The 144,179-nt window shown below is 42.2% G+C and overlaps 5 protein-coding genes and 1 long non-coding RNA gene across 8 annotated transcripts in view; 4 read left to right on the top strand and 2 right to left on the bottom strand.

Annotated features, from left to right (window-relative positions):
- Positions 1-18,397, bottom strand: part of LOC306784717 (uncharacterized protein) — a 21,408-nt gene extending 3,011 nt beyond the window's left edge. Inside the window, exons 1-12 of the mRNA XM_079278813.1 lie at positions 18,260-18,397; positions 12,254-12,299; positions 11,238-11,385; positions 11,061-11,118; positions 7,962-8,043; positions 7,484-7,599; positions 4,916-5,084; positions 1,821-1,945; positions 1,389-1,472; positions 1,131-1,160; positions 952-1,002; positions 616-828 (exon numbers count right to left, since the gene is read on the bottom strand). Of these exons, the coding sequence (XP_079134939.1) occupies positions 616-828; positions 952-1,002; positions 1,131-1,160; positions 1,389-1,472; positions 1,821-1,945; positions 4,916-5,084; positions 7,484-7,599; positions 7,962-8,043; positions 11,061-11,118; positions 11,238-11,385; positions 12,254-12,299 (1,122 nt within the window). The 5' untranslated portion in view covers positions 18,260-18,397. The remainder of the gene's footprint in view (positions 1-615; positions 829-951; positions 1,003-1,130; positions 1,161-1,388; positions 1,473-1,820; positions 1,946-4,915; positions 5,085-7,483; positions 7,600-7,961; positions 8,044-11,060; positions 11,119-11,237; positions 11,386-12,253; positions 12,300-18,259) is intronic.
- Positions 18,398-41,254: 22,857 nt separating this feature from the next.
- LOC306784477 (neuronal membrane glycoprotein M6-a-like) lies at positions 41,255-64,328 on the top strand. Its single transcript, XM_079278495.1, has 7 exons — positions 41,255-41,294; positions 49,935-50,127; positions 50,597-50,753; positions 51,790-51,943; positions 56,752-56,828; positions 56,963-57,028; positions 59,148-64,328. The coding sequence occupies exons 1-7, from the start codon at positions 41,258-41,260 to the stop codon at positions 59,298-59,300; spliced, it is 837 nt and encodes a 278-aa protein (XP_079134621.1). The 5' UTR covers positions 41,255-41,257; the 3' UTR covers positions 59,301-64,328.
- Positions 64,329-66,609: 2,281 nt separating this feature from the next.
- dok1a (docking protein 1a) lies at positions 66,610-74,297 on the bottom strand. 2 transcript variants are annotated; one of them, XM_079277858.1, is made up of 7 exons: positions 74,167-74,297; positions 72,630-72,711; positions 70,023-70,147; positions 69,827-69,937; positions 69,318-69,387; positions 68,088-68,254; positions 66,610-67,899 (listed from the first exon to the last, which is right to left on the bottom strand). In XM_079277858.1, exons 1-7 carry the CDS (start codon positions 74,221-74,223, stop codon positions 66,970-66,972), a joined length of 1,542 nt encoding a protein of 513 aa, XP_079133984.1. In that variant the 5' UTR covers positions 74,224-74,297; the 3' UTR covers positions 66,610-66,969. The 2 variants fall into 2 exon arrangements, with proteins under 2 accessions (XP_079133984.1, XP_079133985.1); XM_079277859.1 differs by having other exon boundaries at positions 72,633-72,711.
- A 4,616-nt stretch (positions 74,298-78,913) lies between these two features.
- On the top strand, positions 78,914-127,027 carry LOC306784692 (glycine receptor subunit alpha-3-like; the record flags this gene model as incomplete). 2 transcript variants are annotated; one of them, XM_079278779.1, is made up of 11 exons in its annotated part: positions 99,227-99,346; positions 99,981-100,018; positions 103,757-103,887; positions 105,896-105,963; positions 111,535-111,758; positions 112,525-112,607; positions 113,969-114,106; positions 114,701-114,915; positions 124,846-124,995; positions 125,948-126,076; positions 126,698-127,027. In XM_079278779.1, the coding sequence occupies 11 exons, from the start codon at positions 99,326-99,328 to the stop codon at positions 127,025-127,027; spliced, it is 1,527 nt and encodes a 508-aa protein (XP_079134905.1). The 2 variants fall into 2 exon arrangements, with proteins under 2 accessions (XP_079134906.1, XP_079134905.1); XM_079278780.1 differs by lacking the exons at positions 99,227-99,346; positions 99,981-100,018 and adding an exon at positions 78,914-78,978.
- Positions 87,025-88,105, top strand: LOC306784074. Its single transcript, XR_013772344.1, has 3 exons — positions 87,025-87,120; positions 87,479-87,662; positions 88,013-88,105. It is a non-coding gene; the product is annotated as an uncharacterized lncRNA (long non-coding RNA).
- A 10,983-nt stretch (positions 127,028-138,010) lies between the features above and the next one.
- LOC306785189 (uncharacterized protein) overlaps positions 138,011-144,179 on the top strand; it is a 6,335-nt gene continuing 166 nt past the window's right edge. Inside the window, exons 1-4 of the mRNA XM_079279432.1 lie at positions 138,011-138,454; positions 140,107-140,183; positions 140,620-140,734; positions 142,192-144,179. The exon at positions 142,192-144,179 is cut by the window's right edge and continues 166 nt beyond it. Coding sequence (XP_079135558.1) covers positions 138,172-138,454; positions 140,107-140,183; positions 140,620-140,734; positions 142,192-143,282 — 1,566 coding nt within the window. The 5' untranslated portion in view covers positions 138,011-138,171 and the 3' untranslated portion in view covers positions 143,283-144,179. The remainder of the gene's footprint in view (positions 138,455-140,106; positions 140,184-140,619; positions 140,735-142,191) is intronic.

Here is a 144,179-nt window from a genome sequence, read left to right as displayed (position 1 = left end):
CTTATTTGAACAGTTGATTGATTCCCTGACACCTCTGTTGAGGACTTTGTGTCCTGCTGAACGACTCAATGTAGTTTTGCACAAGAGCAAACATGTTTGTATGTGACCTAACAGATTTATCTTGATCACAGATGCCCCCCTTTGTCCATGCAGCAACAGAGGTTGGGGCTACTGAGTCATATCAACACTAAACTGCATTCAATGATTGGCAGGTTTCAAAATTCATAAATCTAGAGGAACTAGAGCTGTTTCTTTGTTTTCCTGCATCACATCCAATCCACATTGTCTTTTTGTTTCAGCCTCCTCCGGGGGAAACATGGCTACGAGTGTCTTGCAGTGTGTTCAACCTGAAAAGGAATATTGACACAAAATGACAGTCTGCTGCTCATTGAAACACACCGGTGTGCAGACCCGATGTACATTATTGATGCTGCACTGAAGACCCAGCTGAAAATAACAGATTCCATTTTGTCCACTTGTCCATTATCAGATGAAAAGCTAGGGTATGTTTCAGAACTTGAAGTTTGTAAACTCCAACAGTTAAAAGGCCAGAACAAGGTGAAATATTGAATTGACCAGCATTCCATTTAGGAATTTAGTCAGTTAAAGAGATACCATTGGAGCTGCAGGTCCGAGGGCGTAGTCGCCTGGTGGTGGGCCGTTCCATTGTGGAGGCTGGGCAGGACCAGCTGGACCAGCAAGAGGGTAGGCAGGGTTCTGGGGAGGGTAGGCAGGGTTCTGGGGAGGGTAGGCAGGGTTCTGGGGTGGGTAGGCAGGGTTCTGGGGTGGGTAAACAGGGTTCTGGGGTGGGTAGGCAGGGTTATACCCCTGCAGACAGAGACAATCAGGAATTAGATTGTGAAATAGTGAGGGAGGAAGTAAGAATGAAAACTGATTACAACTAATCGTCCACTGTTGACCAAGTTTATCCATGCTTGGTGTGTTACTAACTGTTGATGGTGGGGGACCAGCGGTTGGAGGGGGAGGATGGAATGTAGGATCCTAAACAGGAATACACACACACACACACACACACACACAGAGAGAGACATGTACACAAGAATCAATATACAAGTTATAGGTTGTGCAAATAGATATATACTCTGTATATTATGTACTGTCTTATGTACCATGTTAGGGTCTGGGCCGTGGTAGTACGCCTGCAAACAGAATAAACACACCCACATTCTTTAATTTGGAAAATAAACATCAAGAAATCAACCCCAGATTCACGCAGCGACATCAGTATGAACACGACGAACACACACAACATATAGCCTTTGTGGACTAATAAAGTTGTATTGAATTGAAGTGAATATAAGGACATGTTTATGAAGTAAGAACATCCATGAATTCATAAAAAAAAGTGAAAGTGTGGATAATCTCACCACTCCCGGTTGTCCAGGAGTGTTGTAAGAAGGACAAGGTCCCACAGGACCACCGGGAGGAGTATGGACTGCAACTGGTGTGGACTGGAGAGAGAGAGAGAGAGAGAGAGAGAGAGAGAGAGAGAGAGAGAGAGAGAGAGAGAGAGAGAGAGAGAGAGAGAGAGAGAGAGAGAGAGAGAGAGAGAGAGAGAGAGAGAGAGAGAGAGAGAGAGAGACGATGAAGCAAATCATTGTTTCGGATCGATCATTTGTTGAATATTTTCTTTGATGAAATAAAAGTATTTTAAATGTCAGAAACTAGAGAAAAATCCAATAACTTCTGTTGTTCACACAAACAACCCCAAAACCCGACGAGATATTCAGTCCACACTTGTCTGAGAAAGAAAGCAGGAAACCAGATAGAGTCGTACTTGCTGTGACTGCTGTTAGTACCTGCAGCGGTGCAGCGGTGGAGGGTTTCTTTTTGAAAATCTTCTTCCGACAGCAGCAGCAAACCCCAACAGGGATGCCGAGCAGTAAGAGCAGAGCCAAGAGAGGGTTTCCATCCTCAGGATGGTCTGCAGTGGAGAAGAGTGTGTGTGTGATTAGGTCTGTACCTGTGACATTATAGATATAGGACATTATCTTCATCCAAGAGCAGTAAAGGCAACACCAATGACTTTCACTGTTTTGGCCCATTGACTATTAACGTAGCATTACCCTACCCTATCTGAAAGGTACCTATGACTATCTTTTCTGAAAAATGTGTGTGCGACAGTACATATTCTGCCATTTCCCCCCATAATTCAGCACCAGCAATGGGTTGCCAGATAACTTGTTTGGTTATTCTCTCTTCATTTTGGCATGCTGTTTACAGTCACCAGCACCAGGTACTCATTTGGCTTCTCTCCTCCCACTTCAGAAACTTCCCGCTGCTTTCATTGTGAATACTGGTTGGCAGTTAGTCATTCGGCTATTCTCGTCTCACTTCAGCAACCTCATGCTATTTCTGGTACCGGCACTGGGTTGCCAGTTAAACCTTCAGCGAATAACCTCATCTCAACATTCTCTTTCCGATTCCGTTACAGCAGGGGTGTCCAAACTACGGCCCGCGGGCCAAGTACGGCCCGCGGTCCATTTTTAATTGGCTCGCAGCAACTTCTAAAAATATAATGTAATATGGCCCACACTTGAAACTTGCGCTTGACTGTATTGTACTTCTTAGTTTCACCACTAGGTGGAGATACTGTGTTGAACAAGGCAGCTTCTCCACAAAATAAGAGCAATCAAAGAAACATTACTTTCCACAGACACCGCACAGCTGTTAATTTGTTTGCGGGGAGTTGACGATCATTTCTGCATTCGGAGCTGCTTGATTTTAGGAGTCTAAAGAGCACAACAACAGGTAAGGACATGTTTGAAGCGGTGTCAGATGCAATTGACAAGATGGGACAAGCTGTGTGGAGTTATAACAGATAGGGCTCCAGCTATGAAAGGCGAGCGCAAGAGAGCGGAGGTGAGGCTGTTAAAATGCAGCGTATCACCCACCAACAAGCCCTCTGTGCTCAGACAGTCCAGCTCGGCGATGTGATGAACACGGTTGTGAAAACTGTCAACATAATTCGAGCACGAGGGCACTCTACGCAACTTCAATGTTGCACACTTCCCCACGCAGTCCGAAGTCAAATGTGCTTTTCCAAAGGCCAACCTTTCTGCTAAAAGGGGGAAATACGTGTCCGTGATAACGTCTCTCATGACAGAACTCAGTCAGTGCTTAGTGGCGGCTGGTCAATAGAGGGCGATAGGGCGCCGCCCCACCTTGAGCCACAACAAATAAAATGAATAATAATAACAATAATAAACGATACAATTTGTCAATATTTGTGTTTTTGAAATATGGAATCACCCAGTAATATGTGTAAAATATGATATCTGCGGTAAATATATGCTTTTCCTGAATGTCCTCTCTGCATGTGCACGTCTCAGCAGCGCTGGAGAAACTGCCCAAAAGAGCAGTGAAGCAGTTTAGCCAATTGCTGATTAAAGATATAAATGTGTGACATACAATTTAGCCAATCAGCGCCCTCAAATAGATTCAGCTTGGGGCAGAATCGATTCGGGGAGTTGACGATCATTTGGGGTTCTGCCCCAAGCTGCGCGTTCCCGTCCGGACGAGTCTCTACAGGCGGGCGCGAGCTCCAGCGCGAGCACTACTCCTCCAAGACCCGTTTGAGAGGAGAACTTTGAGGAGAACCTGCAGTGCTGATATCAGATCAACCTGACCTCACAATCAGACAGCAGACTAGCAGGAAAGGGAAGCAGTACATGCGAAGCTACCAGCTGTAAATAAGATGTCCTGACGTGTTTGTCAAAGTGTTATTTTCTGCTTTTTTTCATGTTGGAATAAATGTTAAATATTTAACTGCAAAGTAGCAATACGTGTTTGATACCTTCATTTATTTAGCATTAAATCATACTGGGATGTTTGCTGAAATTGATTGGATGTGGCACAGCCCTACCTAGAACATGTTCCACCAGCTGCCATGGCTTTCAATATGTTTCTCTCATTGAGAGAGACATCGAGCTGTTCTCAACTCCCTTCTATTTGAATAATGAGTCTGTTCGGCTCAACATACGTGAGCAAACATCTCTGTTAAATCTGAACAAAAGCACATTGGGAACCAAATTTGATTGATTTTGCTCACTTTAACACACTAGGGGTGAGGCGATCGGACCTGAGTGGCCCAGCCCTTGGTATATTTTTCTGTATGTGGCCCTCAGTGAAAAAAGTTTGGACACCCCTGCGTTACAGGCACCTGTTTTGCCAGTTTCTCATTCGATCCCCTCATTTCACCAACGTCTCCCTATTTCTGTTAACACCACTGTGATGTCAGGTTCTCACTTCAACTCCAAATAACCCCAGTATCTTCTGAACAGTTCAAAAAGGCCATTACTAGTTCCCTTGAACCCATCACCTATTTCCGGCCTAAACACAGTTGGTTTTGGGGCTTTATAAGGACGGAAAATAGTTCTGTAATAATTGACCTACCAACCTTCAGCTATTTTCAGCCATTAATACCCCTTTGGTTTATTTTTTTTGTTGGTGCAAATTGCATGAAGCTGCAGGTTTTAAGAACTTTTGTTGACATTGTTGTGTTTTTTTTGCTCCTTGATATAAATAGTTAGCCTCGCTGACTTTTCCACAAGCCGGTCCTATAAATGTTCCACAACAAAAGCTTTGCTAAGAAGTGAATGGATTTTGTCCACTGAAACGCTAAATGGCTCTTAATTTGAAATGGATACGGGAAGTGTTGAGTATGTATTAACGGCATAATCCAGAAAACAGAAATGTAGCAGGGCAAACTGGAGCAGATCAAACAACGAGGAGGCTTCATACTAAAATATGACCAAACATGCTTGTCAAACAGAATGAGAGAGGAATAAAGGCCTGTCTGTAATATAAGCCTGCTTCAAATGAAGGACGGGTACCCTCTGCACTTGAGCTAATTAAAGGCCATTTTGAAAATGTACGGCACATGGGGACCCACCTGTCAGGTCCATCCTGGTGACAGACACCACCCGGTCGCTCCGGTCTATTAGGGTGTAATGTCCCACATCACTGTAGTTCATGTTCATGATCTCGATTTTTGTGGATTGGGTCTTAACCCGGTCCCAATAATTCGGCAGGTCCTGGGACACCCGAGCCCCGTCGTGCACCTGAGGGAGACAAACTTCTGTTAGAGCAGCGGTTCCCAAACCTTTTAGGCCACGCACCCCCTTCTACATCCCGACCGGGTTCACGCACCCCCAATCCCCCACACCTTAAAAAAAAGAAGCAACAGAGCCTATTTATCAATCGGACCAATGAGAGAACAGTTTGCTCGCGCGTGGCGTTTGTTTACAATATTTAGTCCACTGTTAAATGTTGCAGTGTGAGCACAAACCGAACAAAGGGGCAACTGCAACATTGTATCATATTAATCCCTGAATCAGAACAAAGCAAACGAACTGAAGGTGTGACAACGCCCTGAAACACTGCAACAAAGTTTCAATAACTTTCAGTTACACAAGGCGTCACTTTTAAAGAGCAATAAGGATGGCGAGGACACACGCACAGGCTCAGAGGCAGATTGCATCTCATTTAATTTACAATTAACCATACATAGAATGAGACTGCAGTTGTTTTGGGCTGTTTTGTAACTCCTCCAATTTCGATATAAAAAATGTAAGGGGCTTTTGACTTGCACTGGCATGCTTGGTGTTCAGGTGGCGACGTAAATAAGAGGGCTTCAGACAGATGTTAGCCAGAACCTCACTGCACACCACGCACTGTGGCTTTGGGCAATCTGCGTTGCCAATCCAAGTGAAGCCCAGACAGACACAGATCATTTATCATATTTCCTCTTTTTTCACCTTGACTCTGCGATGGGCCTATGTGCTCCCCATTTGTCTGTGCTATCCCTTCCTCCTTTTCAGTCTCCTCTGTCTCATCTTTCTCTGACTCCCGTTCGATTTCTTCTCCCGGTCTCTCCCCAACGCACCTCTCCGTTCCTCTCGCCTCCGATTCCCCTCTCTCTCTCTCTTTGTCCCTCTCCTCTTTTACGACTGATAGCTTCAGATGTCCCACCTGATTTCAGACAGTTTATCATATCTGCATGAATGTTGCTGAATGAATGAAGTTAGCTGTTAGCTGAGGTTAGCTGCACAAGCTAGGCTAGCTAGTGTACGTAAAAGACAGTCTGGCGGCAGGAGCAGAAGTGCATTTATTTATTAAATTGTACGTTTTTAATTTTAAATTAAAATCTTACAAAGGGGATTTTTATAATTCATGTAACCGAGCGTCTTGGGTTTGTGTATAAGGACACTTATCATACAGTAATAACTGGAGTCGGGAGATTAGACATCTTGTATCAGCCCACGGCTACTCTCTTTATTATTGTTTTCTCCTTTGGCCAGAGGGGGCGGGGGTTGCGCCATCGCTACGGCAACCCTCAAGGGACATATCATCATCAACACCAGAACGACAAACATGAGACAGTCTGTTCCATTCAGGTTTTCATTTTGTGAAAATTATATTTAATATTAATTATTACACCATTAGACCACCATTACATTTTTCCTCTCGCGCACCCCCTGGAGGCAGCTCCAGCACCCCCAGGGGTGCGCGCACCACACTTTGGGAATCCCTGTGTTAGAGCATCACTCTGCATTTCCCTCTGAATCACAACTCATTTCTTTCCAGCTCTGAAAACGTAAATCAAATGTGTAAGTATGTTTCCAATTTGTAAACTGTGTTTTTATTAACGTTCCACCTCTTTTGCACCTCCTAATTTTCTGTAGCCCCGTCTTCCCCTCAGTGTGGCCGCAGAGATTTTGGCTTCTATTTCCTCGTTCTGTTCATTTAATTTGGAAATTGTTAATTGGCAGATGTGCTGAGAGAGAGAGAGAGACCAGAGGGCAAATCGTGTGTTGTATATTGTCTTCTGCAGGTATGTGTCTCCCTTTGTTTAACATTATCATTGCTTTGCTGTCTCTGTTAAGTCACTCCACCCCACGCACTAGTTTACTTTGGCCACTAGGTGTCGCTTTTCCTCTTGTATATCACTTGTCAAGAATTGTTGTTCTAATTTAGCTTTGATGTGTTTCCCTGTCAATTTGAATGGCTCTCTTCTAGTAATGTACGACACAGTAATGTGAAATCCTAAGCTGAGTACATACTGTATTTACTGCATTTAAAGAAAAAGAATGAACACTACCCAGTGTTGTTTTGTACTGCTGAGGGAGCAGATGTGCAGATCGACCAGAAGGCCATTAATGCATTCTATATAGTCTTCTGTGGAATATACACACTGTATATACTGTATATGCTTACACATAGGCAGGCAAGCTAAAGGGGGGGATCCCACTTAGCTGTTTGTATACATGTTAGATATATACAAATATGAGTACAATATTTGAGTACACATAAATACTGAGAGATGAAAACAGGGGTTGTGAAACAAATTGAACCCCCTACTTCTGCAACTTTAACAATGAATCCCCAGGTATTGAATGCTTCCAGCCCTCTGCTCATTTTCATCCATCCATCCATCCATCCTTTCATTCATCTATCTCACCAGTGTAACGTTGACATTCTCCCCAGAGAAGGAGAGGGAAGCGTCGTTCAGGTCAATGCCCTCCAGCTGGATGTAAAGACTCTGTCCTGCTACACACTTGGCATAGTTGTGTCTGGCTGGAACGGAGAGGAGAAGAATAAAGAAACAGATATCGAGAAAGAAAGTCAAGATATGGAGCTGTATTTGTAACAGATGGTAACCAAGCTTAAAAAAAGAAAGAGAAGTCGGTGTTGATAGTACAAGGTGTCCCCCTCATCACCACTGTTTTCTGATGATGATATAAAGAGAGAAAGGTGTTGTGAAATAATCAGGGTGGGTGTTCTAAAAAAACCTGAAATACCCCCTTGCTCAAAGTAATTAATTCTGGGTTTTACCGACAACCTTCTACAGCATGTTACTTACACTCACTTTAAAGCTGTGTTCTCAAAGAAACATAAGTTACAGCAACCAAAGCTGAAATAGGGCTGAGCTAACTCACGTGTGACGGCTACTTTAACGGAGGAGATTTCTTTATTCCAGTAGTCTTTCTGGGTGTACGTCCCCTGGTCCTTATAGGTCACCTAACGAAAAGAAAACCATCATTACCAGCCATGACGTCTCCATCCCTGATTCGTCACACTCACTATCACGTGACCCGTACCCGGAAAAAAAAAAACAGGCAGGGCGACCAGTGAAGGAAATTTGAGTGTAGAACTGTGTTTAGAAGTTATAATAAAAGTGTTTAATGATTCATATTTAAGAATTCATAATTAGTCATAATCATAAGGGTTTTGGGAAATGCATAATTAAGATAAGCATAAAGTGCTTTAGGATTAGTAGCTAAAAGTAGAACTAAAGACATGAAGCTTTTGCCAAAGTTGCAAAGTCTTATCTATTATATGGAATGATTATCATAGAGGGATTAAGCAATAACTGAGTCATTGAATGCGTTAAAGAACTCAGGGACAGAAAGACAGACGGGCGAATACACTCCTGGAAGTTAGCCAATAGAAATTGGGATAGACGGAAGGGGAGGAGTTTCGAACGGATATGAGGGCGGGAATAGAAAGACTTTTTCTTCCTCTGTTGGTGTCGTTCCCAGGGAACGGATGTGTCTCCTGGGACCAGAGGGAGTTTTTTGCAAAGTGGGTTAAAATAGTGTCATATTTCATGGGAGTATGTACTTCAGTGTATAATTGTACTTGCATCAGTGGGATTAAATTCCTTTTAATTGTAAACCAGTTTTGGTAGAGTTATTATCGCAGCGTGTCCACTGTAAACAGCAGCTGGCCATGCGCTCTGGCCTTCTCGCTATGGGGTGAGATCCAGCCCCCACACCAGTAATTCATTTCAACATGGATAACTACTTTCAAGCGTTGCTGCTAGCACAGGGATTCCCAAAGTGGGGTGCGCGCACCGCTGGGGGTGCGCGAGCTGCCTCTAGGGGGTGCGCGAGAGGAAAAATGTAATGGCGGTGCAGTCCTGTCTCCTAAAAATTACGTTCCCCAAAAACTAAAATGCATTCTCAATTACGTTTTACCACGAACGTATTTTCTCCCTGATTACGTTTGTGTTTGACGTACAAATACACTTCTCATCAACATATCTTTGCCATACTCTAGTCTTTATTATTTTTCTGTGATCTGCCTCGCCTCTACCCCGCCACCCACGAGTTATTGACCCGCGGCCTGTTCCGAGGGCTGACAGACCCGACGATCGGGTGCCTCACGGCGGGGACGGCTGGAGACCTCGCGTCCCGGCGCCAACGGGTGAGCGCCGGCCACTCGGAACCATAAAACCAAGTCCCGGATTTCACCCGGGGGACATTCTGGAGGTATTGTGACCGGGTGATGTGCCTCGTTGCTGGGGAGGTATGAGCCGAGAGTGGCGGGGTGTTATGGAGGTATATATTACAACTCGGTGTTGTTCCCGTGCGTGGATGAGCGCATTTCTGCCGAAGACAGGCGGCGTGTTGTGGTGGTATTCTGACTGCGTAATAGGGAGAAGGAGAGGCGGTGGTGGAGAGGGAAAAATGTTAAAGAGATGGTGGAATGTATGATTGGAGAGAGCGAAGCGAAAAAGTTGGACGTGATCCGGATGCAACAACACTGTGTCGCGCGCATCGATGCTTTGTCCGAAGACATCCTGGCTACATTGGTCGGTCGCGTGAAGAAGAGTGAGTTTTACTCTCTGCAAGTAGACGAGTCTACAGATGTGGCCAATCTGGCCAATCGTCCGTTACCTTCGTAACGTTACGTCCGTTACCTTTTCGAAGGCACGGTGCAGGAAGAGTTTTTGTGTTTTTTATCTTGTAAACAAACGCCACGCGCGAGCAAACTGTTCTCTCATTCGTCCGATTTTTATGCGGCTCTGTTGCTTTTTTTTTTTAAGGTGTGTGTGTGTGTGTGTGGGGGGGGGGGGGTGCGTGAACCCGGTCGGGATGTAGAAGGGGGTGCGTGGCCTAAAAAGTTTGGGAACCGCTGTGCTAGCACAACAGCTAGCAGCTGCTGTGCAGTAAAAGTCTGCATTTCTGTGGAGGAATCAGCTGTTATTGGAGCGATTAGTGAGCACCGTGACCAGCGGCGTCATCAGCCCTATTAAGTGGCCAAGCCAGTTAGCCGTAAATGCTATTCAGAGCTACGAGTTACAACAACAACAGTTATTGCCTCGTTGCTTTTAGATTCTAATGAGAAGACACGCTGCTTCGTTTTACTTCTTCCGTTTGGTAGCCTTGAGAGACCTTAGTCTGTAAGTATGTCTGTATGAAGCATGAAAAGATGTACGACGATATATTATATTCGCTAATGCTAATCGCGGTTAGCATTTCCCCATTGGCGGTAATGTTAAAATTAGCTTAGAAGCTAGCGAGTCGGACATGTTATGATGTTCAGAGAAGAAGACAACTTTAGTACTGTTAAAAGCATCTTGCCGTTCAATGGGGACACCTGCGGCTTATAGACAAGTGCGGCTTATTTATGTATACTTTATTTTTTCTTTTAAAAATTAGCAGGTGCGGCCTATATATAGGTGCGCTCTATAACCCGGAAATTACGGTAGATATAAACGTTTCTTAGTTATAGGTCATCATTCACTAATGAAAGCCTAGCTATGAATATTATATTCCATTACTGCCAGTACATTTGCCAAAATCCTACACACTGTTTCTTTACAATAAGATAGAAGATAATATAAGTTTGCAGACACACACATACTTCCATACACTAATGGCAGAGGATGCTGTCCGACCTGCTCGTCAGGATGTAAACGGATCCTTATTCACACACACACACACACACACACGCACACGCGCACACACACACACACACACACACACACACACACCGATGGCACAGCAATTTCGGCTGCAGTATCGTGTTTGATCCGGTGATCAAACGGTAGATCTTCCTATTATTGGAAGACCTGTGGCGCCACAGCCGCCTCAATAATCAATACAAGTAGAATAAGAAAGGAAGCAAAAATAGAATTTGTGCTAGCGCAGTGAAAGACAAAGCTACGAGGTAAAGTGACTTATTACATCAAATGTAGACTTTAGATTGAATTCATTAATTCAGACTTGATACAAATATACTTTGGTTACCTTGTCAATGTACCAGCGTCGGTCAGTGCCTGTACCCGACACCCTGCCTCTGGTCATCCTGTAGGACAGACACAAATAGCCACATGGAAATCAACTGCAACAACACTGGAAGCAACTCTCAGCTTCCCTCCATGACCATCATGTCAGAACACGGGCGTGTCCCTGAATGATTCTGACCTGATATGGCCCTTCTCCCAGTACGTAAAGGTCTTGGCAGGGTAATCAGCTGGAGTGAACTCCAGCCTGTCCGCACTCTTAGGCAGGTGGATCTTCAGCTGCCGACCGTGGGCCAAACGCTCATGGATGTCATGGACAAGATAGGAGTCTGAAACCAAAGCAGGGGGAGAAAGAAAACGAGGCAGTGTGCACGCTGTTAAAACATGGTGTTGAAAAAAACATGTGAAACTAAAGAAAACATTCGCAGTTAATATTTCTAAATGATGACACAAAAATTGCAACATACAATGTGATCATCTCAAATTGCTAAGGGAGGTGTACGCAACAATGCACATCCATCAAATAGTGTATATAGAAATCTGACAATTTCTCGTGAAAACTGTCCTTTCTAGTCAAATACTACATTTAGTGGCTTTTACTGACCTGTTTTTACAACAGACATCTTTGACTCCTAACAGCAAAAGATGCACAGGTGTTCAATAAAACCTGATCTTTCTTTTGGAGTTGTGTTTGTGTCCACCAACAACGACTCTGTTATTGCCACGAGGCCCGCGGGGCTACATGTAACATATAGGTTGCTTCCAGTGTTGTTGCAGTTGATTTCCATGTGGCTTCTTTACTTTTCTTATTCATGCTTTTTTTGTTCTGCACAACTATTGTGAAGTTCACAAAGAAACTGTAAACGAACAAAAGCATAACAAAAGCATGCTCTCCAGTACGACAGAGACTTCAGTCCAGCGGAGCTATGAGTGTGAGAACAGACAACAACAAAGCCGAGTGAGAGACGTGTGTAGGCCAAATTTATTGACAAATAATCGAGTGAAACTCTGATTTATTTTGATTTATTACAATACGTCGTATTTTCTGTAACTAAGAAACCAATCTACTTCCTGTTTACACCGGCACCTGCATGCCCAGTGCAAGTGAATAGTCATGTGATATTGATTTTCAGGCGTGGACCGAGACTGAGATCACACCTTTCAAAGACAGCACGGGAGAAAAGAGATGCTACTCACCCACACCGAGAGCAGTGGCCAGCAGGATCACGACACTCCACATCATCTGCAGACGAGACACAGAGGAGATTACATTGGTTCACTTTAACGGAACTGTCAATAAATGTGCTGTGAAACCTTAACAATCAGTGAAAAGAGGCTACAAAGGGCCTGATCTGGATCATTTTCTGTGGGTTCATCTCTACCCGTCTCATTATTTGATTCAGCATTATTATAGAACAAGACTTAAGAGTGAGCAGCCGTGCTGCAGCTCTGTGAGCTAAATGCTAACATCAGCCCGCTAACATGCTCACAATGGTACACATACAGATTTTTAGCAGCTATATAATTGTCCCTTTTTACGTTGTAGTTTAGCGTGCTAGCACGCTAACATTTGCCAATTAACGCTAAACACTACAGCTGAGGCTGATGGGAATGTCGCAGGTTTTGCAGGTACTTGGTCATATATTTAAATTGCTGACCCGAAGGTGTACTTCATTTCACAGCAATCAAACCAAAAATGTTATAATATATATAATACATCATAAAAAAACAAGAATGTGGATTGTGATTTTACCTTGGTCGTGCCTGACACCCACTGCTACTATTATTATAATTAGTCACATTTCTATTACTATTACTGCTTTTATTGCCATTATTATTAATATATGAAATTCATTGCTGCTGTTATTATTAGAAGTCATATCCCTTTTCTGTTATCACTCTACTAGTATTGGTGCTACTACTGCTATCTCTGCGCTCATATGTATTATTTATGTCATATGGATCGACTATGCTGTAACAGTGATGTCTATTTTCTGTCAACATGACATCTATCACACCTCTGTCCATCCTGGGAGAGGGATCCTCCTCTGTTGCTCTCTCTCTCTCTCTCTCTCTCTCTCTCTCTCTCTCTCTCTCTCTCTCTCTCTCTCTCTCTGAGGTTTCTTCCATCTTTTGGGTGAGTTTTTCCTTTTCCGATGCGAGGATCCAATAACAGAGAGAGTTGCATGCTGTACAGCTTGTAAATCCCTCTGAGGGGCCAATGTTCTCATTTGTGATTTTGAGCTATAAAAAACAATTTAATTGAAATGTCTATTTCATGATGGCAGTAAAGGAAAACTCAAAGTCATTATCAGACATCCTCTTGGAAACATCTTTGCAAAATTGCACGCCAATCCATCCAAATGTTGAGAGATTTTAGTCTGGACCGGTCCAGCGGCGGACTGACTGACACAGTAGTTTATGAACCATTACTAGTACTCAGGTATTGAGACATGTAGCCTACCACTTTGTTGATTGATTATAATTGAATACAGTTCAATTGATTTGTTTAGCCCAATATCACAAATCACAAATTAGCATCAGAGGGCTTTACATCCTCTGTCCTTGAACCCTCGCATCAGAAGAGGAAAAACTCCCCAAAAAAACTTTAACGGGGATAAAAAAAATGTAAAAAGCGTATTCATGGACCACCTGAAACCCACTGTACATGTACTACCACTTGACAACATAACTGTTAATTTCGTCTTTCTTATAAAACATGCATCAAACTGTGTCAATTTGATGCATGTTTGATGCACACCCTACAAACAAAGGATTGAAAGATCACATGTGAACCAAGGGTACAGCAAAATATGAATTTATACAGAAAAACACCATTATTTTAGAGCTCCCTCTATATTTTTCAAATGAGGCTTTCAGGGTGAAGGTTTGCGAGGTTGGTGACAAAACGTCTTGAGCAGCAACAACAACCGCATGTGTATTGAGGAAATGGATCAGATGATTGATACCGGAGGAAAAGGCCTAATCAACAGAAACACTAGAAACTCCCAACTCGACCAACTAATGGTGTAACTTCAAAAGCATTCGCATGATATGCAGCAGATCTTTGCTGGGATGGTAAAGCAAGAGAAATATGCATTTCGGTCTCCATATACGTTTCTGTAATCCTTTTGTAAAACAACCCCACCGTAATATTGTAACAGACTGTAGTTGATCCAGGATCCATACGGATAGGGCTGCACAATTCATCAAAATGTTGTCAAAATTGCAATATAGGCACAATATTTAGTTTCAGGCGAAATACCATTTTTGATTACTGAATGAAAAAGAAAAACATCTTTGTTTGCTACAGATCCCACCGTGATCATGTTAATATGTTTTTCACTGAAAAGGAGAATAATGATGTAAAAACCCACCAGGTGGAAACGCTAATTGATGCCCCTTTTGTAGGTGATACAGGTCAAAGTGAAACTATAATAAACAAAATCAACAGGGATTTTGGACAATTAATATGACTTATTAACATGAAAAACATTCAGTTAATATGCTCTCTTCAAAGCTAACAGACTCCATTGACAGAAACAGCAGTTTTACCTCGCTGATCATCGAAACACGCTTCATTCAAACTCGACAGGGATCAAATACAAACCCATCAATCAAACTGCTACTTTGGCAGCTGATTGCCAATTGAACTTTACAAGTATCAGGCAGATGTCTTTTTCTAAAGCTTTTATAGCTGTTTTCCAAGATCTCCTGTTTTAGGAGGAAGCAGCTCCTACATTACCTATGTGCATTGCATTGTGGGAAAACAGTGTCCATCAACTGCACATACAAAAAAAAAGAAGAGAAAACGTTTTTTTAGTGTGCATAATAAAGGTATTCTTAATTTTGGTAACATTTCCTGCGGGAACATATTACATATTATATTGTCAAAACTTGCTGTGGATTCGGGTTTAATCTGAAGTCTGGATAAATATTAGCTGTCATGGACACATCCACACACTGTTTCTCCTCATATTGCTGCTACGCAGGATGCCGATGGAACCTCCTTATCTCTCAAACCTCTACTCTGACACGCCAATAAACCACCGTGTTCAAACATTCACACGCGACGCGACACGCAAGAGATAAGATAAGAGCTTCAAAAGGCACTGGACTCATCTATTCATTTCTTCTCCACTCATTTCCTTCATGGAGGTATTTAATAACAGCTTTTTTAAAGTAAATGCTTTAATTCATCCAGTGCAGAAGGTCAAATGAGTCTTTTCCTCTGTTATCTGTCTAGATAACCGGCAAAGCTATCGTGTGCGTTTAAATGTGATAATTTCAAACAGAAAGAGGACTTGTCTTTTGCCCAGTCGGGCTGTGTGCGCTCACTCTGCACCTGTTTGCAGCTCAGCAGCTGCCTTTCTATTCTGAGGAGTGCTGGATCCTAATTTAGCAAAAACTGCATCAATAATATTCCTTAAATTACGCTGCTCTGTAAAGACCATGTGATTTAGATGAAGGACAAACTATAGTCTGGAATGAAAACAATACCATATGAACAATAGGCTGGAAGAAATGGTGATCAACAATTGCAATTGTTTTGTGCATAAGCTAATAATAAAGTAACAAATAAAAACTAAATCACAGCACTTCATTACTAGTGTCCTTTAGGATGGGGGGGCTATGATGTCATCATTCAATTCTTATGTCAAATGATGAGACTGTTTTAATGTGTCATTTAATGTTCAGTTTACATTCAACGGATCCATTCCATATTTAAATTGCAATAGACGATCGATGACTCAATAGTCATGCATGCAGCGTTATGATATCACTGGAGTGCTGTTTGACAACACTGTGTAATGTGTCTTTTTGACATCTTGTTCTGTGTTATTGACAAGTGGTGGATTTGAAAAACAGCTGATGATATAAAGGAAATCAGTTACAGAGCGATTTCTGGGACTAACCCCTCCATCACTTAAGTAACATGTAATTTCGTAAAATGTAGTTTTGGTGAGAAACTTGAATAAATGCAGTTGTTTGAAGGAGATGTTTTCACAACAACATAATTAGATATTAGAGATGAATTATGACCCGTTTACAAAACATCTTTAGAATTGTTGATGGTTTACAGACTTCAGAGCGTTGATGGAAAAAAAGTAAAAAGTAAAATTTAAAAAATGCACCAACACTTTTGCTGGATCCATCTGTAACCATGACACAGACAGGGTAGGAAATTTACATATTGTTTTGGGGGCAATTTTTGCCCCCACTGACTGAAATCCAGGGGCATTTTCAAAAAATGGGGGAACTTTTTGAAACTTGTGAAATAACATTTAACCTTTGTTCAAAATAATAAATATATTTATTTAGGCTTACAGTATATGAGCAATTGTCATCAAATGGCAATAAGACTATTATGCAGTAGTTTACAGATTCAAAGTGTTTTCTTAGATTTTTTAAACAAAAAACAAACATAAATCAGACAATCATATTCAATTTTATTCTTATTTCTTTGTGGTTATTTATTTTTATTATTACATTTTTTGAAACAACTATTAACAATTATTAAGTCAATGATGCCTTGATTACATATGCATCAGTCATTGTATGGAATTATTGAGAAAGATATTTTTGTAGCACCTCAAATATTGTGATATTACCCATTTTTGTCCTGAACTTATGCATGAGTCATTGTGTGGAATTTTTGAGAAAAACAATTTTATAGCACCTTAAAAATAAAAAAATTCAGTTCAGAGTTTTTGCTTAGTAAAATATCTTAATTGACTGTCAGTCAGGTATTATTCATTTTCAGCAACCCTCAAATCAAAGAATAAAGACACTTTAGGTGTATTTTCCCTTTAACTCACGAGATGCAGGTAGCATGTTTTATACTTAATGTGAATATAATTAATTGAATCAAATTTCCATTATGCAATATTTATACTTTGTTGGCATCTTATTCTGAAAATCGGATGTTCGTCTGAAGAAACCGGATGTTGTCTCACGTTAATCTTTCCGTTAACTTTCAAAGTCCTTCGCTCGCTCCCGATCTGCGCTGTTTGAACGAGTTTACCGTGAATTTCAGCATATAGGTGGAGGTGCACTACAATTTAAGTGTCTGCTGAGTTGACCGCAGTAGGTCTTATTAAGAAGCGCTCCGTTTTTTAATTTGTTTAGAAAGTTTGGGGGCATTGTTTGCCCCTCTCCTAGTGATATCGGGGGCAAAATTATATTTCTTAGGGGTATTTTTGCCCTTTGCCCTCGTGTATTTCCGACGCTGGACACAGACCATGTTTCCAGTTTCTGTTCAATGAATGTTGCCACCTCAGCCACATCGGTTTTATTTGTTCTACTCCAGAGCTGCTTCTTGCTTAAATGGGCTTCCACAGTGATCCGATCCGAACCTTGAGTTTTATGACCCTTTGCACCACAAGTTCGTGTTTTTTCCGACAGTACTTGAAGGTCTCACAGGCCCCAGCCCTGAGCAGAGGCGTGTGCCGTCCCCTCTCTATGAGGCCTCACAGTCTGTGTCTGTCTGATAAACATGAACGGAACAAAAACACGGAGGTCTTCGGCTGCCTTTCGTTAGCCGCCTTTAACCATCGTATCTGCAATGTCCAACGTTCAGAGAAAAGGATACATATATATATGCAATGATGATGATGTGTTTACTAATTTACTGGGATGAATAGAGCGAATAGGTGTGGCGCGCGTGCAAGGAGAGGGAAAAAAATAGAAACGGTCGGTTTTCCAAAACCTATGAAGTCCTCGCCCTGAGCGCGCGCCACACAGGAGGGAGAAAAAGGACTTCACGCGCGCCACACAGGAGGGAGAAAAAGGACTTCACGCGCCTTTTAAAACGAGCTCAAATCACATTCGACTACCTTAGCAGGCTCTGATTTTAAAAGCTCCTGTTGAGTGTCGGACACATATGCTGCCGCTTAGCCTGTAGTCACGGCAGGCTCGTAAAAAGCACAAAAAACATCACACAAAAACACACCCCGACTGTTTCCTTTTACCCCTCGATACGGTTCGGTATGAATGCCTGAGAAGCAAAGTAGTTTTCACCGATCATACTGGAGTAATTCGCTTCATTGTCTCTTGTTGAATAGCCAGTCACATATGGATGTGTGTCAAAACGCGCCAGTGTCTTAAGTGTCACCAGTGGACGTTTATGGAGAAACACACCATGTCTCTGTCGAATTCAGCGTGTTGCAAAGCCGCACCCTCCCATTGAAGAGTCTCACTCACCTTATTGTCTCGATAGTCTTGTCGATACAGAGCTCAAAGCACAATGATAGGGTTGGTATATCAGAGACGCAGCGCTGTATCCGACCTAATCAGGCAGACCAGCGAGTGGAGATGAGTGGCCAAGACGTGTTGCCTTCACGGTACTGTCGGAAATATTATGAATGTTCCAGAGGGTAAATCATGCCGAAACACGATCGTTATAAACTGGAAGCTTAGTTTATTATGCCCATTTCTATAGAAGCCCATGGAAGCCCCACTTCCGCCACCAAAAAATAAAAAAGTAAAAATAATGAAGATGAAAAAAAAAAGATAGAAAGTCGACATTTATGAAATAGAAAGTCATAATTAGGAGATAAGAAGTGAGCATGCGCTTCAGTGACGATGCCTTCACAGGTCCCTTCATCCCCTCGTCTTACAATGAAAACAATATGCAATTCTAAATAAGGTAACTGGTGATTTTTGTAAATGTTAGATGTTATATATCATTATAAAGTATTTTAATCAGTCCAATGTTGCAGCTAAACACATTACAAGATTGCTGCAATATCCTTTGTATCGTAGTATTACAGTATGTTGATAAGTAATGCGGATAGTGTACATGTCCACTTAGTTGTCCTCTGTCGTTCAGAAAGGCGCTTCGCTGTGGCGATGCGGGCAGAAGTGTGTTAGCAAAATACAATTTAGAGAATGAAAAAAAACAGCGAGTTTCAAGCATAAGGCTCAGCTGCTGCAACATTAAATGCAATTGAATTACTTGGAAGACAGTGCCACTCTGTGGCTTAAAAAATGAAGGATTCCACATTGCCTCAGAATAATTATACTAGTATTACATCTTTGTGTATGCTCTTTACAATGTCATGTTTTGCTATTTATTCAATACACTTTTTGATGATTTGACTCGGACAGTCAGACATCTAATCTCATTCACATATCACCACACAGTGTGATCTCCAGTAATCCAGAGGTGTTTTGATATCTAGGCGCCTCATCCCCTCACCAGCCACAGACCAGGCGCCTGTGCTAGGTTTACTGGCCCTCATTGACAGTGTATTAACCTGTTGTTACACTGAAATGTTTGGTTACACACATAGTTTCAGTTTGACAGCAGCCTAATTTATTTTGCAGTGGCTCAAATAAAATATAACACAAAAATGACACACTTTGTGCTTTATTACTCTTATCACCATTGGCTTATAATTGTGATAAAACAAAATACTATACTTATACTGTTTCCATCAATGAGCATATTTAAAGTTAATAGGTAATTTATGTGCATGAAAGAGGGATAATCCTGTCTTCAACATCCAACCAAACATGTTATTAAGTCACTACAGTTATCCTGTGTAGTCATAAACTGCCTCACAATGATGCTCCTTTAAAGTATTGAATTTCTTTATAAAATCAGAAAACCAAGTGACTTATTTTAAATATTAAAAGGAAAAAGTAATACAATTAAATGATGCTCCTTTGCTCCTAAATTTAGGAATTTAGAGCATAGTAAATGGTTTTTGTCTTATTTAAACATGGAATTGACTGTCAAGATGCTTGAATACCAAAACAGATTTTATAAAACGTATAGATGTATGTTTGATTTAAGGTCACATTTGAGCTATAATTTTATTCAATAGAGGTGCAGTTATTTAAATTGTCTCAAGATGGAGGACCTAAGTGACTACTTCAGGTCACGGCATGTGCCTGCCATGTGAGGAAGACATACAGCGAATGTAACAGGAGAAGGTTGCTGATATGCTTAATTTTGATCTAAACATCAAAAACATATACGGAAGAGATTTGTAAATATCTGGTGTCGCATAATGCAGGTTGTTCGTTGTTACAATTGAAAGCACATTGTCACGATCAGGCTTTGCCTTGTGTGTTCTGTCTTTGTGTAACTTCACCCTCCTCACTCTACCTGTCAGTCACTCCCTCAGCATCACCCAACTCCCTTCACCAGCCCCTGATCACTAATCACACTCACCTCATCAGCTCATTACTCTCACCTGCTCACTCTGCCTCCTAAACCCCTGCCTCACACACACCCACGGCCAGATCATTGTTTTGTGTTCATACCTACCCACCCGTTTTTGCTCGTCCTGTTCCCGGATTTCCCCCCATTGTCTCGTCCTTGGATTACCTGTTTTGTTCGTGAGTTATTAAAATAAACCTTTTTTCACTACTCTGACTGTCTGCGCTTGAGTCCTCATCATGCCCCGTGACACACATGGCCTAGAATTAATAAAGTATTCCTTGATTGTAGATTGATTTTAGTGTCATACACCTCATGACAGAATACCTGCCATCCTATGGTCATCGACTGGCTGTTTTTGGATACAGCAGACGTAAGGAAAAATAACCCAGCAGTCGCAAGTCAAAGACCTTTGAGTGACTTAGAAGAAAGCTCTCAAGAAACAAAGATGATCACGTGTCTGAGAGAAAGCATCAAACTCTTCCAAAGAATGCACAGAAGAATCAGAGAAAACCTGAGATAGGATGGATAAATTTCAGAGAAGGGGAATTTACAGGTACGTGTGGCAAAATAAGTCGTATGTAGTTCAGTAAGCACAATAGTTGCTTGGGTGTAATGTACATTAAGTGAGTTTATTATGTTTCCTATGTGTTTATGAGGAGTAAGTGTTCGTTGTAGTAAAATGTGGGGTACAGCTTTATTTATCACCAGCTACATTTGTAGGCAGTAGAGCCAGTGGATCGCCAGTAGGGGTCAGTGTTGCGACATAAGCAGTGCCTGTGACGTAGAGCCACAGGGAAGTCTCGCGTGAATACGTGAGAGGACGAGAATCTCTGAACAGGATAGAAGCAGAAAACGCTGTGGAGCGCCACTACTGTCACGGGGTGTGAAGGTGGACCCAAACGCAGGCACAGATTGGCAGGAGCGGACTGGGGGAAAAAAGTGGCCCGGGAGTTACTGTCAGACCGGCCCACTCAATACCCGGCGCGTTGCCCACTCAATGCATCGCACGTATCGACCAGTCAGTGGCCTACTTGGAAAAATACCAAACACTTAACATTATTTTGGATGATTACAAAGAAATTGCATCATATGTGTTTTTTTATAACATTTGGATCCACCAATTTGCCCGGATGGACACATTGAATAAAATGATACTGGCTATTGTAACACTCCAAGGTAGGTATCGTTTGCTCGATGAATATGGTTCTACGCAGTGGCGCTGGTGCACATGTTCTAGGTAGGGCTGTTTTCTATTTCCCTTTAGTAACGTGAGGGTTACCGTAATAATTCCCTTTAACAGGAAACGATACAATCTAACTATATTCAGGTTACCTTTAATTCGAGTTTACAACAAACGCAACACACACACAAGTTGGAAAAATTAAATGAAAGAAAACCCCTCGTTGCTGGCAGGATGTCGCCTGAAGCGTGGAAGTCCAAACTCGCTTCACTCAAGAGAGCAATAAGATAAAAGTGTGGTACCTTAGTTAATGCTGCTGATAAATCGGTATTACATTACTAATCCCCTCCCCCCAAAATAAAATAATAGTAATATGATAAATAAAAAAATAAAAATATCTACATAAAAGGCTGTAGTGATCTAGAATTAATTGTGGAAGGATAACATATAGCAGATATGTCACTATCTATATGTGTAATATCGACCAGAATGCCGGCTCCGGGGCTGAATCTATTTGAGGACGCTGATTGGCTAAATTGTATTTCACTCATTTATATCTTGAATCAGCATTAAAGCATCATTGGCTAAACTGCTTCATAGACCCGCCTCTTTGGGGCAGATTGCATGCTGGGTGTGTGTGTGTGTGTGTGTAGGGGTGGGGGGTGCTGCTGGCTCGCAGATGGAAACCACGAGTGTGAATACAGATCGCGGAGGAGTAGTATAAATCTTCGTCAGTGACTATGAGCTTTAAGTATTAGAGTCAATTTAACGTGTTTTGTGAAGCATAGAATACAGTCGGGGTCGGGGATCTCTGAGAGAGGGCCGGTTGATGATGGAGGTGGTCCGGTATTGGACTGGCCCAAACCCCGTAGGCCCTGTATCCCCGATGGCCAGCCCGCCCCTGCAGACCAGGGAGTATGGGTGTAGAGCAGGGGTGTCCAAACTACGGCCCGCGGGCCAAGTACGGCCCGCGGTCCATTTTTAATTGGCTCGCAGCAACTTCTAAAAATATAATGTAATATGGCCCACACTTGAAACTTGCGCTTGACTGTATTGTACTTCTTAGTTTCACCACTAGGTGGAGATACTGTGTTGAACAAGGCAGCTTCTCCACAAAATAAGAGCAATCAAAGAAACATTACTTTCCACAGACACCGCACAGCTGTTAATTTGTTTGCGGGGAGTTGACGATCATTTCTGCATTCGGAGCTGCTTGATTTTAGGAGTCTAAAGAGCACAACAACAGGTAAGGACATGTTTGAAGCGGTGTCAGATGCAATTGACAAGATGGGACAAGCTGTGTGGAGTTATAACAGATAGGGCTCCAGCTATGAAAGGCGAGCGCAAGAGAGCGGAGGTGAGGCTGTTAAAATGCAGCGTATCACCCACCAACAAGCCCTCTGTGCTCAGACAGTCCAGCTCGGCGATGTGATGAACACGGTTGTGAAAACTGTCAACATAATTCGAGCACGAGGGCACTCTACGCAACTTCAATGTTGCACACTTCCCCACGCAGTCCGAAGTCAAATGTGCTTTTCCAAAGGCCAACCTTTCTGCTAAAAGGGGGAAATACGTGTCCGTGATAACGTCTCTCATGACAGAACTCAGTCAGTGCTTAGTGGCGGCTGGTCAATAGAGGGCGATAGGGCGCCGCCCCACCTTGAGCCACAACAAATAAAATGAATAATAATAACAATAATAAACGATACAATTTGTCAATATTTGTGTTTTTGAAATATGGAATCACCCAGTAATATGTGTAAAATATGATATCTGCGGTAAATATATGCTTTTCCTGAATGTCCTCTCTGCATGTGCACGTCTCAGCAGCGCTGGAGAAACTGCCCAAAAGAGCAGTGAAGCAGTTTAGCCAATTGCTGATTAAAGATATAAATGTGTGACATACAATTTAGCCAATCAGCGCCCTCAAATAGATTCAGCTTGGGGCAGAATCGATTCGGGGAGTTGACGATCATTTGGGGTTCTGCCCCAAGCTGCGCGTTCCCGTCCGGACGAGTCTCTACAGGCGGGCGCGAGCTCCAGCGCGAGCACTACTCCTCCAAGACCCGTTTGAGAGGAGAACTTTGAGGAGAACCTGCAGTGCTGATATCAGATCAACCTGACCTCACAATCAGACAGCAGACTAGCAGGAAAGGGAAGCAGTACATGCGAAGCTACCAGCTGTAAATAAGATGTCCTGACGTGTTTGTCAAAGTGTTATTTTCTGCTTTTTTTCATGTTGGAATAAATGTTAAATATTTAACTGCAAAGTAGCAATACGTGTTTGATACCTTCATTTATTTAGCATTAAATCATACTGGGATGTTTGCTGAAATTGATTGGATGTGGCACAGCCCTATCTAGAACATGTTCCACCAGCTGCCATGGCTTTCAATATGTTTCTCTCATTGAGAGAGACATCGAGCTGTTCTCAACTCCCTTCTATTTGAATAATGAGTCTGTTCGGCTCAACATACGTGAGCAAACATCTCTGTTAAATCTGAACAAAAGCACATTGGGAACCAAATTTGATTGATTTTGCTCACTTTAACACACTAGGGGTGAGGCGATCGGACCTGAGTGGCCCAGCCCTTGGTATATTTTTCTGTATGTGGCCCTCAGTGAAAAAAGTTTGGACACCCCTGGTGTAGAGGTTTATTAAGTTCAAAGTTCAAGTTCAAGTTCAAAGTTCAAAGTTCACTTTATTGTCAAAGTTTCCACATGTGTTATGCATACAGAAAATTCGAAATGCCGTTTCTCGCAGTCCCACAGTGTAATATAGACATGAACATATAACATATAATAGAATAAAATAGAATAAAGTTAAGAACATAAGGGCCTAGATAAAGGATTAAACAAGTAGCAGCAGAGAATAAAAAGTGACTGGTGCTGATAAAAAGTGACTGGTGCTGATAAAAAGTGACTGGTGCTGGATGAGGGAAGGGGTGTGAGGGGGAGTAGATGTCCTGGTATGTTCCATTTGAGGCAGTGGGGAAAGGTGGGTGAGGGGGAGGGTAGAGAGGTCAGGGGAGAGATGGCAGGGGGGGAGAGAGGGGGAGCGAGAGGAGAGAGGGAGGGAGAGAGTTCAGCATCCTGACCGCCTGGTGGAAGAAGCTGTTCCTCAGCCGGGTAGAGCTCGAACGGAGACTGCGGAACCTTCTCCCTGAAGGCAGGAGGCTGAAGAGGCTGTTGGAGGGGTGGGTGGGGTCACCCGCAATGCCGAGTGCTTTGCGGGTGAGGCGGGTGTTGTAAATGTCCTGTAGTGTAGGGAGTGAGACTCCGATGATCCTCTGGGCAGAGTTCACAATGCGCTGCAGGCTCTTGCGGTTGGAGGCGGTGCAGCTTCCGAACCACAGCGTGATGCAGCTGCTGAGGATGCTCTCAGTGGCGCCTCGGTAGAATGAGAGCATGATGGGGGGGGGGGGCTCCTGCTCGCTTGAGCTTCCTGATGAAGTACAGGCGTTGCTGGGCCTTCTTTGCCAGTGCAGTGGTGTTGCTGTTCCAGGTGAGGTCATCTGTGATTGTCACACCGAGGAATTTGGTGCTGCTCACCTGTTCCACAGCAGCACCATTGATGGTCAGAGGGAGGGGGGGTTGGGAGTGGGTTCTCCTGAAGTCAACAACAATCTCCTTTGTTTTCCCCACATTGAGGAAGAGATTGTTATTTTGGCACCAACGGACCAGCTGGTTCACTTCCTTCCTGTAGTTAGTCTCATCGTTGTGGCTGATGAGACCTACCACGGTAGTGTCGTCAGCGAACTTCACGATGTGGTTGGAGCTGTAGTTGGGTTTACAGTCATGGGTCAGCAGGGTGAAGAGAAGGGGGCTGAGCACACAACCTTGGGGGGCCCCCGTACTCAGTGTTAGTGTGTTCGAAGTGTTGTTGTTGACCCGAACAGCTTGTGGTCTCTCTGTGAGGAAGTCCAACAACCAGTTGCAGAGAGAGGGGCTGAGGCCCAGGTCTGTAAGTTTACACACAAGCTGCTGGGGGATGATTGTATTGAATGCTGAGCTGAAATCTATGAACAGCATTCTGACGTAGGAGTTCTTAGTGTCCAGGTGTGTGAGGGCTGGGTGTAGAGCGGAGGAGATTGCATCCTCTGTGGACCGTTTAGTTCGGTAAGCAAACTGAAACGGGTCCAGGGAGGGAGGAAGGGTGGATTTGATCTGCTTCATGACCAGCCTTTCGAAACACTTCATGATGGTAGAAGTCAATGCGACGGGGCGGTAGTCGTTGAAGCAGGCTGGAGATGACTTCTTCGGCACAGGAATGATGGTGGTTTCCTTGAAGCACGTGGGAACAACAGCCTGGCTCAGGGAGGTGTTAAAGATGTCGGTGAGGACATCCGTGAGCTCCTCTGCGCAGTCCCTCAGCACACGACCAGGAATGTTGTCAGGTCCCGCAGCCTTGCGGGTATTAATCCTCAGCAGTGTGCTCCTCACACTGGCTGGGGACAGGCACAGAGCCTGGTCGTCGGTGGGGGGGGTGGTTTTCTGCGCAGGTGTGTTGTTCTGTGCTTCGAAGCGTGCAAAGAAGCCATTGAGGTTGTTAAGCAGGGAGGTGTGACTGTCACAGGTCTGTGGCGGTAGTTTGTAGTCCGTTATGGTCCTAATGCCCTGCCACAGGCTCCGTGAGTCCCTGCTGTCTTTGAAATGTCCTGTGATTTTCCTGGTGTACAGTCGTTTAGCTTTCCTGATGCCACGGCACAGGTCAGCCCTGGCTGCTCCCAGCCCAGCTGGGTCTCCAGCTCTGAAGGCGGTGTCGCGAGCCTTGAGCAGTGTGCGGACCTCCCCTGTCAGCCATGGCTTCTGGTTGGCTCGGATGGTGATGGCTCTGGTGGTAGTTACATCATCAATGCACTTGGTGATGTAACCTGTGACTGTCTCTGTGTATTCTTGAATGTTAATGTGATGGTTGTAGGTGGCTGCCTGCTTGAACATGTCCCAGTCTGTGGTACCAAAGCAGTCCTGAAGTGCAGCTGTACTGTCCTCTGGCCACACCCGTACCTGTTTTGAAACCGGTTTGGTAACCTTTACCCTTGCTCTGTAGGCCGGTTTCAGCAAGACCGTGAGGTGGTCGGAGAGGCCAATGTGGGGGAGGGGGGACGCCTTGTACGCTCCCTTGATCGATGTGTAGACTAGGTCTAATTTGTTGTTTTCCCTGGTTGGAAAATCAACATGCTGGTATATTTTAGGCAGAACAGTTTTTAGGTTAGCATGGTTGAAGTCTCCAGCAACGATGAGAATGCCGTCTGGGTGTGCTGTCTGTTGCTCACTGATGGCTCTGTAAAGTTCACTGAGTGCCTCCTCTCTGTCCTTGTTGTTGGGGCTCGGAGGTATATAAACAGCCACCAGTAGAATGGCTGAAAACTCCCTCGGCAGGTAAAAAGGGCGGCACTTTAAAACCATAAACTCCACCAGCGGGGAACAGTGTTGGTTAACAACAATAGCGTCTCGACACCAAGCATCACTGATGTAAACACACACACCGCCGCCGCGGGACTTTCCCACGCTAACTATGTCTCTGTCTGCTCGGTAGCATGTTAGCTTGTCCAGTTGAATAGCGGAGTCCGGGATGTTGTGGTGGAGCCATGTTTCCGTGAACACGTAAACACAGCAGTCCCTCACCTCACGCTTGGTTCTGAGTAGCCGTATATTGTCCATCTTGTTGTCCAGTGAACGGACATTTGCCATGAGTAATGTTGGAATTGCCGGCTTGTGTGGGCTAGCCGCTAGCCTAGCCCGGATACCTCCACGCTTTCCCCGCTTTTGCTTCCTTTCGCACCGCTTGCGCGGTCTCCTTACCGGGTGGGGGTTGACACAATGGGGGGAGCAGAGAAGTCCCAGGCTGCTAAGATCCACGGAGAGTTTGGCTTCCAAGTTGAAGAAAGTTGTACTTTTTCCAAGAAGAAACTCACGGCTGTATTGTTGTGTTTTGCGATATAAGTCCGTCGGGCATGACGAACACAGCGGCAGACTAGACAAACTAGACGAAAAAGACGAAAAAGACGAAAACACTGTTTTTCCGGGACCGCGAGTGGCCGCTGCGACTGCTCGCGCCGCCAACATTCAATGTAATTACAGCACATTCAATGTATGACATTAACCAGGTAACCAAGGGGGAAACAACCAGAGCAAAGCGGGAAAATCCAGGGAGGGCGAGGGTGGAATCCAGGCAGGAGGAGGTAGGGCAGGCCAGGCAGACTGGGGAACCAGGAGGATGACTAAACTGCGGGAACAGGGTCAATGCAATGAAAAACACTTGGGGAAAAACCTCTGAATAATTCTCAAAACAGAGCGGCCAACTACCACGTGAGCTGTAACAATGATCTGGCGAGTAGTGGATGAAGAACCGGGGTAGATATACTGTTGGGTTGATGGAGTGCAGCTGGTTTGACTGGGCAAGTGAGGTGAATTGTAATCAGGAAGCCGGGAGGAGACCAGGTCGGAGCCCTGCCCATACCACACACGCACGCGCACACACACACACACACACACACACACACACACACACACAATGATGATTAAACTGTAAAAAAACAAACGGATCGATCCGATCGATGGCATATTTATCTCTAGTTTTACTCTGGATTTGTCTCCTGGTTGTATGGTGGGACGGCACAATACTGTAAGATTAATACCTGCAAAATGTAATTTGCTGCAGTGCAACATATGTTGCAATAATATTTTACAGCTATCAAAATGTCTTTGAAGAACCTAAAAATGCATGTCCCTCCCATAGGGGATGCATGTAAAGATGCAGGAAACTGCCAGGAAAGAAGAAACAACAAAAAAGTGTCTTCAGAGATGTGGTGGAAATTATTTGTAATGATTTCGCTGTGAGAAATAAATGTGATGAGAAACTCTCAAATGTCTTCATGTATTTTATTGAACAGACTTGAATGGTCAGAGCTCTTTCCCCACGGATGGTTCACAGGTCTAACAACGAGTCAAAGTTTTTGTAGAATATTCACACAGGCTGAACTGCAATTCCTGCTGCACACAATCCCGTCTCCCCCTTCTTTCAGACGAGGCCAAGATGCTACGACCGGGTCACAGACCTCGGCAGGTGGCAAGCTATCATGATCGGGTGCCAGGGCCAAAAGAGTTAGAGTGAGCATCACATTTCATAACACACACAGTTTTAGGGAGAGCATATGGCTTCTAGCAGGTCGGCCATGGAAACGGTGTGTCAAGTTTAGGTGTAGTCCAAGTGTCGGGGCTGACAGTGACAGTAATGCATTCTTTATGTCACTAAAGGCAGCAGTCGAGGAGTCAGTTCATTATGCGCAGAAAGATGTTGATCATGAATCATGGACGAGAGGGCCTCTCTTTCTGAGTAGTTTGGGATCCACTGTCATATAATATGACATCCTTCCTAAGCTCATCATTTGTTTCTTAGTTTGTGGTTTAGGCACAGTTTGAATTGCCTGTATTCTCTTGGGAGAGAGGGTTTTTCCCTCTGCTGTGATCACATGTCCCAGATATGAAACTTTAGGGAGAGCGAACTGCAATTTGGACAGACTAGGACAGGCTTAAGTAGGTCAACTGTATTTAATTTGCATGCTTCTTCTGTGGGACTGCAAATGTCATGTCTCATGTCTGGAGGGATGAGTGACAGAATGATGTGTGGATTAGAAACTTGCAGTGGTGTATAGTAACGAAGTAGAAATACGTTGTTACTGTACTTAAGTCGTTTTTTTGGATATCTGTACTTTACTTTACTATTCATATTTCTGTTGACTTTTACTTTTACTTCACTACATTTTGCAAAGAAAACTGATACTTTTACTCCGATACATTTCCACTGAAACCTTCGTTACTCGCTACAAAATCAAATCTATCTTTAGAAACAAAATGAATCATGAGACCAGCGTCGGGGACTGTGGTGGAACACAAACTGCAAGCAAGCAGGTTTGGTGAATCAGTGGTCCTAGCAGCAAGTTAAATCATTGGTTAATCACGTTAATGCGCAAACAAGTGTTCTCAAAGCCGCGGTGTTTTGATTCCCAGTGATGCCAGGATGCTACATGCTATAGCTATAGCATACATGGACTTTTGCAGGAAAAACGCACGAAAAATGAGGAATAACTTTTCGTAAGACATCAATAAAACGGGGATGAATTTATATCATTGTATAAAGAGAGTGACATGAGAAGATCAATCTCATGTCTGTAAGTTAAATCAGCTATAATCACTCTTTTAAAGAGATTAGTGACTCGTCTAAAACATTTAAAAAAGGAATAACTTCAATAGAATCATTCTATACACTGTAACTTCTTTACATTCTAATAGAATGTAAAGAAGTTACATTCTAATACAATGTAACTTCTTTACATTCTAGAATTGTCTTTTGAAGATGAACAGGACATTTTTCAGTTTCAAGTAATGACTGGGTTGTTATTTCGGTGCTGCTTTAGTATTGATCATGTTTTGATATTTGAGTCATGTTGTGGATGATCAGATGGAGTTATGATGGTAGCAGTCGCCCAATTGCAGATTCAGCTTGAGCAAAACCTTTGCCTATTGTACAAATCAGGCCCATAGGAGTTTACAAGGCAGGTGTCCTTTCTCAAAACACTGACCTGATGCATCAAGTGGATATTTTTAGCTGAACACAATATTATGCATTGGCCCTCTACATCCTCTAGTCGGAATGAGCAGACTTATAAACGCACTGTTACAACTCCTTCATAGTGTCATATTGCTTTTCGGAGAATTATGATGATAAGTTCATAGTAGATGCAAAAGTATACTTATGTACAATATATTATGTTGAACATTGTTGCTCCTGGATGGATCACAGCCGACCCAATTATTGTCAACACAGCTCCATGTCCTTGGTCATGGTGCCACAGCCTCTCACCATCTGGGAGGAATCAGCTATTCTCTGTGGCCTCTCACTTCCAACGGAGTCCAGATCACTCGTCCAATCCCATCCTCGTCGCCATGTTGTGGGAAATAAACATGATGAGAAACCCTCAAATGTCAAAGTATTTTATTGAACAGACACTTAGCTGAGTGGTCAGAGCTCTTTCCCCACGGATGGTCCACAGGTCTAACAACTACGTTTTTTCAGATATATGCTTCACACAAGCTGAACTGCAATTCCTGCTGCACACAATCTCGTCTCCCTCCTCCCGCGGGCGTACTTCTTCAAGATGTCATCACCGGGTCATGGGCCTCGGCAGGTGACGAGATGTCATGACCGGGTGCCAAGCCGTGGTTTGTGCTGCTGTCTCTGCCTTTATGCAGAGGCATTGGAGGAAATCAGGTTAATACTACCGCAAGTCAGACATAGATTCTATTAGTCTTATGTAGGTTATATTTAAATTAAGCGATGCAAGTTACAACATCAGAACATACTGATACATTATCACAACAAGAGAAATGATGAATCCGTCCCTTTGAAGCAGCATCCGCTTGTGATGACAGCGGTTGCTGTTAACAGCTGGATCAGTCATTCGGCTTCAACACCTGCCGAGACTTTTGATGGAGTTTGTGTCTGCACACATGTGAACTACACTAATAGAGGCACGTAGTTATCCCTGCCATAGTGTCCGTTTGTTCTCTCTGTCTATTACCTGTTTAACAGCCGCTGATGTATCAGAACCTGCATTCTGTATTTATACTCCTGCTTATGTAACAGAGTAAAAATGCATTATATTACATATTTCCATTTTGAAATTTGTGAATTTCATTCATAATTTAACGATCCTGTTGAGTAGGATTAGGGGGTTAGGGGATTTAGGGATCGAATGCTGAAAAACGACTCCGAACCTGTGAATGAAACAGCCACCACCCATTACCACCCTAACCTAAAATGGGGCTTCCATTTTGAAATGATCGGACACAAGCACAAGCACACAATAATCCATCCACACAATATAATAACGCCATCCCAGCCGGGATTGGAGTGGTTCAAAACATTTGACTCTAATATCTTGGACTTATGCATAAAGTCTTCCCTTTGTTGTGTTACGTGAATATGGGGGGTGACTCCTCACGATTTCTAATTATTTTATTCGATAATAAAAAAAAATTGAAAAATTAATTAATTCATTTTCTTTTATTTTTTTTATTATTTCTATTTGAGTTATTAAAACTAGATTCCGTATGTAAATGTTTTCAATTTATCTGGAAATAATTAGTAATAAGCAAATAGGAGGCCTTTCGTGTGAAACGCACAAAAGTTTGAGCAGATTTAGCTCCGTACCAACATTGATGCGCAGAAGGCAGGAGGTTCTGCCGGTGATAGATCAACCCTTGCGATCCACCAGAGGGACCACGACTCCACGTGACTCGTGCCCGGAGGAGTCGGCCCCTCCCTGTGTGTACCCCTGGTGCCGTAAGATTTGGCTTGAAGGAGGGGACACGTTTTTAATTCGTTCCCTATATGATTTTCACACCTGACCTTGCGGGAGATATTGGGGAAGAAGGGTTCCCGAATTCTTCTCCCTGTTTTGCCTCGCGCACTGCTTTACTCTAAGAGTGACCTTTACCGGGCTCTAATCTTGTACCGAATATTCTTTAATTGCCGACCACCAGCCCGGTCGAAGGCTGGCTTGCTGTCTTATCTGAATCGATCCGCAGTAACTCACATGGACAGTGTAGTCCGTCGCTCCGACTATCATTTGGTTTTATAAGAGTCCAGTATTTACTTGTCTCTTTTATTTACTTTTGTTTAGATTTTTCTTAATCCTTTCGTAATTGATAAGATCCTGCTTGAGAGCCCAAACAGATATAAAGCTCTTTCAAACGCAAGCGGGTCTCTCCCGGGTGTCCTTTCTTAAACTAGAGCGAAACTAATTCGAATAAGTATCAGTGTGTTTGAAGCATATCAAGAATGCAATCAGTAGTGTGCCGTGCTGGAGGGCGCTCAAACTCACCTCAGGGGCTGAGGAAGGTCCGACGAGGTGTGACCCCTTCCTTATGGCTTCTCTGGAAATTTGAAGAAATGGAGTCGATCGAAAATACTAATTCGTTATTTATTTATTTGTATTCAAATCAAAGTATAATCTCTTGGTCCAAAATACAGAGAAAAAATTGTTAACTGAAAAATATACGGAAAAATCAACTAAGTATTCAAAACCCCTTCAGAGTAGTTTACAGACAGAGTTCAATCTACTGAGAAAAGTTTAACCATCAACCAACACCGCTCTCTGGTTTCCCCCACACACTCCTCTGCTATTTCTAACTGCCCCTATTTATACTCGTCCGGGGCTCAGATCTCTGACTTCAAATGGATTTTTACACATCACATCAAACATATCTTCAAACAGAATTTCAAACATTACTTGATTGATTACACCAAAAACCCCTTACTCCAGCGTGATCTTTGAAACCCGGGTATTCTTTTGTCTTTATATGAACCCGTCAGCATTTTCAGTGACCTTACGGTCAAGGGTATGTTTATTCATATGTACCCGTCAGCATTTTCAGTGACCTTACTGTCAAGGGTATGTTTATTTATATGTACCCCGGGGCCTAACTAATGACCTTAACGCCCTACCAACTTCCTAGAACTGCTGACTCGGTCTTGTGACTTTGTCTTGAAGTCTCTACTATTCTCTAGAATAATGATTAACTACTTTAATGGCCAAAACGTGTTCCAGTGCCTCTGCCCCCGGCATCCCGGATGAATCATAAGTGCAATCTGCCCCCCTCATCTCCCGGGCAATTCTAAGCCTCCATCTTCGTTCTTTGTGTGAACTTGCTGGCTCAGCCTTGCACTTCTCATGAACCGAGAAGCACGCCTGGGGGTGTGTGTGTGTGTGTGTGTGTGCCCAACCGTACACGTCAGTGCAACAGAGGGTTTTTGACCACAGAAACATGTCTGTTTAACAGGTACAACCTTATGCGAGACTTGTTCTAACCCCTGATAACCCGGGCTTTGCTGTGTAGAGGCATCACGATTTCGCAAAACATCCACCGTGTTCAACAGTTGCAACGTTTCAGAGATGTCATCAGGCAAAGGCAGACTGACTCTGCGATGAGTTAACGATTATGAAACGTGTTTCTAACAGATTGTATGCCCTCACCAATGTCGATGTTGGTGTGAAGTCTTAATATCCAGAGTAAATAGGATGGAGTTGTCAGGGATGTGAAGTTTTTTCACTTTATCAACACAATTATTTGTGTCTTTGATGTAACTGGGGTGCGTGGTCGAGAGAGGTTTGAGAAAAAAAGTCCAAATATTCTGCTGTGTAGTGAGTTTCGCTGCTGCAGTCAGACACAATGGGTCTGCCTGGAGGGATCTCATGTGGTTTGCTCCACTTAACAGGGTCTTTGTGAATCTCGGGTAGCATGCAGAATAATCTGGCTCTGGGTACTGAGCTCCCTAAGAGATACATTTTCTGTTTGGCATTCATGATTCTTTTGTCATTGAGGGCCTGGATCATTTTGTTAATAATTGGAATGGTGTACAGGTTTAGTCAATTTAGAGTAGTATTGATCCTTGAGTTGTCTACAGCCCCATGAATATTGTTCTCTATCCACAATGACAATTGCGCTGCCCTTATCCGCTGTTTGAATGATATGTCTGTTACTGCTGAGTTCCTTCAGAGCATGAACCTCTTTTGTACTGAGGTTAGTTGGCACATGTTAAACACTAAAAACAGTATCAAAGTACTGCATTTCAGCATTGACCAGGGCAGTGATCTAAATGGATAATTAGCCATCAGGAGGAGTCCATTCTGATTTGAGACCTCTGTTGAAAAGTTCAAACTGTTGTTGAGTCAAATTGAAGTTTTTAGTCAGATTAATAACATTAAGCAGGTTTATGGGGACATGTAAGTGAGCGCACAAGCGGCTCAGTAGTTTTTGAGCTGTTGGATGGGTCCAGTGTATGTTGTCTCGTGCTGTTTTGAGCTCAGTGCTTGGTATTGCAGGTATGAACTCACACTGGCTGATGATGTGTTGAGATGTGTCAGGTGTGTCCGTTCCCTGTGGGGGGGCGGAAAAGTTGATTTCAGGTATGAAGATTTCTGTCAGGGGAAACTTGCGTTTGCCCACTTGTGGAGTTCTCTGCTGTTGTTTAGTGGCTGTCTCTTTTGGGCCCGGTTGTTTAGGCCAAAGGCTAAGATCATTTTTTCCACTGTGACAGTGGATGTGTGTTAGGTTGACTGGGAAGGACTGTATAATTCTACTGGTTCATTAAAAGTTGTGGCCACCAGGGGGCATCGATTAGAATACACTCCAGACAAGATGTTCCTCTGAGAGGTTTGACGATAGTCAAACAAGTGTGTGTGGTTCTGAAACAGATATACATGGTAATAATTTGTACAACTCCTATACAATATTGTAACAGGTTGTTTTACAATACAAGTCTACAGTGCAACTTTACATTTCAGCATAGATGTATAGTAAGATAAAATAAGAGAATCCTTTATTCGTCCTGCAGTGGGGAAATGTACAGGATTACAGCAGCAACAAGATCAAAACAAGTATTATAAATAAGTGAATAAGTAATAAAACAGTAAAGAATATCAATTAAGTAAAAAAGTTAAAAAAATCCACAATAACTAAAATAGTATATATACAGACAGAATAATTGTTTGTAATTGCACAGTGTATTTATATTGCACAGATTTTTAGTGTTGGTGTTGTGAAGGAGCTGGACAGAGCTGCCATGGCATCCCGCATGGGGTGGGAGGTGTTATCCATCAGGGATGATAGTTTAGCCATCATCCTACTGCCTCCCACCACTTCCACCGTGTCCAGTGGATATCCCAGCACACTGCTGGCCTTCTTGACGAGTTTGTTTGGTCTCTTCCTGTCGGCTGTCGAGATGCTGCTGCCCCAGCAGACCACTCCATAAAAGATGGCTGATGCCACCACAGAGTCGAAGAAGGTCTAGTAGATGCCTGACATAAACAAATGATGCTTGGTGCTCCTCGTTTTGGCTTGGTAGCTGATGGCTACTCCGGGGAGCATTTAAAGAGCGGAGCCATCAGTGCCACGTGTATTTCCATTTGTTGCAATAAATGGTTAAAAATCTATGACGAGAGGGTTCCTGACTGAATGTAAACATTATGATGGAATACAACGAACACCAAGTTTTATGTTTACTTACTGGTTGTTTGCACGCACACAGTCTTGAACACTTTAATATATTGTCATGTTCCACCTACGATTCGGAGGCAGAGAGAAGTCCTTGCGTGAACTGGTTTATTAACACAAACCACGTAACATAGTGCCGAGAAAACTCACAACAGTGTAAGGAAAGATTACCCAACATATGAACATATACTATTTCAAATTGCAGGTAAACTAATTTAGTAACTGTTCGGGAATCTAAGCTCAATACTTCCCTCTTGTGTTTGCATGGGTGTATTGCTTTTAAAAACCTCGTCTATAGGAATTGTGGGAAACAGATGGAACCTCTCCCAATATCCCTAACAACATAAAAGTTGTAACGACACTGACAACATCTCTCACAAGGAACAAGCACAGAACAAAGAAGGTGAAACAGTTTTTAACAGAAAATCACCAAAACAGTTTCAAACTGTTGTTTCTGATGTAGAGGCTCGTTTTAAATGAGCCTTAGAGGACTTTATAAAGTCAAAGCCCCCATAAGGGAAAGTCCCACGTCGTGTCATGGTGGGGCCCTAAAGTGTGGCCGCATGTTCGCCAAAATCCACACAAAATAAAATAAAATAAACCATGGATAACAAGCCAATTAACAAGTCCCGACTGCTTTAATTAACCAGAAAACACAACTGTAGGAATAGTTGCCTATTTAGAACGCCATTATCGTAAAAGACCCGCATCCTTCTGGGGTAAAGTGTCTGAAACTTGATTCGTTTTTCTTTCAAGACTTTTTTGGCTTCGGCGTATGCAGTCAGTCAAGTCAAGTCATGGTCAACGGAGAAGCGAGCATTGTTGTAAAAGACTCTGTCATGCTCTCCGAAGCACCTCTTCCTTCGTCCGGTAACTCCCGAACTTGACCACAATCGATCAGGGCTTTGCCTGCGGCCCGTTGGGCTTTGGTGCCAATGCTCGGTGTGCCCGTTCTATTCTGAGGTCTCTGTCACGGGGAAGGTCGAGCGCGTTTTTTTTAGCAGGTTATGCAGAAAACCAGGTATGTCGGTGCCCTCTTTATCTTCGGGTATTCCGTAAATCCTTAAATTATCCCTATGCGCTCGGCCCTCCTGGTCTATTAGCCTGGCTTCCAGATTAGCTAGGCGCTGCATTAGCCGATTCATGTATTGTTGCTGCTTGCTGTCTCAGTTTCCTCGATTCTCCCCTCTGCCTCATCCAATCTGTCATTTGCTCTCTTCAATTCTTGTTTGATGTCAGTGAGTTGTACATTGTTATTTTTTCTGAAATCCCGAAGTTCATTGAGAGTGCTTCGCAGGCTAGCTCTGGAGCGATCCTCGTCATGTGAGTACGGACCCGGAGAGCTGCCTCGGCTGTCTTGTCCCAGTTGGGGATCGTATTCTATCACGTTTGTGGATGTCATACTTCTAGTTGTAACCACTTTCTCCATTATTAAACAAAAGTTGCACTGGGATTGACAAAACTACAGTTTTTTGGGGTTATTTTACAAAACTGTCAAAAATGAAGCTGTCATCCTCTCAGTGGTGGAACCGGAAGACCTCGGCAGGAGGTTCTACATGTGGAGATCCTTCAAAATAGATACATTTGACTGGAAAATCTAGCCACCTCCGTCATATGCCCTACAACAGAACACCGCTCCATCTGGTCATCCTTAATTAAGTATAAACGTGACACCACCCACCTTATTAATATTTAAGTCATTATTATTTGTATTTATTATTTTCTTTTTGCCTGTCCACCAATTGAAATCAACAATCACACATACATACACACACACATTGATTGTGGTTCTGCCTTTTTAATTATATATTACGTATCCCTATCATAGCATGTTATTATATTTATTCTGGTCTTCACTTTTTTCTGTGCTCATTGGATGTTTTGGTCAGTGGTATTACAGATGATATATTGCTGAAACTATTTAGTTACATTTTTGTCAATATCATTTCTGACAATGTTATATTGTTATTGTGATGACAATGCTGTTTATTACTCGTATTATTATTATTATTACTATAGTTGTTAACAATATTATTATTATTAATTATAAAAAAATTCACATCCTACCCCATACTGACAACCTCCCATCCGTCTGTCAACCAATGCATTTATTAATCCATGACTATTTATGTTGATCATCTTTTTTTGTAATGAATACATCTTCTGTTTTTGTACTCTGGGGACCAGGGACTGTCCCGTCCCTGGTGGCTCAAGCTTAATTCAGGGCACTCTGACAGTTCCCTCTGGGCGGCATGGGGATGGAAGGCTGGGTCACCAGTGACTAATGAGACTGTTAATCCCCCTCAAAAAAAACAGGCCCCTCCTAAGGGTCTGGGAGCTGTTTTTTTATTTGAAGGGATCAATGGGCCAGCCCCTCCTTAAAGGGTCTGGAGGCGACCCAAAGCTGGAACAATCAGTCAAACAAAAAAAGAGAAAAAACACAACAACAATACACAAATTGCCTTTTAAAAACAAAGAATGAATGAAATAAATAACATTTATTGTCAATAACCACAACACCCGGTTGACCCAGCCTGACTGATCCTGCTGACCCATTGTGTTATTCGAGTCATGTCTTGTCTCTTTTCTTGCAATAAAAAAACTTAGGAAAATAATAAAGACTGGTTGTTGGTTCTTGTTACTGGAAAATAAACCTGAAGGAATTATCAACGATCTTATAATGCCCCAACAGTGATATATTATAAAAAACAATTCACTTCCCTACATTTTTTGGAGTGTAGAAGGAACCCATGCAGGATTTCTTGATTTGATAAAATTGTATTCTTTGCCAATTACCCAAATCCGTATCACCCTCTTTACCTTCTAACATTTTTTGTGTTTTACAGATGCTGTCCACCAATGTTCCCTCTAAGCTGCGCGCTTGAGCAATCGCGCACTGCTCGCACATTCTCAGCGCACAAGAAAATCTATGCAGCGCATAAAATAAAATTCAACATAAACGTATTAATTAATATCTAATATTAGTCCTAATCTTATCTAATCAATTAAACCAATAATAATAATAATAATAATAATAATAATTTTGTTTTCTGTACTATTTTGCAACGTAACTCAGTGAGTGACAGGTGTCCAGCCAATGATACGATTCGGTTCACTTACGCTACGCAGCCAATCATAGCATTGACACTATTGCCCTGCCCATTCGCGCTGCAGGTTAGCTAGCTATCAACAGTGCGGCGGAGTTACGAGACGCAAATGCTAACCCCTTATCATGGCGAAACGAACGGGCAGCGACACATCCACTCACCAAGCCATTGGAAAAAAGAAATGTGGTTCTTTTAAGATGGAATGGCTGTCGGAGTATGTTCAAATAGAAGAACAAGCGGTGAAACTGGGTGAGATTTTTTCTTTTTCGAGTGAGAAGGGTCTACTCTGCAAAACATGCAGCGAAGCAGACGAAGCCATCAACCTGGACAAAGTGTACAACCATTGGAGAAGTGAGAAGGACAGACGTGAAAAATAAGGTAAAATTTAAGTCAGATTTGTGCATATTCTAGTGACATTTATTAAGATTTTTTACTTATGGATATTAATCATTAAATTATGTTACTACTAGATAATTTATGGGTAGTAGAAATGATAATAAAAAACTGAGTAATTACATATTTTACAGACAGAGTTACAGGAATTTACACTGTATCACAAGCTACAGCACACGTCATTGTGCAAAATGTGAATGTTTTAATGTGAACAAAATGTTATGTCTGAAAGGTGTATATGTATCATTTCTTCCAGAACAGGACCTCACACAGGCCAAAGCAAGACTCTTCCCATGGCCAAGCAGGACTCTCACATAAAACATACTACACATCTCATGAACAACAAGATTTTTGTCTTTTTCCTTTAAAGTTTGTCAAATCACTTATATTAAAAGTAAACTAGTGAAAATTGCTGCTGTAATTTGATTCTTTTAATAAGCCATGTAACTTGCTATGATCCAAGGTTTTGAACAGGTGTGATACTGGTGTGTGGCCACAGCGTGCACATCTGATGTTGCTCACAGTGGTCCTCAGTGTGCTCAGGGAGCTTGTGTGTATGCCCAGACACATGAAAAATTAGAGGGAACATTGCTGTCCACACATTTCACTGACTAGAAGTAAACGTTTGCTGTAGTAGAGTACAGTAGTAAGTAATATTAATATTATAGGAGCAGCAGCAATAATGCTAGTGGCCCGAGTAGTGTCAGGACCAGTTTCATATTAAAGTGTTTCATATCACTACTGATGCCAGGACGATTCAGTTATTCATTTTATCAGGTTGATGATTAAAACAATTGTCCAAGAGGGGGTCAAATGGACCCAGTACCCTTTTTTAAGGATTGGACGGGCTAGTCCTCTGAAAGCCACAGATATTAGATTTGTTTACTTTTTTTATTTTGTCAGAGCAATTTATTTATTTATTGCTGTCGGAATGCAAAGAGAATTTCAACAAATATAACAAAAACTGCTTCTAAAATGAATTCCCTGCTTTAATTGTGCTCTTGACAAATAGTTTATTTAATATTTAGCTTGAAGTCAATTTAATGAACTTGATCATTCATTTGTATCTTGAAAACCAATTAATTTATTGTCGCTCACATTTAGTGGTAAATTGCTGTAATACGTTAATTACCTTCATGATAATAATCATTGCATTCAAAATCAGAATTCATTGAGTGAAAGATGCTGGTACTCATACGTATGTAGTTTTCTTCATATACTAATCATGAAAAATAAAAACTGAAAGTCACGCCTTAAACTGAAGACATCCGATGTCTTTGAAATGATCCTGTTGCCAGCTCTCAGTCTGCTGAGCTAATGGTAGCTTATGATTTCACAGAGAAAACAAGCTGCTTTTTTTATTGAAGTGGTCTTCTTAAAATGATCACTTTCATTTTGCTCTCTAACTTTAGCTGTTGGTCAGTACTGGGCTGGATTCAATCTTAATACCCTTTTGTGTTTTACTTGCATCTCTCTGAAGTTAAGTGCACAATGAATAGCCTGGTGAGAGTTGTACATGGCAGAGGTTTCTAGCTCTCAAAATGTATTCCTTTGTGATGGCTGAGAAACTTACACTTGTGGTACCTGTGTTTTCATCATGTGCTCACTGTACTACACACCATTTTAAGGGTTGCCTTGTTTGAGGGGTCCTCTTTGTTGTTGTCTTTCAGTGTATTTCGCTCAGAAGAGTCCCGCAATTGAATGGTGCTTTCAAGGTGTTCTCTCTAGTCTATGTGTGCTTTCTCTATGTGTCAGTATTTGCAATTCTTGATCTTATCTTATCAGTGAACCTTATTCACTTAGATTGAATACAGACGTACATCAACTAATTTACACTTTGTTTTTTTATTAAATGAAATGGGTTAACTCTTACCTGCCTCACACCTTGTTTTTAACGCTTCATTTTTTAAAATCTAATAATGTCCCAACAATGAAAATCGAATTTGTCTGAGTGTAAATGAAATAGCTTCATATCAAGAAAATTATATTGGTTTTTTTTCTGTTTTTGATACAAACATTATTTAAATCAATATCAGTACAGAAAGCTGAAGCTATAGATAATGAAAGAAACAGGATGATAGAAAAGCCCAAATAGGCAGTGTGAAGAGAGAGAGAGAGCAGAAAATTGAAACAGGGACTTCCCTGAGCCTCCATCATCTACAGGGAGATAAAAAAAAAATCACTCTCACACACAGCCTCCCACACACACACGCACACTGTGCTGAGAGCTAGCAAGGGGCTTTAAACAGCTTCACACTGTAGAGACAAAGGGACTGTAACTTGCCACAATGGAGGAAAACATGGATGAATCACAAAGCCAGAAAGGTAAGGCAGAAGACTCATTTGTTCATCTCATTTGTCTTTAATCAGCTGTGCCTTTTGTTCTGTTCATCCGTTCCTCTCGGTATCATGGGATTCCTTTGTGTGTGCAGTGGGCAGAGAGACAGAATACAGAATACATGTCCTGCAGTAGCAAAAAACAAGCAGAGATCTTTGTCTGTACATTTATTTGCCAAAATAGCCTGTTGTCCTAGAAGTGGGACGATAGGCTTTGAATTCTTAATCATACCATCTATATGTCTGCTCATGATAATATCACAGATTATATAAGCCTTTTTTGTTGTGCGTTGTTTTTTTTATGAAGGGATGCATAAATAAGCAGGTTGTTTGGGTTGAGGGTGAGCGGAGACGGCAGCCACTGGAGGGTTGGTGTTGTTTTGGAGTCTGTAGTGACAGATGGATGGACAGATGGACGGATGGACGGATGGATGTATGGATGGATGGCTGGGTGGATGGATGGATGGAGGAGTAGGTGGGAGTGGCAAGGTGGGGGAGGAGAGGGGTAGAAGAGTGTGGGCAAAAACCTTCCAAAAAAACAGCCAGGTTCAGTGATTGATGCCTGCATTGGGGTTTTCTTTGTTAGCCTTCATTGTTGATGCTCCACGCTTGTCTGAACGCCTTTCCCTCTCCTTTTTCCCTCGCTCTCCCTTTTTTCTGCCATCTGTGTCACTCCCTACCCCGTCCCTCCATTTTCTTCACATCTCTATCACTAGCCCTCTCCCTTTCTGTATTTCTTTTTTTCAGTCATTCTCATTCACTATATTTCTACATTCAGTCAGTCTCTCTGCCTTTTCAGGGCTCTGTCTCTTGTTTTCTCTGTCCACCTTTTTCTGTCTCTAACCCTCTATTTTGACTCCTCTCATGTTCACCATCTCACTGTGTCACTTCCCTCCCTCTCTTTCTCCACCCATTTTTTTTGCCAATTTCTAATCTCACACAATGAAACATAGAAGTAATCTCTTGCCGTATAGTTTTTTTCTTTGCCAAATAGCATATTCATATTTCTTATTGCATTGTATTGTTGTTGCTGTTGATGTTAAAAATGGGCGTGTCCATTTCCTTAATTTACCTTCAGTCTCAAATCGCTCATATTGTTGCTGCTTAAACTGATTCAGAAATGTAATCGAGGATGGATCTGTTTAATCGAAAATAAACAATTATTTGCATTTGTCACACTATTCACGTTTATTAACACTGTATCCATGGTAACACGGCTATTGGAATTGTATCCCGTTGTGTGATAGGCGGATTCATGTATTTTTCTCTGGAAGGAACCTGTTTTAGCCAATCACAAAGCCAGAGAGGGAGGCATGATGTTTCAAGCAAACGTGATTTTTTTATTACAGATACTTTTTCTTTTTTTTCTGTTCTTCCTATCTATTAGTTCCCATCCCACATCTGCGTCATTCTGTCCATCGTCATTGCTTTCTTTTTACACCCCCCCCCCATCTTCTCATTTTAATGAATGGGATGCGCACATCTGACAAAATACAGGTGTGTTTTCATGTGTGATGAACTAGACGACGAGGAGACATGGGGGAGTCTGTGAATCTAGGCAGAGATAGCGAGTGATGCCGAGCGGCTGATAGAGACATGAGGAGAGACGACAGCGCCATATGTTGTACACGGGCCTAATTTTAAACTGATGAATTACCTTGAATTTAGTATTTAATATCAATGTGAGATTGAATGTGATTTTCACATTTCTAATGCGGGGATGCACCGTTTTCCATCCAGAGAATGTGTGGAATTGGTTCTATGTCAGGGATCTGGTTCAGGTCTTAAATCAGTTCCACACAAGGCCAAACCCTTAATCTTGTGTCACAAATGGTCATCAGTTCTGTGCCCACGTGATCTTTGACATTTTAGGACAACTGTTTGTTTTAGGACAACTGTTTGCTGGCTAATATGATTAATAACAACAAATCATTTGTGCAAAGTGCAGAATTCTAAAGTCTGATTAGTCTCCTGATTATTACACACCATATCCATACGCCTTGCCAAAGTCGTATCATTTATTGTAGAAGTCAAACGGAAAACTGGCAGGAGTCATGCAACTGAAAGTGGACTTTGTGTATTCGCCTCGTATCCATTTCATTATTATGACCACTAATAGAAAGGAACTTAATGGACAGAGGAATAAGTCAATACAAATTGACTTGCAGGCCCACAGAGGGTGTGAGGGGTGAGGAGCACGGGAGAGAGAAAGAAGCAGAGGAGGAAGCCGTGGCAATAGTGCGCTCTGCTGCATCTCTCTGAAGATAATTTCATGACCTTTTATTGACATGAGAAATACAAAACTAGCTCATCAAAAGGTCCAATCTGCTCCCTGTGAGTGTATGACATTTACCGGTACACACTATGAGCAGCTGGCTAACTGGGCTGTATTATGACCAATAGTGGGTGGAAGAGGTTAACACAAATCTTGATAGCAGATCCGCCATCAGATCTTCATCATCAAGGCTCAAGGACCAAATATATGTAGGTGAGGAGTTGTGGTTGACCCTGTTGCTGGGTATGGTTGTTTTTTAGATGTTTACTTTGTTTTTTTAAATGCACAGAGAGAGAGAAACCTACACTACTCAATCAACCATAAAGGTGTGGCTTTGTGACACTCTGAGTAGCTGTGACACATTATGAGCTTGCGGTATACTGTATCTATACTTGTATTTGAATCGAGGGTTTCATCAGAGAATCCTATATCGTTGTCACAGAGGATGCTGTCATAGTGTCTCGGCAGCGCTTCCAGTTCGTCGATGGAGCTGCTCAAAAACATTATTCTGTGGATGAAAACATCACTTTAGTCTATCTCTCTGCCATTTGGCTTAAGGAGGGATTGGTTCCAATTCTCCAAGAACAATTTTAGTGGGGATTTGCCTTTTAACAGGAAAAATATCTTGCAAATGAATTGTCATTTAAATAGCTTTCTGTATTTTATTTATGTGAAATGGTGTTTCAGACTGTTCTGAATATTTGTGTTTTATGACAATGAAACTGGAATAAAAGTCAATGCAGAATGTCCCCTTTAAGTCACTTATTTATTGAGGTGTATTTATAGGTTTGTAAGTACACAGTCGACTCAGGTTCGATTGCAAAAGGATATTTTGGAAAACGGATACAGTTAAATACATGAAATACAACAACAAATATTGCAGACTTTATATTTCTGTTCACCATTTGTCAGGCTGTCGTCCGGCTGATTGTTTTCTGTTGTGAGCCAATTTTAAGAATGTCTTGGTGGAATATTTATGAACACTTGTAAATCAGAGTTTTGAGAGTTGAAATACAAGAAACCATCTATTGACTGTGATCAGTCACGAAACTGAAATGTAACTTGAAAAAAAGGATTTAGGAGAGAGCTGTGGAGGCACATAGAGGCACACCTTTAATACTCCTCAATGCATTCCATTGTTTTTTGTCTTAACTTCACCTACAAGGGAAACGCATAGTCCATCTAGAATGTTCAAGTTGTTTTTTTAAAATTACCCAATCATGATTACATGTCGCTTTGGCAGGTAGACATGAGCAGTACATGCCCATTCCATTTGTGTGCCCGCTGACAGTATCAGCTCATTAATGCTGTAATGCCTCCTGTTGACGGCCTGCTTGAGAATCTGTCTGTCTGTCTGAAACGCATCCATCACTGAAATGCGATTGGTCTCGCGAGTCACCGGGGCTTCCCCCTCCTACTGTCCCTTGTACAGCTGCTCTGTATCCTCTTTATGTTCGAGCAGTCATGAAAAAGAGGATGGTGCTGGGGCGGGCCTGCCTTCCTGCAAATATCACAGCCGACATTGTCATGAACAGAAAATAGGACGACGTCATCCTACATTTTTGCAAGGACACAGTGGGGAACTGGTGAAGACAGAGGACGGCTCTTGCTTGCTCGGCTATTGACTTGTTCTTCTCCTACAGTGATTTAAGCTGAACAATTTCTTGGTGATGAACCACTTATTCATCCAGTCAGCACTGTGTACTGATCTCCAGCTACTGTGAATGCAGGTGGAAAGCATCCGGCACAACAAATTATATCCAAATAAACGTTGATTGTAATGTTTAGTGCATTTAAAAATCAAACAATCTTGGCATGTCAAACAGGAACAGGATTTAAGATTTACATTTTTTTTATGGTGAAATATATCTCGCCAAATTATCGACTGGTTCCTTGGTTGCTTTGACAACTCAGGCTCTATGAGTGAGTGATGGATGAAGAGGCAAGGAGGGATTTGTTTGGCTGCTAATCATTTCAGGAGTCAATGCCAGCAGAGTCTACAGATAACATTTCCACAATCCACACAAAAGGACCTTCTCTAAATCTTCAGACTTGAACCAAACAGTATTCTCTGATTTGTTTTAATAATCTATTTTAATTTTTTCTGGGTTATACTCCATTGTGCTCAACTGCATCTCACTCGAAAGCCTGCAGTGGGGATGAACTTGTCATTTTCTGTTGGAACAGGCCTTTGACTGTTGAGTGCATCTTCATGCCACTGTATGTGTGTCTCTGATGTATGCGCTTGTGTGTGTAAGTGCGTGTGTGTGAGAGAGAGAGAGACCTCAGTAATCCTCTCTCAGAGCTATGACACAGTGATGCAGACAGACAGACAGACAGACACACACACACACACACACACACATACAGCAGTGCGTTAGACAATCAGGCTAGACAGCATCGGCCAAATTGCTTGCCAAATGAGCACCAAGTCTCAATGTGAAAGTATGAAAGCTTATTTGAGTGGGAAAATCTAGAAAAGAACTGTGTGCGTGAACCACTCCCAGATAACACACAGTGATCGGAAATGTCTTATGTCAAATGATTTGGTCAAATTTGGTCGTATAGATGGTTTTATATGGGAAAGACCATTGGATGATCAAAATCAAAAGGATGGATTTGTAAATATGTGAATATGAATTAAGTCCTGGTGGTGGTGGTACTAGATCAAATGAGGAATGATCCTCTGGAAACAATGACAACGCACACAGACCTGCACAGTCATAAACATGCAGATATGAAAATATTTATACGCAAGACACAAACACATTGCATGAAACCCTCTCTCTCAAAAAACAACATTCACACATGCCCGTAAAAACACATGATCACAATATCATCATTTTGCTCTCTATGCCTGCCCATCTGCCTCAGAGTTGTTGCTATGATGTGACTTGGATCTGATTCTTTATGAATCGCTTTTATGGCATTACAAACATGAAATGATTCAGGTGTGTGTAAAACAAACCATTATTAGAATGTGGCACGTGCACATTTTGGAAATTCTGAATCTAAAAATGGCACAAAATGGTACCTTCTTGCTGGACATAGCAGACATTTTTGTTCCTCCGTAACCGGCTCATATTTTGTAGAGAGGCACATTGAAATTGTACATTGATTGTTTCCACAAACTAAGACAATCGTGAAGCTGAAGGCTGACTTTGTGTTTATGTAAATAGATTTCTGTGCGTTCATTGCTGTGTTTGTGTGTGTGTGTCTGTGTGTGTGAAAATGTGCATTCGTGTGACTGTAATGCTTGCAGAGCCACACTGTTGCCATGACAATGCTACAGGCAAAGTGGGTCAGCAGGCTCCTGCCACACCCCTGTTGGCATGGCAACAAGGCTGGTCCATTAAACCTGAGCAGCACGATGACTCACGCACGCACGCACGCACACTCACACACGCACACACACACACACACACACACACACACACACACACACACACACACACACACACACAGACAACAGGGAGAGGGGGGTAGGAAAGCGTTGTTTGTGTGATTGTCTTTCTGTAGGATTGCTGCTCTGTCTATATGCAGGCTTCGGTGAGTCCGCATCGCTGCATGTGGGCTTATTTTAAAGACGGAGTGTGTGTTCAAGCTGATATGGATTTTTAAAGTCCAGAATGGAGACTTTTAAAGAAAGCAGTAACACCTGTCAAACAAGCAAAGCTAGCCCCAAAACATACCTCTCTTTTAACCATTATGTCGTCTGAATCAAAATGGAATCTCAAAATCACCCCCAATACACCACACAGCCTGATCTCACAAAAATATATGAAATGACCACCACAGCTAATTACGCGTAATTTTTTCACGGTAAAAAAATGCCAATGGAAAGTAAACAAGGATTCCTTTGGTGGACACACACATATTAAATGCATCCCCGTGACCATGCAATGCTCAGAGCTAGTGACGTAGTATAAACAGTGAGAAAGACTACTTATGGTGGGTGGGAGGGGGAGGGGAGGTGTATGGGTCAAATAAAGACAGGGCTTTCAACCAGAAGATGTGTTCCCGTCCCGAAGTGTTGTTGAGTTATTGTGAAGTTACGTTCGTGACATGTTTTACTGTACTTAGTTACTTTAAGCCCAGCCATGATGCTTTCTCCAAACCTAAGTGGTTTTATTGACTGAACCTAACATTTACATACTTATTTTAATCCCAACCTTGACGTTTTTCCAAAACTGTTTTGTTGTATAACTATAACATGAGTTATATTGCCTAAACCTAATGTTAAGCAATTTTAACACCACCACCCAGTATTGCGCTGTTAGGAGGTTGTGGTCATCTCACATGTTTTTGTGAGATCACCTTGATATTAGAAGAAACTACCAGTACTCTAAATCAATAGATCAAGAATCCTTGTGGAAAACCATTGATAGATGTATTTCTAGCTGTAAAATATTTTAAATAGTTTTCATTACACTTAAGATCATTTTTGGATTCAGCATCTGGCAGCGGATCTGTGTCTTAAAAGACGTCCACAGTGATTATACCAGTCAGATGTGATGGTTGTCACTTGATTAAACCCAACCCCAACCCTGCCTTCACCATGTAGTCTAATTCTCTCCTTTACATGCACATGCAAGGCAGATCAGCTCGTGAAATACAACAATCCGCATTGAATCTAATTATTTGTTACAGACCTATTGCAGTTAAGCTGGACACATCGTGTTAATGTGTGATTAAGTTACATAGTAAAAGAGTCTTACTGTGCCTCCTGCAAGATGGTATTTACCTGCCCTCATAACACAAAGTGCTTTATCTTGTTTTATATTGTATATATTTATTTAATGTCTTGTTTTAAATCGTCTTGTCTGAATGTTTTTATACACTTTTTAACTGTTGCTGCTGTACTGACTGATGAGTCGCCAACTTCATTTCGTTGTATGTTTTTACAATGACAATAAACATCCTTATCCTTATTACAGTAGCCATGTTTTCAAGAAAACACACATTCTAATAAAGATGGATATGTGGGTTGTTGATGTATTTGTGGACAGGGAACCTCTGCCCTGTAATGTGGCCTTTGCCCCTCACTATTCTAAAAGAGGACAGATTAGCCTTTATCTGGTTGCAACTGCAGCAAATGACAGTTGGAAAGGCAGCCACACAAGTGAAAATGTCTGCTTGAATCCAGTTGTTGGTGCATCATTCAAGGCCACTGCACAATTATAGAATGTTGCAGGCGGAGAACTCTATTTGATCACGTCAAGATATGCCAAACACAGCAGGATGGCATAGAAAAGACAAAGAGTGATCACAGGTACATCTTCATCAACACTGACTTAGGCTACATCCACACTAATACGTTTTCGCTTAACAACTGGGTTTTAAAAGAACAAATGATCTCCGTCCACACAGGCGTTTTAGCGTCGTTTGCGAAATGATTTCTGTCCGTACTAACAAGCCTGAAGATGAATATCACATGACTGTTTGCGTACACTGGGCATGCGAGTGCCGGTGAAGTGGATGGAATTTGTTTGAAATTATTTCAATAACTTCAACAGTAACATCACATTACATAAATTATCTGGTTGGTCTGGTTTCATCAGATTTTTTCAAAAGGATTCATTCATGGATGGGAAATGGTGCTCTAACCGCCTGTTAACTTCTCTAATAAGTGCCAGACAAGTGTAATTTAAAGAGCTTAGGGAGGCTCATGGATGTACTGTATGTATGTACTGGACACAGAGTAGAAAGTGATATTGATTGTCTCAGCTGACTCTGGGTAAGATGGCACCAGAACGTTGAAGTGTTGCAGCTGCCACAGATTGATGTATGTCTTTGCATTGTGTCAGCAGTAACTAAGTATGTATGTATACAAGCTTTGTGTGTTAATTAATATCAATGTATAGAGGAGATAAAGGCTCTAGGCTAAATCCAGATAATTATAAACATAAACTGATCATCAATAAATTCAAAATTTATGAATGCACTTCAGAATGCGGTTCGGACATGTTTTGTAATAATTGTTTCTCCATTGTCAATGGAGCTAAATCTTTAAGAGTAAAATTCATAGGGTGGTGCTTGTGTCATTGATTTGCATTACTTTCTCTACTTTGTTAGAAAGATCTGTTTTGATGTTGGTTGGTTTAATTTGTTCATTTGTAAGCTGTGTAACTCTCTCTGTTAATCCTTAAGGTCTTGTACTTACCTAATATCTTATATCTTACCTTATATCATTGTGTGTACTAACTATCAGCTTTCCGAATCATCTTATTTGTATATATTGACATTCTGTCGATTGCTATTCAGTTGCTGTTCAACTTTTATTTATTGATTTCATCATACTGTATGTTAAGATACTGCCAACCTTACAATTCTGTCTTTTTGTGAATGTCAAGGCTGCAAGGAGTGCTGTGAGCGATGTGTGGGAAGTCTGCCCTGGGCCTCTCTCATTGCTACCATTCTCCTCTACATGGGTGTGGCCTTGTTCTGTGGGTGTGGCCACGAGGCTTTGAGCGGCACCGTCACCATCCTTCAGAACTACTTTGAAGTCATCAGAGCCCCGGGAGAAACACTGGATGTGTTTACCATGTAAGTAACTTATTTTCCCCCTTTATTTCTCTGGAGGATTAAAGGACCTTACCTGTGGGTTTTCATGTTTTAGCATGATGACTTAATGATGATTTGCAAATTACATAGCATTCCACTCATGCCAAACGTATCTCATCATAGTTAGGATAGACTCATCACAGTCTAAAGAGTGTTTTTATTTCTCATCATTGTTATAAATGAAAATAAATAGTCACACAACTGTGAATGTAAGTTATCTAATCATACATGTTTTCCACTCAATATAAGAGGAAAAGTGCAAGTAGTCCCGCCCACTGCCTAAATCAACCCCCCAACCCAGATCCGGACTCATCTTCCATCTTTAATTATCATCTCTGACTTATATTATGCCTACAAATAACATTTCAAGATGCAGTGTAGCATGAAATAAACACATACTTATTAATCACTGGCACTGTGTTCTCTCACTGGCACTGTGTTCTCTCCACAGTATCGACATCCTGAAGTACATCATCTACGGCCTGGCAGCTGGATTCTTTGTGTTTGGAGTGCTGTTGCTGGTTGAGGGCTTTTTCACCACCGGAGCTATTCGGGATCTCTATGGGGAGTTCAAGATCACTGCCTGCGGACGCTGCCTGACTGCATTCGTAAGAGATCTTTGTAACCAGTGGATTTAATTTGATACAGTGGCATTTTAAATTCTATTGTTACACTTTCAGATAGAACGCTTTGAAACAAGATGTTTTTGGGTAGTTTGCAGTAACTGATCATTACTAATGGATAAGGATATGTATTCAAGTTTAAGGCTCGAAATAAACCTATATTTTATCCTATTTTTCCCATTTCCTATTATTTCCTATGTTTCCTTTGGTCAATAATTACCATGAAAAGACCAAAACCAACAGTGAAATGTTTAATCGCACTGACAAGTATTGTGGGTGAATCAAAGCCCTGGTAACTCTTCTTCCTCTGTGCCATAGAGCTCCATTGTTGTTAAAAACACATCAGTGTGCCACACTGTTGCACTGGGTGACATGTTACATCATTACCATGAACACAACCAAAGTAGTTTACTTTGACAATTCCACGTAAAGCATCCTGCTGCCACAAATACTCACTGGAGCACCAAATGTGGACTAAACTCAAAATAGTCCCCAACAAATGCACTGTCTCCTATTTGTTTAATTAAAAACTGCAACATTTTCAGGTTAAATCGGAGAAGGTATGCCTGATAATGAATTGTCATTCCTAAAAAGGCAATATCTTGTGATACACCCACATGTAGGTGACAGTTACATGCTGTAAATATTATTAATTTAAGAAACATGGAATCTCTACACCTATTCTCTATATAGAATTATGATATTTCAATAATGGGATAGGATAATAAATTGCAGTCAGTTGATTAAACTGGATTCTTAATTCAGTGCATATCATGAGTTTCCTCGGCCAACAAGTTACCGGTAAGTTGCAGTTTAAATCCATTTCTGGAGATCAATACTTGAAATAAGTTTTTTTGAAGTCACAGTGATTTTGACCTTTGACAACCAAAATTTTTTAAATGTTCATTGGGTTCATTTAAAAAACACGAGACATTTTTCACTGTTTTAGTTTAAAAAGCACATCACTGATGCAAAACACATCGTATTTGCCACTCATTATATCTTTTTTCTGTGTTTGCAGTTGATGTTCTTGGCCTACCTGTTCTTCCTAGTATGGCTTGGAGTGACAGCATTCACCAGCCTGCCGGTCTTCATGTACTTCAACGTTTGGTCCATGTGTCAGAACACCAGCTTGGTGGAGGGAGCCAACCTCTGCCTGGATCTGCGTCAGTTTGGTGTGTGCCACTCACTTCAGTTCAAAAGCATGGAGAGGACAGAAAAAAGCATCTATCTCTCTTGGCTTTTTGAGTTCAAGCTTGGTTAATAATGACCTGTTTTTGAGCATAATACTGTGCTGGTCTTGCCTGAGAAGTACTGGTGTCCATACAAATCTTTGTTGGATGATATCATTCAGATCACAACTACAAGTCATACATTTTGAAAGAAGCAATTATATTTCCTCCCTTTTGGGTTCATTAAAGTGAAAATGGTTTTCTTATCCACAGAAGTTGTTTCGAGTGCTAGTTAAATAGTGGTTCTCATAATCCTGGACACCAAATTTCCCCTGCAGTGACTGATTACTGACAGAACACATAGTACATTTGCCCTCCCACTTAGTGCAGGCAACTTACTTACTTACTACACACTATGTAAAAACCTCTGTGTGTGACAAAATTGCCACAAAAGTGCCACAATGAAGCCCAGAACTTTCCCATACTCAAAACTAATTAAACTGAACGAACCTGGACTTTATTAGTCGTCACAATGGAAATGATGTCGTGCAAAGTTGGCACAACTTCCTTTGTCCACCACGTGGCACTAGATGAGGCACAAGAAGCATTCATTACGTTGCTGTATCTGAAGTGTAAGCCATATAATATATTCATTTTATAAGAATGAGATGAAGTTTGTCACATAACGCAGATGTCTGTCTGCAATTAACTGGCGGGTAAGTGAATATTGGTATCTTGCTGTCCTGATTCCTGTGCTGTTATGAAGCATGTGAAGTTTGGGCCAGATTCAAGGTAGAACAGTCGAGTTACAACAGCTTGATGTTTAATGGTAAATCATGTAAAATGGCTGCAGACAGGAATAAACTGTTTTTGTGGCATTAGGTATTGGTCCTGATGGACCGCAGCCTCCTGCCAGAGGGAAGGGACTTAAACAGTGTGTGTCCACTCTTTCTTGACCGCCTCAGAGACCTGGAGGCAAACAAGTCGTGGAGGGATGGGAGATTCCAGCCAATCACCCTCTCAGCAGAGCGAATGATAGACTGCAGTCTGCCCTTGTCCTTGGCAGTGGCTGCAGTGTACCAGATGGTGATGGAGGAGGTGAGGATGGATTCAATGATGGCAGTGTAGAAGTGCACCATCATTGTCTTTGGCAGGTTGAATTTCTTCAGCTGCCTTAGGAAGTACATTCTCTGCTGAGCCTTCTTGGTGATGGAACTGATGTTCAGCTCCCACTTGAGGTACTGGGCAAAGATGGAGCCCAGGAAGCAGAAGGACTCCACAGTGGCAACCAGGGAGTCACACAGGGTCATAGGTGCAGATGGGGTTGCATTATTGCGGAAATCCACAACAATTTCGACTGTCTTTAGACTGCTCAAAGTTGCTTAGTCTGCACCAGTTCACCAGATGGTTAATCTCCCACCTGTAGGCAGATTCATCACCACCAGAGATGAGTCTAATGAGGGTGGTGTCATCAGCAAACTTCAGGTGCTGATGTTCCAAGATTTAGAGACGTGTTTCCCCAGCTTCACATGCTGTTTCCTGTCAGACAGGAAGTCTGTGATCCTCTTGTAGGTGGAGTCGGGCATGTGCAGCTGGGAGTGCTTGACCTGCAGCAGAGACAGGATTATGTTGTTGAAGACAGAGCTGAAGTCCACAAACAGGAACCTGGAGTCCAGATGCTGGCGGATGAAGTGAACGGCATATTGACTGCTTCATCTACAGACCTGTTGGCTTTGTAGGCAAACTGCAGGGGGTCCAGTAGTGGGTCAGTGAGGGTTTAGAGGCGAGACATAACAAGACACTCAAAAGGCTTCTTAACCACAGAGGTCAGGGTAACTGGCCTGTGGTCATTAAGTCTTATGATCCTTGGTTTTTTGAGGACATGGATGATGGTGAAGCATCATCTTGAAGCAGGGGAGTACATGGTATGTCTCCAATGAGGTGTTGAAAATATCTGCAAACACAGGAGACAGCTGATCAGCACAGTTTTTCAGGGTGGAGGGAGAGACAGAGTCTGGGCCGGCTGCTTTGCGGGGGTTCTGACTTTTAAACAGTCTTTTAGTGTCTCTCCAGAATAGAAAGAGTCGTCATTGTGGTGGGGGATAGGGGGCTCTGGGATGTATGGATGTGAGGAGCAGGCCCCTGCTGAGCTGGGGGAAGGGGACCTGGTGGTCTATAGCTGGTGGATGGAGTCATGGGGGATGGGGTCAGGACTGTCTCACTGTCTTTTAAAGCAACAGCAGTAAAACTTGTTCAGGTCGTTTGCCAGGTAGAGGTCATTTATGGAGTGGGGGCTTTAGTCTTGTAGTTGGTGATCTGTCTGAGACCTCTCCAGACAGAAGCAGAGTCACTTGCTGAGAGGTGTTGCAGTTTCTCAGAGTACTGTTGTTAAGCATCTCTGACCGCCTTGCTAAACCTGTATTTTGCATCTTTAAACCAGTCCTTGTCCCCACTCCTAAATGCCTGTTCTTTTTGCAACCTTAGCTATCTGAGTTTAGCTGTGAACCAGGGTTTGTCGTTGTTGTAACGCACCCTGGTTCTTGTTGGAACACAGCTGTCCTCACAGAAGCTGATGTATGACGTCACAGCCTCTGTGTACTCATCCAGACTGTTGGTAGCAGTCCTGAACACATCCCAGTCTGTACAGCCTAAACATGCCCAAAGATCCTCCATAGCTTCACTGGTCCACTGCTTTGATTTCTTCACGACTGTATGCAGGAATCAGATGGACCCTGACGTGGTCAGAGTGTCCGAGTGCAGCGTGAGGGATGGCGTGATAGGCCCAGCTTATTGTGATGTAACAGTGATCAAATTGTTCTCCTCTTTGGTTGAGCATTTGATAACCTGTCTGTATTTGGGGAGTTTATGAGTGAGGTTACCTTTGTTAAAGTCGCCAAGGACAATAACTTAAGAGTCCGGGTTGGTCCGCTCCACACACAGTATCTGTGCCTCCTACATGTTGGTCCGCGGTGGAATGTAAACACCACCCAGTATGAATGAAGCAAACTCACGGGGGGAGTAGAAGGGTTTGCAGTTTATGATAAAAGATTCCAAATCAGGAGAACAGTGCTGCAGAATCACTGTCGCGTCGTTACACAAGCCATTGTTGGCATAAGAATACATTCCTCCGCCGTTCACCCTGGACAGGTCGCCAGACTATTGCAGGGCTGACACAAAGAGACAAACATCCATTCACGCTCACCTTCACACCTACGGGCAATTTTAGAGTCAGCAATCAACCAAAGCTTTATGTCTTTGTGGGAGGAAGCCGGAGAACCTGGAGAGAACCTGGAGAGAACCCACGCTGGCACGGGGAGAACATGCAAACTCCACACCGACGCCCCTTTTGTAGTTCATTGCTCAATATCATCAAAGCGCAATGAGATATCAACATGCTTTCAACAACTTTTGATCAGCTTTGTCCAGTAATGATCCACAGCAAATTTAAGTAAAAAAGCAATCAGGCCGAGCAATTTGTATTGACCAGATTGGAATTCGGCAAATTTACTCTAAATTCAAAATGGCTGATTCCTGTTGGGTTTAGAGCAGTGTACATCTGCCTACTACATTTTATACATCTAGGTCAAGGTGAGGGCTGTTTCAGTGAAAATTTGTAGGTGCGCTATCGATGCCCCTTGCCACACCCAAGCACAAAAAGCATATCAGATACCATATTTTAGCTATTTTAAAGCATGTCAAGTTCCGTTCATTTATAAGCATCACTAGCCCCTCAAAAACAACTTTGTGTGAATGGCACACAATTGCAGCACGCCACAGCAACATAGTTCCATCAAAAATCACGAATTGAATAACTTTTCATCATGAAATTGTTAAGATCGTACTGCACGAATTTGGTGTTGATGTGATGGAATCTGTAGTTTGTTGAAGTACAACCTCTGTAAAAACAGTAAATGGGCAAAATGCCTAAAAATTGCCCAAATTGGCCCTCTTGGATTCAATTACAATGAAACTTGCACGGTATGTTTCAGGTCCTTACTATGTGCATATGTCTTGCAAATTTTGTTCCTTTTGAAGTTTATTGGTGACAATCTTCAAAATGCAATAAGATATCAAAACATCTGATCAGATCCAGGGTTCAGGAGAGTAGAATTGAATAGAAAAACTTGTTTTAAAAAAGAATTCTAAATAGCAGAAAATCTAGGACTTGAATGGTCCAATAGGCTTGTTTGTAGAGGACACGAAGCCGGACAGGTGTGCCACATTTCATGTCAATTGGACATGCAGTGTGAGGGGCGTAGACCTTCAAAGTTTGACTTTTGTAGGGGGCGCAATTGAGACATTTTTGATTATTTGTAGTCACAGCTCTGGCCACCATCTTGTTCTCCAGAGCGCCCACCAGAAGACACACACCAAGAGGCATTTTGTAGAGTATCTTGCAGCACTGTCCTCTACTGTCCAAAGTTTTTAACTGTAAATTGGCCTCCTGTCAGGAAACTAATAAATGTATTTGATAAACATTTCTCATGGATAATAATTACAACATTTCACCAGAATAAAATTGCTGGTTCATGAAGGTTTGGATTCAACACTGTGATCATTTTCAGGTCACTTTGAGTGCATTCCCACCAGCAGCACACTGTGGTCACACTGTACAGTTCCAGTGCAGTACCAGTGAATCATAAATGTCAGTCCATGTTATGAATTAAATTCCGATACTTGTTCAGAGCAGCAGGAAAATGATATCCAAAGGTTCTTCAGTATATTCAACAGCATTCTTGCAAAACAACAATGGGTGAAAAAGACGGCCAGAGTAATGAAGAATATGTGTTTCTAATATTTCTGTTCATCAGGAGTGGTGACCATCTCTGAGGAGAAGAAGGTGTGTACTGGTTCTGAGAAGTTCTTCAAGATGTGTGAATCCAATGAGGTAAGAAGACATGGAGAGACGTTTAAAGAAATTTGAAGTGATACAGATAGCAAATATAGATTTGTGACCTTTTTCAAAACAAAATGCAGAGAAATTTAAACTCAACCAAAAATGGCTTGTGTTGTGTGTTACAGCTGGACTTAACCTTCCATCTATTCGTGTGCACACTGGCAGGAGCAGGAGCTGCTGTCATCGCAATGGTGAGAACCATTATTCTCATATCTGACTGGCTATGGGCCTTGAGAACTAATTGCCACTGATTGGTATGGCCTCCAATGGTCAAATTACAATAGGAAGAAAATGCTCACAAAGCTCACTGAAACAGCTCTATACTCGAATATGTTAAAAAAAATTTTTTTTAATGTTCTGTCTTTTGATTTGCAGTTGTTCCCGACCACCGATAGTTTAGCCCTGTTCCCTTTCATAACCCATAAACCATTTGTCCTAGGTATTTGTGGAAGACATCAAGTTGTTGTAACTTGGCAATACCTTGTCTAATCTGCTCCAAATATCTAATGCTCAATCATATTCTCTCCCTTAAGTCATCTATAAGACAATTTTGAATTATAGTCATAGCGCCACCTACTGGCAACAGGAAGTTACAGGTTGTGTACTTTTACATCCTCCTAGCAGATCAGTCACATCCCTCTCAAATTTTGTCAGAAAAGCCTGAAGACCTTGATAGTGCTTCGTTGCAAAGATTGTAAGTAATTGTTGAACGGTGGTGGCTTGGCGGCTTGGGGAATTTTGAACCTTCGCCATGAACGAATAAACTGTAAAACATTACTCGAATCCACACGGTCAGATATTTTCCAAATTTCAGCTGTTTGATAAAACTCCAGGCCTGAATACATTGATAGGCCAATTTTGAATCGTAGTCATAGCGCCACCGACTGATAACTTGATGTACAATGATTCACCATTGTACATCAAGCTGTTGTTACTCGACTGTACTTGGTCAACTCTGCCCCAAACCGGACATGCTGGATAAGAATCATGCCTTGAGGACTACTACATGCCAATATTAACTCATTGTCATAATGTCACCTAATGGCAACCATGACCATATGCAGTATTTCAGAAATACAGTGGTCCAAAAACTGAGTTCTGCGGCACACCACCTGAAAGTTTTGAAAAAATGTGATTTACTTAAAATGATATACACCTTTATTCAAAAAGCATTTCACCTCTACTACTGGGTCCACACAATCTAAATTCACAGTCATCAGTTACTTTAAACAAGTCAACTACTAAGTAACAACAGAGCAAGAATACACACAATTTGAGGATGGTCTGATGGTCGCCGTATCTGCAGCAAGCTAATATTAGCTGATGATACCTAAGTGTACTCGGGCCTGCTGCCTTGGCTCTTGAGTTGGCCAAACGTGACCAGATCTCTGCCTCAAGTCTACAACTCTAACACAAATGCTTGTTGATACCATGAGGGATTATTTTTAGCTGCAGGGTGAAAGAATGCTAAAATGGAGTTATTTTTGTCCAGAAGTGGGCTGAGCAGCATTAGTGTGGTTAGGTTGTGCAGCTTAAAGATGGATTTATGGGACAGTGATTTCTCCCCCTCTTTCTTTCCCTCTCATTTATCTACCTTTTATACAGCCCAATTGATCTCACTCCTAACCAAGTTAGGGTTTGCCATCTACTGGGAGAAGAGCAACCCTCTCTTTTATCTACCACCCCCATCAGGGCACCCTAAAGATTGTTGTTGATGCAATTCAATAAACATGTGAAAATATGCACCTGGTGGTGGGATGGCAACAGGAAGATCTAAAAAGACTAAAACAAAGTGGTCAATGTAATAAAGTTCCTTTTGTTGTGAACTTTGATTGACATTTCATAGTCTCTTGTTAATTGGCAAGTGATGCCAATCACCCGACTTTTCTATCATTGCTGTTCGTACAAAACAGCTAAGTTTCTTTTTGTATAAAAGCAAAAAAAGTACTGTGACCATGGACAGCATATAGTATATATAGTACATAAGATATACCATTGGTATGTAGTTTGAATTTTGCGTGCTATTGCTGTTTAGTGGTAAGAGTGATGGAATACATTTAAAAGAGATTTGCAGACATTTTCTCCAAAATAATAAAAATTGTACTACCGGTACATGCACCTGGTAGAATTATCATTGTGTCCACACACCTAGTATCTATTGTTTAAGCAGACTTAGTCCAAACTTTATCTGTATCTCATTGTACCATTTGGACTAAAGGTGTCAGTATATGCAAAACAAACTAGAGGTTTGTTTTCTGGTTTACTTCATATGCACTTGAATCACCCTTGGCTTTTCCTCTCCTCCTTCAGGTCCATTTCCTGATGGCTCTAGCTGCTAACTGGGGCTATCTGAAGGACGCTAGCCGGATCCAGAAGTATGAGGACATCAAATCGAAGGAGGAGCAGGAGCTGCATGACATCCACTCCACACGCTCCAAAGAACGTCTCAATGCCTACACATAAACACACCCTTACGAGAGAAACAACACACACACACAAGCTGATATACACACACAAACACACAGACACACACAGGGCCTGACAAAAGCCTAAGGATAGCAGAAACATACAGTACACACATGAAAGAAAGAACGACAACACAAACATACATTCAAAGACACAAATTAGGACTTTATTAGGCAGAATTCATTTGATGACATAAAAATAATGAAAACACACAAAAACCATGCAGTAGATCATTGGCTCAGGTGATCTGTGCTAACACTTTAGCATCCGCTCTGTTGGTTTGCCTCATACTTATAATAACCCTGACTTTGACTTTTGAGTGAAGTCTGTACCATTACCTTAAAAAGTGAAAACAAGCACAGAACAAACCCTCATCAGAGGAAGTGGTGCTGGTGATGGCAGATTGCATACTGCTAAAAGTCACCGATCAGAAGCTCCATCATCACGTGATCGCACAATTCAAATTGTTCTAAATAGGAAGCCTGGCAATATTGACTTTAAAGAGTTCATTATACTTCGCTCTGAAGTCATGAAGGCCTAAGTTTACCAGCGCTGGCCTCTGCCTTTTTGAGCCCTAAGCTTGCCTTCATCTTCAATTCCCCAAAGTAGCTTTGCAGTGTGTGAATGGGCAGATCAATCAACTGGAAAACTACAAAATAATTTGTTAAACAAAACAAGTACAGTGTGTGCATAATATAGCACAAGAAACATACAAGATATTGCAGAAAGAAACAATGATGACCAGAAGAACCCAAAGATTTTTTTTATTTGAATTCACTTGTTTGTGGTCTTAAACATCTAATTCGTTTGAGCCACCTTTGCCTTTTTCTTTTAAAAACAAATGCAAATATTATGCTAAAAGGTTGGTATTTTCTTGGTGTCAACCTCGGTCACCATGGTGATCATCATAGCTTGCTGCAGAACTGCTATGAGTTGTTAGCATGGCACACTAAAGTCAACAATCTACAGCAGACACAAGGCGGAGTTAAGTGTCTATGAGCTCACCCCGTAATGTGGGGGCCGTTCAAAAGGGCGATGTTACTGTATCTCCCCAACAGCATCAAAATGTGCAGTACAGACATACAGAATTCATCCACACAGACACACACACACACACACACACACACACATACCGTAGATGTGGCTGAATGGTCGGTGTTGTGCAGGCAGTGTTGTATGTTGTTGTCATGCTGTGTCGTGTCGTTTCACCACATTATGATGACTGGTATTGCAGAGAAATATGGTCCCCAAGGAAATGTGTACCTCCCAGGTACAAATGGGTCGCTTTGATACGTTTTCCTTTCCTCCCCTTCTCTTTTTGACTCATTTTCCCTGCAACCCTACCAATCCTCTTTCTCTGTGTGCCCCTGTTCACCTTAAAGCCCAGTTTGATTAGTTGTTCCACATATCCTTGTTCCGCATACTGACCGGTATATGTTCCACAAGTAGCCATTTGTGGTGCAGGGGGTTGGGTTTTTGAAATTAAATGCAGACTTAATAGTTCATTGTAATATTAATAATGAAACCATATGCTGATTGAGAAAAAGAACCTCAAATGAAGATGATGTCAAAATTATCTCATTGTCCAAATCCCCCAAATATTGCTTTATTTGTACTCTATGTGGTATGTGAGGCTTCTTAAGGTCACTTGAACTTTCGGAGTAAAACCACCTACAATGCCATTGGGGATCTCAAAGAGACCATTTAAAACATCTAATGGAACAGGGCTTTGTGTTCTTCCCCCTTTCATCCCAGTTTGTATAAGCTGACGATTTGTCCTCAGAAACAGCACACCTTATCAGCATTAAGTCTTTTAAAAAGTGGCATGTTCTCATCAGTCTGATAAACAATGTTTTGTTTCTCACTTTTTAAAATGTTGCCACATTTTTTACCAGTAATATCTATGTATAATATTAGCCTTGTATTTTCTTCAAATGGGGCAGGTGTAGGGTGACATCACTTTCACATTTTTATGTAACGATGCTGTGTTTCAGTGGTTCTGCACACATACAAATACGCACAAACACACATACACATGCGTATACACCAAACGTCTTCTCGAGAGTTTCAATTCTCTCATTAATATTTTCTTTTTTATATCTTTCTCTCACAAGCCCTAATATACGACGGCATATCAGGGCCATTTTAGGTAAAAAATGATAATAATTACGGAGAGGGGGAGGGTGGTAATAGTCTGACAAAATAGTCAAAATATCCAAGATTAAAGTTGTAAATTCATGAGGAAAAAAAGGATATTCTGTGAGATTTAAAGTGGCAAATTTACGAGAAAATAGTTATAGACATGTTTTCTTTCTTTCTGTCTTTTATAAACATGAATAAATGCTAATATTGTAAAAGTTAGAGGAAAGTAGAGACAACACATTCTATCTTTGACTACACAAAGGTGTGTGTCTTTTAATTCGCCACTTGATTCTCAGAGAATATTCAATTCCATTTTTTTCTCATAAATGTTCTAATTTTATCTCAGAAATTCTTAGTTCTTTCTCGGAATATCACCCCCTCCCCAGGCTCCACAATCATTCTAATGTTTATTACCTTCAATGGCCCTAATGCACCGTCCTACTAATGTGAACAAAACAACCATTTATTTACGAGTTGAATTTTAAAAAGAATCGCTGAAAGGAATTCTGGGTGGTGTTTTGGTTGTGTAGCAGTGGCATCATTGAAGGTTGTAAAGGTTGAGCTCTGAGCAGGAGGTTTTTCAAGATAGAGGCTCAATGTCCCGCTTTCCCTCTTATGAAGAGTTTGTGAGTGTTTGAAATGGATAGGATGGAGTGCTGTAACTTGAGAGTTGGGAACACTGACTTATAAAAAGAAGAAGGTCTGGAGGGGCTGAGGGAACCAGGAACAAAGAGATACAACTCACCATTAGTGGCTGCAGGGATTGATTCTACTGGAGTAGTGGTAATGGGAATGAAGACCGAGGTGAATGAAGTCCCAGCTAATAAGCCCATGGTTTCCCGTAGGAATGGTTGACTTTACTGGATAGGTTTGTGGTTTTAGGAATGTTCCCAGTCTATATTTGGTGTCTCATTTACCTCCACATGTGCTTTCATACTTGATGCTGCATACTATTTGTTTTATATCAGCAGAACTACACCTGCTGTGATGAGACTTTAACTAACCTGCTTCAATTTGATCTCAAAGTTGGGGGTTTTAAAAATGATCAACTGAAATATCACCATGATTCTGAATGAGTTTGTGATTTGTGATGTCCTGGTTCTAGCTGTGAAGGGATGATTCTCTATCTGCCAGTAGAGATGACTGAGAGGGAATTCACTTTATCCTCAGAATGATTACGGTGCTGATGATGATGATGGTTATAGTGTTGATGACATAAGTAATTGAGGGGTTTGATTTGACGAGACTACCAGCACGCACGCACACACACACAGACACACACACACACACGCTCCACCACCGCCATTACTCTGAGCCGAAATTCATCTGCCTTTTACTTTTCACCTGTTACATTTCACTATTTTACTATCAACTTTTAATCTTTGAGACTTTTTAAATGTGAAATCATTTATTTCAAAAGAAAGTAAATGTGTTTTTTTGTTGTTTTTGTGGTCAGTATTAAGCACTGTACCTACATTAACTCTGTAAAAAGATATACATATATGTGAAACAGTTGAGGTGAGCAGCCGGGAGAATGATTTCCTGCTGGTTGAGTCTGGAGGAGGCCGTTGAGTCCCAATGTATTGAGCCTCTACTCCCGAAGAGAGCTGCTTTTACACACACATGAAAGTATTTGCAACACAATGGTTATCGAAAGGTAGAAAGAGTAAACTATTATGTAAAAAACAGATGTGTGCCAGAAATCCGTATAAGTAGTGGATATATTGGCTAATTTAAAGGTAGCATGAACATTAAAATATCTAAAAATAATACTTATCGGATAATGTGCTACAATATTTAAAAAAAATACTCACAATGTTATTTGCAGAAAAAGAGGTTTTAAAAAAATGTAAAAACACCTGTAGAGTCTTTCAAAATTGGTCACAAGATGGCACCTCAGACTAATAGAAATGCGTGTGGGTTGTTTTTTATCATTCGACCCAAAAAGCAAATCAGAATGCTGTGTTTACAAATCGCAACAGACATATCCTTCTAATCCTGCCTTTAAGTTGGTAATAGTGAAGCCGAACCTGAGGTGTCACACTTACAGATGCCAAACTGATGGACATAGCCAGGCAACAACACATGCAATAACACATTTAGTGGCTGAGTGTCCATACAGGCACTAGTTTTGCTTCTCTTGGGCTTTTCTCCCAAACCGTGTGGAATGTAATTTCTTCCAGCATTATTTTGGTAAAACACAGTTGGAACCCGGTTCTTTGTGTTGTGTAAATGCAGCTGAAATTGACCAAAAAAAACAAAAAAAACAAAACAATTACCATCAGTGTCAAGGAAGGGAGACTCCACCAGACTCGTCTCTTGTTCAGGTGTGTCTTGGCTGCATACAGTCAGTATTTTTAAGGGTCTAGTTTTACAGTAACAGTATTCTATCATTTCATTGCCTGACAATGGATGTTTTGTCAGTGTTTTTAACTTCAGATAAATGAAAAAAGTTTTTTGTGCACTTATTGAACATTTTGAGCTCTCTCTTTCTCTTTCTCTCTTTCTTTCTCTCTCTTTCTCTCTGCCTCTTTCTCACTCTCTGCCTCTCTCTCTCTCTCTCTTCCTCTCTCTCCCTGCCTCTCTCTCTCTCTCTCTCTCGTCCTCTCTCTCTCTATCTGCCTCTCTCTGCCTCTCTCTTATTCTTGGTGTGTAAGTGCATTGAGATCCCCATTGTGGGACCTGTGTATAGTCTTGCATTGGTTATTATCTGAAGACATAACAATGATGAAAACAAATGAATTCATAATAATGAATACACAGTAATGTTATTCTAGGTATATATATATATAAAAAAAGACAATGAATCTAGTTGTTGTTTGTGGCATGGTTATGCATTCAATGGTCATAATTTCAATGATTAAAACAATACAAAAAACATTATTTTCCACTGGCGTTGTTCTCCTGTTTTTGTTTTGTTTTCCACTTTCTTTAGCGGGCAGCATTGCAGTTCTTGTTACTAATGGTGTTGCTCAGCTTGCCTGCTCAGTTGTTTACCACCAGAGCAATATATTGTAGCAGTTTGACGAAATCAAGATGTAAACGAGAAATCCACACGGTAAATTTCTGGCGTACATGTGCATGAATCAATGGTTGCAAGTCTTAAGTGATATGATCGTATTCTTTAATGCTTATCTTGCTCTGGCCACCTATTATTTCCTCATTCTGGCCATTTACACAGCTCTGGATGTCCAATTCCCATTATTTTTTTGGACCATATTTGAATTCAAAAGTTACCCAGGTTGGGTTTCCCATGGGCCACTGATTCATAAGTAAAGCTCCATGGAACCTATAGGAGCAAGCACAGTCTGCCCAGCTCTCACAGCCAAATCAACATCTGTAATAGATGCTAAGACCAAATAATATTTCAGGTCACTTAAGAAGTCTATTTATATCTGCACAATCACATTTGAAGGTGATTTCAAATTTCACATTTCCCGACTTTTTGTACCTCATTCTGAATGCTTACTTGCAAGCTTTATCTGATTCTCTCCATTTTTGTACAAATCTGTGCCAACAATTAATTAACGAGGTAAGTGCATCCTACTGCATGTATCCATTGTTGTAATGGCACCTAATCACAGTTTCAAAGCTCCATAGGTGGACGTTTTTGCCAAATTTAAGGAAATTCCCTCACGGTGTTCATGAGATATTCATATTTTGAGAAGGACTAACTTGGAACGAATCATAATTACCCTCACATGCTGCAACAGTTTCAAAAGAACAAGCAACTTTAATTGGTGCTGATACAGAGCTTCTGATCAGAGGTTATATTGTCCTGTTAATACAATACTGATGTCTCTATATGACCTGCATGAGTAAAGGAGACCATCAGAGAGAAGATCGCCTATTCTCCTTCAGCTCAGACACCAGCGGCCCTTCGCTGCTTCGCCAGTCCTCGCTGGGAGTCAACAACATCATCACACTGCTGGATGCCCAGGCCGTATTGCTGGGCACGCTGAAGGGAAGTGAGGCATGAGGAGAACAAGCATCAGGACTGTCAGACCTTGCTGTAGTAAAATGAGAGGTTTTCTCAAGGGAATCGGGTGCTTGGAAACCACCTTTTTCCCCAGGGACCACAGAAATCAACACAAACATATAGTTCCTTGAAGTAGCGTCAAGTCAGGTTTAACGATTTAGATGTTTGTTAAATTAAAAACTTGTAAAAACGATGTCATCTTTACGAAATAGCAGCCACTCTGGCCACAAGTGACAGGATAATGGTAAATACAGTACCAAATGTAGAGGAATTAGTGAAAAACGTAGTTATGTGTCTTTTAAACCTTTATAACTGCAGTTTGCAAACATGAGCTAACACTAGCCGTGATAAGCTACAGACTCATGCCAGACTAAGTGAGGCTGGAGCAGCAGAAACTCCAAAGTGTATTGAATTGATCAACAGTTAATTTCATTGCTTATGACAAATGGAATGTTATTTTTTCATTTACAGTCTTGTTTCAATCATATTCAGTCACTTGTTGTGCGATATCATGAGAGCCGTTGTATGAGGATACTGTCAGGATCCAGGATCCCTGTCTGACCCGTTGTGTGTTTCCCCTCATCTCCTCTACTCATGTGTCCTGTCATTCCCCTGTTTGTTATTGTGTGCCATGTGCTCTGTGTTTGTCCACTGCCTCCAGACACCTCCCATGGCCACACCCTTGATTGTGCACAGCTGAGGACACTCCAGCCGATCACCTCCTGCAGCCTGTCACACCAGACTCAGGTCCCACTAATGAGTCCCCTGTCTCTATATAAACTCTGGTCCTGCAGTCTGGGGTTGTCAGGTCGTACCGTCTTTCACCCGCTTCAACCCCGGGGCATCCTCTGCCCTCGTTGTGTTCAACGGACTACACACGCCGTCAAGCTGCCAGCCCTCCGGTGTCGAGCCACGGGACTCACACCGTCGATCTGTCTACTCTGGTGTCGGACCACGGGCTCCACACCTTCTAAATAAAACCTGTTAATATTAACTTCTGTCTCCTGTGGTCTTGCGTTTGGGTCCTATCTGTGATCTCCCGTGACAGATACGTTGCAGTATGTGTTAGTGGTACAAATGATGTCGCTCAGAAAGAAAGGAGGACTTACAAAGCACAACTCTCAACACTTTATGAACAACACTGTGAAAAATACAAATTTCATCTTCACTGGTTATACAGCACTATACACATTTTAATCATAACGTCATAACATCATAAACTAACTAACAAACAAGTCTTTAACAGTTTCATTGTCAGTTTTATGGCATAACAAAAATACTATTATGTATCAGTAGGAGTGCAGTGCTTAAAAATGCAACTCTCTAGGAAAGGTTAGTTTAGGGAGCCCACTATAATGTGTTTGGTGCAACTAGCTTATTTTTGAATAGCCAGTCACACAGCCCTATTTGTACCTTTAGAAATAATAAATACTAGTTTTTATACAGATATACACATGCGGGAGGAGTCCTTACTACTGTAGGCAGAGTGTTTCTCAATGAACTCAATGTCTCTAGCAGTCACTGTACCAAAATATGTCAACTAAATTAAATGATGCCCAGGTTTTCGTAGATTACATCATCAATAGACAGGTCTGTGGGCGTTGTGCTCATACTGGCACTAGGCGAGGTAGAGGATGAAGAGCAGGAGGGGGTAGTGTTAGAGGATGAAGAAAGACTCAATGTTGGTGTTGTTTTGCAAACTTGGGCATAAAGATGGGCAAATGGGTTTGGTTTGCTTTCAGTTTTAAGAGAAACTTCATCCTTCTTGCCATTGGGCTCAGTATAAACGGGTTCATCATCTGCAAAACACTCAATTTTTCCTTTGCTCTGAATTTCAGTTGTTGTATTCTGGACTTTGTCATACACCTCCGAGTAGACTGGATCTGGGTGATCGGTGGTGACACAGGGAGGTGGAGCCCAGGTAGTAGGGGGCGGGATGGTTTCTCTTGAGCTGGGGGGTTTGAGTGGGAGAAAACTTGCAGGGTCTACATACAGAGCCATGGTCGGTCGGGCTTTTGGTACAGATTGGATGCAATCAGCTGGTTCAGCATATACAGCTTCTGATTGGCCACCAAGATGACCTCCAGAGTGGCTGCCATGTGTGGGGACCAGTGGAAGAGGCATGAGGGTGATAGGAGCTGGCTGCACTGATACACTCTCTGACGAACCAACCGAATCTTCTGGAGCATGTGCAGTCTCTTGTAAAGCAGCAGATTTATGTGTCCTCAGTTTGTTCTCCTGATTGACAGCCATACTGGCCACATCTGGTATTTTGGGGAGAGGGGAATGAGCCCGTATTTTTGCTACAAGTTCTTTCTCATCTTCTTGGTTTTGGTTGCCGAAAGTAACAGTTGAAGTCTTCCGATTGATGGTACTCTGAATCAGGGAGAATATTTTCTCAACCTGCTGTGTCTCAAAGGTAAATGTTCCAGGACCAGAGTCACAGCGTCTACCTGCTTCAATGGTGATGGCCAGCTGGTAAGAAAAATCAAAGAGGCACACAAGTATGTTCAGGTAACCAGCAATCCTAACTAAGAATGAAAAGCAATCTAAATCAACAGCCCAGTCATAATTCCTACCTGTATGAAAATTGTATAATTCCGTTTTAATTGATACCTTATGAGCAGGTAAATGGGAAATGTTAATGATATTGAAAACCTTACCTTATCTTTTCCATATCGTCTCAGCAGTTCGTACGACCATTCGCTAACAATGTTCTTCTTCTGTGTTTCTCTCAGCAGCAGCGCCTCTCGCCCCACCTGCAGCCAGTATGACCCCTTCAGGCCGCAACGTGTCGCTGCATCAGTCCTCTGAACCGTCACCCAGAACTCTGAGGATGAAGAGAATATTTGTTGTCATTACAAGAACTTGTAGTTTGATAAAGCCAATCACTGTTTGATTCCGTAAAGTAAACATACTATTAAACTTAAGAAGATAAACTGCCGGCTTAATGCCATTCCTCTTGTTGGTAGCATTGCGCCATCAAAGGCAGGGAAGAAGAAGACTGCAAATATTTTACGAGGATGTAAATACATACAACACATTTATTAGGCCTCAAGAATGAACTAGGGCAGTCCTCGCCAAAATAAATTCTGAGTCGAATAATATAATAGTTGATTTAATTGACAGACCTGTAAAACAGAGTTTCTTCACAAAGAATCACACAAAAAGCACCACTTTAAATCTTGTGTTAACCAGAGATTTGCTCATACGTTCAGAATGAAAAAGCATTAAAAAATGACGAATCGACGAAAGAAATCTTGGTCTACTAAGGGAGCGACCTATTTGTCAACTACGAGGGGGCAGCGCTAGGATACACACAATGCATTTGGTGAGAACACAAACATATCACAGGGTACAACACATGGTACCTTTAAGGTACAGTCCCAGGTTATGGCACTCTAAGTAAGAACATGCTCAAAGGTATAACATTTAGGAGTTACAGAAATTGATCCAGAACAAGACTTTCTACCATGTATTTGCTGTATGTTGTTCAGCCTGGCTCCTTTTCTGTTTTATACAACACATAAAACAATCAAATCTCTTCAGAACCGGACAACAAGCGTTCAAAGGATAAAAAGACAAGTATTACAATAACAGAAGGTACCCTGAGCCTTCCACTTAGCACTTATTGTATCCGTAGTAGTTTGTTTCTGCACTGTACTTTGGCTCTGGTTTATGCTCTTAGATACTTGTAAAAAGGAGATGCACTTATGACTTCTGGTGACTAGTAGTTCTCTTGCATACCTATGTTGAATACACTTTCCGTAAGTCACTTTGGATGAAAGCATCTGCTAAATGACTGTAATGTAATGTAATGACAGCTGGTGAACGGATGGGAGCAGAATTTTTTTTTAAACAGACAAAAGCGTAGCTAGGAACAGATTATTTACCTTCATCTGCTGAGGCATATATCTGGTTGTCCTCCATTTGAAGCTGATTGGAGTCTGAGCCAATGCTTCTCTGAGAGAGAGAGAGAGAGAGAGAGAGAGAGAGAGAGAGAGAGAGAGAGAGAGAGAGAGGGAAAGGAGATCATGTGGCTGGGGTCAGGAGACACTACCAGCCTCAGTTGGTAAGCACAGGGAAGCACACAGTTGTAAAAAATAAAGTCTAGAGCAGCTTCGTAGCAGAGTGGTTACAGCACGTGTGTGTGTTTGGGGTTCATTTCAGCCTTGGAACCTTTGTAGCATGTCATACCCCTCTGTCTTCCCCTGTGTCTAAAACTGACAAATGAAGGCAAAAATGCAAAAAGAAAAAAAAAGAGATTACTGAAGACCAGGCATTGTATACAGACTGAATTATATACTAGCTACAACATTTGCTGCATACTTATGGCCTGGACTAACAATTATCAAGGTACTAACAATTAACACAATTGATGTTATTTCGGTTTCCCCCTCACCTGAAACGTGCTGCGACACAGTTTTTCCACCCAATCAACACTGTCCTCTTTGAGTGCGGCAAACACCATCGTTCTGTCCTGAGTCTCCACACAAAACGCTGACATGTTCTCCTGCAAACAGCACAGATAGTAGCTTGTAGTATTTATTTAACTGTCACTTATACATGAAACATGATAAACGACCAGAAAGGCTGACCATGGGACAGGCCTCCGCGTTTGGGGGGAGTCTGAGGACACTGATCAGCTCAGACAGTCGAACCACCTTCAGCTTCCTGTCCACATGAGGCTGGTAGTGTCTCCTGACCCCAGCCACATGATCACCTCCAGCACCGCCACCATAATGGAAGAACAGCAATGTTATATTAAGATTATTCATTGAGGAAACAAAACACATAACCTGAAATAAAGCCCCACAGAATGAGGACATTGATTCAAAAAAAGAAAAAGAAACGCAGGATTAATTATTTTTACCTGGACGGTATTTGTTTCATAACATTCATCAAACTTACCTACAACAGTCACACACACAATTTGCATTGTGGGGATTTGATTTTGAGCATAGAAAATATCCTCTAAGACTGCACAAAGATTGGGCACATCTCAAGTCGCTGGTCATTTACTCGCTCCTCGCTTCAACCCGAATTTGTTCTGCTCCGCCATCTTGACGGCCGTCCTAAAGCTCTCATTTCTACTCTGAGGAGCGAGGGTCGAGGAGCGAGGAGGGATCTCTAAGGAGCCATAAGCAAGGATACACAAGAGAAGCCTTCATGGAAGTCTTTCAACGCACCCCCCCCCCCCCCCCCCTCATTGTTGATCAGTTATTTGATTGGACGATGCAGCTGATCGGACTGATCTGATGTATCTCAACATCACTGAAGTTTCAGATCACAGATCTCAGGTGTTTCACTCTCAAGTTTTATATTTGCTTTGTTTTCCAATTCACTATTTGGTTTAAATGAATTGGTTAATTGTAAAAACACATTTCCTCGTTTCCTCTCTCATTGCATGGCTTCCTTGCGTCTCTCCATGCATCCGTGTGGGGAAGGGACTAGGCAAGTGAGGGAAACGTGGACGCACTTAAGAGACTTGGGCTGTACCTTCTGCGAGCCTAATAGTTGGTGTATTATGCAGGAATTTTCAAAAATATTATGCATAGACGCATGCAAAACGAATCCCTCAAAGTCATCACCTATGACCCACTAGAAAAGTGTGGTGGTGTCAGTATCTTAAGACACCCGGCCTTCTTCCTGTATTTTGACCTTTCTTCTTATTTGGCTGTGTTCAGGAACTTTTCTTTCACTTTATCACACCCCTCGGCATCTGATACTGAGGCACAAGCATTACATCCATGGGCACAAGGCCCACTTTAGCTCCTTCAGATACAAAGTATTTGACAGGTGAGAATATATTGCTACGTCGTTCTGTTTTTGCCTTTTTCTTCTCTCTCATCTACCGTGTGCAGAGTGGCTGTGTGTCCGTTTACCCTGGCATACGAGCACAGCCGTCAGGTAGAAGCATGCCCTTTGACAGCATTCATCCAAAGTCCGGCAATGCGGCACCTTCCCCAAAGGGTTGTTCAGAAGTGTGGTTTTGTTAATCTGTGCTTTAAAACCACCGTAAAACAATCAAAGAATAACGCTTTTTTTTCTCTGACACTGCTTTGTTCTCACAAACGCAACTCCTTGTCTCCTTTCACTTTGTAACTCGCTGGACAAACACTGCTTTCGCTCTCTCTTGCTTGCTCCTCGAGCCAATTTTGAATGCCGTGTGTTTACAAACAGTAAAATATTATACCTTTAAGTAGTATGAGTACATTTTTATTTGGCTGGTTATTTACACCAAGAAAATAATATGTGTAGGTCATTGAAGAAGTTGTTGCTCTAAAATAACAAAAACTATCCTTATTCATAAGATGAACAGCATTTGTGGGCTGTATCTTGAGTGTTGACTTGTTTTTCATAATGTAAGTTCATGTCTAAATGTAGTTTAGCAATGTTTAAGCTGATGGGGCTCATATACCGCCCATACTGTGTATATGGAAGCATTTTTATACATGCATACATGTTTTAGAAAAGAAACACAAAGGCAAACAGTAAAATTATCAAACTGTTGGTTTTCAACATCTATCATGGTATACAGACCAACTTAACTTTGATCTACTACACCAACAATGTTTCCCATGCAATGAGGGATCATGACCATTATTATTTTTCAGATGTGCTAGTTTTCAGTTTTACCTTCAAACTTATCCCAAGTAGTTTAGATAATCTGGCTACACTGTTGGCTTGTTTGAAGGGGTTCTCCAGCCAATTTAGCATTGCACCTTCATACATTTGGGAGACTTGCAAGACATACATAACTAAAAATGGTAAAAACATTGATGCAGTACACACTGAGATAGTCACTAGTATGTGTCAAGGTCCAAAAATTCCTGATCCTTCATTTCCCACAATGCAGCTCAATATGAGACTTTATTAGTTTGTGACACAGGCTTTCCCTAAAAATCATCGTCAGAGTTATTTATTAATATTTTGTACACTTTTAGAAAGCTCCTCTAGAACAGAAGATATTATACCAGTTTTCACAGGCTGAATGTTACCACCCATGATGAGTAAAATGGACTTCATGTGTAAAATCAATGGTGTCCCCCTTTATGCCCCGTTCTGATCATTTGACTGCTTGTGTGTGGTGTGTTTAGCAGTATCATTAGATCTCAGTTATCTAAAAACAAATATACTTCTGATGTCCTGGTACTTTCTTTCACCGTACTGGGACAAACAGTGATTGAAGTAGAAAAGGTAACTACCTCCCATATACTGGATTTCCAGTCGAGCCACTCCACCACTACTGGCGGGAAACAGAGACAACCACATTGGCTTCCATTTCTGAGAAGAGAGACCGAGAGATGGTTAATGACAGAGAAAGGTAATGCTCATTCTTACTCACTCCACTCTCTACTGGACTCCGTGTGCAATACTCTCCGCTAAGCGAGAGCACACATTCACCCTCTGAAAATTTGCATAAGTGTAACCAGCCAATCAGACCGTGCCTACTGGAATATGTGCAGACCCCACAGGATAGGACGCAGCACACATCGCTGCTTGACATCTTCTTTCTCTTCAGTGGTTGGCGATTTGCCCACTGACTGCCTACCTCAAAGGATGGAGTCGCAGCTTTAAGAACCTTATCAGTGCCTGTTATGTCCCGGCCTTATCACCGGGACAGATCTTTATGACGCGTCCTTCCAGTGCCTTGGTATGGACCGCACAGAGAGAGGACCCATAGAGCCCAGTAGAGGGCTCTGCCTGTGCTTATAGAAATAGGGTTAAAATATTGCAAGCTTCGTTATGACAGGTCAGCATAACACTGGCTACAATCGAGCGTAACCGTGTCACTAGCATGTAAATAAATAGACATACAGTAGTTCAAATTTATGATGGATTACATACTTTTCTACTCCTCTATATTCATCTTTTCTCCTACGCATATGCACCAACCCCAAACTAAACCTTTTTCCTGTGAATGGGCTTGTCAGTTTTAACCCTCCCTCATATGACACAGAAGGTAAACATTCGTCCTTTCCTGTCTGTGCTTTCCATATATGGAAGTCCAGAGGAGTGTCAGATTGTGAGGGCAAACCTCCACGTCACCTCTGACCCAGTCCTTCCTTCAAAACAAAAGAGGGAGTGTGTGGCTTCTTTGTGAAGTTTACAGGGCTGTTAAGGAACAAATGTTACAGGACTGCATATTATATATCATTACTCAAAGCACCTCATGTTTCATGTAATGCATTAAACTCTGAACATATACAGCAGGTTAACAGTGATTTATTTCTATACCAGTTTCAGGTTAGAGTTTAAGATTATAGTCTGGAAATTCAATCAAATGGGCTCTGCTGTGATACTGAAAAGCGTGAGCATGCAGCTGTCAGTGCTGCACAGGAATGTGTAGTGTTGAAACTGTGCTGTGTTTCAACTTGTGAATTTGGATTCCTGCTCTGGAGTTTCGTTTGAGCAACACACAGAAAGGCTGAGAACTCACAATTCCTTCTCTCAGCTAAATATGGAATGTGAATGAACCCGGGACAAGATCATATTTTATAATTTTGTTCTATGTATGTTTCTATTTACTTATTCACTGTAGCGTAAAGTCAGTTGTCTGGCAATGTTCATATTAGGTTGATATTACATTTTTATTTCTGTAATCATAACAAAGCAATTCGTATCTATTATTATCTAAAGCTGCTAGAAAGCAAGGCTGTCTATTCAATCCTATGCCCTCGCAGGCTCATAAATAATCACTGGTAGTGCGAAACAGCAAATTTCAAGTTGTGTACTCACTTTTCCAGCTTTGTGTGGTTGGAGGTAAACCTTCCCTGATGTGGTCTGAAAGTCCATTTGGAAAGCAAATCTGCTTCAGTTCTGACCTCTGGATTCAGAAAGACGTATGAGGTTTTCTTTTCTTTCTTTTTTTATCCTTTGGTGAACACCAGAGTTGGGGCGGGCCAACTGTGAGACATTCTTGAAATTTGATCCTCACCTGGTACATAAAGGCTGAATGTGCAGAGGTGTAGCCATGATTCCAAAAGTGAGGAGAACAGAGTTAAAGGGTATTTCAATGTTTGAATTTACTATATCTACATATACATATTTTTATATACAAACATCAATCAACTCTTAGAATTAGAGATTTTAGTGTTAATAATAGAAGTTCTGTAGGGTGCTATGGACTAATAATCATAATGAACAAACACTTCACACCCTTGCTTTCGTGACAATAAAGACTTCTAGTTCACAGAACATAAAATACAAACGCCTTACAGAATACAATCATTGACAGAGTTCCAACTTGTTATTGGCCCTGCTGTCAATGATAAACTGGTAAATGGACTTGTACTTGTATGGCGCCTTTCTACCCAGGCAAGGCAAGGCAAGGCAAGTTTATTTGTATAGCACATTTCAACAACAAGGTAATTCAAAGTGCTTCACATAAAACCATTAAAAGCATCAAAACATAAGGCAAAAGAAAAGGAGATTTAAAAACAATTAAAGAAACAGTTTAAGAAATAAAATGCAGTCGTAAAAAGTAAAGGAGATTTAAAACATACATTGAAACAATAATTGATGTCTCCCTGAGACATTACGCTGCACGCAATCAACCATACACTGCCGCAATTCTGCAATTACTCGCACACAAACCACATCTGGAAAAGATCTCTGCCGATCTGCGTTTCATAGTGTACGCCTTGCACGAACTCGGTCCCGAACTAGTTCCCTGAGATTATGACACTTAATTGATTACTGTAATGTCACATGAGGTTTGCCCTTTCTTCCCAAATTTGGTGGCATGCTAAATTGAATCCAATTCCATAATTATGCTGCTTGAAGTAATTGTGTCTGATAGCTGCAGCAGAGTTCTATCACTTCCCTTCAATTGCAGTAATTGCAGAAATGCGGCAGTGTATGGTTGATTGCGTGCAGCGTAATGTCTCAGGGAGACATCAATTATTGTTTCAATGTATGTTTTAAATCTCCTTTACTTTTTACTACTGAATTTTATTTCTTACACTGTTTCTTTAATTGTTTTTAAATCTCCTTTTCTTTTGCCTTATGTTTTGATGCTTTTAATGGTTTTATGTGAATTACCTTGTTGTTGAAATGTGCTATACAAATAAACTTGCCTTGCCTTGCCTTCACCTTTTACACTAATGCCATTGGTTTATGGTTAATCATTTTAAGTTATTAATTATCATTACATATTTAGTTATCAATTCATTATTCATTATTAAATCCGCTCCCAGAAATAATGCAAGACCCTTCTGCTGACACTGAGCCCGATCTGCACTCAGCTGAATCCCTCAGCTGAATCCATTCACAGAGGCTCTCAAACATCGCCAATGCAGAGCCTAATGCCTAATTTATATCTAGCACATTAGTGAGAGGATGGTGAGGGATGGAGGCGTGAATGACAGCGGTGCAGTGTACAGGCATATCTAATGTTGAGTGTCCCGCTGGTGCCTGCAGCCTCACACTCCTCCCGTGCCTTCTCTCTGTGTATGTAGACCTTTTTACGTCTCCCCATGACTGCAACATGGAGAGAACTCTGTTGTGAAGTGTGCCCATCATCGGTCAGATTACGAAGAATGATGAGACTTCATATCGAGAGGAAATCAACAATCTTACAAAGTGGGGCTCAGAGAACGACCCACTGCTCAACATCAGCAAAAAACAATGAGCTGATCATTGATTCAAGAAAAAACAAGGTGAAGACACACGTCCCTTCCTACATCAATGGAGCTGATGTGGCGCAAAAGAACAGCTAATCCAAAAGTGGGCAAAGAGGTGGATCGTTGATGGATCTAAGGCAGCAGAGCAGACAGGTTGTGGTCCGCGACCTGACCTGAGCAGACACTCACCTGTCACTCAATGCAGCCTCGCCCTTCATTTTAACTTTCAGCCTCAATATAATTTAACCAGGTGAGTTATATAAAAAATGTAACCCAACACAGGTGTCATGAATAGGAATATTAGCTACATAGACCAAAACAATTTTGTGCTGTTGGACTAATAAAGAATGATCTTATCTTATTTTTTAACATGGGGGTCTTTGGGGATTGTCGTTTCTCTTTTGGAGCATTTCTATTTGAGGAACTACAGTTTTTGGAATTTCCAGCCAAATTATTTTAGCACAGGAGGTTGCCTCTTGTTTGTTGCCACACCTACAAAAAGTGATGCACTAATTTGTATCAACCTCATGAAATCAATTTGTATGTATTCTACACAATCGTGAAGCAGGAAATATAAAGAGTGACACATACCAAATAGGGAGGAGGTTGACTTGAATGGGTGGCTCCAAAAACACCGTATTTTCTCACAGGAGAGGAAAAAGGGTAATTTTCACTTCTATACAATCAAACTTCTCTTTGCAACCACATGAGTCGCCCCCTGCTGGCTATTAAAAAGGAGGCAAGTTGGCTTCACTTTTCAGAACTGAAGGTTGCCGCCTGATAAATTTACATGATTAATGGCTCAAATCTCTCAAAGGTAAGTTCTGCCAATGTAGCAAAAAACCTTAAAAACTGAAAGCAACAATGTTGTACACATCACAAATACGAATTGTCTAAAATTGTCAATTCAGGCAACTGATGAATTACAGCAGGCTTGTGTGGATTGTTTGGACGGGGTGTAAGCCCATTACAAAATGAGGGCGTGCAAAATGAAATAGCTGAGAATAGATCAATGAGCATAAATATACCCAATGTATATCGATATATCAAAAGATATTGTTGAACATACTTAATACAGTACACTGTAAGTACTCAGACAGGAGTGCAGTGCTCCAGTTCTTTGTATCTGAAATGTAACAATGACTAAGAAGGTAAAGAGCAGCCGCTCAGCTTTAACTTGAGGGTGTTTGCATCCATGTCTGATAAACCATGTAGAAAGTGTAGCTCTTTCTTTTTATACATTATTTTCCCATAGGGTTAAAAGCACAACGTATATCACACTGTTAAAATATGAATGTTGATGGTGGAAAGGAGCCACAATGTAACACAACAGTCTCCAAGTACTTACAGACCACAGTCGCGATCTGATTCAGATATATAGTGTTACGACTGTGCTGCTTGTAGTTCAATGCCATTCATCACCAGATATCCCTATATATTAAACAGCGGCCGCTGATGCAGTAATTCGTTTCACTTTCAGCCCATATAGCTTGAAGATGAGGAGACTGGGAGAAAAAGAAACAGTGATGGAGATGAGAGAGGAAGCACAGGTACTGAACATTGTGGCCGATATAGGGTAAGCATCATGTCCCTGTGCTGTTCAAAGTATATAAACTGACCTGAACTCACACCGTTATTACCACAGAAATATATATTTGTTCTTTAGGTGTACAGTGGAACCTAAAGGCTCAATTTAACAACACAAACACCTGGCATCATTTTAGTGTATAATAACCTCCCATCATTTTGTAAAAACACACATTTTGCTTATGTTTATGTGCTGTTTGAAACGCAACATAACATATGAATGAAAGAAGGTGTTTTGTAAATGATTGGGAATATACTTTGGCAAAAGAGACTGTTGAGGAGTCACAGAGAGGCGGATGGGCAGTGAATACAGAGGGCAAGACAGAACAGTGTGAATTTGGTTTTAATTGAACACTTGAATGTTACCCTGTCAGCATCTTCTGCATTTTCAGATTGTAGTGTGGGTTGTTCAGTGCAACACTGACAGATCATCTATACCTATACTTACATGGTTTTACAACTGTTGTTATCGAATTGTTGGTCTCCAACCATCTCCACATGCACATATCAAATATAAAAGTTCTGACCACTGTTCATCCATTCTTGCCTCAGGGTGCTCTCGACATAAATGTGAACTTGAATCAGCCCCTCTACTACTACTTTGTCCACATATGGCAAACTGTCATCAACATAGACTTTACAGCAGGAATCACAAACACATGCGACTCTGCAATCCTGCCTAACAGAGCAGATTAACAGATAGAGAGCATGAGGCAGATGGAGAAAGGAACAGAGAAGAAGAAGGAAAAGAAAATGTGAAAGGTTGACAGAATGGTGAGCTACAGGGACACACACAGAGAGCGAGAGAGAGAGTGAGAGAGAGAGAGAGGGAGGGAGGGAGAGAGAGAGAGGAATGCGTAATAATGCATGGGTGGGTGTTGAATTATATCCAGCTCGCTGGGCTTCTAATTTCAGATGCGATTCAACCAGAAAAATGAACAACTCTGCAGATGATTGGCTGAGCTATCTGCCGGTCTTGCCAATCCAGAGTAGCGGGCGGGTCGTCTCTCCATCCCCATGCTTCGCGAGGGCACGGACCAAGCTCAGGGCTCGAGTCTGAACAGCTGTCGTGCGCTCTTCCTTTTTTTCAAATTTACATTTAACTGATTCATTCCATAGCTGTCTTGCTGTTTCTCGTTCTACTTATGGGAATTAACTTGAGTTTTTTGGAGTTCCTGTTACTACGGCATGTTTGTGAGTTGACCTCCGTTGCGGCGCTGAGAGGTTGAAGAGCTGCGAGGAGAGCAGAGGTTCCGGAGCCCCTCTGGAGAGAGATGAGGAGGAAAAGGCTCTCTGTCACGGGCTTTCTACTCGCCTGGAAACTCATACTGTTGCACGGGTAAGTAAGTGGACGCTCCGCTTATACCACAACGCTACACGCACACACACACACACACACACACACACACACACACACACACACACACACACACACACACACACACACACACACACACACACACGCACGCACGCGCGTTAGTCAGAAGGGAGCTCCTTGATAGGGGTTTCATTTGGGTCAACATTTGCAATTGCAATCGTGCACCTGCTGGGGCCAGTTGTATCAAGACAAGATACAAGATACCGTCTTGGTTTTGTAACAAAGTCAGTTTGAGCATACATTCAGCAGAATATACTGAATCAAATGTCATTGCATGTTTATAAGACTGCATGTTCTTTATTTTAATTTTAAAGTTTAAAACAAACATATTGTTTTCTTTGTGTTTTTATTGATCCGTAGCCCTATTTAATTACCAGTTAAAAAGTCAATTCAATTTACTTTATCTTTTTGTCTTCTATTTTGTAGATTCTTCTGATATTTTATTTTTGAACTGTATTTTTGAACTGTAAAATACCCTAACTCCATATATATATTTTTTTTTTAATTCAATATTTTGTGACGGTCTGAAATTCCAAATGGCCATACTCAAATGATGAGTAAGCACGTTGAATCATAAGAAATGGGGATAAGAGCTCACCCTCTAATGTTGGCATTCATGTCCAGAAGAGGGGACAGTTGCCTGCCAAAACCCACAAACAACAAGAAAACACACGTTAGGTCAACAACAACAACAGTTATCTAATTCCCAAGAAGGTTATGTTTTTGGCTCGGTTTGTCTGTTTGTTTGTTTGTACTCACATTATATTTCACTTTCATGAACATTGTGACATAGGGCATTTGTGCTGCATTCATGTAATGTCAGAACATCTGGGAAAAATGAGTTCCGGACTGAGAAAATGAATGCCAACACCCCCCCTCAAGTCGGAACAACAACTCAAAAACAGCTAAGGTGTGGTTTAAACAACAAATCTTCTTTGTAGTCAGAAGAACACACCAAAGTCGGAAGAACGACTTCCCAACTCAGGAAATGGGATCAAGGAGCGGTCTGCGTTCTCCGAATGGCATTCTAGTTTTCTTATGATTTGTATCAAAGTTGTTCTGCTGTCAGTGTGTTTGTGTGTGTCCAGCACAGACCTGTGGCTTTTTTATGCTTGCTGCCTTTCCAAAACTGTTTTGTCAGCCTACTGCTGGCAAACATAAACTTCTGCTCCAGCGGACTGTGTGATATCGAGCGCTGTGGGGTTCGTGAAGTATGTGCGATGATTTATGATGTTCAGTTTTATTCCTATAACACGGACAACAGGTCAAACAAGCAGCGACTTCTGTCACTCTGCTGGAATAACGGTGTGTGTGCGCATCATTACACAGACAGCGCTTGTAAGCTGTTCAACTGTCGTCGATGAATTTATAGCCAATGTGTTTATGACTACAGTGTAGTCCTGCATTCAAAATGGAACTTAGATAAGAGTACAAATGGCATATGGGGAAGGGCAATTTTTGCTCAGTGTCCAGGTCCACCCACCGTAGTCTCACAAACTCCTGTAGGAAACACTGCGGTGGAATGGGGCTCTTCCCGCAGATGTACCCACAAAGCAGCCCGTCAGGCACTTCTTGGATATATCTATAATATGAAGTAGATCAGGTGCCATCTGGTTTTGTATTACAATCCTCAGGTTGCATAACATTACGGTGTGGCTCCCAAAGTAACTAAAAGTAATAACTCATTTCACTATTATTAAGAAAGTCCATGTGCAAACGCCCTTAGTTCAAAGTCCCAGTGTAGAGACAGACAGACAGACAGCAGATGGCGGAGAGACAAAAGAAAGAAAAGAACAACAGCTGTGTGTGTGAGCGAAAGAAAACTCTTTTATTAATTCAATCAACTAACTTTAACATAGTGGTGGAAGAAGTCCTCAGATGTCTACTTCGGGAAAAGTAGCAACAATACAGTGTAGAATGCTCTCTAACAAGTAAAAGTCCTGCATGTAAAATGTTAGTACAAAAGTGTTATCATCTGATTATATTGTACTTAACAAAAGTACAATATTCATTATGCATAGTAATATATAATATGTTATTGTATTATATTTATTCATGTATTGAAGTGTTTATCTCAGCTGGTGAAGGTGGAGCTCATTTTAATTACTTCACTTACAGCTGGGGAGTTATTCTATTTAAATTATCATTTATTAGTTAGTTATATTTTGTTTTAATAATCTGATTTTGGAAAGTAACTAAATCATGAACTATCAAGGAGGAGTACAAAGCCTGGAAATGGCCAAAATTAAAAGGTGTGCTAAAACGGTTCAGTTTAAGATGTAAGCTGAACCGTTTTTAGTCACAGTTTCTGTCTGATCCACTACTCTTTGTCCACAGAACTGGGCCCGATAATGGTGAGTCTTACTGCTCAGGCTTCCCATTTGTATCCTCCATGTTCAAGTTGGTGTTGGTTTGACTATCCTCACTAACAATGCACATTGCCTATTCTTTCCAGGTCGAGCCGTTGGACATTTTGCTCTACACGTACCGTAATTTGGGTGGTTCATATACTGTACTGAACTGAAACCTAAACAAGTTGAGTTCTGAGCATTTTGTAATAAATGCAGGTATCCATAAGCTATGGATATGAAAGGGAACCCATGTCATTTACCTATTAACCTGGAATAAATGTTGGGAAAATTCAATTTTTGTCGGGGATTATAACTGCTACTAATAAGGTTTTCATCTTCTTATCACTGCCGTCTGCCTCTGACTGTGGAGCCTAAGATTGTTTAACAAACTCAGATCATGTGAACAAGGCCATATATTTATTATTTATTCATTTGTTGTCTGTTGCAGATAAAAAAGCTAAATTAAGTGTGACACATTTGGCTCTGGCCAAGCCACACAACATTCGTAATGTGCCAGCACAAAAGAAAGGACCCACAGTAGCACGACCCGCTATCATTCTGTTTCAGATGTTTGAATGTTTTAAATTAAACTATGCTATGCTCAGAGACTTTCCTCCTAAACAGCGATGAGTCAAAAACATGGCTCACTCAATTCATGACCACAACCAATTTTTGGTATGAAGTGGTATTACTTGGCCTTCAAACATGCAATGTGCTTTTAACTATTTATACTGTTATGGTTGATCATGAGCTCTTGATGGTACCTATATCATATTTTTGTGAGGGACACAGCAGTTCTAGGTCAAAAGCTAATCCATTATTGAGCAGATGTTATGCTGCGTCTCTCTACATTACTGAACAATTGCTCTCTGGTGTTTTCGAGAAGGAGAGCACGACTGTTCCCTGTGCTGTCCAAAGAAAGAAACTGTTCCAGGGAGAGGTGGAAAAAAATGGATGGCACGGAAAGACTGACACATTAACTTGTGAGAGTAAGGCCTCTGGTTTGATGGAGGTGTCTTTGTAAGCATAAAGAGCAGCACCAGTAAAGCCAGCAGTAACTGAAAATGTGGGGCTAATTCATTGTAATAGGTTGCATGGATGTCTGTGTGCTGCTCGTATACACTGTTGATATTGTAGACCATTCACCGTTGCATCCACAGGCAACTCAGAACTTAAGATGGATCCCCCCCCCCTCATTTTAACATGATGATGGACATCTTTCCATATTCTAAGCCAAATCAGCATTCACTGCAGCATTTTCAGAAATGTTATATTTCAGGTCAAGATAGCCTCTTGCTCATGGGCATAGAGGACCCGAACAAATCAGGTTGCCAGTAACTCTGCTGAAGTCAGACATTGACAATGACAACAGATTTATTTCTGAGTTTATATTTGATGATGCCCCCCCCCCCCCCATAACAACAGGGATTTGTTCTTGGCAGGGAAACACTCTGCTGACTAATGTTTTTTCTGGGTTTTAGGGACAGCAGGGCCAGTGTCCTGAGATCTGAGGGCATATGACATATCAAGTTTGACTTATTTTGTATCTGATGGGAACTGACGAAGTAACAGTGGCTAAAATGAAAGGGCATGTTTTTTAAGCAGAACACATTGACCATTGAAGAGGTTAAATGAGGAAACAGACTGATGTTCAACACCCTGATTCTGGTCTCAGGATTGTATAAGGTTATTTCCTGCTGGGGCTAAATGGTGGCTGCTCCCAAATGTCAGAGTAAAGGTTGATGAGCCTGAAACTACACTTGGATGTGCTGAATAGGTTTTGTGTATGTGTGTGTGTGTGTGTGTGTGTGTGTGTGTGTGCGTTGGTATCTCCGGATTGTGAGGGCTTTTCACCTGTTTACATACTTACTTTGTGAGGACATGCTGGACTTGTGAGGACAAAGTCCATGTCCTCACAAGTCGCGCACTGTAGAGGCACTTATCAACACGTAACTAACGTCCTCCCGCATTTTCTCCGCATGTCTCAACAACTCGGTTTCACCAGAATTCTAGTGTATGCCAGTGTGTGCGCCCAGTGTATAATTTAGATTTCCACATTTCTTTTTATTTTTTTATTTTCCCGCGAATGTGTATCAGTGTGTCGTCAATCATTGGCTAGTATTAGGCAGACTGGTCATTGGCTGTACTCGAAGTCAATCACACACTCTGATCTGTGATTGGCTGTTCTCGAAGTCACTCAGGGAGATGCTGGTCAGTGATTGGCTTCTGAACCTGCGGTCAGGTTTCGCCCTGACGCTGAAGAAATGAGTCTGGATTCGATGGACGTCTTTTGTGGGCTAATACGGACTTGGAATTAACTTTACCGAACTGGTAAGTGAAAGTTTTAACGATGTATTAACAACTAAATGCATTTAGTGAAGGGCTGTCTTTTCGTTGCTTTGTAAAACAAACGTCTCCACTTCCTCGTGAGCCTGGACCGGCGCTGCACCAGGTGGAATCAATCCGGCTTAATGTTCAGCTGATTCCACCGCAAACTTTTACTGCACTGTAAAAGTCTGCGGAGGAATCAGCTGTTATTGGAGCTCGTTGTGCTAGCAGCAACTGGCCAAGCCAGTTAGCTGTAAATGCTTTTCCGAGCTACGACGAGCAACATATTCGGTATATTCGCTAATGCTAATCGCGGTTAGCATTTCCCCATTGGAGGTAATGTTAAAATTAGCTTAGAAGCTAGCGAGTCGGATTTAGATAGATAGGTACTTTATTCATCCCCGGGGGGACATTTGTATGTTACAGCAGCAAGACACACCAACAAGTAAAGTAACAGAGTAACCAAAATATTAAGTATTAAAAATAATATCCATTAGAAATAAGACGTCTTAATTAGTGACAGCTGATATGACTTAAGCCCGGTGACGTTCGTCAGCCCGAGCATTCATAATTATTGTGAGGAATAATTAACATGGACATGTGATCAGACAGTCTCTTCACATATATTATTATTATTATTATTAAAAGGTGATCTGTGCAACTTTGTTTTTCAGGAAGTTTGTATCAAACAATATGCCCCTGTTAATTATCCAACTTTGAAACCTAATTTAATTATTGCTATCCTCACTATCAATACAGATTGGTTTAGTACTGCAGACTCAGCATGTTCTCTGGAAATTATTGCAGCAAAGATGGCGGCAAGAAGGAGAACAAAGACTCCTGATCGGGATGCCATGGACCACATCATTCTGGCCAGAGACTAATCTTTTCTGGAAGGAAAATTCATTGACACATTTAAAGGTAAGTCTTTCATCTCATATTGTTTGGACACCACTGACATCATAGTTAACTCGCAGTTATATATATGTACATATATATATATATATATATATATATATATATATATATATATATATATATATATATATATATATATATATATATATGTACATATAAAACAACGGGGACGGATCCAGCACGGACAGTTACAGGAGTGAGGGATGAGGAGGTAAGGAAACATGAGAACACCAGGGTAGGGAGTGAGGGATGAGGAGGTAAGGAAACATGAGAACACCAGGGTAGGGAGTGAGGGATGAGGAGGTAAGGAAACATGAGAACACCAGGGTCGGGAGTGAGGGCCTTGGGTCCCCTGAAAGGCGCTATATAAATTAAAGTTATTATTATTATTATTATTATGTTAAAATGAAGCTCAACACCTGTAAATACACTAACTGCAGAGAATACGACGATTCAGTCACGGATATTCTCATCTCTGCGAGCGCCGAATTCACAATGCTCCGCTAGTTCGTACAAAGCCCTGATAAAAGTCTCAGCTTTCTCTCCCGGTATTTGCACGCGCAGATGGAAACATGCACGTTCGTGTATTACATTCCTTCTCGGCACAAAGTACTCATTGAACTTTCCAAGCACCCGAACAAAATCATCTCTTATGTCCATCTTCGGGAAATGCAAACAAACGGAAGATGTTCTCCGACTCGCTTCCCATAGCGTATATCAGGCTGTTCACCTGCACGGCACCATCTTCTTTGTCCAGCTTGGTGGCGGTTCTGAATCTCACAAAACGCTGCTTCTACTCCGGCCATTCTCCTGGCTTATCGAAGGAAAAGTTTGTCGGGGGATTGAACTTTGTCATGTCTCCGCTTTCACTTCTGACACCATGTAAATCAATGCAATAGAGGCTTCTTAGTTTGCTCAGCTGGTTTTAATGGATCACCGTGTCTCACTTTACATACATCTGGAACTCCCGTATAAACCCCAGTATATGCGCATTAGACTACCGTATATGACAGTACCCGCCTATGAGTGCTTTTGGGCGGCGGAAGGGTTCATGGCAGCACCCCCACTGCTCGTTCAGGACAGTGCAGAATGTACGAGCTTTAACGTCACAGTCAAAACACCAGAAAAGTCTCCAATAACACCAGAAAAAGTCGCTAGATTTGTCGCAAGTAGCTTTTGGCAAAAAAAAGTAGCCATGAGGGTTTGGAAAGTCGCCGGATTTAGCGAGAAAGTCGGCAAGTTGCCAGCACTGGCTAAATATGTCCCCAGAGCAACATTGGACGTAACAATAATTCCTATCGCATATAAAACCAAACAAAAATCCATCTTCATAAAAACAAGTTGTAAAAATAATAATATATAAACAAGCATATTAAAGCTACTGCAGATGTAAAAACAAACGCATTTAACTTAGCAGAGCTGCTGTTCACTATCTAAAGACAAAGTGCATCCTCCTTTCTTTGTTAAAGAGTTTAATCTCACGGTTGTTCAGTACATCCGTGTGTTTTAGTTCCAGTAAGAAGTCCTTCTCCGTTCATGGACGCCAGTGAAGACAGTGGAGTCTCCCAGTTGTATTTCTTGAATACGTTTTAATGCGTTTGAGGCTGAAGATGTCTGCTCACAGAGGCAGCAGATTTTGGGATTGTCACCGCCCAACACGTCACGCTAGCCCACTGACCAATCACGTACTTGTAGGCCAGCTAGCAGCTCTGACACGTCAAAGAATACGCCCAACATGTCAAACTAAAGATCTGATTGGTTGAACACGATGACAATCAACAATATCGTCCCCATTCACTTAAACTGCAAAGAGATTCAAGTGAGAGTCTGCAGGCCTAGTCTTCTACCTAGAGACACAGAGGTGAACGCTGATTGGATGAAAGCTCTACTTAAAACAAGCTGCACTGGAAGCAGAGCAACTGAGGAAGACAGTAGCGGTGCAATGAGAACATAAGATAATGGGAAAATATGTTGATAAATTAGAATACATGTAGTGTATTTATGAAAATGTTTTAAATTATAAAATAGCGATAACTTTGTGATTCTGTTTAGGCCAGCAGAGAAGGCTTTGAAGGCCCTGACAGCCCACCACTGCTGTTAACAAACACAAATACATGCAAGTGTAGAGCTTATTGTATAAAGATCTCTGCTGATCAAGCAAATGTAAAATCTGTACTCCAAATGTACCTGCAGGGCACAAATAACTGTGGGCGGCCCACCCAGATAAAGCCATTGTGTGGTTAACTTTGTTAAGAATTTGCGACCTACATTCCATGTTTTTGCAGGATTTATTTCATTCAGAAGATAAGCCACGAGTAGCGTTAATTGCCGAACAAATAGTTAATTCTTTCCTTGCTATTTTAGGGAGAGGTGTTTTTACACGGGAATACATTGCACCATCCAGTTTTGTGATGGAGTACCGTGGAATTCTGTCACGAACTACAGGTGTAGATGACACAAATAATCCCTGTGTGTTTGATTTCATCTGGAATGGAACACACTATTGGTAAGTTAGCTGCTTGTTGATTTACTGAAATGGATTTCTTTTTATAGAGTTATTTGTTGTAAAAGAACAAATCAATCATCAGTTCAGATTCAGAACAAAGATGGTGTATGCTGCATGGTATACTTGTATCTATTTAGTTTAACCAGGGCCTCATCTTGTGCGTGTGAATTTCCCAAAAGTTATACAGCACAATGCGTGGGAAAATGTAAGAGTGGTGCAGTGGTATATGTGTACAAAAGGTTCCTGTTTTACATATAAACCAAGGTTGGACAACACAGAAAATATTTCTGTCATGACATTTTGAATGATTTAACCCCAGGAAAGCTTTTGAGTTTTATCTGGGCTATTTGTCTTACAGCATAGAAGAGGATGGAACACTCGGACGACTAGCAAATGATAATCACAGAAATCCCAACTGCAAAGTTAAAAAAATAATTTTCAAAGGAAGGCCACACTTGTGCCTGTTTGCTATAAAAGACATATTTCCAGGCGAGGAGATAACGTACAACTATGGGGCGTCTTCTTGGCCATGGAGATCAATGGTGAGTTTATGTTCTCATGTTCTCTAAATGATAGTGTGTGGTAACTGACGGGGCAACAGTGTTTCATTGTCTCCTGCTTTTCATTGAACTACTTGGCTGATTTATTCAGATCATATTTTATTCCCAGACATTACAATGTCCTTAAAGTCCCAGTGAAGCAGAGGTGTAACTTATTTTTCTCAGTTTTCTGTTGTCATTGTGTATAAGACTAGAGTACTCTGTAGGCTAGCTGATCCACTGTAAATGTACACACCTTCATAACTGCAACGCCTCTGCCTTCACACAAGTCTTCCTCAAACTTCTCCAGAAGTTATATGACAACAGCATATATTTTCTCTGTACAATCTTAGGCACCTTGTAAAGAACCGTCTTATCCTGAACCCAAGAAAGGAGTTCCATTCTCGTCAGAAAAAGAAATGGTAAGTTCCTTTTTGTAATATCGCAGTCGCATGCTGTTTGGCTAGAATGGGGGGAAACAACACCTCCATGACACATCCGCCTACTTCCTGGGATGGGATGTATTTCATGTCTGCAGTGCACACCGCATGCTAACAGTGAAAGTGGCAGTAGGTATTTAATCAGCATAGAATTTACTAAAGTAATTCCCGGGGAGAATTTGGGTTTCATCGATACAGTTTTGCCCATTTAGAATAGAAAAGTACACAAAGACAAATTATAAGAAAATAGAAAAAAGAAATGTGCAATATACTACAACAATAAATAACATATATGGAAATAAGAAATGTGTAAAATTATATAAACTACAATATAAAACAGTGTAAATAATAATAATGCGGAAGAACTGCAGATAACTTGTCAAACATGAATTAGCCATCCCGGTCAGTAAATGGCATCACTTGTGTGTCGGGGGATGGGCACAGCATGGACCTGCTTTGTGAGGACACCTGTTCTTATGAGGACCATCATATTTCTTCACACACTGGTCAAACAAGTTGGTTTCATGTTAGCTTTTAAGCATTGACTAGGCTCAGGCCTTACGTACACTATTCAAGGCAGGACATACTTTCATACATAATTTGTGGTATTTATTGAATATGAAGGAAGGTCTTGATAGATTTCTCTCATAAGTTGAAGGTATTTTTCTCAGGTTATTTTGTCTCCGTGTATAGGATTCATCAGTGATCTTTTATGTTCCATCCTTCCTTGCTGGCTAGTAAGCAGAATTTCAGCCAGACAAATGGCCAGTGTTGTAGAACTTTGATTGCTGAATGTAAATGAATCGCTGCTGTTTTTATATTTTCTAAGAGTGTCCCTATTTTTGACTCATTCACAGGAATTCTGTGGTGAATCAAGTGATGCTTTGAATACACCTTGTGCAACTCCCTTCACACCAGTGAATGAGAACGTAAGTTGGAATGTATTCTTCTTTCACACACTGGCAAGACGTTACATGTGGGTGGCTGGGGGAAGACGGTAGTACCGGGCTGTTTTACCTGAACCATATATGTCTCCACTCTTTGGGTCAAACAGAAGCTGGTCGAATGTTTTAGAAAACTTGGTAAAGTAAAATGATGTCTGGTCACAGTGTCTTGTGAGGACAGCAGATAACTTGTCAAACATGAATTAGCCATCCCGGTCAGTAAATGGCATCACTTGTGTGTCGGGGGATGGGCACAGCATGGACCTGCTTTGTGAGGACACCTGTTCTTATGAGGACCATCATATTTCGTCACACACTGGTCAAACAAGTTGGTTTCATGTTAGCTTTTAAGCATTGACTAGGCTCAGGCCTTACGTACACAATTCAAGGCTGGACATACTTTCATTACTGTTACAACTACAACAAATGACTTGCATACATAATTTGCGCTATTTGAAGGAAGGTCTTGATAGATTTCTATCAGAGGTGTAACTTATTTTTCTCAGTTTTCTGTTGTCAGTGTGTATAAGACTGGAGTACTCTGTAGGCTAGCTGATCCACTGTAAATGTACACACCTTCATAACTGCAACGCCTCTGCCTTCACACAAGTCTTCCTCAAACTTCTCCAGAAGTTATATGACAACAGCATATATTTTCTCTGTACAATCTTAGTGTTAATTGAAGCAACTGATTGTGCTCCCAATTATTGCCAATGCATTTCAGGTGTGAGTGTGTCATGTGACTGTCTATTTAAGCTGATGCACCTGCGCAGAATAAAATACGTGTTTTCTCAGAACTTGACCCAGTGGCTGCAGATTGTTTGTTCTCCCAGGTTTAAATGTGTTGAGTCGATATATCTCTAGTCAAGCTCTGCAGAACAGGTTATGGGCCCAGATGCGTTAGACGTTTGTGCAAAGAGATATCCGGCGTGAGTAGCCACTGAGAGACATTTGCTTGTGTGCGTATCTCACGGATTGGAGTGCCAGCACCATGAGCGGACATACGAGTTCACGTTGGTCTCGTCTTGTTTTTAATGGGGACGAAAAGAACTATGAACTGTGGGAGACAAAGTTTTTGGGACATCTGCGGTTGCAGAAACTGAAGGACACCATTTTGAATCAGCCCGCCGATGGCGCAGAAGAAAACGCACTGGCTGAGGATGCGGCGAAGAACGCGGAAGCGTACGCGGAACTGATCCAATTCCTTGATGACAAAAGTTTGTCTCTGGTCATGCGAGAGGCAGCGGATGACGGGCGTGGAGCGCTCAGGATTTTGCGTGACTATTATGCAGGCAAGGGTAAGCCCCGCATTGTATGCCTGTATACAGAACTGACTTCTTTGCAAAAGATGAGTAGTGAGAGTGTGACTGACTATGTCATACGTGCTGAGATTTCGATCACAGCGCTGCGTAATGCTGGAGAGGTTTTAAGCGATGGACTATTGGTTGCAATGATTTTGAAGGGGCTGCCAGACTCATTTAAGCCTTTTTCCATTTTTATCACTCAAAGTTATGAGACTCTCTCTTTTGCGGAGTTCAAGACTAAGTTGCGCAGTTATGAGAGCACTGAAGGTATGCGCACAGCTGCGGCCGACGACAATGTCATGAGGGCCCAGGCGCATCCAAGGAGGGCTGCCCCAGCAGGCGCAGGTGCACGCAGCACCGAGAGCGGGGACATTGTGTGTTTCCGTTGTGGCCAGAGAGGTCACAAGGTAAGAGACTGTCAGCGTGGTCAACAGTGGTACGGCCAGGGCGAGAGTACCGGACGGCGAGGAGGATGGCGACAGTGGCAGCGGGACAACGCGCGTGGAGTGTCCGAGGAGATGGATGACAACACCTTCGTGTTCAAGCTGGTGACCAGCGAGCCAGGAAGCGGTGTCACCAGAAAGGGCTTGATGGTGGACACCGGTGCGACGGCGCATATCATCACTGACCTGGCGAAGTTCAAGAACTTCGATGACCGATTCCAGTCCGAGACGCACTGCGTGGAGCTGGCCGATGGCACAAGCTGCACGGGGGTCGCGGAGCGCAGAGGAGACGCTGAGGTGTGTCTGATCGACAGCAGGGGGCGGCACCTCAGTACCACACTGAAGCAGGCGCTGTACATCCCCTCGTATCCCCAAGACATCTTCTCCGTGAGAGCTGCAACTTATCGTGGGGCAACGGTGATCTTCAAGGAAGGAGAAAACGTCTTGCAGTATAGAGACGGTACGCGCTTCCTCATTTATGAGCATAACAGACTGTTCTATTTGCCTACTGTGTCAGTAAACAATGACTGTGATGATCAATGTATGAGCTGTCATGATATTCAGACGTGGCACGAGATTTTGGGGCACTGTAATTTTGATGATGTCATGAAGTTAGAGAATGTTGTGGATGGAATGTCAATCAGGGGTAAAGCGTCCAAATCCATGATATGTGAAGTGTGTACTCAGGGCAAGTTCACTCAGAGCAGAAACAGGAAGCCTGATGTGAGGGCCAAATCAGCCTTAGAGCTGGTTCACACTGACTTGTCAGGCCCCATTGACCCAGAGTCCAAGGAAGGGTATAGGTATGCACTTTCCTTTACTGACGACTATTCAAGTGCAGTGTTTGTGTACTATCTAAAGTACAAGAGGGACACTGTAGAAGCCACAGAGAGGTTTCTAGCCGACACAGCCCCATATGGGAAAGTGAAGTGTATCAGGTCTGACAATGGTACAGAGTTCACAGGGCAGGGTTACCAAGCTCTACTGCGTAGGAATAGAATCAGACATGAAAGATCAGCACCATACTCACCACACCAGAATGGCACTGCTGAGCGTAACTGGAGAACCCTTTTTGACATGGCGAGATGTATGCTCTTGGAGAGCCAGTTAGCCAAGGAGCTATGGCCGTATGCGGTCCAGACAGCAGCAGTGGTGAGGAATAGATGTTTCAACAACCGCACTAGAGAGACACCTTACTTTATGCTGACAGGAAGGAGACCTAATGTCTCCAGGATGCAGAAGTTTGGTACTGTATGTTACGCCTACAGGCAGGACAGGAAGAAGCTAGAGTCAAGGTCTGACAAGGGCATCTTCGTTGGTTATGACAAGAACAGTCCAGCCTATATGGTCTACTACCCTGACAGCAGGAAGGTGATGAAGCACCGACTGGTGAGGTTCATGTCCTGTGTTGAGGGACAGCAGACTGATGACATGTCCGACGATGACACTGGTGTGCAGTCTAACGCAACCAGACCTGACCCTGACCAACCCGAGCAGAACGACATCCCAGAAGCTAGGCCAGGTCCAAGCCAGATAGGCCTACAGACAGGTGGAGTCAAGCCCGAATCCCAGTCTCCACGGAGATACCCTGCTAGAGAGAGGAGGAGGCCAGACTTCTATGGGATAGAGAGTGATCAGGCTCAGATCAACATTGATTATTGCTACAGGATGGTTTGTAATGTACCACAGACGTTCAGAGATGCTGTGTCTTCATCCAACTCAAGTAAGTGGATAGATGCAATGGATGAGGAGATGAAGGCACTGAGGGATAACAACACATTTACTCTGACCACCTTACCTGAGGGCAAGAAAGCAGTGGGGGGTAGATGGGTGTATACTCTCAAAACCAATGTTGATGGATCTGACAAGTACAAGGCCCGCTATGTAGCCAAGGGATACAGTCAACGGATGGGTGTAGATTATGGAGAAACGTTTTCTCCTACTGCCGACCTGACTAGTGTGAGAGTGTTGATGCAGAAAGCTGCCCAGGAGGATCTGATCCTGCATCAGATGGATGTTAAAACCGCCTACTTACATGCACCAATTGATTGTGAGATTTACATGGAACAGCCAGAGGGTTATGATGTAAAATCTCAGACAAATGGGAAGATGGTGTGTAGACTAAAGAAGTCACTATATGGGCTTAAACAATCAGGTAGAAACTGGAACATAATGTTGCATGACTATCTATGTGAAAATATGTTTGTACAGAATCCAGCCGATCACTGTGTTTATGAGAGAGAAACGGAACATGACAAGGTGATCCTACTGATCTGGGTTGATGACCTGGTTATTGCAGCCAGTGATGAGAGTGCTTTAAAAGCAGTAAAAAAGATGCTTGCTGTGAAGTTCCAGATGAAAGATTTGGGCAGACTGAAGAATTTTCTTGGTATCACTTTTGATCAGTGTAATGGATGTGTGACCATGTCACAGCAGAGCTATGTTGACAAGCTGCTTGACAGGTTTAATATGCAGGATTGTAAGCCCAGGTCAACACCTTGTGAACCAGAGCTGCATTACACTGATGAGAAGCTAGGTGACCCCAGAAAATACAGAGAGGCAGTGGGTAGCCTAATCTACCTAACCTCATGCACCAGACCTGATCTGAGCTTTGTTGTAAGCAGACTGTCACAGCATTTCAGTGAGCCGACAGAAGAGCAGTGGACAACTGTTAAGCATGTACTGAAATATTTGAAGGGCACAAATGACAAAATGTTGTGTTACAGAAAATGTGATGAGCTGAGGTTGTTTGCTTACAGTGATGCAGATTGGGCAGGTGATGCAACTGACAGACGCAGTACAACTGGTTATTGTGTTAGTCTGAGTGAGAATGGTCCTCTGATTTCCTGGAAGACCAAAAAGCAGCCAACGGTAGCACTGTCAACTTGTGAGGCAGAGTATATGGCGTTGGCCGCAACCACACAAGAGTGTCTTTACTTATCTCAACTGCTTGAACATCTTGATGACTGTCTGTATGATGTACCTAAGATTTTTGGAGATAACCAAGGTACAATTGCATTAGCCAAGAATCCAGTGAGCAGACAGCGATGTAAGCACATTGATATAAAATACCATTTTGTGAGATCAACTGTTAATGACTGTAAAGTATGTTTGGAGTATTGCCCAACAGACCGGATGGTAGCTGACCTGATGACAAAACCAGCTACTAAAGCAAAGCTACTTACTTTTTCCATGTTCTTGTTTGGGGCATAGCCAGTTAAGTGCAGTTAAGTGCAGTTGGTTTCCATGTTTTTCCCCTTGTATGATTTATGGTTGTCAATAATGTGTGATCAAGTGGGGGTGTTAATTGAAGCAACTGATTGTGCTCCCAATTATTGCCAATGCATTTCAGGTGTGAGTGTGTCATGTGACTGTCTATTTAAGCTGATGCACCTGCGCAGAATAAAATACGTGTTTTCTCAGAACTTGACCCAGTGGCTGCAGATTGTTTGTTCTCCCAGGTTTAAATGTGTTGAGTCGATATATCTCTAGTCAAGCTCTGCAGAACACTTAGGCACCTTGTAAAGAACCGTCTAATCCTGAACCCAAGAAAGGAGTTCCATTCTCGTCAGAAAAAGAAATGGTAAGTTCCTTTTTGTAATATCGCAGTCGCATGCTGTTTGGCTAGAATGGGGGAAAACAACACCTCCATGACACATCCGCCTACTTCCTGGGATGGGATGTATTTCATGTCTGCAGTGCACACCGCATGCTAACAGTGAAAGTGGCAGTAGGTATTTAATCAGCATAGAATTTACTAAAGTGATTCCCGGGGAGAATTTGGGTTTCATCGATACAGTTTTGCCCATTTAGAATAGAAAAGTACACAAAGACAAATTATAAGAAAATAGAAAAAAGAAATGTGCAATATACTACAACAATAAATAACATATATGGAAATAAGAAATGTGTAAAATTATATAAACTACAATATAAAACAGTGTAAATAATAATAATGCGGAAGAACTGCAGATAACTTGTCAAACATGAATTAGCCATCCCGGTCAGTAAATGGCATCACTTGTGTGTCGGGGGATGGGCACAGCATGGACCTGCTTTGTGAGGACACCTGTTCTTATGAGGACCATCATATTTCTTCACACACTGGTCAAACAAGTTGGTTTCATGTTAGCTTTTAAGCATTGACTAGGCTCAGGCCTTACGTACACTATTCAAGGCAGGACATACTTTCATACATAATTTGTGGTATTTATTGAATATGAAGGAAGGTCTTGATAGATTTCTCTCATAAGTTGAAGGTATTTTTCTCAGGTTCTTTTGTCTCCGTGTATAGGATTCATCAGTGATCTTTTATGTTCCATCCTTCCTTGCTGGCTAGTAAGCAGAATTTCAGCCAGACAAATGGCCAGTGTTGTAGAACTTTGATTGCTGAATGTAAATGAATCGCTGCTGTTTTTATATTTTCTAAGAGTGTGCCTATTTTTGACTCATTCACAGGAATTCTGTGGTGAATCAAGTGATGCTTTGAATACACCTTGTGCAACTCCCTTCACACCAGTGAATGAGAACGTAAGTTGGAATGTATTCTTCTTTCACACACTGGCAAGACGTTACATGTGGGTGGCTGGGGGAAGACGGTAGTACCGGGCTGTTTTACCTGAACCATATATGTCTCCACTCTTTGGGTCAAACAGAAGCTGGTCGAATGTTTTAGAAAACTTGGTAAAGTAAAATGATGTCTGGTCACAGTGTCTTGTGAGGACAGCAGATAACTTGTCAAACATGAATTAGCCATCCCGGTCAGTAAATGGCATCACTTGTGTGTCGGGGGATGGGCACAGCATGGACCTGCTTTGTGAGGACACCTGTTCTTATGAGGACCATCATATTTCTTCACACACTGGTCAAACAAGTTGGTTTCATGTTAGCTTTTAAGCATTGACTAGGCTCAGGCCTTACGTACACAATTCAAGGCTGGACATACTTTCATTACTGTTACAACTACAACAAATGACTTGCATACATAATTTGTGCTATTTGAAGGAAGGTCTTGATAGATTGCTATCAGAGGTGTAACTTATTTTTCTCAGTTTTCTGTTGTCAGTGTGTATAAGACTGGAGTACTCTGTAGGCTAGCTGATCCACTGTAAATGTACACACCTTCATAACTGCAACGCCTCTGCCTTCACACAAGTCTTCCTCAAACTTCTCCAGAAGTTATATGACAACAGCATATATTTTCTCTGTACAATCTTAGGCACCTTGTAAAGAACCGTCTAATCCTGAACCCAAGAAAGGAGTTCCATTCTCGTCAGAAAAAGAAATGGTAAGTTCCTTTTTGTAATATCGCAGTCGCATGCTGTTTGGCTAGAATGGGGGGAAACAACACCTCCATGACACATCCGCCTACTTCCTGGGATGGGATGTATTTCATGTCTGCAGTGCACACCGCATGCTAACAGTGAAAGTGGCAGTAGGTATTTAATCAGAATAGAATTTACTAAAGTGATTCCCGGGGAGAATTTGGGTTTCATCGATACAGTTTTGCCCATTTAGAATAGAAAAGTACACAAAGACAAATTATAAGGAAATAGAAAAAAGAAATATGCAATATACTACAACAATAAATAACATATATGGAAATAAGAAATGTGTAAAATTATATAAACTACAATATAAAACAGTGTAAATAATAATAATGCGGAAGAACTGCAGATAACTTGTCAAACATGAATTAGCCATCCCGGTCAGTAAATGGCATCACTTGTGTGTCGGGGGATGGGCACAGCATGGACCTGCTTTGTGAGGACACCTGTTCTTATGAGGACCATCATATTTCTTCACACACTGGTCAAACAAGTTGGTTTCATGTTAGCTTTTAAGCATTGACTAGGCTCAGGCCTTACGTACACTATTCAAGGCAGGACATACTTTCATACATAATTTGTGGTATTTATTGAATATGAAGGAAGGTCTTGATAGATTTCTCTCATAAGTTGAAGGTATTTTTCTCAGGTTCTTTTGTCTCCATGTATAGGATTCATCAGTGATCTTTTATGTTACATCCTTCCTTACTGGCTAGTAAGCAGAATTTCAGCCAGACAAATGGCCAGTGTTGTAGAACTTTGATTGCTGAATGTAAATGAATCGCTGCTGTTTTTATATTTTCTAAGAGTGTGCCTATTTTTGACTCATTCACAGGAATTCTGTGGTGAATCAAGTGATGCTTTGAATACACCTTGTGCAACTCCCTTCACACCAGTGAATGAGAACGTAAGTTAGAATGTATTCTTCTTTCACACACTGGCAAGACGTTACATGTGGGTGGCTGTGGGAAGACGGTAGTACCGGGCTGTTTTACCTGTACCATATATGTCTCCACTCTTTGGGTCAAACAGAAGCTGGTCGAATGTTTTAGAAAACTTGGTAAAGTAAAATGATGTCTGGTCACAGTGTCTTGTGAGGACAGCAGATAACTTGTCAAACATGAATTAGCCATCCCGGTCAGTAAATGGCATCACTTGTGTGTCGGGGGATGGGCACAGCATGGACCTGCTTTGTGAGGACACCTGTTCTTATGAGGACCATCATATTTCTTCACACACTGGTCAAACAAGTTGGTTTCATGTTAGCTTTTAAGCATTGACTAGGCTCAGGCCTTACGTACACAATTCAAGGCTGGACATACTTTCATTACTGTTACAACTACAACAAATGACTTGCATACATAATTTGCGCTATTTGAAGGAAGGTCTTGATAGATTTCTATCAGAGGTGTAACTTATTTTTTTCTGTTGTCAGTGTGTATAAGACTGGAGTACTCTGTAGGCTAGCTGATCCACTGTAAATGTACACACCTTCATAACTGCAACGCCTCTGCCTTCACACAAGTCTTCCTCAAACTTCTCCAGAAGTTATATGACAACAGCATATATTTTCTCTGTACAATCTTAGGCACCTTGTAAAGAACCGTCTAATCCTGAACCCAAGAAAGGAGTTCCATTCTCGTCAGAAAAAGAAATGGTAAGTTCCTTTTTGTAATATCGCAGTCGCATGCTGTTTGGCTAGAATGGGGGAAAACAACACCTCCATGACACATCCGCCTACTTCCTGGGATGGGATGTATTTCATGTCTGCAGTGCACACCGCATGCTAACAGTGAAAGTGGCAGTAGGTATTTAATCAGCATAGAATTTACTAAAGTGATTCCCGGGGAGAATTTGGGTTTCATCGATACAGTTTTGCCCATTTAGAATAGAAAAGTACACAAAGACAAATTATAAGAAAATAGAAAAAAGAAATGTGCAATATACTACAACAATAAATAACATATATGGAAATAAGAAATGTGTAAAATTATATAAACTACAATATAAAACAGTGTAAATAATAATAATGCGGAAGAACTGCAGATAACTTGTCAAACATGAATTAGCCATCCCGGTCAGTAAATGGCATCACTTGTGTGTCGGGGGATGGGCACAGCATGGACCTGCTTTGTGAGGACACCTGTTCTTATGAGGACCATCATATTTCTTCACACACTGGTCAAACAAGTTGGTTTCATGTTAGCTTTTAAGCATTGACTAGGCTCAGGCCTTACGTACACAATTCAAGGCTGGACATACTTTCATTACTGTTACAACTACAACAAATGACTTGCATACATAATTTGCGCTATTTGAAGGAAGGTCTTGATAGATTTCTATCAGAGGTGTAACTTATTTTTCTCAGTTTTCTGTTGTCATTGTGTATAAGACTGGAGTACTCTGTAGGCTAGCTGATCCACTGTAAATGTACACACCTTCATAACTGCAACGCCTCTGCCTTCACACAAGTCTTCCTCAAACTTCTCCAGAAGTTATATGACAACAGCATATATTTTCTCTGTACAATCTTAGGCACCTTGTAAAGAACCGTCTAATCCTGAACCCAAGAAAGGAGTTCCATTCTCGTCAGAAAAAGAAATGGTAAGTTCCTTTTTGTAATATCGCAGTCGCATGCTGTTTGGCTAGAATGGGGGGAAACAACACCTCCATGACACATCCGCCTACTTCCTGGGATGGGATGTATTTCATGTCTGCAGTGCACACCGTATGCTAACAGTGAAAGTGGCAGTAGGTATTTAATCAGCATAGAATTTACTAAAGTGATTCCCGGGGAGAATTTGGGTTTCATCGATACAGTTTTGCCCATTTAGAATAGAAAAGTACACAAAGACAAATTATAAGAAAAAATAAATGTGCAATATACTACAACAATAAATAACATATATGGAAATAAGAAATGTGTAAAATTATATAAACTACAATATAAAACAGTGTAAATAATAATAATGCGGAAGAACTGCAGATAACTTGTCAAACATGAATTAACCATCCCGGTCAGTAAATAGCATCACTTGTGTGTCGGGGGATGGGCACAGCATGGACCTGCTTTGTGAGGACAAAAGTTCAGATTTCCTGATGCTTAGAAACTTCAAGTATTTGGATTGTTAAAATTGGAGTTATGGTATAGAAATCAAGTTGTTTTTTGTTGTTTTAGGGAGAAAAAAGAAGATTGATTTGACCCAGGATGAGGCCACCAACTCCGAAGGTAAATATAATAATGCTATGGATGGATTTCTTAATTATTATTTTTTTAGCAATTCAATGTATGTGGTCCTGTTGATGCTTAAGTGGGCCTGCATAAAGACTTATGGCTTTGTCTACTGTGATAGGTTCTTCTGTACCACTACTACATTGTACTGTTGTGCGGAGGAAAAGACGATGCGCCTCATTCTGCATTTTAGTTTTGGTTCTATTTCTAGAAAAACACATTGCCCTGGCAACCAATGCAGATAGTTCAAAGATGCCAGAACTCACAAGTCCGACCTGCACACTTGCAAAAATAACAGTGTAGAGAGTCAGTCCTAAAGAGAAAAGTTTTTGTACAATTTCGAATGTTTCAAATATATATTTTAAGTGTACTATGTTACAGCCTTAAGCAGGAGTTATATAAAGTTTATTTACCGAATACTATCGGTACAGTGGTGACATAATGCTGTTTTTATACTCATTTTAATTGAACTTAAGTATATATAACTTTGATAAATAATATACTCGATAACCCACAAATGCTACATTTGAGTGCATCAAAAGTTATTCCAAGAATGTTGTAAATCTCGACTAAACTTATGATTGTCTTTATTATAATCTAATCAAGGAAAATATGTTCTTGTGATTGGCAGATGTCTGAAGAAGATCTTCCAAAAAGCCGTGGAGCAAGGTAGAAGTTTCATCTGTCATGAAACACTTTAGAATACACATTTCAAAGGACACCTTGCTACGAAGTTGAGTGTGAGCAATGTAAGAATGCTCAAGACCATGTTTTGAAAGACAGAACTGTTCAAAACATCCGAGATTTTGTGAGGAACAGGGGCCTGACTTACAAAAGGAATAATGTAACATGAATATCCATTAACCGTAGAGTTTAGTGCATCTGTTGCATTACTGCACCTGTTGCAGCACAGTTTGTAGCGCCGTTTACTGCGTCTGTTTCTGTTGCGGTGCCGGTTAATGGGGCAGTTTGCAGTGCGTTTAACTGCGTTGTTTGCAGTGTGTTTTACTGCGTTTGCATTGCACTGCGTCATTTGCAGTGCGTTTCGCTGCATCGTTTGCAGTGCGTTTCACTGTACACTGCACCGCTTGCAGTAAGTTTCACTGCGTTGTTTGCAGTGCGTTTCACTGCGCTGCTTGCAGTGCCGGTTACTGTGTCGCTTGCAGTGCGTTTCGCAGCAGTGCGTTTCTCTGTTTCGTCGCAGTGCGTTTTAAATGTAGCATTTTTCTTTTATTTACGACAGAAATCTTGTACATTCTCAATGTTTAAAGTCATTACATTACAATAAATGTATTTTCATTTAAAGGCATTCTGATCTAGCTTTTGATTTTATTTCCTCCATTACCCTGTTGCTGATACCATTTTATACTTATTCTAAACAAACAACAAACAAAAAAGTGGTCACAATTTGAAAGTAAAAGCAACCTTTCAGAATAAACATTGAATATATGCAATTCAAATGTTGTCCGTCTCTACCATTCTTATGCAAACGTCCATTTGAACTCAAGGATGAAATTATTAGATTTTGATGGTCAAAGGTCACTGACCAGACAAAAAGTCTTCATTTGCTAATTATGACAATATCACACGAATGAATACAAAAAATGTGCGTGTGAAATGTTAACATTTAAACCTACATAGATGTAATTTGTAACATGACTGGTTGATGGATGCATACAACTGTGAAGAGGTAATTCTAGTTTAATGGGAGGGGTTTGTTTGAGTTTATGTGTGTGTATTAGGGGTATACAGTTCACGAAATTCTCATTTCAATACAATACAGTGGTGCCATGGTTAGGTTCGGTACATTTTCAATACAGCAAATAAGCAGAAATGCCTCGCTGGTGAGACTCGAGGGGGCGTGTCTGAAGAACATGGCTCTTCATCTCCCATTCAGTAGTGAGGTAATGTGTCGTTACAGTCAGGTAGCTTTGTGTAGTCCGTGACGTCCGGCCGTCTGTTGTTAGAGGAACAGCGGGAGCCTCGGACATTTGATTCTCTGTTTGGACTTTTGGTTTCTTTAACAAAGCAGGAATTATGGTCTGGCGAAATGGGCTCGTGAATGAGTAGTGTCACGGGGCTCAATAACATTAAGCATGTTGGTACAGTCTGGTGTTCCAGTCCAGATTAGGGTCTCGTATCTGCGGCTATAAATATAACAATCGCCGTGGCGATTGCTTTAGCCCTGTTTGAATCGGTAGGGAGTAGCTGCCTAAACACTGCGGGAAGATGTTGAAGTGGGTGTGCTGCTGTTGGTTTTACTGGTAAACTAGTTTAGCGTAGTGCGCCTCCCAGAACACATGTGCCTCACCAGAGTAGAATGTTGTTCTTCTGTGGTGGGCGTGTCAGACAGCACGTTGTCTGTTATGTCAGGTGGGTTGCCATATCTATCTATCTATCTATCTATCTATCTATCTATAGGATGGTCCTCATAACTCATGGTCTTGCCATGTTTGTGTGTGTATTGGTAATGTCCCACTGAACCAGGATGGTCCTCATAACTCAGGGTCTTGCCATGTTTGTGTGTGTGTGTGTGTATTGGTAATGTCCCACTGAACCAGGATGGTCCTCATAACTCAGGGTCTTGCCATGTTTGTGTGTGTGTGTGTATTGGTAATGTCCCGCTGAACCAGGATGGTCCTCATAACTCAGGGTCTTGCCATGTTTGTGTGTGTGTGTGTATTGGTAATGTCCCGCTGAACCAGGATGGTCCTCATAACTCAGGGTCTTGCCATGTTTGTGTGTGTGTGTGTTGGTAATGTCCCTCTGAACCAGGATGGTCCTCATAACTCAGGGTCTTGCCATGTTTGTGTGTGTGTGTGTATTGGTAATGTCCCGCTAAACCAGGATGGTCCTCATAACTCAGGGTCTTGCCATGTTTGTGTGTGTGTGTATTGGTAATGTCCCGCTAAACCAGCAGGGTCTTCATAAGTCAGCGGCATGTTAGGATCCGCCCCGTCCCAACAGTCCTGTAGAATGTCAGGTCTTAATATCTCCAGATTCTTTGATGAGATATTAATTCTGAACAGTGAGGTTTGTTCCCTTTATCATAAGGACCAGTTTAATACTTATTATCACTGTCTACGACTAAGGAAAAGGTGCGTCTCCATATACCAGGGTTTGAACTGGTATGGGTGAAAAGCCCTCATAAACCACCCGCGCCCGTATGTGTGTGTGTGTGTGTGTGTGTTCAACAGTATGATCTTTGCAGTGAGCAGAGCTATTTTGGGAGTTTTGTACTGACAAATAAACACACACATACATACATTTTACCTTAGCATTTAGAAGCTACTACCCAGTCTCTGCAGAAGCCCTCTCCGCCTCTCCCCCTCCGAACACACACATACACACACTATCCAGTTGATAAAAAACAAAGAAGTCAACCATGTCTCTTTTGTGGAGCAGTTTATACTACGGGAGAGCAGAGTTACATGAAATTGGATGGTTTTTTTTTGTTCTTTATTTACACATATACGATTTCTTTTTTTTTAAAGATACTATTTACAAGGAGAAAAGCCTAAAACCCTGCAAAGTGGCATTCAGAGGCACCATATAACTCCACAGCTACTCCTCCATTTTGGACATATGTCTTATTCCCACAAAGGTCAGCACTGTCAAGACAGTTCACTATTTTGTGTGTCAAAGTTTACCAAAGGAAAAATGTTTTTATTAAAATGTTAAATGAATTGAAATGTTTCTGTTGTAGTTTAGCTACGAGTGACTGTGTGTCCCAAATCAATTTTAAGTTTTAAGAAATTTTTAAATCAAAAGTAGATTTTTTTGTAGCTGATCCCGATTGCCAATTTTGTTGAAGTCTGACCTGCCGATTCAGAACTTTGCAGATTCCAAATTTCTCCCAAAGAACTATAATTGACAGCAGGGCTCCTGACTGTTTTCACCAAAGTCCCCTGAATCGTTCCAAAAATATATTCAACCGTCCCAAAGTCAGTGCAAACCCTGAAAAATGTTATCCTTTTACTTTGTTATTGTAATCTACAATGGTTATTGAAAGAAAGGTACACAATTCATATAATTAGGAAATGAATTATTATATTTGTATCAAAATATTTGGTTTGATTATGTATATATTATAAGCTGCTTAGAGCTAGCGTCACTGTTAGGAAGTTAAACAGGTCATAATTCCCTCTCTCATAACTTTTTTATATTGCTGTAAAAAAATATTCTTCAAACAACTGTTTGTTCATTTTTATAATCAAAAATTATATTTTACAATGTTTTACAAGACACATGACAATAACACTATAATGTACCTTTGTCACACCCATTGTTACCCAATAGATGCTATGCAGATAAAGTCAACCTCCGCTAACGTTAGCTGTTTAGCTCTGTGCTGTGAAAACATCGCAGACGATCACGTCCATGCTCTGTGTTTTGTTTCCATCACAGTGTTGGTCAGTGTAAGGAGGTGGACAATGTTGCGAGGACACGGCCGGCCCCAATGTCTCCCTCGGATTTTCTGGACAAACTGATGGGCAGGACGTCGGGATATGATGCCAGGATAAGACCGAACTTTAAAGGTATCTGGCTATCTATGTCTGTCTGTATTTCTCCACTGCAGAAGAACACAGGGAATTAAGATGGAAGAACCTCTATTTCTCCTGGCTTCAATCAGCCTTCTGTTTCTTGTCTGGATAGTCTTTTGCCAATGTCCATGCGCTCCACAGACAAAGACCCACGTCCTCTGCCTCGTCCCCGCCCACGACCCCGTCCTCTGTACTGCCCTTGGTAAATGGTCAGCTGTGGTATCGGGAGCTTGGATTTTCTCTTTCTTTGGTTATCTTCGATGAGCTTTTCAGCGGCGTCTTAGGTACTCACCTCTCAACCCGTCTCTGAGTGGAGGTCAGGGCTGAAGCTTCACTTCACGATGTGCACTATTCCCCGTCAACTCCGAGTCCTGAACCCTTCACTTGAGTTATCCTGCCGACAACGCCACATTTTTGGTGGAAATCTGAAATTAAGATTGAGAATCAAGTTGACTTTCAAGCGTTTGTTGTAGCATTTGCAAATGGGCTCTGATCGTACAGCGACCAATGGTCTCCACAGAACAAGAGTGCAGTAGTAAAGTTACATCTGGCTTTTATACCTTTGCTCTAAAGAACGTAGGTTTCATCTGCTTAGTGAAAGACAGTTAGGAAAGGAGGTGAAATGCTGTATGCTCAGAGGCGGACAGTTAAGAAGGGAAGTGAATGGTTGGTAAAAGCTTAAAGATAAGTGAGAGTTGAAGGGAAGGTGAGAGTTAAGAAAAGCAAGTTTATATTTACACATCCTGTAGTTAGCAGACTCGCAGACTTGCAAAAGGCCACAGGTAATGGTGTCAAAGTACATAGGGGTATGACTTGCTCCATTGTTTAGCAGGCAGGCCATACTTTATGTTACGGTGTGGCCTGACTTAAATGCAGAATGCAGAAATTCATGTACACTAATTGATATGTTATCTTTAGCTAACAATATAGGAAAAATAGGACGGGGGGGACTCTGTTTTTTACATAAATGATGCTTGGTGATCAAACGTCAGTTAATGTTGATGGACAATGTTTCTCTGATGTTGCCTTTAATGTTCCTGGGAATCAGCATCACTGATAACCTGACTTGGTCCTCACACATCTATATCCTGGTGAAAAAAGCTCAGAAGCGTACTCAGTTTTCTGGTCACTGTTTACAAGTCAAGAACTTCGTATCAACCTCCAGAACTGAGACTGAATTAATTAGTTGGCTATAATTGTCCTTTTTCGAAGGGTACTTCCCTGAGCTGAATTTAATGCAAGTTAAATGATGTTATTTATTATAAATATTGAGTATTTCTGATAGCCTGAAATTGAGTGCAATCACTTTTCAAACACTGCTCCATTTTTTTGTAGCATTAAATGTAGCTCAAGCGCAAGTTCAGTCAGGAAGACACTCACTCATAATCTCGGTCTCTCCTCTCCTTGCAATTACTCTATCAGCTGATTGGGGGCGTGCACTTTTAAGTAACCAACCAGATTCTGCACACTGGTTCCTGAAGCCAATCATATCGTTGCTGTCAAACTTTAAATCGTGTTCTCCTCTCTGCTGCTGTCAGTTGTAATTTCAGCTTTAAGCAGATGCGACCCTCCCCCACCCCAGTCACCTCCAGTCAGCATCACAGTCAGGCTCCTGATTCATCATCAGAGTGCAGCAACTCCTTTCACCACCACCAGTGTCTGGACTCCAGGGGGGATTAGGCCTTTTGGACCTCAGTATCCCTACCCTCGGTGATAGTACTTCAGGATGGAGTCCAATCGCCAAAGACTTTGCACTTTTCATATTTGATGCATGTATAATAAATCATTAAATTATAAAAACAAGTCTCTCCTGATTGAAATGTGTTTACGAAGCATGTTCTTCCCCTGGGGCCTTGTAGCTACTGTACCTCATATTCACTCCATATTTTTAGGGAGGCTTTCGTTACATGTGTTGGTACCCTTTAAACCAACCGTGCTACAATTGTATTATTTATATTATGTCCATCTACTGTAATCATTGTATCCATCTTTCACTCTGCAGGTCCTCCAGTGAATGTTTCCTGTAACATTTTCATCAACAGCTTTGGGTCCATTGCTGAAACCACCATGGTAAGTAAAATTGATGCTGCATGAAACAGTTAGCGTAAAGGTTAAATTAGCATGAAGTCACAGACAAAGTTCACACAAATGTTTTACATTTACCTTGTTCCATCAGGGGGGATTCTTAAAACAATATTTAAATATATATGAGTGCTGGGCAACGATTATCATTTTTAATCGCGATTAATCGCATTGTTATGGCAAAGTTCAATAATGAATTCAAAAGTAGTGTATTGCGCACTTTTATTTCAAAAGTACTGCTATATGAACAAAAGGTCGATAACATTTGGTTTGCAAACACTTTAAACAAATCAGGTTCTTTTTAACAGCAGTATTCTCTTTACACAGTAGCAGTTCTATCGCTTCACTATCTGTGCTCAGTGTGCGACTGTATGTGAAACGTTCCACTGCTGTGAAACATTCCACTGCTGTGAAACAGGAATAAAAATGTTTCAGCACGTTTCAGCAAAAATGTCTGTCTTCATGACAGTCAGAGCATGTGAATGCAGCTCTACTGTTCATCAACATAATGCTGTAACTCAGAGGTAATTATGGTTACCCAGCGATCAAAGAATAGACACTTTACCCACAATTTAAGTGTATTTTCCCTTTAACTCACGAGATGCAGCATGTTTTATACTTAATGTGAATATAATTCATACTTTGTTGGCATCGTATTCTGAAAACCGGATGTTCGTCTGAAGAAACCGGATGTTCGTCTCACGTTAATCTTTCTGCTAACAAAGTCCTTCGCTCGCTCCCCATCCGTGCCGTTTCAATGCGTTTACCGTGAATTTCAGCACATAGGTGCACTAAAGTGTAAGTGTCTGCTTCGATTGAGTGAAAGATGGCATTATTCAGTACGTTTCTGTGTGTCTGAAATGATAGAACACATTTGTGATGCTTTGCTACTCTCCAACACCACTTCACTTTCTGTCGTAGTCCGTCTTTTGCGTAATTAGCTAGCAGAGCAGAACTGGTTGGTTGGATGATTGAATGATTGGATGATTGAAGCGACAAAGTCTAAGTGCTGTCTGCACCACTGGGAGTTGTTCTGACGGATATGCCATTTGTACGTGCGTGTGTGTTTCTGGTGTGTTTGCCTGCCAAGCACGAACTGTCATGACAAATTACGGAATTTACAATATTTCAGTGGGCCTATATGTATGTTTGAGCCAACTTTGTGTGATTTGTTTTGTCTGTTTGTAGTATATAACTTGGGGAATTATGATATCTATTTTTTTTTTTTTTCAAGCATATCAGGCATGTGTTAAAGGTCCTACTCTGAGAGCGGGGAGCACTTAGAGATGTGTATGACCATATGTTACATTAGGACTAAGACCTTACTCTCTTCTCACCATCTGTCTTTTCATCTACCCACTCCTCACTTCCTATTAAGAGACAAGAGAGTGCCATGCAGTAAGCCTAAACACATACATAACATAGTTCAAATAGGTTTTAGTGACATGACAGGAAGTATTACTTTAGCCAGATATAATTTCACGCATAATATTTACAAGTAGGATGTAAATAATGGATGGATGGACAGACCGATAAATAGTGTCTTTTACGTCCTAGACAGTTGGCTTTGTTGCTGTCAGTATGGATAATAATAATGTCCGCCGGGTGTGTCAGCGACGACCACTGCTGTATTGTGTGATCGAATAAATACCACCCACAATTGGCTAACCCCCTTGTAGACACTAAAGGGATTAAGGCGTCGCAAAAGACACTTCATTCAAATAAAAAAACAAGCTGTGATGTATACAGGCTTTAGGCTCTCGTCGTTTAAGACGCATCATACAATCTTGCCAACAACAAAATTAAACTCACCAAGCTTTCTGACGCAACTAATAGGCTGTAAGCGTTGTAAAATACACTTCATTCAAACTCAAAAACAAGCAGAGGTTTATGCAACCAGTCCGCACGGAATTATCGTTCCGTGAGCGGTTAGCGTTTCGCCAAACATACTGTCCAAAACAAAAAGAAAGTGAGCCTTTCTCTGTTTGCCTCTTGTTTATTGACCCCCTGCCTGTGTTTGGAATTAAACTTTGGATTTTGGACCATACTTGTGTGTATGTAGTAGTGGAGTTCTTCCTGTTCTGAGCCCAGATATCATAACCCAGGTGGTAATAAGAGAATATTTGTAATAAATAACATTGTGATGTCGTGCAGTTTAGTCACCTAAATGTATTCTAATCCCTCTTGTTTTCAGAGCTTATCTCAACCATACACTATCTGAAGTTTTTTTTTCAACGAACAATTGAATGATTTATCATAATAACAATAACAATTATATAATGCTTATTATTTTGTAACACGGTTTTCCCTTCTTTGTTTTACCATTACATCACTAAAAGGGAGGAGCAAGTGAGACAGGAGGAAATCATGCCCAGTGTTGCACATGCTCACACACAGGGCTTAAAGCCAGGTTGGCTTATTCTGGTCTTTACACGCTTTCTATGTTAAACAGATTAACTACTGTAAGACTTTTTTTTTTCATTTGTTCACTCAATCTCTCCATCCCTCCTAATCCATTCTCCATGTGTGTGCCAGCAGGGTTTAGTTTATCTGGCTGCACAGGGAGGCATGCTAATGCCACAGGTTTGTCCGCATTAATAAAACAGTTCAAATTTGTGCTAGATTTTCATTTAGCTGTTTTCTTGTTAGCAGTGCACTTGCATCTGGTTGGTTGTGATGGTTGTTCGTTGCATTATTTATTTATTTTGACTTTGACTGTTGATAACTGAATAGCTGCAACGTATCCTCATACGTTGACTTGTAAAGTTACTCCTCATTTATCACGGGTATTCCCATGAAAGCTAGCAACACATGTCAATTTCCGTTTGTTAAATGCTTACAATCTTTTCAAAATAAACTTTCAGGAAAATCAGTTCGTAAAAGTTTAGGAATAGATCGTTGTTTGGGTTAAAATAACCACGGAAGTGCCGTCAATGAAGACAAACATGAACGTTCTTGTTTCACACGGGCAACAAACTGCCAGTCTGCTGGCTGAAAGATCACTGGTTGTTGGACCCGTCCAATTCCGAAAAATATCTACAAAATACGGCGCATTATTTTTCATAGGTAATGCTACGAATGCTGGATGAGAGCAGCCTGATAGCTGAAGGACTCTCTACCTGCCAACAGAAATCACATCTTTAGACATTCAGGGTAACCCCAGGCAGGCAGTGAATCACTGTGAAGTGAATTGCATTTCCAGCTCGGATTAGGTTTCTGCATCAGTGAATACTGAAATGTAATGAATCTGTCGCATGATTCCTATGCAGCAATTATAATTACATGTTTGTTCTCTTAAGAATTAGGCAACCTATTGCGTAAAAAGTAATGAAAAAACAGAATTAACAGTTAGATATACGTATATGATAATGATAATGCATTATGTAATTTGCTAAACTGCTTCTTAAAGGTACTTTTGTTGCACCATGAGTGCAGGGAAAACCTGGCTCATGTAGGCCTATAGTTAGTATGACTGTCACACCTCAATCAAATTTCCACCTTGTTTATTAATTTCTTGAGCCACATCTGTGTTCATCGTGCAATGGCTTTAGCTCTGTTGGAGGTGTGGTGAAGTGGAAGAGTAAGGCACTTCCAGTCAATGAGCATAGTCAGCAGATATGCCATACTGTCTATAGTGGGAGCAGACCACAGTGGGTGGGTAAGGAGATGTAAGCCTGGAGAGTATGGCCCACAATGGGCAACGCGCCTGTTGCACCACCCTCCTGAGACAAAGCCTCACAGAGCTAAGGAACGGTTCAGGATTGGGCTGCCATCATCTGAGTCACTTTTGCACACCACATTGCCATGCGGCGACCTGGGGTTACCAGAATGATCGACAACTGCTCCCACCTCGCGGGAAACCGTGGCTCAGAGGTAAAGCGGGTTGTCCTTCATTCAGAAGATCGGAGGTTTTGGTCTCTGATGTGTCTATGGGCAAGACACTTTTTGACACAAATTGCTCCCGTAAGCTGTAGCTACGGCGTGTGAGTGTTGCTTGATAGGTTAGTCCTGATGGGCAGGTGCCACCTTGCATGGTAGCCTCTGCCATCAGTGTATGAATGGGTTTAGATGTGTTGATGACATTAAAGCGCTTTGAGTGGTGGTCGGAAGACTAGAAAGACGCTATACAAGTCCATCTGGCTGGCAATACAGGGATTCGAAACAGGTCTGAAATCTCCTGATTTCTTGGGAACCTGGAAGTATATAAAATACAACCTTCTCTGGCTGTTGTGAGTGGGTCTGTTTTGTAACAGATACTGGATCTCTGTTGAGAGGTAATCCATTTCCTGGTGGCTTGAAAGAGATTCAGCAGACATCACAGCACTGAGTCCAATCCCTCCTTCCCGCGTGCAGATCGGTGGAGAACATGAATATGGCTAAACCGTAGATGAGGTTAGTGAACGCATCAGCTCGCCTGTAAACGCAGCAGCTGACATTGATTATTTTCAGTGGTTTGACTTGATGTATGAGAGTCAGTATGTTGTTTTATTCTATTGATCAGGTTTAGGATGTTGAGCAGCGAAGTGTGCTGCCTTATTTACTGAGTGGTCCGCATGTATTTGAGTAGGGACGTTCTGATTGTCCGGCTGCACTTTATCAGTGGACATGTGTACACATTTGTGTGCAATATGTAAAATTGAAACTTGAAAATTGAAAGTGTAGCTTTATATAAATATATTTACTTTTGGTAACCTGCTTAAGGAAATAGCTTGTACTGTTTAAGGTTTGGCAATGTGATGGTGCGCCGGTAGAAATGCTTCCACCAGCAGAGATTTGGCAATACCGTTTCCACCGCGGTAGAAAGTATTGTGAGATCTTGCAAATCCAGCTCCCTCGCAAAGTAATGTGATTTGATTAGACATGAAGGCTGGTGGGTCACATGTGGGTGAGAGTTTTGAAGCCGATAGATAGTGCATGCGCAGAATTGCAAGCATCCCTCCGGGCCACCCGGACCATCTTTTAGCATCAAGAGACATAGAGGACCAAAGTAAAGTCGTGAATACAGAACAGTAGGAGGCTTCTCGTCCAACCCAAGATGACAAAAAACTCTGGTTACATGATTATCAGAGCATTTAGTCAACTTTTTTAAATTAAAGATAATCAAATCCTGCAGAATTGTTTCTGTTGGTATACTCTAAAATACTAATTTGTGTGGATTTTATGTTGTATTAACTTCTGGCTGTCAGACTGGTGTTTATTTGCACCGGTAACCTTACAACCTGTGACACTTGAAATGATTGAACTCAGGAACCTCAAAGCTTCCATTTTGAAAGAATTATAGTTTTACTGTTTGGAGTTTTTGAAGTGTTATTTTTGTTTGTATTAAAGTTCCAAATAAAAGAAGAAAATTAATCAAATGTGATGAAGTATGGTATAGTTATTTCAAACGATTATTTTTAAATAAATTTACAGAAGAACTTTTGTATCGTAGTAGAAAATCGACCATGGTACCTGGAATGAGCTGCTCATAATACTGGTTTGTTTGGGGAGGTCAACCACTTTCTTCAGCTTCCTCTAAATGTCCCTGTGAGTAATGCATGTTATTATTTGTGTTTGTAGGACTACCGTGTAAATATCTTCCTCCGTCAGCAGTGGAACGACCCCAGACTCGCCTATTCTGAATACCCAGATGATTCTCTGGACTTGGACCCCTCTATGTTAGACTCCATCTGGAAACCGGACCTGTTCTTTGCCAATGAGAAGGGGGCCCACTTTCACGAAGTCACTACAGACAACAAACTGCTCAGGATATTTAAGAATGGGAATGTTTTGTACTCTATAAGGTAAGTGTGGGACAGGCCCTGCTTGGGAAAATACTTTTAGTATTTTAATGGCACACAGTGCACCCACAGCGCAAGATGACATTAGGACGAATTCATTATCATCATACGTACCCTTTAAGATAGTGCACCATTCTTTTTACACTGAAGAATGAAGAATTTCTTTGAACACAACATGTTTTCTAGTTTTATATCTTCTGATATCATTTTTTTTGATTTGCAGTGCATGAACCAACAGAATGCTTACTCCCAACATAATACACACTGAACAGTACAACCCAAAATAATGTGGGTTGTATAATCTCAACTACTAAAATTATATTTTTTAAGTTCTGTTCAGATCCAAATAAAAAGTAACTTAATTTCCAAGTGCAGAACAAAAAATGTTTTCTGAAAATCCTCCATTTTACAGCTGCATTCACAGCTCTGGCACTTTAAACACGAGATGCTGATAGAAGTTCTGTATTGCTGCATGCAAGTTTCTATGTACAGTATGTCTTTAATATGTTTGCCAACCTTCTGGTTGTACTCTGTACAGTGGATGTGATAGACAGCAAGAGAAAAAATGTCAGTTGTGTACCCTAGATATTGCCGAGATTCCATGCTACTTTGGAGCCTCAAAGATATCCGACTTAGTGCCGCATTAATATAAAATATGCAAAGAGTGCTTTGATTCTGTACATCTGTACGACATTAATGTTTGACATTAAACCATGTCACTCTTTGTGACTCCCTAGTAACTTGTTCTCTCCTCCGTCTTTGCTTTCAGATTAACATTAACTCTCTCATGTCCCATGGATCTTAAAAACTTCCCTATGGATAGTCAGACCTGTATCATGCAGCTGGAGAGCTGTAAGTACAGTACAAACACACACACACACACACACACACACACACACGCACACATACACGTTTGTAGTTCTATACTTGTGAGGACTCTTGTTGACATTATACATTCCCTAGCCTGGGCGCTGGGTAATTGTGGAGCAACATATGCAGCAAGGAATCTGACATTTGGAACACTTGTGAACACGTGGTGAAATGTAGGTCAAATGAGTGGCAGAAGTCATTTCTGCCATTTGCTGGGCCAGCATTTGGCAGATGTCAGAAAATGTGTCAGTCGGTAGCATTTTCACACTCCTTCGTTTTAGTTGCTCTAAAATTCCGAAGTAGTGTGGATGCTAGGCGTAAACAATGCAAAAATATGCGTTTCAAAACGGAAACGTAGAAGAGTGGATGCAGCCTCGGGCTGAGTCCAGCTACTTTAAGTCCAGCTACTTTACGAAGGAAGCTCATTTCGGCCGATATATCCGTGATCTCATTCTTTCAATCACGACCCAAAGCTCATGACCATAGGTGAGGCTCAGCTCTGTCTTCACTACAACGGCCCGATACAAGCCCCACATCACTGCTGACGCCACACCGGACCGCCTTTCCATCTCACACTCCAGTTTACTGTCACCTGTGAACAAGACCCAGAGATCCTTGAACTCTCTCACTTGGGACACAGACTCACTTCCAACCGAGAACCGTGGCCTCAGAGTTGGAGGTACTGACTCTCATTTTGACCACGACCCACTCGGCTGCAAACGGTCCCAGTGCGTGCTGAAGGTCATGGTCTGACGGAAAGAACAGAACTACATCATCTGCAAAGAGCATAGATGCAATTCTGATGTCCCCAATCCGGACACTCTCCTCCCCCACGGCTGCATCTTTAGTTCCTGTCCATGTAAATCACAAAGAGTATAGATTATTATTAAGGGACTACCCTGGCAGGACAGTGAGGAACACCTCCTGGAAACACATGTTTGAATACTTGAGACAACACGTAAATGAGAATAATATTGAATGATCGTATTACATTGAAATTGTTCTCAGTGCAGTACGGTCCGGGGACTATACTTTTACTGAAGTGCTGTGCTTGAATACATTGTTATTGTACCTGTACTTATCTTGAGCTTTTCCATTTATTGCTACTTTATACAGTAGTTAGTACAGTGACATTACAGATTAAATGTTACAAAAAAAACCTTCATGCTCCTTACAAACTGGATGATGGATTGCTGCACTTACAAGTATAAAGTAATTCATCTCCTCCTAAAACATGAATGTTCTGCTGACACATTAATGCATCTCTTCTCCATGACCTATATTTTGCACAATGTTTTATCGATTGTGAAAATGAAATTATCCTGTGGTTCGCTTTTTTTCAGTTGGCTACACCATGAATGACCTGATCTTTGAGTGGCAGGAGAATGGATCAGTGCAAATGGCCGAAGGCCTCACACTGCCACAGTTTCTTCTAAAAGATGAGTCAGATCTCAGATGCTGCACCAAGCACTACAACACAGGTAACGGACACACCGTAAGCTTCGTGACACAGGCACTGTAACATGCACGCGGGTTGAAACGGTTGCCACATTTCATCAATCCTGTGCCGCATGAATCAAGTCAAGAAAAAAAAGAAATCGGCTGGAAGATGGGGGAAACAAACAATAACATTATTAACATGAACATTGGTGACAACATCCCTCCAGACTGATATTGTCTTTCCATTAAAAGAGATATATGGCATTCAGAGCATTAAAATAGCAGCAAACAACTATTTACAAGGTAAAGATAGTGGAGTAATGGTTACCTGAGCAGAGAGCGATGTTGCTCTCCCTCTGCGTGTGTTGTTAGGCCGAGCTTCTTCTTGCTTTGTTGACAAAAACCAGACCGGCCATGTGTGCTTTCAGTGCATGTTTGTACATGTGAGCATGCCCCACTGGCTGGCTTGAAGCTTTGGTGAAGCAGGGTTGAAGCACAGGTAGATCCAGCCAACAGTGCCTTTTGAGATCATCACTGTGCCCCATCTTTGTTGCTGATAATCCGCACTTCAGAAATGTACCCTGTAATTATAAATATGAAAATATTATTTGAAGCGTGTCTCCGCTTTGTTGCAGGTAAATTTACTTGTATTGAAGTGCGGTTCCACCTGGAGCGTCAGATGGGCTACTACCTGATCCAGGTGTACATCCCTTCTCTGCTCATTGTCATTCTGTCCTGGGTCTCCTTCTGGATCAACATGGATGCTGCCCCAGCCAGAGTGGCACTGGGCATCACCACTGTCCTCACAATGACAACACAGAGTTCAGGTTCCCGCACTTCACTGCCCAAGGTCTTTTTTATTATTATTTTTAAACATTTGTATCTTTTAAATGTTAACTTTATTGAATCAGGAAGCCTCCTGAGATAGACAACTATTTTCAGAGGGAGACCTGGCCAAGATGGCACACCAGTTACAATTTAAATAGAAATAAACACAAATGTAACAAAGTGTATTTTATTTTCCATCTGAATCAATGTATCGTTATATTGTAGGCAATGTTCCCTCTAATTTTTCATGTGTCTGGGCTAGGGCTGGGCGATATGGCCTAAAAAAAAAATCTCCGATTTTTTTACAAAAAATCCGATTCACGATTTAAATCGATTTTTTTCCCCCAAAATTTTTTGCAGATGACAGAAGCTGTTGAAAACAATTTTTTCTTTTATTTTGTGATGATTTTCCCAAGTAGGTTGATAAAAATAAAGTGCAAACAAAACCTGAACATTGTAGAAAGGTGCCTGTAGTATACAAAAAGTATTTGGTCACTCTTTTGTTTGCCTGAATCATTTAAATATAAAATTAAATTAAACATAACATTAAATGGCATTAAATAGTAGCCTTCCATTGTAAACAACTGTGCAAATGTAACTTTTTACAGTAAGCTTTTCAAACTGAATACACTGATACAAACACAGCATGAAATAAAATGTATATGACCCTTTAACATTCACATTTTCAAAAGTGCAACATCTGATCTAACATCAACATAACATATTTTGCACAGTAAATAAGTGCATGTAAACAAAATCAAGTGCATTCACAACATAACCAACAGTATTAAACAGTAGTGCATGTTTTTTCTAAATATTTTTTGCCAGGAAGACAAGCCTGTCTACTACCTCTGGCTTCAGGCATGCACGGTGGCATGTAACAATGCCCCCCCACACACTGAAAAGCCTCTCAGAGGGGGCACTTGTAGCTGGCACAGAGAGGTATTTCTTTGCTAAAGTACTTAGCCTTGGAAAGTTAAGTTGGTGACGCTTCCACCAGTCAAGTGGATCGGTGTCTGGGTCAACCTGCTGGACCACAGGTCAGTTGTTGCGGAGTAGAATGACATCCCCTCCAGCTCCGCAGAGATCCTTTGGCGTGTACTATTGTACAGCCGAGGCAAGGCAACGTCAGAAAAATGTTTACGGCTTGGTAGCACGTACCTGGGGTCCAAAGCTTTGAGACGGTGAATAAACCCCGGCTTTTCCACGGTGTATATGGGCACCATATCTTTTGCGATATACATCGCGACTGCATCCGTGATGGCTTTCCACCGTGTGGAAAGCAGTGAAGCTGCTGGCCGCCATTGTTTTAGTTTGTAAACAATGCGCGCGCACTCTACTACGGGAAAAAGGGGTGGGGGCGATTTTCTCGATTTTCAATAAAACACATCGCCTTAAAGCACACATTCGAATTAATCGATTAAATCGATTTATCGCCCAGCCCTAGTCTGGGCATACACACAAGCTCCCTGAGCACACTGAGGACCACTGTGAGCAACATCAGATGTGCACGCTGTGGCCACACACCAGTATCACACCTGTTCAAAACCTTGGATCATAGCAAGTTACATGGCTTATTAAAAGAATCAAATTACAGCCGCAATTTTCACTAGTTTACTTTTAATATAAGTGATTTGACAAACTTTAAAGGAAAAAGACAAAAATCTTGTTGTTCATGAGATGTGTAGTATGTTTTATGTGAGAGTCCTGCTTGGCCATGGGAAGAGTCTTGCTTTGGCCTGTGTGAGGTCCTGTTGTGGCCTGTGTGAGGGTCCTGTTCTGGAAGAAATGATACATATACACCTTTCAGACATAACATTTTGTTCACATTAAAACATTCACATTTTGCACAATGACGTGTGCTGTAGCTTGTGATACAGTGTAAATTCCTGTAACTCTGTCTGTAAAATATGTAATTACTCAGTTTTTTATTATCATTTCTACTCCCCATAAATTATCTAGTAGTAACATAATTTAATGATTAATATCCAGTGGTGTATAAAGTACTCAAAAGCTATACTTGAGTAAAAGTAAAGATACCTTACTGGAAAACTACTCAAGTAAAAGTAAAAAGTCACCTCTTAGAATACTACTTGAGTAAAAGTCTTAAAGTATCTGATATTTATTGTACTTAAGTACAAAAGTACTTAAGTATCAAAAGTAATTTTCTGATATTAAATGTACATCATAACCTGAACATTAAATGAACATCATAACCTGTTCATTGAAAGTAAAAGTACAAGTAAATGCTGTTAATAAAAAAGCAAAGGGTTAGAATTGTGAGAATTATGAAGTTTATTCTTTTAAGTGCTGTGGCACCATGACCAAGGACATGGAGCTGTGTTGAACATAATTGGGTTGGCTGTGATCCATCCAGGAGCAACAATGTTAAACATAATATATTGTACATAAGTATACTTTTGCATCTACTATGAACTTATCATCATAATTCTCCGTAAAGCAATATGACACTATGAAGGAGTTGTAACAGTGCGTTTATAAGTCTGCTCATTAGACTAGAGGATATAGAGGACAAATGCATAATATTATGTTCAGCAAAACATATCCACTTGATGCATCAGGTCAGTGTTTAGAGAAAGGACACCTGCCTTGTAAACTCCTATGGGCCTGATTTGAATACAAAGGTTTTGCTCAAGCTGAATCTGCAATTGGGCGACTGCTGCCATCATAACTCCATCTGATCATCCACAACATGACTCAAATATCAAAACATGATCAATACTAAAGTAACAACCCAGTCATTACTTGAAACTGAAACATGTCCTGTTCATCTTCAAAATAAGTTGGTTTTCAAAATTGCGAGAATTCCGTCTCGCTCATCATGGGCTGAAGACTAGTCCTGCGATGCTAAATATTCTTTCACAGGCCGCTGAGGCAGGTAGAGGTGTGTTCAGCGTCACAGACAGCTTGCACACAGCTGCGAAGGATTCCCCGAATGCTGCGCTCTCGCGGCTCCTGTCAATCCGTGTATATAGCTATAGCTAACGTTAGCCAACTAGTGCTGCACAACTGTCAACACTTCCTCAGCTCACTAACTCGCTAGCGATCCACTGGTGTTGGTCTTCGTCACCACCGTCGTTTGTTGCGGGAGTAGCAGGTGCTTCCATTTCTGCTTCCATCATGAAATCAGTCATCGTAGAGTGGAATTATACTCAGGTAGTCGCCCGCTAGCTATAGCATGTAGCATCCTGGGAATCACTGGGAATCAACACACCGCGGCTTTGAGAGCACTTGTTTGCAATTGTGCATTAACGTGACTGACCAATGATTTAACTTGCTGCTAGGACCACTGATTCAACAAACCTGCTTGCTTGCAGTCTGTGTTCCACCACAGTCCCCGACGCTGCTCTCATGATTCATTTTGTTTCTAAAGATAGATTTGATTTTGTAGCGAGTAACGAAGGTTTCAGGGGAAATGTATCGGAGTAAAAGTACCGGTTTTCTTTGCAAAATGTAGTGAAGTAAAAGTAAAAGTAAACATAAATATAAGTAGTAAAGTAAAGTACAGATACCCAAAAAAACTACTTAAGTACAGTAACGAAGTATTTCTACTTCGTTACTATACACCACTGTTAATATCCATAAGTAAAAAATCTTAATAAATGTCACTAGAATATGCACAAATCTGACTTAAATTTTACCTTATTTTTCACGTCTGTCCTTCTCACTTCTCCAATGGTTGTACACTTTGTCCAGGTTGATGGCTTCGTCTGCTTCTTGCTTTGACTTTATGTCGCTGCCCGTTCGTTTCGCCATGATAAGGGGGGATAAGGGGCATTTGCGTCTCGTAACTCCGCCGCACTATTGATAGCTAGCTAACCTGCACGGCGCGAATGGGCAGGGCAATAGTGTCAATGCTATGATTGGCTGCGTAGCGTAAGTGAACCGAATCGTATCATTGGCTGGACACCTGTCACTCACTGAGTTACGTTGCAAAATAGTACAGAAAACAAAATTATTATTATTATTATTATTGGTTTAATTGATTAGATAAGATTAGGACTAATATTAGATATTAATTAATACGTTTATGTTGAATTTTATTTTATGCGCTGCATAGATTTTCTTGTGCGCTGAGAATGTGCGAGCAGTGCGCGATTGCTCAAGCGCGCAGCTTAGAGGGAACATTGATTGTAGGTGCCCCGATCCCAACACATGCAGGTTAGATGAATTAGAGCACATGTGTCAAACTCAAGGCCCGCGGGCCGAATCCGGCCCGCCACGTCATTTTATGTGGCCCGCGAATCCGCCAGCAAAAACAAAACAAAAAACTTTTTTTGTTTTTGTTTTTTTAAATATTAAAAGTTAGACTTCAAAATAAAAGTATCCCCAAGGTCGAAATTATGAGATAGAAAGTTGAAATGATGAGATAGCATGTTGTCTGTGTACCGACATTAAAACTATCACAACAGGTGGACAGGAGAGGCAACAGCCCGTAAAGCGGTTTTCCAACGATTGAAAAAGATCGACAAATAATCCCAAAATGTCCACGAAGAGAAAAATTGATGCAGAGGGAAGAAAATGTAATGAAAGATGGGAAAGCGAATACATGTTTGTGCTTCAAGGAGAACAACGGGTCTGTCTTCTGTGTTATGAGGCGTGTCGGTGATGAAGGATACAATTCACGTCGGCATTTTGACACCAAACACGGAGCTAAATTTAGCCTCCAAGAAAAACATCAAACTGTCCAAGAATTAAAAGGCAGACTGCAATCACAGCAGAATATATTTACACAGCTACAGCCCAGTGCATGCTAAAGGTATGTGAGCAGAGCTCCGACCAGATACAGACTTTTACAAACGTCAGTTTGTGAAGAAACACCATCGCAGACCGAGTTCATGAACTAGCAGCAATCTAACAACACAGCTAGCTAAGAGACGAGCAGGTACTTGTGTTTCTAATGAACTGTTGATGAAAGCACAGACAACACGGATACAGAGCATCTGCCATGTTTATCAGACCTGACTCTCAGTGAGGAGCTCTTGGATGTAGCTGCCATGCACAGGACGACGACAGGGAGGAACATTAGTGATGCAACGAGGTGACACAAACAGCTTTGAACAAAGTTAATGTCATAACTTGTGTTTGATATTTGTCTTTGTTATTTTCTTTAATAGTTTGATCTTTGATAGAGAAATGTGCGTTTCTTAACCCTCAATTAAAATGATTTATGTTATAATAACAGAAATGTGTTTAAATATCATTTTTCATTTATATAACTGCATGTACAATATGTTTACACTTGAATAAACAAGAATCAAATGCAGAGAGAGTTATTTAACAATATGTTAGGGAGAAGTTAGTTATACATTCGTACAGTTACAACCGGCCCTTTGAGGGCGACCGTGATGCTGATGTGGCCCAGCGTGAAGATGAGTTTGACAGCCCTGAATTAGAGGCTCTTAACTTGCAATGTGAATGTGAGTATGAATGGTTGTCTGTCTGTATTTGTCTGTCTTGTGACAGCTGGTTCTCTCGGCCAGTTTACAGTACAGGGTTGCTCTCCCTCTAGCACAGGGTAAGATAGGATGGATATTACTTGGCATTGGATGGTACTAACATGCTCAAGCGACAATTTAGAATGTATTGTAATTGTTCCTGTCCTTCAATAACACACACAAATCTGTATGTGAATGAAGAGAGAAAGAAAGAGGAGAGTTGTCAGGGTTCTAATTGGGATCCAAGAACCATAAAGTTCTTGTATTTTTTGTTTTGTTGCTCCTCTTATTTACAATATTTACAACTGCCATCGTGTCCGCTAAAATACACCTCCAGGAATAGCGCCTTTCCGTGAGGGGGCGATGATACACTCATGGACCTCCTTGCCGGCTCAGTCTTTTCCACTCTACTCCCCATTTTGGCCTTGGGGGGGTGACATGGTGACACGATGTCAGCTGCTACTTTCTCAGACCTCATCTCCATATAGGAAATGGGCAGGATTGGAGCAACTTCCGTCAGCTGCAACTTTTAAATCCAGCCATGATGCGTTCAGGGATCTCCGACTCTATTCCATGTCATTGTCCCATTGGCCAGATTTCCCTTTATGGAAGCTCTGGTGGCTCGGAGGTCTGAGACATGACATCACAGCCTTTCTCCGTTGCTGACCCACAGCATTTCCCTCGTCCTCTAACGCAGTTTTACTGCATGGATGAACAGGACACTGAGACCGGGTCTTTTTCTTCAGCTCTTAGGTTAATGCTGGTGAGAAAATGAGTTGATGACTTCTTGACGTTAGTCCTTATCTGATGAATACAGGTTGGCATAAAAACTTCTGGAGATTTTATTTATCCCATTGGGTGAATTTGTGGGTTTCCCTGCTGATTCCTTAATGATGAAGATTTTAGTTTTTTCTTTATTTTGTTCTGTTGATTTGCCAAGTTTTTACCAGATGTGGTGAAGATTTTCTTGTCAATGTCTGTCTATCACGAATTGAGTTTTCGTATTTATAATTGAATTGAATTCGTTCTGGGTTTCCTCTGTTGGGATACTTCGAGTTTGTTGATTTTTAAAACTGCCTTCCCTGTTTCCCACAGAAGGGTTGGTGATGACTGTCAAACTGAGGTTCTTTGAGAAGAGATGTATTGAAGCGCCATCTGGTGATGGGTTTATGTAGACTATTCCTGTTCCATGAAAATATTAGGAGAGCATGGTCGCTAATGATATGATGGATCTTTCAATCTGAAATGTTAGATATATTTGAATTGCTGGTGAGGAAGAAGTCAATCAACTGCTTAATTGTTTCTGCAGACTACAGGTTTATAGTTTAAGAAATATTTTGAGATGGAAGAAAGAAATTATGAAAAAGGATGGGTCATCAGTGTTTGGGCCATGAACATCACAGATTGTGACTGGACTATTGTTGATTGATATGTTTATGATGATAAAACGTCTTTCAGAATCTGTGATGGAGGAGTTTTAGACAAATGAGACTTTTTTGTTGATTAAAATACATACTCCTCTTTATTTAGTGTGATGGTGAGCCGAGGATGAGACGACAATTTGTTGAAGTCTGATTCGGAGACGTGCGTTTCTTGTATCAAACATAAATCTGCTTGATCTGAAATGATTCTAAACTTTATTTCGTTTTGCCTGAGCACCAAGCCAACAGATATTCCAGGTTACGAATTTGAGTGATGACATGTTGATCGGGTTGCTCTAGGCTGAGCATTGATGTTGATAAAGGTGATAACACAAACAAGTACAGGCACACACAAAAAACAGGAGTCAGGTGGTTGCATCCTTATTTTGGTACAACTATAATTTGTCCACTGATATTATTGCTTTTTTTCCTTCGTTCATCATGTGTTTTCGGATTAGAAGTAGTTCTTTGATTTATTTTGGATACTGGTCATTGAGTCGGTGGTCTGTTTCTTTGAGTTGCCTGCCCGATGTTTAACCTGTTCTTTTTGTTTGTAGTGTTCAGATTTAGCGATGATTTGCTGTGGTCGGTTGTTGTTGTTCTTCGGTCCCAGGCGGTGTACGCGGTAGAATGTTATGTTGCTGACGGTCTCTGCGGGTAGTTTGAGCTGTTTGAACATGAATTCCTTGACTGATTTTTCTGGGTTTTCTGTGGCTTGTTCAGGAATGCTGGTGAAAACTAGATTGTCTCTCATAGTGGGTGCTTGTAAGTCCAGAATGGTCTCTTTCAGCATGATGTTTTCGGTGAAGTGGATGGAGTTGTACCTGTGCTAAAGTGTGAGGTCTTTTCTGTGTCGCGTGTAGTCTTCTTGTTTATGATGCAGAGTCGGATGAAGCACTCGTCAGTGTAGTTTTCCAGATGGTCCAGATTGATTGATATTGGAGGCCAGTTTTAAGTGAAAAATAAGGAGATAAAGGGAAAAGGACAAAAGGTTTTATGTCTGATGAGATATGCTTGTTTGCTCAGTAGTCTAGCAGCTGGGAGCAGCCATCTTGGATCTTGCACCGCCTCATGAGAGTTGCGTTAGCAGCAGCATCAACGTGTCCCTCACCCAGCAGTCTCAGTCCCACAGGATGAATCCTTGAGTACCTAACTCGGCAACTGGTTGTTAGACTTCCTTACAAACAGACCCTGTGCAGTTTGGATTGGCAGCCACACCTCCTCCACTCTAGTGTTTAACACCGGAATCTCCCAGGGCTGTGTGCTCAGCCCACTCCTGTTCATGCTGTACACCAATGACCAATGACCCCAAACATGAAGAGAACTCTGCTGTGACATTGCAGTCATCTGCCAGATTACAAACATCAATGAGACTTCATATAGAGAGGGAATCAACAACCTTCGCACTGATGCTCAGAGAACAACCTACTGCTCAACGTCAGTCAAACCAAGGAGCTGATTGTTGATTATTGATGAAAAAGAGGCAAAGACACACAACCCTGTCTACATCAATGGAGCTGAGGTGGAACAAGTGAACAGTTCCTGGGAATCAGCATCACAAATAACCTGACATGGTCCTCAGACATCTCCATCCTGGTGGAGAATGCTCATTAACGGCTTTATTTAAGGAAACTTAAGAAGGCAAAATTCCAGTGCCACGGTCTTGTTAACTTTTACAGAGAAGCAATAGAAAGCATCCTGACTGGAAACATGACAAACTGGCATGGAATATGCACAGCTCAGGACAAAAATGGGTGACGAAAAATACTTATCTTACAAGTATCAGTGATATCGGTGACAAGAGGTGCCTGCAAAGAGCTCAGAGGATATTAAAAGACAACACCACTTAGTCACGTTTCCAGTGATAAGTGTTGCTATGGAGTCGGTCAGCTGTGGCCTATACCTGTGCCCCATTTATGTATTTGTTTAGTATTTAGAACTGTTATCCGTCTGGTTCAAAGGGTCAACTTCCAGGCCTTTGGTGCAGCACATGTATATAAAAATATAGTCGCATATTTGTTTGTGTGTGTGGCAGAATTGATTTATTCCCTCTCCTGAGACCTGAAATCTTTCTGTATTTTTATTGGTGCATGTTAAGCACAAGTATGTGTTGACTACAGACATCATGTATCTGCTAGTGCGTGTGTAAGAAAGAGTCCCTTAGCCTCACTCTGATATCTTGTATGCATGAGAAAAAAATATTTACATAATCATTATCAGCTCACCCATCTCTATCATACATACTGTGTGTGTGTGTGTGTGTGTGTGTGTGTGTGTGTGTGTGTGTGTGTGTGTGTGTGTGTGTGTGTGTGTGTGTGTGTGTGTGTGTGTGTGTGTGTGCGCGTGTCTGTATTTAGAGGTTAGGAGGTTTCTCATGTTTCCAGTGCTGAACAGAACATTGCACTCCAGTATGTAGCACATGTTTGAATCAGTCATTATTTCATAACGAAATGTTGCACCATTTCAACACCACACGCATCAGTGGCACAGCAGTGTGTGTGTGTGTGTGTGTGTGTGTGTGTGTGTGTGTGTGTGTGTGTGTGTGCGCGCGCGCGCGTTTTACTGGTCATGTAGGGACATAAATTTGACTACACAGTCAAACTGTGGGGACTTGCCTCCCTTTTGGGGATAAAATAGGGACGATTGCACTCCCCGATAATGTAAATCATTACTTGATGAAGAGGTGGTTAGGTTTAGGGTGACGTTGAAAGGGCAGTAACTACAACCCTAAAACAATGTCTGTAATGATGACAATGATGAAGAAAATAGGAATACACACATATACATTAGGAGATGTGAAATTAACTTTTTGTGTAAGAATATATTTGACTTACTAAAGTCACCCAGGTTCAAACTAGGGTTGAGATTGGGTTGACCAACTGATTGAGCAACATTGCCCTCCCAAAAGTCTCTAGCGCGGCGTAATCCTAATGTTTACTCGCGGTCAACAAAAACATGTTCCTTGAACCACATCTCATTTGCATTGCAGGATCATCCAGAAAGCCTCTGGTCGGTGAATGTCACCGATTGACACTTTACCTATTGTGTGTGTGTGTGTGTTTGTTTTTCAAGGTCTCTTATGTCAAGGCCATAGACATCTGGATGGCAGTGTGTCTTCTCTTCGTCTTCTCTGCACTGTTGGAGTACGCCGCCGTCAACTTTGTGTCGAGGCAACATAAAGACCTGCTGCGTTTCAGACGGCATCCTAAGAGCAAGAACAAGGTACGGAAAATTCCACAAGCTACTTACTATCCATGCCTGCACACAGATGTGCACGTGCACATGCACACACACACACACACTTTTGTTGTTTGTCTCTCAGCTCTGGTTTAAGGCTGCATGCTTTTAGAGTAATGGCATTGGAAGAGAGAGAGGGGGTGGGGGTGAAAAAGAAAGTCCCGATGCCATTCCTGATGATGCCAAATGTCAAAAGTGTATCTGAGTGTGCATGTTTGAGTCTCCTGAAACACCACATCTCCCTCACTGTATTGGTGCATGATACCACGGCTGTAACGTCATCTATGTGGTTCACAGTTGTATTATTTCTCTGACAGCAGACCATCCAAACAGAGTGTTAGTCTGTTGTCGATTCATGATCTCTGGTACAGAAAAGGATCAACTCTGCATTCATTCATTCAACTCACAAACAGCATTTACTTAAGAGGAAGCTGGAAATCAGAAATGGCTGTATGTCTCAGTCTGGGAGGGTAATTCAGTAAAATAAATAGATATCTTAAACTTGTAGAATCTGAATTGAATTTGAATTAGTGGATAGTATTATTATCTGGCCAAAACCTTTGTACCGCCTCAGTTTAAATTGTTATGAAAACAAATTACCGGTCAATAAGGGAGTTGGCCGGATCCCCCCCAAAATCTCTGATCATCTTTTATCAGATGGATTGTTAGTAGATGAGTAGAGAATGAGATATTACCAAAAAACATGCTTTAAAAATGTAAATTAATTGGTGTTATCTGCTGAGGGAGTTGTTCAGAATTTAGACCAAAATCCCCAAACAAAATGTATTTGGCAGCTTTTAACATTAAACACTTAACATTTAGATTGACTGAATGAATGTGTGTCCCAACCCCTTGTTTCTAGACACTCTTCTTCATTTAGTTTGGTCCTTTTGGTTTCTGTTTGTTGATTACTGGTGTGCATGCTGTCAACTGGTAGATCAGTGGAGGTGGTGTTGATCCAGAGGAGCTAGCTTATTCCCTCCGTCATGTTCATGTTGACAACGGCCTCAAACCAACAGGCCCTCCTTATGGATCTATGACCAACGTCTACACCAGCAACCACAGGGTAATGGCACAGTACATACGCGTGTGTCTGTGCGGGTGTGTGCGCATGTTTGCATGTATTTGTGTTTTACCTGCATGTTCCAACAGTCTGCTGGTTTAGCAAAGGCATGGTCAGGAACACTGGGTGAGGGTTACACAGGTTGGGGGCCACTGGCGTAGGTCATATTGATGCCCTGAACTAGCATGATACGCGAGATTTTAGATTGAGAAATGTCATATCTTGAGTACAGCGTCTCTAAGCATCTCTTTAACATTTAGAGAAAGCTTTGTAAATCTTCCATAATGGTCATTTATGAACCTGTTGAATCGTTTTCATTTGCAGAAGATGCATAATGAATTGTAAAATGATGACATAACGTGGGGCGTTTGCACAGGAAGTAAGTGGTAAAGCGTAATAAGGCAAATTTAAACTTCTGAGTATGCTTAGGTATGAAATTCCTAAAAACATTTCTGCTGCATCCAATCCAAGGCCAATAGTATCTATAAACAAAGCAGCAAATCAGTTTAACCCTTGTTCAGTGCCATGCTCAAGGGCCCATCAGTGGCATGTGTAGTCTGTGAGATAATAATTACGTGCATCTGATCCGTGAGCCCGTCCTCTCTTTCGTTGTCTCTCCAACAGGAAGGGGAAGTGCATGAGAACAGACTGACCTCTACAGCCGCTGTGACCTCCACTCCAAGGAACAGCAAGGGCCGGAAGGGCAGCGCCAACAATACTGTTACTGTACTGAACACCCCAGGAGCCACAGCAAACGCTGCCCAGAAACCACCTGGGGAAGCAGCAGGTGGAGGGCGTAAAAGCATCGAAGAGATGAGGAAGTTATTTATCGACAGAGCCAAAAAGATTGACACTGTGTCGCGGGCCGGCTTCCCTCTGGCCTTTCTCTTCTTCAATATATTCTACTGGGTTCTTTATAAGATACTTCGACGTGAAGATGTACATATGCGATAGAGAAACAAAGTACAGAGATTATTTATTTACAGTACATGCACACGCATCCTTATACCGCTATTCATACCAGGACTTCATTAACGACCTTCATTTCCCTTTTCCTCAACCCTGACCCACTTATAAAACATTCTGAAAGCATAAAGCTCATATCAGTTCTCACAAACAATGAACAAAAACAGAAAATGTAAAGCCAATTCAAAGAGGACAACCTCTGCAGCAGCAGAATGGTGAGACTATTTGTTAAGTATACTGCAGAGTGCTCTGTAAAAGATGAATAAACATACACAGCATATGGATATGTGTCCTATAAATTCAGAATTTATAAGTGGCCCATCTGACTCAAAACCTCAAATATCATCAATGTGATGAGGAATGGAAGAAGTTGAAAATGAGGAAGAGCCCTGGGATCCATGGGAAACACTTCATAATAACCGCAGGCTATGAAGCATTAGTAAATTATGAGTAAATATGAATTCATCATTAATAAAGCATCGGCATTACTACACATACACATCTATAAATATTTAGGTGTTGATTAACAAGCTCATCTTTATTGTTTGATTTTATTTTCCTATGTTATAAACAAAGGATTCCCCATTTCTAAATTAAGTATTATTTCAATCACAAACCAATTATTTTAGAGTTGTCAATAGTTCATTAGATCGTTTATAAAGTGTAAGAAATGTATGCATGCATTTATACATATAATGATTTAGACATGCACTAATGGTTAGGGAGTGTGTTAATATATATTTTAGAAACAATCTAACTACAATTCATGATAATTCAGGTGTAACTAGTCATTAAGTATTTTGTGTGGCCTCATTTAAAGCGAGGACTATCTATGCCTTACAAAGTATTTATAAATGACATTGAAAGGCTGGCAACACCTCAAAACTCACAAAAGTCTCAATCAGTCTTCTATCTTCCTCATGTTATCTACAGAAAAAGCACATAGACGCAATATAAAGTGATAAAAAGCATATAAACATTTATTGAAAAATGTACTGGTAAATACATACCTATCAGCCTTTCATTTATTCATAAAAAACAACATCCACAGATTCTCCTTCAGGAGAACATGGCTGGATATAAAACATGTGTAACTGTACAACTGTGCCGTTGATTTAAAAGGAAAATAAACCTCTGCAATCTCATGTCAAATAAAATGCTGTCAAGGGTCAACATGGCTGAATACAAATTCACTAACGCCAACAGTGGATCATAGAGTGCCACAATGCCACAAATAAAATCTGAATAGAATAATGACTTCATAAAATCTTTCACAGCATCAAACTTTAATTCAATTCAACAATCTCGCAAACATGTAACAGTACCATTGCTGATCTAGGCCAAGTTTGATCTTTCCCATTTCTACAACTTCAGAGTAGATGTGAAAACCTTCCTAGTTCCTAGGTCAGCTCTTTTACTCTCCTACCCCGGACATGCTTGAAAGCAGCAGACATGGTCCCTCCTCTACCGCACTGCCTCAGAATTGTTTGTTTTTGTTTTTTGTTTTGTTCCTTTTTTTTGGGCAGCGTTTAAGAGAACACGCAGACCAAACGGAATGTATGCTTGCGAGTCACACGCTCACATTCGGTTTCAATCTACAGCGAGATCAGAGTGGTTGCAACTGAGAGACCTACATGGTTTACCAGGTCATTCCTCTCCATCCAGAATGTGATTTCTTACCGCAAGACTGGTCCGTCAGCGCCATCAACAAATGCACACGCAATGCCACGTCATGCCAGGAGAGGAACAATTGTACAGCAGAGCTAAGCATGAGCCGACCGAATACCCAGCAAGTGAAACAGGGTGAAAGTAACGTTAGCGGTTTAACCCTTCAGACTTCTTCCCATACTTTGTCCCATTCCCCTTCCTCTTCCTCTTGTCCCCCTCTAATGAGGACGTTAGAGGAGGAGTCAGAGGAAGATTCCACTGAGCTTTCACAAGAGGAATTTGAAGTCATGTGGATTGCTTGGGAGGAACATGTGTCTTCTTATTTTAGGAACTGTTTAAACAGATGCAAATACAAACATAAGGCTCAGAGCACATATGTCACAAAGGAACACGTGTGTATGCATATCCTATACTACAATCACATAAGACCCAACTGTACTATCATGTGACTACATCCTGTGTGTTCAGAGACTTACCTGATGCCAACTGTTGTTTCAGATCGTCTCTCTCCATGGCTAGCTCATCAATCTTCTCCTTTTGTCACTCTGCCCTCAGTTTACACACCTACAACACATTTTTTGTTTTGGTTGCCAGCAGTGCAGTAGGGGTTATGGACACACCTAATATAAAGTAATTGTGTATCATTGAATACATATAGAATGTTCTATTTCCCTTATCTGCTGGTCTTGGCATGCTATAAGCCTAAAATATTTGAATCACTACATTCATATGAACAAATAAATGGTCATCTAACGTTAACATGCTGTGACAGAGAAATGTCCATACCTCTACATTTAACATATTTTTGGTGAATTAGGTAGAATTGTATTTCTCAGTGAATCAATCCGCACAAAGATGCTTTGGGGTTTATGTCAATGCTGAAAATTGACCAAATTCTTTCTCGGCTTGGCCGACGATGCAATCGTACCCCAGCGGGCTAAACAAAAGATTTGTTCTCTCTGATATCAAAAGGCATACAGTAACGTTACATCGTGAAGTTGTCCCCTGGATTGCTCTGTTTACAACTGAGTTGACGCGGTTACGTGTGCCACTCGCAGGACCTCCAGCTAGTGACTATAGCTTGCTAGTGACCCCTTTCTGTCAACGGGTCAACACGCCGGGTCAACACGCCCTTTCAACTTTGCTCAGGGGTTTTCCTTTGTCCCATTTTGATGATGTGTTGAAAGCATGATTGTGACTTATTAGTGTTATTGTTTTTGCTAACAATGAGCACATTTACCTGGCGAAAGAGGATTGTTAATGATCACATTGCTAAAAAATGAAAAAACAAACACCCTGAAGCTGATTAAGTGGCTTCAGAAGAGGAGATTGCTAAAAACAAAAGTCAAATGCAGAATATGCGGTCGGGACATGAAACTGAAGATAAAGGCAAACAGTGGAGATCGATATGCTTGGTATGAACTCAATGATTAAAGAAGTAAATGTAGACTAACATCAACGCTGCTGGCTGTGTTCATGTGTGTGTGGCAGTGCATGGCGTTGGGGCGTATAGAATTGCCCCTTTCTAAAAAACTATTTTATGTCACTGTTCTTTTAAAATAGGATCTATGGACAAGCAGCACATATGGAGAAGGGAAAAACTAATTTTTGTCAGGCACAAGTCACACTTCAGTCGCTCAAAGATCTCCCTGAGTAACTGTATGCAATTAATGTGCTAGGAGGCGAGCAATAACGATAATAACATAGTCATAGGCTCACAACATTCCAGTTCTTTGTAATGTATAGGACTTTTTGTCAATGGTTTTTACAGACACCTAAACATTACTTTTTTTATTTGCCTCTGAAGATTTACGATTACGGCAGATTGACACCACTGTAGCCCGTTTGGCAACTTAGTCAAAGGTTTTTAAAAAATAAGGAAGGTCTGTGTCACAGCAGTTGAAAGGTTAAGAAGGCGTGCAGACCAGCCGATTCTGCCCATACCTACCATATTGAGAGGGCCTGGAAATCCTACAGGGAGCAGATCCGGAGGCTTCGGGGAAACCACACCGAGGCTACATCCACACTACGTTTTGGTTTTTAATACGCATATCTTTTGCTACGTTCCTGCCTGGCGCCCGCACTACTCCGGCGTTTTAGAACCCCAAACACGGAGGCATTTGAAAATGCTGCCGAAGTCGTGTTGGTTTGAAAACAGGGTTGCGTGTCGTGTGGACGGGCGGGAACGGGGATCTTTGCAAACGATGAGGTAGACATCCGCGTTCGCTACTTGATTGGATCTTAGCAGTTACGACGTGTCCTTCCCTGATTGGTCACGCCGCCATAAGAAAACAAACAACAAAGCCTTGATTACCGATCGACTAGCAGTGGTTAAAATCAACATGGATACCAGATTACAGGCGTTGCTGACCTTGTTGTCTATACTAGCAGTTGTTGTGCAGTAACATCTGCATTTATTAATTCTACTACTGCCGACATGCGGAGGAAGCAGCTGTTATTGGAGCTACAACGATGCTGAAACATTGTGAGGATAGAGATCGTTTCAGCGCATTAGTGTGGATGTAGCCTGAGAGTTTGCTTTCTGACCATCTTGCAGCGATTGAGTGGAATAAATGGCTCCCAAAGAAACACTGTGACGATGCGTTTGGCATGTTGGTTCACGACATTTTAAGAAAGTACAAGGAGTCATATTTAGTCACTGCGCCTCGTGTGAAAGAGCTGAGATGGCAAGAATGTGTCTTTTTATCTGAGATTGTTGAGCCAAACTCCAAAGAATCAGTGTAGTTGAAGTTTTTGTGCTGTCATTAAATGTATACTTCATGTATTATTTGATCATGTGTTGAGAGTACTTTTTTTTCTGTCTCAAATTAATAAATATGTAATAACAAATGTTCATAGAAAATCAATTAAATCAATGTTTTGAGACTTGATGCAGCTGGAATCAGGTATTACCGGCCTTTCAATGTCATTTGTGAATACTGTGAGACAGATAGTCCTCACTTTAGAAGAGGTCCCACAAAATACTTAACTAACGACGAGTAATACCTAAATTAATCATGAATTTACACATTTTTTGAAAAATCTATTAACACACTCCCTCACCAGTGCATGTCTCAATAAATGTACAAATGTATATGTATAAATGCATGCATAAATGTACAATTATTAATTTAGCACTTTATAAATGATCTTATGAACTGTTGACAACTCCTAAATAATTGTTTTTATTCATATCATTTTGAAATGTGGAATCCACCTGTTACGCCTAGGCCTTCGGGGTAGTGTTTGTTGCCACAGTCTTTTCCTGTTGTGTTTGTCACTCACCTTGTCTCTCGTTTCAGACACCTCCCCTCTCTCGTGTGCCATCCTCCTGGGTGATTACAAGCCCGCCCTCATTGTTTCCACCTGGGCCTCGTTCCCCTTTTGTATTTAGTCTGTGTTTCCTCAGTGTCCTGTGCCAGTTTGTCTCGGAGATGTTTGAGGATTGTATCTGCGATATTTCCCTGTGTGCCTCTCCTGTGTACCGAACCCTACTCGAAGTAAAGAACTTGTACGTGGAACCTATCTACCTCGCCTTGAGTCTGCTTTTGAGTCCTGCTCCCTGTGGGCCCCAGACCCCCCTAACAGTACAAACTGGCCAAACCGATGGACTCAGCGGACTCCGTGCCTCTACGTGAAGCCCTCGCCGCACAAGGCGCTCTCCTGGGTCAACACGACCAGCTTCTCCGGGACATGATGAGGACCCTCCAGTCCCTTGCTGCTGACGTGAACCAGCTGGGACAACAGGTCCATCCGGATGCTGCCCCGGACGCCGTGACTCCTGTCGGGGTCATCTTTGGGGCCCGGGAGCCCCACGTCCCAGCACCGGAGCGCTACGCTGGAGACCTGGGGACATGCAGGTCGTTTCTTATGCAGTGCTCCTTAGTATTCGACCAGCAGCCCTCTAGATATGTGACGGACAGAGCTAAGATCGCGTTTGTTATGGGGTCACTTACTGGGAGAGCGTTAGCCTGGGCTGCTAGCATATGGGAGAGTCAGTCTCACACTAGTTCCTCCTTCCAGTGCTTCTCAGAGGAGATGCGGAAGGTTTTTGATCACCCCGTTCTCGGTAAGGACGTTGCCTCACGTCTACTTTCCTTACAGCAGGGATCCCGGAGCATAGCGGAGTTTTCCATCGACTTCAGAACTATAGCACAGGGGTCAGGGTGGTCAGATATATCTCTTCAGGGGGTTTTTCTCAGAGGTCTTAATGACCCGGTGAGGGGGGAGCTAGTAGTGAGGGACGACTCGGAGAGTCTGGATGCCTTAATCGCCCTCGCAGTACGACTAGAGAGCCGTCTTGGGGAGCTTAGGAGAGAGAGACCTAGCCGCCCTTTTAGCTTGTCAGCCCCTCCGTTTCACCTCGGGAGATCTGGGCCGGGTCTCAACCGGAACCCATTCCCCAGCAATCTCTGTACCAACCCAGCCTCTAGGCCTCCTGCCATTCCTGGCTTCTCCGCCCCCCACCTCCCCGCTGAGGAACCCATGCAGCTTGGAAGGACCAGATTGACTGCTGAGGAACGGCAGCGTCGCCTACGGGAGGGCAGGTGCATCTACTGCGGACAGAGGGGCCACCTCATTGCCGCATGTCCAGTAAAAGACCAGGCTTACCAATGAGGACGACATTGGTGAGCCGTACAACCCTGTCCGTAGATTCCCCTCGTAGACTCCCCAGTGTTTCTATCACCTCTCCGACCGCCTCTCTTAGTCAGGAGGTGTTGGTGGATTCCGGCTCTGACGCAAACCTGATGGACAGTGGATTGGCTTGCAGGTTAGGGGTGGAGGTCCATTCCCTCCCCAGACCCCTGGAAGCTAGCGCCCTCGATGGGCGCTTACTCTGCCGGGTAACTCACCGCACGGCTCCTGTAGAGCTAACCTTCCCTGACCACCACACAGAGACTATTTGTTTTCACCTGTTCCAGTCCCTGCAACACCCCCTCATTTTGGGCCACCCCTGGCTGATCCTACACAACCCCCATTTGGACTGGGCTTCGGGGACGGTGATTGCATGGGGGAGGGAGTGTGCGGACAGGTGCTTCCCCACAGGGACTTCCCTGAACTTTACACCACCTACCTCTCGGCCAGCGCCTCCACTGGATTCCGACTACCCGGACCTGTCCAGGGTGCCGGCTTGCTACCATGACCTTAAGGAGGTATTTAATAAGGCCCGAGCCACCTCTCTGCCGCCACACAGAGAGTATGATTGCGCCATTGATCTACTCCCGGGATCGTCTCCTCCCAGAGGGCGACTCTACTCCCTGTCTGCGCCGGAGACACAGGCTATGAAGGAGTATGTGACCTCCGCGTTGGCTGCAGGCCTGATTAGACCATCATCATCGCCGGCGGGAGCTGGGTTTTTTTTCGTCGGCAAGAAGGACAAGACCCTCCGTCCCTGTATTGATTACAGGGGCCTGAACGACATCACCATCAAGAACCGGTACCCCCTCCCTCTTATTTCGTCGGCATTTGATCTGTTACAAGACGCGAAGGTCTTTACTAAGCTTGATTTAAGAAATGCCTACCATCTGGTCAGAATTAGGGAGGGGGATGAATGGAAGACTGCTTTCAACACCCCTAGTGGGCACTACGAGTATCTCGTGATGCCGTTTGGTCTAACCAATGCTCCAGCTGTTTTTCAGGGCCTGGCGAACGATGTCCTGCGGGATCTCCTCAATATCTCTGTTTTCGTTTATTTGGACGATATTCTGATCTTCTCCCCCGACGAGGAGACCCACCGGGGTCACGTCAGGCAGGTTCTCTGTCGCCTTCTCAACCACCAGCTGTTTGTGAAGGCTGAGAAATGTGAGTTTCACGTGCCCACTGTTTCATTTCTGGGATTTATGGTGTCTGAGGGCAAGGTGGAGATGGAACCTGAGAAGGTCAGAGCAGTCACGGATTGGGCCACCCCTAACAACCGCAAGGAGGTCCAACGGTTTTTGGGGTTTGCTAATTTCTATAGGAGGTTTATTAGGAACTTCAGCTCTGTAGCAGCCCCCCTGCATGTATTAACTTCCTCTGCTGTTAAGTTTCAGTGGAACCCCGCCGCCGATGCTGCTTTCCGATGCCTCAAGGGCGCATTCACCACTGCTCCGGTGCTTACTCTTCCGGACTCCCGGCGGCAGTTCGTGGTGGAGGTGGACGCTTCAGGGATGGGGGTTGGGGCGATACTCTCCCAGAGGTCAGCGGAGGATAACAAGCTCCACCCCTGTGCTTTTCTCTCCCGGAGACTTTCACCTGCAGAGAGGAATTATGATATCGGGGACCGGGAACTGCTAGCTGTCAAGATTGCCCTGGAGGAGTGGCGGCACTGGTTGGAGGGAGCGGAGCACCCATTTCTGGTCTGGACCGACCATAAGAACCTCGAATATCTGCGAACCGCTAAAAGACTGAACCCTCGTCAAGCCAGGTGGGCTCTGTTCTTTAATAGGTTTAACTTTTCCTTGTCGTATCGGCCGGGCTCGAAGAACGTCAAACCGGATGCGCTGTCTCGGCTGTTTGACCCTGTTGCCCCCCCCAATCCTCCCTCCTGCATTCTGCCCCCGTCCTGCCTGGTGGGGGCCGTCACATGGGAGATTGAGGAGAGGGTGAGACAGGCTACCACAAATGTTTCTGTCCCTAAGGGTTGCCCCCCCGGCAGGCTGTTTGTCCCCTCTTCTCTCCGATCTCAGGTAATCCAGTGGGCTCACTCTTCTCGTGTTTCCTGCCACCCCGGGGTTCGGAGGACGATGTTTGTCATAAAGCAGCGGTTCTGGTGGTCCGCAATGGAGAAGGAGGTAGGAGAGTACGTATCGGCCTGCCAGGTGTGTGCGCGGAGTAAGGTTCCCCGGCTTCCTCCGTCTGGTCTCCTACGGCCGCTACCGGTCCCGCATCGCCCCTGGTCGGACATATCGCTGGACTTTGTCACAGGGTTTCCCCTGTCCGGGGGTAACACCACTGTTCTTACGGTCGTGGATCGATTCTCCAAAATGGTCCACTTCATTCCCCTGCCTAAGTTGCCCTCCGCCAAGGAGACGGCGGAGGCTGTTCTGTCTCATGTTTTCCGTCTCCATGGTTTCCCTACAGATGTGGTGTCGGACCGGGGGCCCCAATTCGTTTCCAAGTTCTGGAGGGAGTTCTGCAGCCTCTTAGGAGCAACGGTCAGTCTGTCCTCTGGATACCACCCCCAATCGAATGGGCAGACGGAGCGATTGAACCAGGACCTGGAGACCGGCCTTCGCTGTCTGGTGTCTCACAACCCCACTTCCTGGTGCAGACACCTCATTTGGGTTGAGTATGCGCACAACACTCTCCCCTCCTCATCTACTGGTCTCTCTCCGTTCCAGTGTGCCTATGGCTACCAGCCACCCTTGTTTCCTGCCCTGGAGGGGGAGTCTCGGGTGCCCTCTGCTTTGGCCGTGGTCCGCCGTTGCCGCCGCACCTGGGCCCGAGCCCGCCGGACTCTCGTCAAGAACACTACTCGGTACAAGAGGACGGCGGATCGACGGAGGATCCGGGGCCCTACCTATCGGGTCGGCCAGAAGGTGTGGCTATCTACACGTGACCTCCCTCTTCACGGGGAGTGCCGCAAGTTGGGGCCTCGGTTTGTGGGGCCCTTCCCGATTTCGAGGGTGATTAACCCAGTGGCGATGAGACTGAAACTCCCCAGACCCATGAGGGTTCACCCCACATTTCATGTGGCCCGGCTACAACCAGCCAAGGAGAGCAGGTTGGTCCCTGCCACCAGACCCCCACCGCCACCCCGAATCATTGATGGCGGGCCGACCTACACTGTCAAACGGCTCTTAGCGGTTCGCCGACGCGGCCGCGGTCGGCAATACCTTGTGGATTGGGAGGGATACGGGCCGGAGGAGAGGTCTTGGGAGAAGACCAGCGACATTTTGGACCCGGACCTGATCCGAGACTTCCACCTGAGGTTCCCTGAGAACCCTGGGCCGTCAGGTGCCGGCCGTGGAGGGGGAGGTACTGTTACGCCTAGGCCTTCGGGGTAGTGTTTGTTGCCACAGTCTTTTCCTGTTGTGTTTGTCACTCACCTTGTCTCTCGTTTCAGACACCTCCCCTCTCTCGTGTGCCATCCTCCTGGGTGATTACAAGCCCGCCCTCATTGTTTCCACCTGGGCCTCGTTCCCCTTTTGTATTTAGTCTGTGTTTCCTCAGTGTCCTGTGCCAGTTTGTCTCGGAGATGTTTGAGGATTGTATCTGCGATATTTCCCTGTGTGCCTCTCCTGTGTACCGAACCCTACTCGAAGTAAAGAACTTGTACGTGGAACCTATCTACCTCGCCTTGAGTCTGCTTTTGAGTCCTGCTCCCTGTGGGCCCCAGACCCCCCTAACACCACCATTGATAAGTATTCAAAATACAATCATTAAACACATTATAGATTAGCTAATTCATCAAGAATAAAACATTTATAGATATGTTCATGAATTGGAAAATGTTTATTTATGATGAATTAAGTGTTTATTCATACTTGAATGCTCCATAGCGTGCAGTTATTATGAAGTGTTACCAATTAGGGAAAATGCAACATAAGGTTTTGTAAGAATCAAATCAAAAGGCAGCTAGCCACTTCATATTACAGATTCTACTACATCTTCTTTTTTGTTACATAATTCAAGCATGACGTGAGTCACGTGAGGATGATAATGCTTGAGGGTCAGGTTTGATATGAGCTACATAATTTCAATTTTATCCGAAAATTTTTGCCTAATCAATAATTTCCAGTGTTCAAAATGATCATATTCTGGGTTATCCCATAATGATTTCACGATCAGAATATCAATAAATGCAGACGCAAACAATGAATGAATACAACAACATCAATCTGCCAGTAGAAATATATCCTGCGCCTCATCGGGACACAGTATAAATACAGAATGCTTGTTAATCAGGTAACACACAGAGATCACACTGCTGCTCTGCGCATTAATGATAACTGTGTGTCTAAATATTAGCACAGTGATCATGTGTGCAGACACACACACTCCAACAAGTCTCTCCAGCTGTTAAAGCCGACTGACAGCTGATCCAGCTGTGGTCATCAGAAACAGACGTCGCTTCACGTGACGCTTCAGAGGAAAGGAGGTCTCATTTCTCTAAAAAAAAAAGAACACATTCCTCGTTTCCTCTCTTCTAGCGTGGTTTCTTGCGTAAAAGACGCAAAGTGAGGGAAATGTGGCTGCAACCGAGAGACTCATGGGACGTACCCGTAGCACACAGCTGCCTGTGAAGTGATGCTGAACAACAAACTGACATCATCAGAAGGCGACTCTCTCACCCCGAAGAGCCCAAAACATTCTAGAGGACAGAAGAAAACAAGGCGGACAGAGTGAGCGAAACACTCAGCCGTCACATATCGGTGCGCGGATCTGTTCATGCACGTGCACCGCGGCAGCAGCAGCAGCAGCAGTCGTCTGCCGCGCGCATCTGTCTGTCCGTGCAGGAGCAGAGACAGACGGGCCTGGCGATGATGATGATGGCGGACTGCGTTGGCTTCCAGGCACAAATCGCCTCGATTATCGAGATACTGGCAAATTCGGCAGTGGCGGAGATCTGCAAACTGGTGGACGACGGCTACGCAGCGCTGCGCTCCCAGATGGACCAGGAGCAGGAGAAGAGCGAGAGGGAGAACGACGCGCTGCGGAGGAAGCTGCGAGAGATCGACGTGAAGATGCGGAGCTGCGAGAGGAAGATGAGGAGACGGAGTCAGCGGGAGGAAGCGCACGCCGTTCATTTTAGGCCATCCGAAGGTAAGGTGGTAATTGATAAAGGTTAAATAAATAAATAAAGGCAGGGGCTGCAGTTGGCCAAGTGCGTTGCATCATCACTGCTACATTACGTCCCAGAGCATCATGACACACCTATGCCCTCATACAGCAATGTGGTGGCTGATGTCTTTAATCTCAATGAGACCACACAGTTGCTCTAACTTCATCCAGCTCTGCTGTCATACCTGATCTCTCACTCACACACACACACACACACAGACACACAGACACAGACACACACACACACACACACACACACACACACACACACACTGTGCCCTGTGGCTCCTGTACTACTGTGAACCTTAACATAATTCTGGGCTCTTATGATCACATTTTAATGCACTGTGTGGCAGGGCTGGCCAAAATGACAGTTCTAGTGCAGTTATGTGCAGAGAGTTTTGGTTTTGTCCAAATGTGTATTTATTCAAATGACCCCTCCCTGTACTCCCAGCAAACCCCCATTTTCCTCCGCTTATCCGGGGTCGGGTCGCGGTGCTCCTGCAGGCCAAGCAGGCTGACCCAGACTTCCCTCTCCCCGGTAACATGTTCCAGCTCATTCTGGGGGATCCCGAGGCGTTGCCAGGCTCGTTGCTTCCACTCTGTTCAATGTGTAGAGTTCTTCTCTGCTGAAATACCCGGCCTTCGTTTGCCTGTTCTCCCTGCTGCCGTCTGGAAAGAGATACAGAAGTATCAGCTGCCAAACCACCAGACTTCAGAACAGCTTCTTCCCTCAGTGAAACTCCATTACTCATCCTCCATCCTCCACCCTCCATATGTAATATAGTTGTTGTTTTTGTTGTTGTTTTTCTTTCCTGTGTAGCAAATTGGGATTGCAATGTCAATTTTGTTGTGCAACCTTGTCGTACAATGACAAGTACAAACCTTGTAACTTTGAATGAGTCTCAAAAAGCACATGTTCTCTCTATTGTAGTAGAAGTCACATGCCCACATGTACAGGATGTGTCACTACAATCTTCCCTGCTTTTCATACTGATTGCAAAGATAAATTATTTGTAGAAATGACTTGAAGGACCTTAATAAAACTGAAGCTAATATGAGGCTTTTAGAGTTAGACTACCGAAGTGGCCAAATCCCTCTTTAGGGAAGTTACCTGTTTTGGCCCATACCCCTACCTGCTCAGCAACAAACAGCAGACAGGCACAGTTAGAGACTAACTACTAATAGTAGTATAAATAATAATAGTAATATACATTGCCTTGCATATATAGCATATCCATCAGAAGTGTGTGAAGTTGTGCCAGAAATCCCTTTTCTGTTCCTACATAAATAAACAAATACTTCGATCAATAGATTCTTTGCAATCATCGTCAGCTTTAGGACACTCTCTGCTCCTATCAGCTGATGGTTGGATGAATGCTGGTACGAAATACTATATCATACTATCAGACATCGTGCTAGTACTTGTCACTACATTTTCTGTGTGTCTTTGACTGAAAATCAGATGATCCTTTAACATAATAGCACAGCACGAGAGTCTGAAGCTGTAGGAGCTCATTCATAAGAGATAGGTTGTACAATGGTAAATGATGACACAGCCAACATGGCTCAAGCTCAAAAGGCAGGAAAAGCTGTGGACAATATCAGCTCAGTGTTCTGTGCTATTTTTTCAGGAGCTGACAACCATCAGCCTGTGGTGCCGCCTCTTCCTGCCACTTCTATAGACAAAACCTTCCATCACATTTCAAAGGTAAATCAGCAGAATGATTTTCAAATGAGGTCTATTGAGTCTTGAGAGCACTATTTCAAGGTTGTACTGCACTGTAAGGCATCCACTCTCCCCTCTGAGAACATGAAGCTGAACATGACCTGGAAACTTCAAGTCTGTGTCGTGTAGTGTTCACTCAAGTAGACCAAACCGCTGAAACCACATCAACACACTCAACACCAGTGTTTTTATAGAAGTGAAATCATGAAATTTCATCATGCTTCCCTCACTATTCTGCATGGCACAATGTGCGTAGTGGAGGATTTGTGACTTGACACGGTCCGCTATGACATCGTGGATTTAAGTGTAGCCTACATGTAGGAACATGGTCCTAGGTCTGAGTTTTAGGTTCAACTTGAACTGTGCGATGAAAATAAATGTCCGTGTCATGTTCCAGCTGCTTTTCACTGTGTCACAGCAGGAGGAGACCACGTTGTTGCCATTGGTGAAGCAGGAGAAAGTCGAGAGCGACGACTGCAACCTGGACCTCAAGGTGGAGGTCAACATTAGGGCAGAGTGTGACCTGTCTACTGGTGAGTGCGGCTCTGTGAAGGATTACATCTGTGTGTCACTGATTATTCTTATGGTTTCAATGTTTACTCTGTTTACTCTGGTACCGTAGTTGCTTTTTCTGGCCCTGATCAGGTGAACCTTGGGTTTAGAATATTTGATCACAGTTATGTCTCACAGATGGACTTCAATGCTCAAGAAAGCACTTTGTCACTTATAATATTATTAAAAGTTGCTGAAACTGAGCCTGACCTGCTCTATGAAGCGGCCATCCTTTTTTTAACATGGTTAAAAAAATTTAAAAATTCTAAAAAGCTTAATATTTAAAAAAGTTAAGAGGTAAAAACAAGAAAAGTCACATCATAAATGTTCTTAAAAGTTAAACATTAAAACGATACGTATTTGGGTGGAATACGTTAAAACTACATAAGTCATTACACAGAAAGCAGAGTCGTTTTTTGAGCGCAATTAACTTTTGAAACTGTAAGTCATTGAAAAAAACTTCCTGTTAGGATAGAATTTGGGTCTTTTATGCAGGTATTTTAGGCCTCTTTTATGCAGTTACTCTCAGAATCAGACTGATGTCCAGTTATTTCACAAGTGGGTATAACAGAAAGAGGCCCTTTAGCTTGTTGACTTCTTTTACCTCTTGGGCACAGATAGGAGCCCTGTTTTCTGAGAGCAGAGAGTCCTGATTGGAGTATACGGTTTAAGGAGATCAGGCAGTTGCGAAGAACCGTTTAAGAATAGAATAGAATCCATACTGTCTTTAGCCCTTTAAGGGGGAATCTTTTCTCTGCATTTGACCCACCCCTGTATGTAGGGAGCAGTGGGCTGCCAATGACAGGCACCCGGGGATACGTCCCAGTCGGGGATTGAACCGTTGACCTTCCGGTTCCCAGATGACCTCTTAACCCAGTGCCCCACGGTGGCCACTGGAGCATAACGACGGTCACACAGCTGAGTTAACTGGTGTTGCGAAAAAACACTGGCAGACAACATGCGAGAACCCAGTCGGTTTGGATGTGAACGGCCCCTTTTAAAACGCATCGCACTCTCCACGGACGGATTAAAGTTGTCATTAAAATGAATGGGTGCGCCCCGCACTGGAGCTGGATGAGTCTGGTGAAACTCCCTCCTCTGTGGCCCAGAGTGGGAATGGAGCCGCAGATGAACATGAAAGACTGAGAATTGTGAGAACAGACGGGGGATATTGAGCATTAACTCTGAGACCACAGTGGCCGGTAAGGAAAACGTGTTAGCCGACTTGAGTTTTGTATCTCTGACAATGAAGTCACAGACTATCGGCATCTCGGGGCCCTGATCAGACACAGAGGGTTCAAGCAGCCTGGGATGGCTTTTTGTAATTGTTTTCAATGAGAGTGAAGCATTTTTGTGCGATATATATACAAACAAACAAACATCAAATAAATATCAATCTTTGAATTTCTCTTCTTTTTTCTTCTTTAACTCTACTCAGCCTGTTCCCCAGTGTCTGTCTGTCCATCTTCAGCCATGGAGCCCAGCGAGGAACCCAGTGATATTGATCCTGACACCAGTGTCCACCACCACTGCACCACCCAGCCCTCCTCATCGCCTGCTGATTCCACCATAGACCCGACCTGCAGGCCTCGGGCGAAAAGTAAAGCCACCACGCCTCTGTGCAACAGTTTGACAGCCAGTAGTGGGGGGGTCACGGCCCACGGGGGCGTGTGCCGGGACCTTGAAGCCGATCTAACAGATGTTGCTCTGAAGCCAGAGATCCAGACAGATGATGCTACGCAAGATGGACTTCATCCCTCTCAGCTGTCAGACCCTGTAGCCTCGGATGACCCTAGCCCCGACCGCCTCAACAGTCTGGGCCTGGACCTGGCCTGGATGCAGGAGAGGGTAAGCCATCTTGGTGCAGCGTATGCAGTAGCACAGCTGGGTTTGGGGAACACAGAAAATGGCCACCCCTCTGCCTCCTTCCCCTGTCAGGGAGGAGACAGTCTGGATGGCCCTCCAACCATGCTCTTCACAGGTGGCACCCATGAAATGGCTGCTTTCGCCGCGTCCTTCGACATGGCCGCTGCTGCATCTGCCACCGCTGCTGCCGCTGTGGTGGCTGCACCGGCCCCGCTGCCTCCGCCACCTCTTCCCCCTGCAGCTCCTTCTGCCACCACGACCAGCCAGAGACGGCTCTACAGGAGCGGCCCTGCCGCTGCTGCTGCTGCTGCTGCTGCCAAAGAGCCCGCGGCGTGTGCCGTGTGCGGGTGCGTCTTCCCCAACACAGCTGCCCTGGAGCTGCACCAACGAGTGCACACAGGGGAGAGGCCCTACACCTGCCCCCACTGTGGTAAGGGCTTTGCCCAGCCCAACAACCTACGGGTCCACCTCCTCATCCACACCGGGGAGAGGCGCTATCGGTGTACGCTGTGCGGGAAGAGCTTCATCTCGTCCAGCCACCTGAAGAGGCACCGCACAGTCCACACGCAGGAGAAGCCCTACAGCTGTTCCCGATGCGGACAGTCCTTCAGCCAAATGTGTAGCGTTCGTAGACACCGGCAGCAGTCCCAGTGTGGCCTGTAGACGGCAAGGTGGACGACATCTGGAACTGATCCTCATACAGTTTGGCCTCTGAAGGGTGAGTGGTTCTAAAAAGGGAGTAGCAGAATCGTATGTGAGCCAGAACAAAGAAGCAAGACTGTATCCTGTGATATCATTGCAAGTGCATTTAACACGTGTCCTCGATCGTAGCAGTAATATGTGTGTACTGTTTTAAAGGCGGACAAAAGAATTGTCACCAAAGCCTTCTCAGTCGTTACTTCCTCCTTGTTTCAACCTGAGAGAGGATCACAGAGTGGACTGTAAAAGAGTGCCTGAGACAGTGTTTATAACACTTAATCCATCAATTTGTCATGTATGGTTTTGTCTGTGTTTACATAGCTCACACACTTGGGGTCTGTCTCATTTCCCGATTTTGTGCCTCCCCGATTCCTTTCCTTGCCTCCGTGCTTCGCGCCTTATTCCCGCCCATGGGAGATACGAGCAGAGGAGGAGAGGAAGAGATGAGAGGAGACGAGGCGACAGGCGTTTAACAAATGAGACATTCCTCGTCTCGAACCGTCATTTTAAAGCGACGACAATTAAATATGCTGCATCAGCTGTCCATTGTTTGGCTACACCACTGTATTTTATGATCCCTGTCAGATGAGCATAACGGTGTTCATGACAACTTATATATTTACTCGTAAATCAATTGACAGCGTGGCAGAATGTGACACGAATATTCAGCTGTCATGCACTTTCTATTGAACACACATTATCGACTGTATATGTGTTATTGTGTGCAGCACTACAAATGTTTGTATGGAAAGTGCTATACAAATAAAGAGTGACGTATATTACATATGACTTATTGATATATATTATAGACACACAAACACAGTCCTGTCTTTCTGTTTGACAACATGAAATACAGCAAAT

The sequence above is a fragment of the Melanostigma gelatinosum genome (assembly GCF_949748355.1).
Source record: "Melanostigma gelatinosum genome assembly, chromosome: 11".
NCBI classification, from domain to species: Eukaryota; Metazoa; Chordata; class Actinopteri; order Perciformes; family Zoarcidae; genus Melanostigma; species Melanostigma gelatinosum.
This window is presented reverse-complemented; position numbering and strand designations above follow the sequence as displayed.

Coding starts and splice junctions, on each gene's coding strand:
- LOC306784477 (XM_079278495.1), top strand. CDS start 41,258: ATGGAGGAAAACATGGATGAATCACAAAGCCAGAAAG. Junction 50,128..50,596: donor ACACTGGATGTGTTTACCAT/GTAAGTAACTTA, acceptor TTCTCTCCACAG/TATCGACATCCTGAAGTACA. Junction 50,754..51,789: donor GACGCTGCCTGACTGCATTC/GTAAGAGATCTT, acceptor CTGTGTTTGCAG/TTGATGTTCTTGGCCTACCT.
- dok1a (XM_079277858.1), bottom strand. CDS start 74,223: ATGGACTTTCAGACCACATCAGGGAAGGTTTACCTCCAACCACACAAA. Junction 70,148..72,629: donor AATCCAGTATATGGGAGGTA/GTTACCTTTTCT, acceptor GCGGTGCTGGAG/GTGATCATGTGGCTGGGGTC. Junction 69,938..70,022: donor ACGCGGAGGCCTGTCCCATG/GTCAGCCTTTCT, acceptor TGCTGTTTGCAG/GAGAACATGTCAGCGTTTTG.